At 51.1% G+C, this 120,923-nt stretch overlaps 2 protein-coding genes and 1 long non-coding RNA gene across 12 annotated transcripts in view; 1 reads left to right on the top strand and 2 right to left on the bottom strand.

The window, feature by feature from the left end:
* Positions 1-17,404, bottom strand: part of LOC100351616 (integrin alpha-X) — a 19,757-nt gene extending 2,353 nt beyond the window's left edge. For 2 of the 7 annotated variants that reach the window (XM_089321140.1, XM_089321138.1), the window contains exons 1-24: positions 17,277-17,404; positions 16,600-16,705; positions 16,030-16,133; positions 15,693-15,763; positions 15,439-15,553; positions 13,052-13,182; positions 12,813-12,958; positions 12,434-12,587; positions 12,005-12,155; positions 11,433-11,506; positions 11,167-11,296; positions 10,890-11,032; positions 10,618-10,758; positions 10,316-10,528; positions 9,573-9,703; positions 9,308-9,465; positions 9,017-9,171; positions 6,704-6,835; positions 6,536-6,609; positions 6,244-6,385; positions 2,737-2,853; positions 2,575-2,654; positions 2,412-2,495; positions 73-151 (exon numbers count right to left, since the gene is read on the bottom strand). In XM_089321140.1, coding sequence (XP_089177266.1) covers positions 73-151; positions 2,412-2,495; positions 2,575-2,654; positions 2,737-2,853; positions 6,244-6,385; positions 6,536-6,609; positions 6,704-6,835; positions 9,017-9,171; positions 9,308-9,465; positions 9,573-9,703; positions 10,316-10,528; positions 10,618-10,758; positions 10,890-11,032; positions 11,167-11,296; positions 11,433-11,506; positions 12,005-12,155; positions 12,434-12,587; positions 12,813-12,958; positions 13,052-13,182; positions 15,439-15,553; positions 15,693-15,763; positions 16,030-16,133; positions 16,600-16,705; positions 17,277-17,313 — 2,868 coding nt within the window. In that variant the 5' untranslated portion in view covers positions 17,314-17,404. Of the gene's footprint in view, positions 1-72; positions 152-2,411; positions 2,496-2,574; positions 2,655-2,736; positions 2,854-6,243; positions 6,386-6,535; positions 6,610-6,703; positions 6,836-7,772; positions 7,915-9,016; positions 9,172-9,307; positions 9,466-9,572; positions 9,704-10,315; positions 10,529-10,617; positions 10,759-10,889; positions 11,033-11,166; positions 11,297-11,432; positions 11,507-12,004; positions 12,156-12,433; positions 12,588-12,812; positions 12,959-13,051; positions 13,183-15,438; positions 15,554-15,692; positions 15,764-16,029; positions 16,134-16,599; positions 16,706-16,977; positions 17,044-17,276 lie in introns of those variants that run through there. The other 5 variants (XM_089321139.1, XM_051834952.3, XM_089321141.1 and 2 more) reach the window with 5 other exon arrangements.
* Positions 17,405-20,462: 3,058 nt separating this feature from the next.
* LOC103345194 (uncharacterized) lies at positions 20,463-38,698 on the top strand. The gene is made up of 3 exons (XR_515180.5): positions 20,463-20,659; positions 33,026-33,218; positions 38,313-38,698. It is a non-coding gene; the product is annotated as an uncharacterized LOC103345194 (long non-coding RNA).
* Positions 34,966-85,661, bottom strand: LOC100351865 (integrin alpha-M). Of its 4 annotated transcripts, none has more exons than XM_002721749.6 (30): positions 85,525-85,661; positions 84,313-84,418; positions 81,380-81,483; positions 81,070-81,140; positions 80,811-80,928; positions 69,045-69,175; positions 68,576-68,721; positions 67,952-68,105; positions 66,908-67,058; positions 66,326-66,399; positions 66,011-66,140; positions 65,572-65,714; positions 56,876-57,016; positions 56,574-56,786; positions 45,758-45,888; positions 45,489-45,652; positions 42,907-43,061; positions 42,690-42,821; positions 42,506-42,576; positions 42,180-42,318; positions 41,961-42,083; positions 40,300-40,379; positions 39,459-39,542; positions 39,043-39,118; positions 37,719-37,826; positions 37,466-37,549; positions 37,267-37,380; positions 37,073-37,174; positions 36,731-36,841; positions 34,966-36,315 (listed from the first exon to the last, which is right to left on the bottom strand). In XM_002721749.6, the coding sequence occupies exons 1-30, from the start codon at positions 85,550-85,552 to the stop codon at positions 36,232-36,234; spliced, it is 3,468 nt and encodes a 1,155-aa protein (XP_002721795.1). In that variant the 5' UTR covers positions 85,553-85,661; the 3' UTR covers positions 34,966-36,231. The 4 variants fall into 4 exon arrangements, 3 of the variants coding, with proteins under 3 accessions (XP_002721795.1, XP_008246919.1, XP_089177271.1); XM_008248697.5 differs by having other exon boundaries at positions 56,574-56,783; positions 85,525-85,638; XR_016225854.1 differs by lacking the exons at positions 34,966-36,315; positions 36,731-36,841; positions 37,073-37,174; ... (3 more) ...; positions 39,043-39,118; positions 39,459-39,542 and having other exon boundaries at positions 42,254-42,318; positions 85,525-85,638.
* Positions 85,662-120,923: the final 35,262 nt, after the last annotated feature.

Genomic DNA, 120,923 nt, shown 5'->3' on the forward strand with positions numbered 1-120,923 from the left:
TGTACAGAGGGCAGTGAGGATGCAAGCCACACCCCTCCCAGATGCCCCAGCCCCCAGGTCTCCACCACGTGCCTGGTATCTGTGCTGGGCCGTGCCACTCCCCTCCTTCTCTGAGGCCGAGAAGTTCAGGTACTTGGTAGACTGCTCGTGGCTGGGGAGAGAAGAGGCGTGGGTGGGTCTGGGGTTCTGTGAGGAGGCTGAGACCATGAGCACGGTGGGTGAGGTGGTCAGCGGGACATGGGGTGGCCTGGTAGAGGCCTGTGGCTGAGCTGTGGTAAAGGACTGTTTAGGGAGCAGGGGTCTGGGCTTTGTGCAGAAGCTGCCTCCACTCAGGGGGCTGGGCAGGAGGTGCAGTAGGTCTGGGCTCTGTGGCTGCGGGTGTGGCTGGGCTGAGAGAACACACAGGCCTAGAGGTGGTACCCCCTGCAGGAGGCGTCAGAACCCCTGTGAGCAAGCCAGGAAACAGCTTAGATCCCACGCGTGGCTTGAGAACCTCAGATGGGCAGGTGCAAAGGAGAGGTGGGAAGAGAGCATCCAAGCAGGTGTGTTGCACAAGGGCGGGGGTCTATGTCTAGTTCAGACTTCACAAGCCAGAGGTGTGGCAAAATCTTCCTCGTAATGCATCGATGGAGGTGAGCCCTGCATGGGGCCAGCACACGGCAATGCTGGGAAGGTGTCCCTGTCGGGAACTGCATCTGCTCAGATGCTTAACTCGGCCTCTTCATGTCTAAGGCCTCGTCTAACTGCCTTAGGCAGCGCTGTAGGGCTCCTCCCTGACACCTGCAGCTGCTGGGACCTCTGTTCCTATCCTTCGCCAGGGGGACTGGGGAAAAGCCCCTCAGAGTGCAAGTCTGTTCCTTGCACTGCACAAATGCCAGGGGCACCTTTGAGAAGCACTGCTAGCCAAGTTCAAGGTTGTGGGCCTTCAGCAGCAAGTGAAGCCTTCCTTTACAGGAGGCCTTGTGTGCACGCGTGCGCGCGCACACACACACACACACACAGGGTGCAGAGCCACAGGGCAGCCCTGGCTGAGATCCTGGTTTCATTGAGGGTCATCTTGCTCCCCATGAAGGCTGCAAGAACCTCCAAGTCAGGAACACATCTCATACTGCCTAGGGAGCCCAAGAGAATGTGGGACTGTCAAGAAAGCCCTCTGAGACCTAGCACCTCTATTAATGTAGAATATAAAGGTGATGGTGATGATGGTGGTGGTGATGGTGGTGGTGTTGATGGTGGTGGTGGTGGTGGTCATGGTGATGGTCATGGTGGTGATGGTGATGGTGATGGTGGTGGTGGTGGTGGTGGTGACGGTGATGATGGTGATGGTGGTGGTGGTGACGGTGATGGTGATGGTCATGGTCATGGTGGTGATGGTGATGGTGATGGTGGTGGTGTTGATGGTGATGGTGATGGTGATGATGGTGATGGTGATGGTCATGGTGGTGATGGTGATGGTGATGGTGGTGGTGGTGGTGGTGACAGTGATGATGGTGATGATGGTGATGGTGGTGGTGGTGATGGCGACAGTGATGGTGGTGGTGGTGACGGTGATGGTGGTGGTCATGGTGGTGATGGTGATGGTGATGGTGGCAGTTGTGGTGGTGATGGTGATAATGATGATGGTAATAATGATGGTGATGATGGTAATGGTGATGGTGATGATAGTGATGTTTATGATGATGGTAATAGTGATGTGTTGGTGGTGATGGTGATGGTGGCAGTTGTGGTGGTGATGGTGATGATGATGATGGTAATAATGATGGTGATGATGGTAATGGTGATGGTGATGATAATGATGTGATGATGATAGCAATGGTGATGTGATGGTGGTGATGGTGATGGCAATGATGACAGTGATGGTAAAGGTGATGATGTCACAATTACTGGCCCACAGTAAGTGCTAGGTCAGTAAGCACTGCTAGTAGCAGTCCCCCCGGCCCAGGAAGGGCGGCTGCTGTGGTGTGGGTGTATAGGATGTCTCCTTAAACACACACAGTTTAATTGGCAAACCACAGGGTCACAGTGCTAAGAGGGTGATATCCAGAAATGAGGCCTTTGGAAAGTGATTGGGTGTGGGTGACGTTCTCCAGCGATGGAATCCCGGTGGCTTTGGAAGAGGAGCAGAGCCGGACACACAGACATGGATGGACATACGTGCTCCCTGGGGTGGCTGCACCCCCTCAGACTCTGCCAGAGAGGGCAGTCATTGCCCGGTGAAACCCTTACATCTGGCACCACCAGAACCGTGAGCCACAGCAGACTCTGCTAGCCTGCCTCGGGCATTTCATCACAGTAACGAGAAGTGGGCTCCCACCATAGAGATGTTCTGCTGTCTCAGACGTTCAACTGCTGCTGGGGTGGAAACCACGCCCCCATCAGGGGGATGGGGGAGAGCCCTTCTGGGGACCCACCTGCTGATCACGGTGTAGACGGCATACATGACCGGGAGCTCCAGCTGGAAGGTGCTCTTGCTGGTCCTGGGCGTGTTGTTCTCACTGGACAAGGAGGAGAGGCCCAATCACTGGGGGAGCTCCAAAGGGGGGGGGGTGAGGCTGGGAGTGAGGGCGTGCGCACCTGCTCACGTTGGCTGTCAGAAGCAGCCGGTCTCCCAGCTCAGCCTTAGGGGAGACGTCAAAGGTAGTCAAGAAGGTGATCTGAGGAAGAGGCAGGAACAGGTCACAGAGGAGCAAGGCAGGGCAGGGCGGAGGAGCAGGGGTACGGGGGAGCCAGGCTGACCTGGGTGCCCCCGCGGAAGATGAGGTGTTTGAGGCTGCAGCTGGTGCTCCGGGTGTCCTGGCTCCCGGAGGGGACGCTGTCACATGTCAGACGCAGGGGCTGCAGCTGCAGCTGGGTCTGGGCAAAGTCAGGTCAAAACAAAAAGGCAGGTGACAATGGGTGAATGTTCCAGAAACTCGCAAAGAAGTGATGCCATTTCCCAGGATCTACTTCAAGGTTGGGTTTGTTAAAAGATCTTCAGACACTGTCTTGCCAAGCTTCCTGCAAACGTAGAATCTAAAACTGTTACAGTTTTCCCTTTGTATTTATTGCTAAAGTGTTGTTTTTTTTGTTTTTGTTTTGTTTTGTTTTGTTTGTTTTTGGTTTTTTTTTTTTTTTTTTGGTGACAATGTTAACCATTTGAAAGCAGAGAGACTAGAAAATCAACCTCTGTGTATCCACTGCTCACCTGAGTGAGGTGCCAACATTCTTCTGTGGCTGCATTGAGCTGTCCTCCTTTTTCTGAACAATGTAAAGCACATTCCAAACATACACTGTTTCATCCATATCTATTTTGCTGTATATGCCCACTGATACGGTTATTTTATGACATAATCACAAGACCCAACAAGCCCCACCCACCAAAATGAACAACTCCCTAATATATCAGTCATGTTATTTTATCGCACATTTATTAAGTCAATATCCAGCCAAAGCTTGCCATGGTCTGGATATTGGTCTGGTGCCCCCTCAAAGGTCAATGATTAAAGCCTTGGCTTCTAGCGGTAGAAGCTTTGGGAGGTAGACCTTGGTGGGAGGTCCTTAGGTCATTGGGGGTGTGCCCCTAGAAGGAATTGTGGAGGGTGGATATTTGGTGCAGTGGTTAAAAATGCCAGTTGAAGCACCCATTTCCCATTGTTGGGTCCCTGCCTCCCACATGGGAGACCTGGACTGAGTCCCCAGTCCCTGGCTTCAGCCTGGCCTGACCCCACCTGTTGCAGGTATTTCAGGAAGAACCAGCCAACGGATGATCTCTCTCTCTCTCTCTCTCCCTCTCTCTCTGCCTTTCAAATAAATATAAATAAATAAATAAATAAATAATAAATAGGTTTTTTCAAAGAAGGCGTTGTGGGACCCCAGTCTGTCTCCAACTTCCCGTTGGGTGATGCAAACTCTTCCTTACACACACACACGCACACACACACACACACACACACCCCTCTGCTGTGAAGGAACCACAACCAGAAGGGCCTTTGCCAAAACTGACCGATGCAGGCACCATGAACTTGAACCTCCAAAAATGTGAGCAAAGTGCATCTTTTCTCCATCAGCTTTGCTGCCTCAGATATTGTAGCAACTCAAAGCTGACCAATGCAGGCCCACCCATTGCACTGTCGATGGCTGGGCAGTTGCCCCTGACACACGGGAGGTGGCCTTTCCTAGTGCGTTGTTCACACAGCAATCACAACAGGAGAATGCTCTCGCTGAGAATACTAGACTAAGAGAGATGGAGCAAAAACCACAACCAGGAAGACCGGCACTGTGGCGCAGGGGGCTGAGCAACTGACTGCAATACCAGCATCCCAAGGGGCGCTGGCTCGAGTCCTGGCTGCTCCTCTTCCAATCCAGCCCCCTGCTGATGTGGCTGGGAAAGCAGCAGAGGACGGTCCTGGTCCTTGGTCCCTGCACCCACATGGGAGACCCAGATAAAGCTCCTGGCTCCTTCAGCCTGGCCCACTCTTGGCCATTGCAGCCATTTGGAGAGTGAATTAGCAGATGGAAGACCTCTTTCTCCCTCTCCATCTCTCTCTCTCATTCTGCCTTTCAAATAAATAAAATAAATATTAAAACACACACACACATGCATATATACACAACCAGATGTAATCTGTGAAACCTGGTGCAGATAAACCAGGAGGTATTGAAAGTGTGGTCTAAATGCCAAGACATCATTCATTTCACCGGGTATGACAAGGACATCCCCACTCTCCAGGCCTGAAGAGGGAAATACATAGTGGTACAATGACCCAAAGTCTGGGGCTCATTCCAAAATACTTCAGTGGTGGTGCAAGGGACCACAGGTGAAAGAAATATGGCAAAGTGTGTTGAACTAATTCCTGCTTCTATCAATGTTTAAAAATTTTTCACCATAACATTTTTGTAAAAAGTCTATTTCTCCTTGGCTCCCTGTGATCCTGATTCTGTCTTCTAGAAAAAATGCTGGCAAACATCAGACCGTTCCCTATCTTTAGCTACAAATGCTTTTTGGATCACTGCTACTATACTCATTCATGTACTCACATACACGGCTGATTCACTCGACAACAGCAGAGTTGAGTAGCTACAGCAGACTCCGTACAAAGGACAAAGCTGAAACATTTGCAATCTATTTCTTTATAGAAAAAGGTTTGCCAAGCCATGAATCAGAGGAACTTACAAGTTCAACCCCTTCTACAGGACAATGTTTGAAAATATGTGAAGGCCAGGGTTGGCACGAAGGTTAGGGTGCAGCCCTGGATGCTGGCACCCCAGATCAGAGCACCAGTTAGAGTCCTGGCTGCTCTGCTTCCGATCCAGCTCCTTGCATGAGCCCCAGCGAGTAGCAGAAGAAGGCCCAAGTCCTTGGATCCCTGCTACCCACGTAGGAGACCCAGGTGGAGTTCCAGGATCCTGGCTTCAGCCTGCACCAGCCCCAGCCATTTCAGCCATTTGGAGAGTGAACCAGCAGATGGAAGATCTCTCTCTCTCTCTCTCTCACTCTGCCTTTCAAACATTTAAAATCCTTAAAAATAGATATGTGATAGGGCCAGCGCTGTGGTGCAGCGGATTAAAGTCCCAGCCTGTAGCACTGGCATCCCATATGGGTGCCGGTTCAAGTCCCGGCTGCTCCACTTCTGATCCAGCTCTCTGCTATGGTCTGGGAAAGCAGAAGATGGCCCAAGTCCTTGGGCCCCTGCACCCATGTGAGAGACCCAGAGGAAACTTCTGGCTCCTGGCTTCAGATCGGCTCAACTCTAGCCATTGCAGCCATTCGGGAGTGAACTAGTGGATGGAAGATCTCTCTCTCTCTCTCTCTCTCTCTCTCTCTCTCTCCCTCCCTCCCTCCCTCCCCCACCCCGTGTGTGTGTGTGTGTGTGTGTGTGTGTGTGTTTACCTCTCCCTTTAATTCTATCTGTCAAATAAATAAAATAAATTTTTAAAAAACAATAGATATATGAAAACTGAGATGTGTTTTCCTTTAAAAGAAGAATGCTCACATGCCATGGAGTACAAAGACCCCCAAGGCAAAGTCCCCTCTGTGTCCACACTCGTGACCTCCTAGGAACCCATCCCTGATAGCCAGTGTCCAGAAAATGCGATGCCCTGTGTTGAACTCTGCATGATCCACGCCCACCCTGCCAGCACCAGCCCAGATTCCTGACCTTGGAGAAGCAGCCAAGCAATGGCAGCCTGCCCCGAGCTCAGAAGCCAGCTCAGATCTGTGAGGATTCCCAGTCATGCTGCCGCTGCCTTCCCCAGAGCCGGTACCTGGGCCCCTGCCACGCGTCGGTAAGACAGCCCTGCCGGGTAGGAGAAGGTGACGGTGGTTCCGTAGGAGTCTTCGCCATCATTCCGCACAGTCACCTCCGCATTCAGCTCCAGGTTGTTCCCCACCACCAGGATCTTCAAGCTGGGGGTCCAGAGAGGAGTGGGGGAGGAAAGGATTCTGTGACTGAAGCTAGAAATGGCCTGGGGTGGGAGGTGGGAGACCTGGGTGGATCAAGGCCAAGGGGTCTCTGGTCCCAGGACACCAGGACCAGGCTAAGGGGTGCAGTCTCACCCCGAGAAGCCAAAGGAGATGGCAAGATCATCCTGGCAGATGTGGTCGGCTCCACAGTTCTTCTCAAAGGGGAGCTGAGAGAAAGTCCATGTTGGGTTTCTCTGTGACGTCCAGAGCCCACCCACCCCAGCACCCCCTCCTGGGAGAGACACCCGTGGCAGGACTCACAGAGGCCGTGAAATATGTCTGAGCATCCACGGCCAGCATCGGCCGGAGGTCTCCCAAGGAAGGGAGGGGCATGCCCACCAGGGAGAAGTTGAGACGCAAGGTGATAGGTGTCACCACGTCCTCCACACAGGCCTGCGGGACAGACAGGGAAGGGAGCGGCTGGATCCAGTCTCTACGTCAATACCGCTGGTCCTCGATCGGCGCCTCTGAGTAACCTGCCAAGCACAGCCTCCGCCCCAGCCCTCTCTCTTCACTCAGCGTCTTCTGCAGCTTCATTCCTGCAAAAGGCCCCCCAGACACCCCATCTCTTGTCTTTCCTGGTTTTATCTTCCATAACCACCATCTGACATCTATCATCTAGAAACTGGGTTTGGTCGCCCCCTTTTGGAGCTCCCTGAGCACAACAACCATTTGTTACCTGCTGTGTCCCCAGACCAGAGGACCGGCTGCATAAACCTGTGCCCAATGAGTCTGCTGTGTATCCTGCTTCCCGTGATGGATCGTTCTCTCCCTTTTTGATTCTATCAGTTAGTATTAGACACTAGTCTTGTTTGTGTGATCCCTTTGACTCTTAGACCTATCGGTGTGATCAATTGTGAACTGAAATTGATCACTTGGACTAGTGAGATGGTATTGGTACATGCCACCTTGATGGGATTGTATTGGAATCCCCTGGCACGTTTCTAACTCCACCATTTGGGGCAAGTCCGATTGAGCATGTCCCAAATTGTACATCTCCTCCCTCTCTTATTCCCACTCTTACATTTAACAGGTATCACTTTTCAGTTAAAATTTAAACACCTAAGAATAATTGTGTGTTAATTACAGAGTTCAACCAATAGTACTAGAACAAAACAAAAAAAAATACTAAAATGGATAAAGTATTACATTGTACATCAACAGTCAGGACAAGAGCTGATCAAGTCACTGAACGATCCATCATGGGAAGTGGGATACACAGCAGACTCATAGAATGGCAGATGTCCTAAATAGCACTCTGGCCTCAGAATCAGCCCTTAAGGCATTCGGATATGGCTGAAGAGCCCATGAGAGTATTTTAGGCATGGAAAGCCAAGACACTCTGGAAAAAAAAAAAAAAGGAAGACCTAAATGAAAGATCTCTGTGAGATCCCAGTGGAAAGAACGGGGCCATCAAAGAAGGAGGTACCTTTCTCTGAAGGGAGGAGAGAACTTCCACTTTGACTAAGACCCTGTCGGAATAAGATCGAAGTCAGCAAACTCAAAAGGCTTCCACAGCCTTGGCAAGTCATGACTAGAGCCTAGGGAGATTACTGACACCATAAACAAGAGTGTCAAATTGTTAAGTCAACAACAGGAGTCACTGTGTACTTACTCCTCATGTGGGATCTGTCCTTAATGTGTTGTCCAATGTGAAGTAATGCTGTAACTAGTACTGAAACAGTATTTTACACTTTGTGTTTCTGTGTGGGTGCAAACTGATGAAATCTTTACTTAATATATACTAAATCGATCTTCTGTATATAAAGATAATTGAAAATGAATCTTTTTTGTATTTTTTGACAGGCAGAGTGGACAGTGAGAGAGAGAGACAGAGAGAAAGGTCTTCCTTTGCCATTGGTTCACCCTCCAATGGCCGCCACGGCTGGCACGCTGTGGCTGGCACACCACGCTGATCTGATGGCAGGAGCCAGGTACTTCTCCTGGTCTCCCATGGGGTGCAGGGCCCAAGCACTTGGGCCATCCTCCACTGCACTCCCTGGCCACAGCAGAGAGCTGGCCTGGAACAGGGGCAACCGGGGCAGAATCCAGTACCCCGACCGGGACTAGAACCTGGTGTGCCAGCGCCACAAAGCGGAGGAGTAGCCTAGTGAGCCGCGGCGCCGCCCGAAAATGAATCTTGATGTGAATGGAATGGGAGAGGGAGCGGGAGATGGGAGGGGTGTGAGTGGGAGGGAAATTATGGGGAGGGGGAGCCATTGTAATCCATAAACTGTACTTTGGAAATTTATATTTACTAAATAAAAAAAATTTTTTTTAAAAATCTGTGCCCAATGAATGACTGAAAGGATCCCAGCTCAAAGCTCCCACGCTCTCCCAAGCAGCTACATCTTCCTGCCATCAGCTGTGCTGCCTCTTGCCCTGGCCGTTCACTGCATTCATTCATCCACTCACTAATTCAACCACAGTGCATTGAGCACATCCTGCACACCAGGGGCTGGGCTCATGCTGAACCCCAGGGACAACCAGGACACATCCTCTTCTTCCTACGCCCAGCCCCCTGCCTGCCCCCGAATGGTCTCCATCCATATCCAGTTCCACATAGCCCCTCACCGGGAGGAGCAGCGGCAGGGCTTCGCAGTACGGGTCCAAGCCAAGTTCTTGCTCTCGGCTCAGACTCCGGGTTTTTGTCTCCTTGAAGACGGCTCGGGGATTCAGGCGGCCAGGGTCAAGGGCAAGGTCAAAGGACACAGAGCTTCTGAGTTCACCTATGGGGCAAGCAAGGAAGAGCTTAGAAAAGCCAGGAATTCCCTTAGATGGGCCAGGGGCAAAGTAGGAGGCAGGAGTCCATGGCTGGGTGGCTGCACAAGTCAGGGCGTCCCAGGTGGGGAAGGGCAGACTCACCCAGCTGGTTCTTGGGACTTTCATAAACCTGAAGGCAGACGAAGGCGTCCCCCAGCGCCTGCAAAGAGGCCGCCGGCTCCCGACACTCAAACACAGACCTGGTGACCTCCGCAGGCGCGAAGCGCATGTCCACCCTCACCCTGAGAATAGGTCTGGTCCTGCAGGCAGAACCCAGAGCTGACCACAGGCCCCCGGAGCCAGGGAGCATCTCCTGCTCTGGGGTGGGGCAGGGTCCTAGTCTGGACCTGGGAATGTCCAATCTCACCTTAGCAGCAGCACCTGTCCCTGGGCCCCCACAGCCAGATCCATCAGGCCGTCTCGGGTGAGGTCCTGACCCCCGCTCAGCGCCTGACCGAAATACTGGAGCGTGGGGGAGAGCTGGGCACCCGCGATGCGCTGGGCAAAGAGAAGAAAGTGAGTCAGGTTGGGGGAGGCTGCTGTGTACCAGGTGTGGTTTGTCCTCTGTGTTAGAGGTGGCCGGCCCTTTAAGAGGCGGAGCCTGGTGGATTGCGGGGGCGTGGCTCCTCCACGGCCCCACAAGCTCCAGCCTTGATGCCAGCTGCCACAGTGTGACACAGCTGGTGAGCCCTTGTTAGAGCTAGCACCTTGCCGTTTGGACTTCTAGTCCGCAAAACTGTGGACTAAAGGACCCTCTCTTTACATAGGCCCAGCCTCAGATATTTTGTTACAGTAACTGAGCATGCAGGATCCCAGTGGATAGAGGGAATAAGTCAGGAATCAGTAAGAGGAACATGCAGGTAGGAAGGTGAGTGACAGAAAGAGGGGCTGGCAGTGGAAAAGCCCCACCAATAAGCCTAAAAAGGAGAGGTGGGGTAGGGGAAGTGACAGACGCTAGGCCTTGTGTCCCCCAGGTGCCTGCAGGTGTACAGAGCCAGGCATTAGTGGTCAGATAATGTAAAGAAAGGGAGCGGCCAGGTGGCTCTGAGAAAGGTTTTGGGGAAGCAGAGAGGAGGCTGTTCAGTGACAGGGACAGTGACCAGGCCTCACCTGGCTGTGGGTGGGACTCATGTCCAGCCCCGGGGCTCCATGAAACAGGTAGATAGCGCCCTGGTTCTCCTGCTCCCCTGGGGCCCCGATGGCCACATCTGCCAGCTGGTCCCCGTTCACGTCCCCCAGCACGGTCAGAGCCGCCCCGAAGCGGCCCCAGGGGTGGCCCTGCTCCCCGCGGAGAACACGCTCACATCGCCACGGAGCCTGCTGCTGAAGAAAACCAGCATCAAGACTGCACCCAGGCAACCCCTCCTCCCCGCACCCAGCCCCACCCAGCCCCGGGTCCATCAGCCACTCACCCCCCGGGGCAAGGGACACACGGACACCCGGCCCCCTCGCGTCTGCTCATAGTAATGGGGGGCCCCGATGAGGACCAGATCGGTGCTGCCGTCTCTGTCCACGTCCACGGAGCAGAGGGAGCTCCCGAAGTAGGAGCCGATCTGGAGGGCAAAGGCTGCGGTCATCCACCTGCCCCTGCCACAGGCATCCCCCCACCCCCTGCCCAGGCACCCTCCGCCCCTCGCCTTCTCCCTCTTCACCCCTGGTCCACTCTGGCTGCGTCCACACCCACCTGGGTCCCTGTGACTTCAGCTCTCATCTCCCAGTGCGTGGACATCTGGGTGAAGAGGACGACCTTCCCTGTGTGCTCGTAGCGAGGCGCCCCCAGGACCAGGCTCTGCACCCCCTTCCAAAGCACCAGCTGGCTGGAGTAGCCTGAGGGGTGGGGTTCAGCACGGGGCTGCCCTCCCCTCCCCTCCTCTCCCCTCCTCTTCCCTCCCCTCCCAGCCCAGCCCCACCCCACCCCAAGCCTCAGCTCCCACCTGTCCCCACCCCCACCCCTTCCTCACCCAGGTAGGAGTCCCTCATGTCCACGTTCTGCTGAGACATGTTGATGAAGGTGGGGCTCCCGCCGGGGGGGTACAGGAAAGCACCCCCGGACCAATCGAAGCTGCCCACAGCCCCCAGCACCGGTCCTTCCTGGGAGGGAGGATTCCGATGCTGAGCGGGCCTGGGCGGGAGCCAGCCTCAGCCAAAGCAGCGCCCGCCCCAACCCACTCACCCATTTGACACCCCCTCCCCTCCCTCCTGTCCCACCCCAAGGGGCCCCACGCACAGGCGTGAGCACGGCGCTGAAGCCCTCCTGGGACATCTCCAGCTCAAAGGCGCTGCTCTTCATGGTCTCTGTCCCTGCATGGAAGCAGGTGCTTAGGTTTGCAGGGGGAGAGACAGGCAAGGCCACCCCACAGCTTATGAGAACTCACAGTGAGAGACCAGCCCCTGCAGGGGGTTGGTGACTGTAACAGGGGTGTGTGGGCTCAAATAGGCAAAGAACTGATGGAGTTCTTTTTTTAAAGATTCATTCATTCATCTGAAAGGCAGATCGATAGAGAGGGAGGGAGAGACAGACAGAGATCAAGCGTCTATTGGTTCACTCCCTCAAATGCCCATAATGGCTGGGGCTGGGCCAGGTCAAAGCCATAGGTAGCAGGCACCTAAGTACTTGGGCCATTACTTGCAGCCTTCTAAGGTGTGCATTAGTGGGAAGCTGGCTTGGAAGTGGAGGAAGGACTTGACCCCAGGCATTCTGAGGTGGGGATGTGCATGTCCCCAGCAATGGTTTAACCCACTGGGCCACAGCACCTGTCCCCTGTGGATTTCTGAGCAGCGTCTCCATCCCTGACTTACCCTCGATGGCAAAGATCTTCTCCTTCAGCCGGCCTTGGATATCTCTCAAAGCATCAAAGTTCTCCACTCTAAATACGTGTTCGTGGGCGGGCTCCGATGCAATGTCATGTAGTTCCCTTAGGGAAGAGACGACTTGGAAAGCCAATCCCACCTGTTCCAGTGAAATAATCAACTGAATATGCCTCACGTGTGCTGGGTGCGCATGTCTTCCAGGAGCCCTGCAGGATCACTGTCAAAACACCCAGTGGACAGACAAAAAAAAAAAAAAAAAAAAAAAAAGACAGCATCGAGAAGGGAAAAGGATCTTGGGTGCCTGGACTGAGAAACAGTCTTGATTCCAAAGACAGCAGGAGCTGAGAGAGCTGAGGTTCTACCCTCAAAAGGGGAGCTGCTTTGAGAGGAAGCCAGGGCAGGCACCCCGAGTCCTACCCCGATTGCGTAGCGAATTATGCCCGCTGCCTCAGCCTTGGGGATGACGTCCTCATAACCCAGGGGGTCATCTAGTTTCTGGCCATCAGTGATGACAATAAGGATCTTGGTGGCATCTTTGCGGGCCCCAGTGGAGGCATGGAACAGCTGGTCTCTATCAAAGAAAGAAGAGCATCCAGAGGCCTGCAAGCAGCACTGTACCCACCCCTGACATGTGTGTGACATGAGGGGGTGCACCTGCCCCTGGGAGACCCCAGCCTGGCAAGGGGGCCCTGAGACTGGATTCCAATCCTAGCCTGACCCTTTCTTGGGAAGACAGATGAGACCCAAATAAAGATCTGGATGCTCTGGGAAAGCCCCTGGAGAAGCCAGGACTCACACGACCCTCAGGATGGCTGTTGCTGTGTGGGTGGTCCCCATCAGCTGATACACACGATCCAACAGCTGCAGAGGATTTGTGCTGGAGACGAAGTCGTTGAAGGTGAAGTGTGTTTGGAATTCGTTGGAGAATTGCATCAGGGAGAACTAGGAGAACCACATGGGGGCTGGGGGCTGAGGCTGCCTCTCCAGGGCCCCCATTCCTCTCCCCACCCAGCCAGCCACCCCCCGAGGCCACACCTGGGTGCTGGGTCTGGGGAACTGGCTCATCACAGCCTTCACGAAGTTCTTCATGGTGGCAAAATTGGAGAAGGAGATGCTGCCAGAGCCATCGATCAGGAATACAATGTCCTGCTCCAGCTTGGGACACTCTGTGGAAGAGGTTGGCACTGTCCCCTAAGAGACAACCCCAGAACCTAGGACCTCGGCTTTGTGGCCCCAAGAACTCATTATGCCAATACCCAGCCCCAAAGAATGGCAATCAGAGTCTGCCTGCACCCTGCTTCCTCTCCTTGTCAGGAGCAGACCTCCCTAACCCATCAGTCCCCTAAAGTGTTGTAAAAAGTCCACAACAGTGGGGATGGGGTGCCAGTGCAGTGGTGTAGTAGATAAAGCCACTGCGTGCAGTGCTGGCATCCCATATGGGCACCGGTTCAAGTCCCAACTGCTCCACTTCTGATCCCGCTCTCTGCTATGGCCTGGAAAAAGCAGTAGAAGATGGCCCAAGTCCTTGGGCTCCTGCACCTGCACCAGAAGAAGCTCCTGGCTCCTGGCTTCAGATCAGCTCAGCTCCGGCCATTGCAGCCATCTGGGGAGTGAGCCAGCAGATGGAAGACACCTCTCTCTCTCTCTCGCTCTCTCGCTCTCTCGCTCTGTCTCCATGCAGCCAGCCTGGCTCATAAAACAGTGAAAGTTCCTCTAGTCCAGGTGGAAAGAAGCTGAGGGCCCCTCTCCTTCTTGTCCAGATCCCCACTCCCGCAACACCCTAGCATCCAGCAAGGAAAGGAGCCTGCACCAGCCCCTGGCCACTGTATGTTCATGCTGATTGGCACTAAACTCTACTTTCATTAAATGTGTGTACTTTTGTAAAGTTTTATTCATTTACTTTTATTTAAGAGGCAGAGAGGGATAAAGGGAGAGAAGGGGGGGAGAGAGATTTCCAACTTCTGGTGCACTCCCCAAATGTCTGGGCAAGCTGGCCCTCCCATGTGGGTGGTAGGTACCTCCCAAAATGCACATTAGCAGGAAGCTGGACTATGGAGCAGAGCTGGGGGCAGAACCTAGGTGCTTGCATGTAGGATGTGGGTGTCCCAAGTGACTTCTCAGTCACCGAACCAAATGCCCACCCCAAATGTTTTGTGTGTCATCTCTGGCAACAGCCACATACTCGCCCTATTCTGTTCGCCTAAATACAAGCCGCACTCCTCTTCGGGGAAAAAAGCAGAATCTGTAGAGGAAGGCCTTCCGGTTCAAGAGAGGGGAGCCCCCTTCCCTCCTGCCTCCCAGCTGCGCTGTCCACCCCACAGGGAGAGTGGTGTCCTAGGTGTTCCAATGGCTGTCCAGTCACTCGGGTGGAGTCTAGACACAAGAAGGTGCCTGGAGGGGGCCCCCTCACAGGCCAAATGCCAGTCTCCCCAGGGTGACTGTGAAAGAGAGTGACCTCGGGGCCGGTGCTGTGGTGTAGCGGGTAAAGCTGCTGCCTGTGGGGCTGGTATCTCTTGTGGATACCAGTTCAAGTCCCAGCTGTTCCACTTCCGATCCAGCTCTCTGCTATGGCCTGGGAAAGCAGTAGAAGATGGCCCAAGTCCTGGCTCCTGGCTTCAGATTGGCATAGCTCTGGCCATTGTGGCCAATTGGGGAGTGAACCATCAGATGGAAGACCTCTCTCTCTCTCTCTGCCTCTCCTCTTTCTGTAGCTCTGACTTTCAAATAAAATAAATCTTTAAAAAAAAAAAAAAAGAAGAAAGCTCACTATCTCTCTTCCTCCTCTTGCATAGCCATCAGCCCAGGGAAGCCAGGCCCTGCGTCTCAACCTGCAAATGCACTCATATGCACATATGCACACACATGTATCCATGTGTACATTCACAGATCCATATACACATGGGTGCACACATATTACTCATAGCCATGTGCACACACACACAGCTCACATATCCACATGCACACAGCCATATACACATATGGGCACACACATATGTATACATGCATGCACACACATGTGTGCATGCACACGCTACTGAGTTCACCCTCACACACCAACTGGTGAACTCCCAGGATGACGGCGACGCAGCTGGCATCAGGCAGCCCTCGCTTCCTGTCAGGAACTGTGCTAAACCCTGGCCAGGATCAGTCTATGCTACTTTCAGTGCTGGGTGTGTTACCATCCTCATCTGACAGAAGAAGAAACCGAAGCTCAGGAGCAGAAGGTCCCAGGCAGGGTCACAGAGCGGGACAGTGGCGGGGCTGCGTGTGACCGCAGGTGGTGGCTCTGCAGCAGGCGGTGGAGCCGCCGCACCACCCAGTAACAGTCCCAGATCCTCCCTTTCCTATTCCACCTGGCCCCCAAGATACCCCAGACTGGGAGTCTGCGGGTCCTCAAGGGACCTGGTGACCCCAACACTCACCTTGCAGGGCAGTCGGGAACATCCTGGGCTGCTGGGAGGTTTGGTCCAGCAGGAAGCAGAACCCGGTCAAGTGCATGTTCTCCCTGCATGCATGCTGCACGGTAGGGCCACAGGCCTGGGGACAGAGGGAGCTCTATCGAGGGGCTGCCCCTGCTCCCTCCCAAACCAGCGCCCCCACCCTCCACAAGGCTCCCAGCCCTAGAAGCTCCACCACTCCGCCACATCAGACCCTTCCGTGAACCAGGACAACTCACCAGCAGCTGGGAGGGGCTGGTGGAGGCTGCCAAAGACAGGCCCAGGGACATGTTCACAGCCTCGGGGGGGACTGGGGGGACAGGTAAGCACATGGTCACCCTCAAGGGGATGAAAGGCTGGGCAGGGGTCCCCAGGGAGACACAGAGGTCTGACAGGCCAAGAGACACCTGGGGTCATGGGAAGGGGGGGCTTCCTTAGGGTATCTGGGGGACTCTGCAGACAGAACAGAGGCTGGGGAACAGACCCCTGCACCCCCAGAACTCAGGAATGCCAGGTAAGTCCAGGTGTGCGCACAGGTGGGTCCCAGCCCTGGGCCAGGGCAGGTGCAGGGCTCACCCTGCAGCTGGATGGGCACGCATAAGCCTGATCCGTAGTCACACTGGTAGAGGCCGCCTGTTTGGTTGGGAGCTGTTATCTCCTGGGGGGCTCCGACCACCACCCTGGAGGGGGAGGGGACAAGAGAACATTGCAGTCACAGTGAGCACGGCAAGAGCCCAACCACTGCTCCAGTGAGTTTGCTTTACCTCTCAGCCTCAGTTTCCACATCTGTGAAATGGAATTCCATGCCAATTTAAATTCCCATTGGAAGGATTTTGTGTCTGTTTCGTTCTCTGATGTATGCAGAGCCCCAAGACATGTAATAGATACTTAATGTTTGTTGAATGACTGTTCAATGGTTCCTACCTCATAACACTTGGCACTGTACCTGGTACTCAGTATGTGCTCCGTAAGTGCTGGCTGTGTCAAAACAGGGCCCTCTCTCCATGTAACTACTCAAAACCCTGGGGAAACTTAAACATCTGACAGTAAATAGCAACAGAGGAGGCAGGTGGTGGGAAGGGCCAGGGCCACGTGTGGAGAGAGGAGCTGATGAGAACCACTGATTGATCATCACCGGAGCCTCACCAGGAGCTGGCGTACTGGGCCACGCTGTGTCCAAAGCCAGTGCTGGGCATGCGAAAGGTGGTCAGCTTCTCTGTGTCCAAGTTGAAGCAGAAAGCAGAAGCCAGGGCTAGGAGGAGGGCGGGAAGAGAGCTTGGGCATCTTCTCCTCTCTGGCCCCATTCCCCCTACCTCTGCTCCATCCATCTCCCAGGCCTCCTCTGCCCGCCCCTCTTTCACATGGCACAGGGATGGCCCTTCACCCATCACCCCGGAAAGTTTCAATTCTGCATTTCCACAAAGCGGCACCCAAATTCGCAAAGAGCACTGCCCCACCCCTGCCCCTGGGGCTCCTCTGGGGGTTAGTCGAGGAAAACATGGGGGGGGGGGCCCTGGGACTCACTCTGCTTGCTTTAGAAATCTGCAGATGGTCTAGGCCACCAACATCTCCTCCAGCATCCCCTGAATTCTGCACCCCCCCCACCAAAAGGATTCTTCAATATCCCCTCCCTCCACAAACTCCAGATCCCAGCTCCCCTAGCGGCTGAGACTCACTCCCCATTAGGACTCTGATCACCCGCAGCCAGAACCCCTCGGATGAAACCCTGGTTCACTTGGTCCTGGATCCCTCACCTCCCCACCACACACACACACACACACACACACTCACACAGTGTCCCTTCCCCAGGGACCTAGGCTCACCTACAGACAGGAGCAAGGCTGTCCTGGCCCCACTCATGACTGGAAGGTCCAAGGTGACGCTCCTGTCTCCTGGACAGCAAGAGCAGCAACTGGACCAAGGTACGGAAGAAGCAAGAGAGCAGTGGAGAGTGGTCAGGTGGTCCAAGGCAAGGAGGGAAGTGGGCAGGGTGACTCAGAGGAGGAGGGCGGGGACTGCGACTGAAATGGGCAGAAGAGGGGGCCAGGGAAGCCTGCACAATCCCAGTCCACGGTCTCTGCCCAGTGCTTCCCTGGCCTTGCCCTTGCTTGAGTGGATGCCAGTCCCCTACCTGGCCTTGAACTCCTTCCCAATGCCCTTCTTGTAGTGGCAAAAGGTTCCCCTTGACCTTGAAGTCCCACTCAGCATGGGGAGGAGAAGCAGGCAGATACCAGCCTCTCTCAGGATCCCCATGGCAACCCTGGTGGGCACCCCGACTCCTGACCTGTGCCCTAGAATTAGGCATCTGGTTTGAGGAGGAGCACAGAGTGTGAATTCATTCATTCACTCAAGCAGTTGGGTCACTTGTTCCGTTCTCTACCACGCCTGATGTGCGGCTCAGCATGTCAAGCCTTCTGCTGGGCGAGGAGCAGGCAACCATCAGATTGCAGCTGTGGGGCCAGTGGAGGAGGCAAGGCAAGGGTGAACAGCAGAGAGTGGCCAGAAGAGGGGAAGTCTGGAGACCACAGGTGCCTTCTGTTGGTGCTGGTGTGTTCTGGGGAGGCTTCCCGAGGGAGGTGGCCCTGGCCTGATCCTTGTTGGTAACCAAAGACAGGGGACTCCTGGGCACTGTGTTTCAGAAGGGGAAACAGCTGTGGCTGTGCCATGAGACCCGAGGGTCTGCTTGTGGAGTGGGTGATGGGCCATGACGGGAGGTGGGAGGGGTGGGGGGGAGGGATGAGGTCAGGGCTGTGGCGGGGAGGGGAAGGGGAAGCAGGCGGCGGAAACCCCCCTAAGCCGTGGTAGTTCTGATTCAAGGAATGGGTGACAACTGAGAGCTGCATAGCGTCCTTGTGGGAAGCTGGGAGCCAAGTGGCTGCAGACACAGGTATCAGGAGGGAGAGGCTAGCAGCCTGCTGACTGTCCCTGAAAGCGGATGGCAGTGGTCCCTGAGCCAGAGAGCCCTGGAGGGGAGGGAAGGGACTTAAGCGTGGAAGACTTTGAGTTTTCTTTTTGTTCTGTTTCAAAAAATGTGATTAATTTTATTTTATTTCTTTGAGCCATCTAGAGGCAGACAGATGAGATCTCCCATCCACTGGTCATTCCACAAATGCCTGCAATAGCCAGGGTTGGACCAAGACAGGAGCTAGGAGCCAGGAGCTCAGTCTGAGTCTCCCATGCAGGTGGCAGGGACCCAACTACTTGAGCTATCACCTGCTGCCTCCCAGCGGTACCTGTTGGCAGGAAGCTGGAATCAGGAGTGAAGCCACACTCTAACCAGGCACTCAGATATAAGACACAGGCTGAACTGTTACATCAAATGCTCACTCACCCACCCCTATGAGGGGCCAGCGCTGTGGCATAGTGAGTAATGCCACCACCTGCAGTGTCAGCATCCCATATGGGTGCCAGTTCGAGTCCCAGCTGCTCCACTTCCAGTCCAGTTCTCTGCTATGGCCTGGGAAAGCAGTAGAAGATGGTCCAGGTCCTTGGGCCCCTGCACCCATGTGGGAGACCCGGAAGAAGCTCCTGGCTTCTGGCTTTGGATCAGTGCAGGTCCAGCTGTCGTGGCCATTTGGGGGGATGAACCAGCAGATGGAACATATCTCTCTCCTTCTCTCTCTCTCTCTCTCTCTCTCTGCCTCTGCCTCTCTGTAACTCTGCCTTTCAAATAAATAAACCTTAAAAAAATTGATTGATTGGCCGGCACCGTGGCTCACTAGGCTAATCCTCCACCTTGCGGCGCTGGCACTCCGGGTTCTAGTCCTGGTCGGGGTGCCGGATTCTGTCCCGGTTGCCCCTATTCCAGGCCAGCTCTCTGCTGTGGCCAGGGAGTGCAGTGGAGGATGGCCCAAGTGCTTGGGCCCTGCACCCCATGGGAGACCAGGATAAGTACCTGGCTCCTGCCATTGGATCAGCACGGTGCGCCAGCCGCAGCGTGCGGGCCGCGGCGGCCATTGGAGGGTGAACCAACGGCAAAGGAAGACCTTTCTCTCTGTCTCTCTCTCTCTCTCTCTCACTGTCCACTTTGCGTGTCAAAAAAAAAAAATTGATTGATTGATGCAAAAGTCAGAACAAGAAAGAGCTCTTCTACCCACTGGTCTACTCCCCAAATGCCCACAGCACCTAGGATTGGGCCAGGTTGAAACCAGGAGCCAGGATATTCCATCTGGGTTTGCCATATGTATGGCCGGAGTCCAAGCATTTGGACCATCTTCCAGTGCCTTCCCAGGTGCATTAGCAAGGAAGCCGAATGGGAAGTGGAATAGCCAGGACTGGCACCGATGCTCCGACGTGGGATGCCAGCCCCACAAGTGAGGGTTTAACCTGCTGTGCTAAACACCAACCCCCAACCTTGGTTTTGAAAAAGGCAGAGGGCAGCGTTTAGGGGTGTGGACTATTCCAACTTCTCTGAGCCTTAGTTTCAGCATCTGCAGAATGGGGGTGATAACGGAAAGACGCGTGGTGTGGAATGCTTCCAACAGCAAGTGAGGGCTTCTTTCGGGGTGTTATCATGGCGGCTACGATAGTGGGTAGCCGGGCCCTGAGAGGGGTCCAGGAGGCGGTGTGCAGGAGGCAGGTGGATGTAGGGGGTCTGCGTCTACATGGAAGAGTCTGGGGGTTGGAGCTCTCAGCAGAGGGGCTGGGTGAGGTCCAGTGGAGAGGGAGAAGAAAAATGGGCCCAAGGCGGGTCTTAGGGAAGCCCCGAGGCGGGCAGCGGGGTAGGCGCCCGGGGAAACTGAGCGGGAGCCTTGAGGCAGTGGGAGGGGGCACGCAGGGCGTCCAGGGACACGCACGGCAGGAAGCCCAGGAGCCGGGGAGCCAGGCCGTTCTGTCCTGCGTGGGCCCAGGAGGGGTGCCGCAGAAACCTCCCCCACCCCGGGAGAGGCCCTGAGGAGGCGAGGGCGGCCCGACGGAGGAGGTGGGAAGCGGGCTTCCGAGAAGGAAGCGGGACAGAAACCCCGCCAAGAGAAAGGGGAAGTGGTCACCGTAAAAACCGAACCGCAAGTGGCTGAGACCAGAGGAGGCGGGCCTCGGGGCTGCCATTCAGAACCTGGGGTGAGGGGCCCTGCGAAGATGGGGCGGAGGGTGAGGGAAGAGACTAGAACACGGGACTAGGGGCGCCCATCCCTCTCCCACGGACCCCCACAGTCTGCCAGGATGCTTCAGGCTCCCTCAAGGTGGATTCTGAGCAGAGCCATGGAAGGTAAGGCGGTTTTTGGCCGGGACAGTGTGGGGTCACGAAAGTGTGGAGCAGAACGCATCGCGTTTTCAACGTATCCACTTCACGGATGAGGTCAGTCCAGTGCGCTCCAGTCCAGCACCTCGGTTGTGGTGTCTAAAACTCACAGCCCCGTTGTGGTGACTTATGACTGTGTCAGCCCCGGAGGAGGGGGTGACATAAGCCAGGGAGGGGCAGATGCACAAGTCACGCACCCCCGCAGTCCCGTGGGACCTGAGTCAGTCAAACCCAGCCTTCTGGTACCCCTGGGGGCAGCCAGCCTCTCCCACAGCTGAGTTCCTGGTTGAATAATTCTTTTTTTTTTTTTTTTTTTTTTTTTTTTTGGTTTTAAAAATGTCTGCATTCGAAAGGCAAAATGGCAGAGAGAGAAAGAAATCTTTCACTCACTGGTTCCCACTCCACAAATAACCCACAATAGCCAGAGCTGGGCTAGGCTAAAGCCAGGAGCCAAGAACTCTACCTTGGTCTCCCATATGGACGGCAGGAGCCCAAGCACCTGAGCCATGATCAGCTGCCTTCCCAGGTGCATTAGCAGGGAGCTGGATGGGAAGCAGAGAAGCCAGGACTGGAGCCAGCACTCTGACATGGGATGCTGGCGGCAGAAGCAGAGGCTTCACCCACTGCTCCACCACGCCACCTCCCTCACTAAGTGTCTGCTTCCATTCTGAGTTCAAGGATCCTGGGGGAGGCAGGAGGGGGCTGCACCTGCTCTAGCACATCCCGCGGCAGAGTGGAGGGTAGGGAAACCAGATCTGAAGTTGCGCTTTAATTCAAGTCTGATTTGCCTGAGTCGAGTGGAACTGAACAGTCTGGGGTCCATCTCCAGGGTCATTGGTTCTCCATGCAGAGAACAGAAATCTGAGGCGGGGGCAGGAGGCAGAAGTCCCAGGATTTCACGGTGCACTTCCACCCCCATGCTCACCCCAGGGCCTGAATGGAGTGACCCTAAAGTCTGTCCTTCCTCTTGCTGTCTGAAGACTGCACTCCCACGTTTCCTCTTGAATCCGTGTCTGTTCTCTTTTCACGCTGTAGAAGCACACATCTGCGTGAGAGCTCAGGCAGAGGCTCCCCTCGGGAGGCGGCTGGTTCTCCCTGCACTCCCCGATCCCTGGGTGTGAGGAATGACACAAGGGAGCTAGAGGACTTGTGCCCATGCTTGCTTGGAGCCTTGGATGCAGAAGGGAGAAGCAGACATGGGGGAAAACAGCTGTGAGCAGACTGACTATCATGGGTGTCCGACCATGCACTTTACTTCTGTTAGCACCACGCAGGGAGACTGCTCTCAGCCCCATTTTCAGTTGCAGAATTGAGTCACAAAGGAGCCGAGTCATTTGCCTGGGGTCACCCAGCTAGTACAAGCTGAGGACTAGATTCAAGGTGCTAGCATCTTTACCACGCTGCTAGTGATTTTTTTTTAAGATTTTATTTATTTATTTGAGAGATCGAGCTATAGACAGTGAGCAGGAGAGACAGAGAGAAAAGTCTTCCATCTGCTGGTTCACTCTCCAAATGGCTGCAACAGCTGGAGCTGAGCCTATCTGAAGCCAGCAGCCAGGAGCCAGGAGCCTCCTCTGGCTCTCCCACATGGGTGCAGGGGCCCATGCGTCTGGGCCATCTTCTACTGCTTTCCCAGGCCATAGCAGAGAGCTGGATCAGAAGTGGAGCAGCCAGGACTCAAACCAGCACCCATATGGGATGCCGGCACCACAGGTGTAGGATTAACCTACTGAGCCACAGCACTGGCTCCAGCTGGTGATTTTTAAGATTAGCAATGCTGTCATACTTATGGCTCTACAGTGTGATATTTAAATATGTGTATCTATGACCTGTGCGGATCAAATCCACGTTGAACGTCTTTGGCATTACCTGGTATTAGAGCTGTGAAGCTCCTTTCTTCCATTTGCTCCTAAAACACACAACAGGTTGTTGTGAACTACATTCACCCACACTGTGCTGTGTTACACCAGGAACTCATTCCTTCAATGCAACACTGATTGGGTACCTGGTACCCAAACTCCCTCTGCCCCCTCCTACTCCTCCCAGCCTCTAGTTGTCACCATTCTGTGTTCGGATTTAGTTTTGGTTTTGGTTGGTTTGGTTTGTTTGTTTGTTTGTTTTTTAGATGCCACAGTTGAGGGTGAACTTCTGGTGTTTGTCTTTCTGTGTCTGGCTTATTTCGATTAACATGATGTCCCCCAGTTCTGTCCATTTGGCTTCAGGTGACAGGATTTCACTCTTTTATTGCTGAATAATATTGCATTATATAATCCATTCATCTCCACAAGGATGTCTGGTGGGTGATAGCCAATCTAACTGGTGTGAGGTAATACCACCTTGTGAGTTTGACTTGCATTTCCCTGATGTATAGTGAGATTGAGCATTTTTTCCCATGTATTTGTTGGCTGTTTGTATTTCTTCTTTTGAGAAATATCTGTTCAAGACCTTCGCTCATTTCTTAAATGGATTGGTTGGCATTTTTTTAAAGATTTATTTATTATTCAAAAGGCAGAGTGTTAGAGTTTCAAATACAAACAAAGAGGAGAGAAAGAAAGAGAGAGAGGGAGAGACACAGGTCTTCCATCTGCTGATTCACTCCCCCAAATGCTCATAGCAGCCAAGGCTGGGCCAAGCTACAGCCAAGAGGCAGAAATTCCATCTGCATCTCCCACGTGGGTAACAGAGACCCAAGTTCTCGGGCCATCGCCCATTACTTCCCCAGGCGCATTAGCAGGGAGCATAGGAAGAGGAGTAACCGGGACTGGAACAGGTGCTCTGATGTGGGATGCAGGCATCACAAAAGGTGGCTTAAACCCCTGTGCCACAATACTGGCCGCTGGTGGTATCTTTGTTCTTTTGGATAGTAATCCTTTCTTGGCTAAGTAGCTTGTAAATATTACACACACACACCCCGCTGTCAGCTGTCTCCTCTCTGCTGATTGTCTCTGTTGGTGTGCAGAAGCTGCTATGAATTCACTTCCTCTTCCTGCCTCCCCCACTGCCTGTGCCCTTGACCATTCCTGCCATGGACCTGAGCCGCTCACACAGTCAGACTCTGGGCTGGCTGCTGTGGGAAGCAAGGCACGCTGGGAGGGCACCTAGCCCACCAGGGAACCCCGCCCAGGAAGGGGGATCAGAGCCCAGATGCTTTACTAGACAGCAGCGCAGTCGGGAGAGGAAGTGGTTAGCTCTGCTTTGGTGAGTCTCAGAGAGATTCGCTTGAAGCAGAAATGTCTACACTCAGTTCTTCATCAAGCTTGCATCCTGACACGCAAACCCTTGGGGTCTTTCTTCTGATGAGTACACTGCCAGCGGTCCCAGGTGGCGCAGGGTCCCTGTGTCACGTCGCCACCGTCCTGTGCTCCGCAGAGCGTTTGTGGCTATGGGTCTTTCCTCTTTCCATTTTGTAACTGCTTTATTGAAAAGTTCATGCCCTTCCATTCCAGGCCTCCTTGTATTGTACTCATCTCCTACCAGATTGGAGGGATCATTTTTTTTAAGATTTTATTTATTTATTTGAGAGGTAAAATTATAGACAGTGAGAAGGAGAGAGAGAGAGAGAGAGAGAGAGAGAGAGAGAGGTCTCCCATTCACTGGTTCCTCCCCAGATGACTGCAATGGCCAGAGCTGGGCCGATCCAAAGCCAGGAGCCAGGAGCTTCTTCTGGGTCTCCCACACAGGTACAGGGGCCCAAGCGATTGGACCATCCTTTACTGCTTTTCCAAGCTGGATTGGAAAAGGAGCACCTGGGACTTGAACCGGTGCCCGTATGGGATGCCAGCATTGCAGGAAGAGGATTACCCTATTGCACCACAGCGCCTGCCCCAAGGGATCATTTGTTTCAAGTGCAGACTCTACAGCTCTGTACTGTTGAAAGGCTCCTGGTTCTATGAGGTCTCTTTATTTTGTATGTGACTTTTCATGTGCCAGTGTCACACACATGAGATGGCTTGACTTTTGCTCTTAATAAACAATATGAATGAGTAAAATAATAATAATAAAATGCTTTCCTATGCCAGATGCCAGGGTGGGGACTGCTGATTTCTTTGGTGTAGGGACCGTGTCCTTTTTCTTAAAAAAAAAAAAAATATTTGAAAGAGTTACAGAAAGGGAGAGCCAGAGAGAGAGGTCTTCTATCCACTGGTTCACTACCCAAATGACTGCTACTGCCGGGGCTGGGCCAGGCTGAAGCCAAGAGCCAGGAGCTTCTTCTTGGTCTCCCACCCTGCACCTGCAGGGGCCCAAGCACTTGCTTTCCCAGGCACATTAGCAGAGAGCTGGATCAGAAATGGAGCAACTGGGACTCGAACCGGCGCCCATATAGGATGCCGGCACTGCAGGCTTAGGCTTAGCATTCTATGCCGTAGCACCAGCACCAGCTGTGTCCTTCAAACCTAGTTCTAGCCCCAGCACTGGGTGCAATGCCTGAAGAGTAGGAGGCACACAGTGCAAGAATGAAAGGAGGGGCCAGTACTGTGGCGTAGCAGGTAAAGCAGCCACTGTGGTGCCGGCATCCCATATGGACGCCGGTTCAAGTCCCAGCTGCTCCACTTCTGCTATAGCCTGGGAAAGCAGTAGAATATGGCTCACGTCATTGGGCCCCTGCACCCACATGGGAGACCTGGAAGAAGCTCCTGGCTCCTGGCTTCAGATCGGTGCAGCTCCGGCCATCGCAGCCAATTGGGGAGTGAACCACCGATGGAAGACCTCTCTCTCTCTCTCTCTCTCCCCCTCTCCTTCTCCCTCTCCCTCTCCTCCTTCTCGCTCTGTGTAACTCTGACTTTCAAATAAATAAATAAATCTTTAAAAAAAATAATGAAAAGAAAGGATGACAGAATGTTACAACAGATTTCTTGATACAGAAAATCTGAAGCTCCAGTCTCAGTTTCATGCTTGGGAGACAGCGTCTGCTACTGCTTTTTGGTGCACATGTCATACCCGAAGAGCAGAGGAGGAGAACAGTTAGCAATCAGTCTTTGTTAGGGAAGAATAAAAGGTGGCACCCTCCAGGTAAGAATTCATGGAGGGCAGAGCCTGTGTGACATCTCTCCTTGTTTCTCCAACGACGGGCATTAGACCATGAGCAAATACAACCAGGGGCATGGACAAGAACAGGCCAAATGCTGCATGCAGACCACACAAAGGCCTGTTGGATAAATGCATCAGTGTCCTGAGGCTCAATCAGAGAGAGTGACAAGCAGGCTTGCCAAGAGGCAGACAGACTTGATTTGGTGCACAGTTAGGATCAAACAAGAAGTCGGTTCGTTTTGGGAGAGAGGGAGAGGGAGGGAGAGAGGGAGAGAGAGAGAGGGTGTCGCTCCCCCTCTTCATGGAGGAAAGACACTAAACCCTGCCTAGGCTTCATATCCGAGTCACGGCACCATTATGTCGCTCCCCCTCTTTGTGGAGGAACGACACAGGACCCTGCGCTGTTCTTTCGTCTGCTCGGCCCTCCCCGGGTTTGCTGCTGGTTCTTCCCGGGTTGGCTACCGACCCTTCCACCTCTGTGGAAGGGCGGCTCCCCCTGCCACTTTCCCCACTTCCGCAGGGGAGCGGCACACCGCCGGCCGGCTCTCTCGGGGGCTGCACAGGTGTTCCTTCAGATAGATGTTCCTCTTAGATGTTCCTGGTGCATGCCGTCTCTCTCCTCCTTTATAGTCCTCCTCCGCCAATCCCAACTCGGCTGCCCACACGCCGAGTACGCTGCTCTCCTCCAGTCAGGAGCAAGTCCTACAGTTTATTGGCTGAACTGGAGGCAGCTGTGTAGAAGCTGTTTTCTTCTCTCCCAGCGCCATATTGTGGGAGAGCAGATGCATAGAATAAGTCTTAATTCCAGTAACTTAGTCTAGTCCGAATTGCTCCCCACAGAGGGAGGGAGAGAGGGAGAGAGAGAGAAAGAGGGAGAGAGGGAGAGGGAGAGAGAGGGAGAGAGGGAGAGGGAGGGAGAGAGGGAGAGGGAGGGAGAGAGGGAGAGAGAGAGAAAAAGGGAGAGAGGGAGAGGGAGAGAGAGGGAGAGGGAGGGAGAGAGGGAGAGAGAGGGAGAGAGAGAGAGAGAGAGAGAGAGAGAGAGAGAGAGAGAGAGAGCCTCCCAAGCCAGATTGACTGGAAGCAGGGGCTCCTCCCCCACCATCTGGAGATGAGTCTTGAAGGAGCTGAGAAAAGGCATGCAGCCGGCTTCCGTGAAGGAAGGCGATGCCGACTGCTAGTCCTTGTCAGCAAGGTTTATCTGTGCTGCCATGACTGATGTCAGTAATGAGACTTCTGTGCACCTCGGGAGAAAGTTCCGTGAGTTTTCTGTTGCCTGTACTGAGTCTCAGTGGGAACTTTCATCCAGTCGACCAATCAGAACTGTCCCTGTCCTGGACCAATCGTGAGAACATCCCCATTTTACAGCCTACAGAAACCTCTGGATGGTCAGCCTCAGCGGCTCTCTCCTTCGGGGACCTCTCTCGGGTTGCCAGCAGCTGTTTTCTTTCATTTTTGCTGTAACTTCTCTGCTGTCTTTTGATAAACCACCTCAGCTTTACACACTCTTCCCTGTCTGTGTGCCTCATTCTTCATGGACACGAGACACGAGCCCTTCCCAGAGAAAAAGAACGGTAATAACCGCAGACTCCTGCAGCAGTCTGGGTAAAAGTCTGCAGGAAGTAAGTCAGGTCGAGGGGAGTGAAGAAAGCTCTAGGGAACACAGCCGATGTGTACCAGGTCTACAAGGAAAATGACTGGGGCCGCGGCAAGAGGAAGAGGAAGGGAGAAGCAGTGGTGGCTTCTATGCATCGGCAAAAACCCTGAGGCCCCTAAGGGCTGTGCTTGCCCCAGCTCTGAGGCTGGCAAGTGACACTGTCAGAATGAGAAGGACACCACGGAGGCCTCTCTCAGAGACAGCGCAGGCTGAGTTTCAGGCCATTGCAGTAAAGCCAATGGTGCAACAACACAAAAGTCACATGCATTTTTCGGCTTCCCAATGCATAAACATATTAGTCTAAAGTGCAATCGTGGGGGCTGGCACTGTGGCGTAGTAGTGAAAGCTGCCACCTGCAGCGCCAGCATGCCATATGGGCACCGGTTTGAGACCCGGCTGCTCCACTTCCGAGCCAGCTCTCTGCTATGATCTGGGAAAGCAGTAGAAGAAGGCTCAAGTCACTGGGCCCCTGCACCCACGTGGGAAGACGCAAGGGAAGCTCCTGGCTCCTGGCTTCGGATCGGCACAGCTCCAGCCATTGCAGCCAATTGGGGAGTGAACCAGCAGATGGAAGACCTCTCTCTCTCTCTCTCTCTCTCTCTCTGCCTCTCCTTCTCTCTCTCTCTTTGTAATTCTGACTTTCAAATAAATAAATAAATAAATATTTCTTAAAAAGTGCAATCCTATCATGTCTAAAAGAAAAGTACATGTCTTAATTTTAAAATGTATTATTGCTGAAAAATGCAAGCCACCGTATGAGCTGTGAGAGAAATGGTTCCAGAAGGTGCGCTCAATGCAGGATTGCACAAACCTCCAATTTGTTACAAAGGCAGAGTACAGTCAAAGTGACACACAATCAAAGGAGGCGTGTCTGTGCTCCAGTGGCACTTAAACTCAAGGCAGGAGAGAGAGGAGAAAAGAGGAAATGAAGACAGGTCACTGAGACACAGGGAGAGCAAGAGAAGAGGAAAGCTCCCAGGAGAGAGGCTGTCCGAGGAGGGGGTTGGGTTTGAAGGGCTGACGACCAGCCAGATCTCATTCTTGGTTTCCTTGCCATTTGCAGCCTCCATGGTGTTTCCTGGAAGTTCCCAGCCTCAGCTCCCCCCAAACAGAGGGGAGCAGTCAGGTTGGGCTGGAGTCCAAGCCATGAGAAGCCTGCCTCGCTTGGGGCACTCATCACCAGCATCCTCGTTCACCAACCACACACTGTCCCTTGGGAAGGAATCAAAGAGACAGGATTGGCCCTGGAGGAGCTCAGAGCCGCCACCCCAGATGCGCCACTTTGCCAAACTGGTTCTTTTGTGCTGAAGGCACCAGGGCTGCAACAGGTGCAAGCAGGCTGTCAGCCCTCTCTGTTTCCACCAGTTGCTGAACATCAGACTTCCTGTGTGAAAGGTACCCTCCTGTACAGGAAGAGCAGAACGTTTTTTTTTTTTAATTTATGTATTTATTTTTTCAGAAAGGGAGAGAGAGAGATCTCCTGGGGCTGGCGTTGTGGTATAGCAGGTAAAGCTACCACCTATGACTCCAGCATCCCACCTGGGCACTGGTTTGAGACCCGGCTGCTCCACTTCCAATCCAGCTCTCTGCTAATGACCTGAGAAAGCTACAGAAGATGGTCCAAGTCCTTGGGCTCCTGTTACCCACATGAGAGACCCTGATGAAGCTCCTGGCTTCAGCCTGGCCCAGCCCTGGCCATTGCAGCCATCTGGGGAATTAATTAGTGGATGGAGGATCTCTGTCTCTCGCTCTCTCTCTATTACTTTGACTTTCAAATAAATAAGTAAGGGCCAGTGCTGTGGCATAATGGGTAAAGCTGCTGCCTGCAGTGCCGGTATCCCATATGGACACCAGTTCGAGACCTGGCTGCTCCATTTCCGATCCAGCTCTCTGCTATGGCCTGGGAAAGCAGAAGATGGCCCAAGTCCTTGGGCCCTGCACCCATGTGGGAGACCGGGAAGAAGCTCCTGGCTCTTGACTTCGGATCGGCACAGTTCCAGTCATTGCAGCCAACTAGGGAGTGAACCAGTGGATGGAAGACCACCCCCCTTCTGCCTCTCCTTCTGTGTGTAACTTCAACTTTCAAGTAAATAAATAAATCTTTAAAAAATAAATAAATAAATAAATAAATCTTAAGAGAGAGAGAGAGAGATCTCCCATTCACTGGCTCATTCCCCAAGTGCCCGCAATAGCTGAGGCTGGACCAAGTCAAAGCCAGGAGCCAGGAGTTCCATCAGGTCTCTCAAGTGGGTGGCAGGAATCACGTACTATTTGAGCTATGGTCTGCTTCCTCCCTGGGGACACATAACAAGGAAGCTAGAGTCAGGAGGGAATCCAGGTCTTGAGCCCAGGCCCCCCAACATGGGATTCAGGTGTCCCATGAAGTGTCCTGACAGCATCCTTATCACCAGAAATAGTGAGCTGATACCTAGATGAATCTGTTCAAACAAAACCTTACTAAAATGCATAACCCTTACCTTATCTCCCACTGGATTCCCCCATGTATCTCCCAGTCACTTACCCACTAGCAAGCACTAGCCCAAGACCCTTTGTCTTATCACAAGCTTCATTCATTCATACATTCATTCATTCAGCAAGTACCCATTGAGTTCCTACTCTGTGCCAGGCACTGCAGACAACCCCGAGGAACAAAAACAGACAACCCCTGCCCCCAGGCGCCCGACACCAAAGCCAGGGCCAGGAAACAGAAAGGAATGAGAGCCTGTACAGAGATGAAGAGATTGGGCCAGAGAGCGCCTCTCACGGCAGCCGTCTTAGGACTGGTTTGCTAGGCAGGAATTTCCTGAAGGAGGGTCTTAGGAGAAGGGGATGAGGGAGGCAGGGACGGGGAGCGACAATGAGGTCTCTATTGGAATCCAGCATCAGCCTGACTGCAGGGGGAGCTGTGAACCACGAATTGTGACATGGAATAGGAGCCACTTGAAGCCAGAGTCTCAGGAAGCCTTGGTGCTCCCTGGTGGGCCCTTCAGGGATCACTGACTGCTCTTCTGCCTCCACCCCACTGCCCCCCACAGAGGGACAGAGGCCACTCCCACTGAGCCACACAAGGGAGGAGGATGCTGTGAGCCCTGGGGTGAGAGCACAAAACAGAGATCTCAGTGTCCCAGCAAGAACGTGGCCCAGGAGGGGCGGGGCCTCAGCAGGGCTGGGCTGGAGATACCCATCTGAAGTGGCCGAGGGAGGATTCCAGAGAGAAACAGGAAGGCTGGGCAGCTGGCGCCATGGCACAGTTGGAAAAGCCATCACCTGGGCCACCAGAATCCCATACCAGAGCAACGGGCTTGTCCTAACTGCTCCACTTTGGGTCTAGTTCCCTGCTAATGCGCTTGGGAAGGCAGAGGAAGATGGCCCAAAGACTTGGGGCACTGCACCCACATGGGAGACCTGGCTGGACTTCCGGACTCCTGGCTTCAGCCTGGTCCAGCTCCTGCCATTTGGAGAATGAACCAGTGGATGAAAGAGTCTCTCTCTCTCTCTCTCTCTCTCTCTCTCTCTCTCCCCTTTCAAATAAATTTTAAAAAATAAGGCTGGAGCATCGTACTCAGCTTCTCTATCAGGACCTTGGCTTGGTAGCAGGGTCTTCTCCACAAGCAAATGCACAGACAGCAGAAGTTGGCAACCAATGCATTTAACTCTCGTTCATTCAACCCCGCCTGGTACTTTAACGGGCAATGGGGATGGCAGGCAGATAAGGGGAATGATTCCAGCCATTGTCCTCCAAATCCTGTGCCAAAACAGGAATGCCCACAGAGGATGTGGAAAGGAAATCATTGTATGTGTGTATTTATCAGAGTAGCTGAGCCAGAGGATTGTGGAAGTAAACAAAATCCAACCAAGTGAAGCAAAGGCTACTTATTCAGAGTTGCTCTGGCCGGGACGTCCACTACCATTGCTGGTGTCTGGCAGGGATTCCGGCCAAGGAGGAAGTTGGCTGTGTAGCAGACAGGAGGGAGAGCTTCCCATATGCCCTGGGGGAGCTGTAGGCCAGTTCACTAGACACAGGGCCTCCACGTGATTGGTTAAGGGGGGCATATCTGGCTTGCTGTGGTTGGTGCTAAGTTGGAAGCAGACACAAAAATTAGGAAAGCTGTCATTTATCTATGGAGTCCTGGACATGTGGACGTGGCCCCAGTACATTTGGTGGGGTCCCTTAAGAAAAAGGGGGATGTCAGCCCCCCAGCTCCGCCCAGAGAGCAGATCACCTACCTGGGAAAACCTCAGAGACCATAGAAAACGCACCCTAACTGAGGAAATACTGCAGTTACAAGGATGCTTCTTGATTATAGTCCTTATTGAAATGGACAGCCTCTGGATGTCTCCCTGCTGCTCCATTAAAAGCTTATGGCAGCAGTCACCCAAACTAAGAAGGGCCTGCCTTTACAGGTGAACCCCTCAATTGTAGTCCATATCACTGCCATCATCAACCCTTATCTGACCCACCTTCCTACTACTTCCTTGCCACGTGTTCAATGAGTCTAGCTCTGCTCACTCTTCTCTGGTGGATTCTTTTTGCCACGTGAGACTCTGGCCTCAGTCGGTCCCTTCCCAACACAGGACCTGGGGCACTTGGGACATCTGATTGACAGCTAGTGCTCTGGCTTCCTAGGCTGATTATGGTAGCTAATAGGTTGGGTGTGGCAGGTTCTGGGGTCTGTTTATTTTTTAATATGATCTGGCCGTTGTCCCTTTGCACATTCGGTCTCTCCAGATCTACAAAGTGTGAAGTAGACAAATTGGACACCACAGGCTCCTGAAGAAATTATTTGGGAGTGGAGCAGGCATTCACCCTGCAGTTAAGATGCCCACCTCCCACATCAGGGTGTCTGGGTTTGCTTCCCAGATCTGACTCCAGCTTCCTGCTAGTGCAGACCCTGGGAACAGTGGTGATGGCCCAAGTGACTGGGCTTCTGCCAAACACATAGGAGACCTGGGTTATGTTCCTGGCACTCTGGTTTCAGCCCCAGCCCTGGCCTGGGCTGGCATTTGGGGATGAACCAGTGGATTTCTCTCTCTCTCTCTCTCTCTCTCTCTCTCTCTCTCTCTCTCTCTCTCTCCCCCTCTCCCTCTTCCTCTTCCTCTTCCTCTCCCTCTCTCGCTACTCCTCAAATAAATAAATTTTTAAAATAAAGACATACACTGGATACAGGGAAACATTTTTGGGAACTCTGTCTCCTTGTAGAGGACAACAGACAGCTGGAAACCCCAGCCTTTTCCCTCATTCATTCATTCACTGGGCACACATATTCAGCAACTATTGGTTACAGTTCAGGTACCGCCCTACGGCCTGGGGTACAATGAGGGTTCCTATCCTTGGAGGATATGCAGTCTCCAGGGGAAGAAAGCAGATGTCTGTGCCTGTGTGTGTGTGTGTGTGTGAGAGAGAGAGAGAGAGAGAGAGGTACAGCCTATTTCAGCTGGAGGGTAGGGGTGGGAGGGGGTGTGGAGGAAGTGAAGCTGATACTGATGCTGTGGCAAAAGTCAGGTGATGGAGGAGGCAAAGGGGGTTCTGGGAAGAAGGTCCAGTGCAGGCATAAGGTAGAGGGAGTACGGTTGGGGGAGGGGACACCTGCAGGTCCTGATCTGTCCCAGACGGGGCCGTGGCACCCTGGTCACAGGTCTTTCCCTTTCAGAAGGATCCTGAGTCTCCCGCTGTGAAGGTGTAATTGAGAGGAGGAGGAGCAAGAGCAGAAGATGAACCACAGAGGCCGGCGGCTTTGCAAGATCACCTTAAACACACGTGAGCCCAGTTCCCAGCGCCTGGGTGACGGCAGAGCCTCATGCTGCCACACCTTCCCGTTTTCCAAGAAAAAATCATGCATACAGGTATCTCTCGGAAATCTCTGTTTTAAAATGTCAGCAATAATCCAAAACAAACCAACAAGACCACTTGGGCCAAATTAGAGCTTAAGGCTGGATCTGGCCTGTGGGCTGCCAGTTTGAAGGCTCTTTTCTGAAGCAGAAGTGGTTAGCAGCTCAGACTTTCCCAGGGACACATCTCTAGGGAGCATCCGCAGAGATGGAAGGGAAAGCGCCTTTCTCCTCATCTGCAGGAGAGATGGTCACTGCTGATTTCCCGGTCAGGTGCTTCTGCCCCCAGCTGGGAATGGAGAGACCCCCCACCCCCAGGACACTCTCAGAAGCTGAGGATAAATCTTTGGAGATCGAATCTAGCAGGCTCACCAGGAAGGTCCTCCACGTGGAAAAAATGTACCTGCAACCAGTGACCATCCCCAGGATGGATAGAAGGGAGCCCTCCGGGGTGCTGACCATCTCAGAGGAAGGGAACGGAAATGCTAGTAGAAGCCTGCAGTTTTACCACAGGGCAGCTTCTTGGACCAACTGGGGAAGCAACCTTCAGGAAGGCAATGATCTAAGTTATAGAAGAGGGCAGCTGCTGCCTTGGGGGCTCAGAACAGTGTTCACTCCTTCCTCCTTAATAGTGTAAGAATAGGGGGTCCAGGGACTGGCACTGTGGTATATGAGGTTAAGCTGCCACCTGCAGTGTCAGCATTCCCTATGGGTGCCAGTTCGAGTCCTGGCTACTCTACTTCCCATCCAGCTCCCTGCTAATACACCTGGGAAAGTAGTAGAAGATGGCCCAAGTGCTTGAGCCCCTGCACCCATGTGGGAGACCCCAAGGAAACTCCTGGCTCCTGGCTTTGGATTGGCCCAGCTCCAGCCATCAAGGCCATTTGGAGAGTGAACCAGCAGGTGGAAGATCTCTCTTAGTTCCCAAGTGCAGCCACCCCCACCCCCAGCTATTGGGGACATCGGAGAAGTGAACTGGTGGGTTGGGCATGCTCTTCTCCCCCACCCCCAAGTTAATTCATTCTTTCATTAATCAGAAAAACTACCTTCACATCCTCGTGGTCGTGAGTGCTATTGGTGCTCTGTCCACAACCCACCACCTCAGGGACTTCACTCAGGGCTGTGCTCAGTAGTCAGGTTCCTCAGCAGTAGCACCTGCGTCTCGGTCTCTGCCCACCACTGCCTGCTCTGCCCACACCCAGGTCAGGTCAGAAGTGCCAGGGGATCCCCACTCTCTCCCGCACCAGCAGCAGCCCCTGGGTGAAAAACTATGCACTGTGTCCACACCCCAGCTCCTTCTGCCCTTGGGCAGGCAAACACTGACCTTCATGTTCATCTCCCAGGATTGCCCAGTGGGACCAAGTTCCCAGGGCTTGCCAAAGTGCCTTACATACGGACGCACCTGTGTTGGCTACCTTTCCCTCCCCAGCCCATTCCCCCCACCTGTTAGTGTTCTTGGGACCATCTCTTAAGTAAACTTTTTTTTTAAAGATTGGACTCGGGCCATCTTCCACTGCCCTCCCAGGCCATAGCAGAGGGCTGGATCGGAAGTGGAGCAGCCAGGACTCGAACCAGCTGGGATGGTTCCATATGGAATGCCAGCACTGCAGCTGGTGGCTTTATTCACAATGCCACAGCGCTGGCCCCAAATATGCTTCCTTCTCCTCAATTCTTCTCTCAGGTTTGCTTCTGGGAAAAAACTCAAGCCACTGGGAATACATCTTTACATGTCCTAGAAATTATCCTTACACATAGGCCAAAATGACACATAGCCAATTTATTAACTCAGTATTGTTTGTAATAGCGAGAGGATGAAAAGGAAATTTCAACTAGAGACTGCGCAGACACCTCACAGTGCAACCCACATGATAGACTACTATGAAGTTGTATAAAAGAATAAAAAAGTAATTGTTGTCTAGATAGGAAACAATGCCTGCACTCTGTGAATGAAAACAGCAGGGTGTGGAACAATACAAAGAGTGCTACCATCTGTATGCAAAAGCTTGTGTGTGTGTGTGTGTGAGCGCGCGCGCGCGCACGCGTGCATAGCCTGGGTCCCTCTAGGAGGAAATCCAAAACCACCTGGCCTCATCTGTTCCCCCCAAGACAGGACCTGAAGTCTTGGGAAGGGAGACCTTTCCCTGTCCATCCTCGGGCATCTTCTGATGTCTTCTTACTATGGACATGTTTATCAGATCGAAAAGAAAGGAAAAGAAAGGAGAAGGAAGGAGGGAGGGAGGGAGGGAAGGAAGGAAGGAAGGAAGGAAGGAAGGAAGGAAGGAAGGAAGGGAAAGAAAGAAAGAAAGAAAGAAAGAAAGAAAGAAAGAAAGAAAGAAAGAAAGAAAGAAAGAAAGAAAGAAAGAAAGAAAGAAAGAAAGAAAGAAAGAAAGAAAGAAAGAAAGAGAGAGAGAAAGAGAGAGAAAGAAAGAAAGAAAAAGAAAGAGAAAGAAAGAGGAAGGAAGGAAGGAAGGAAAGAAGGAAGGAAGGAAGGAAGGAAGGAAGGAAGGAAGGAAGGAAGGAAGGAAGGAAAGAAGGAAGGAAGGAAGGAAGGAAAGAGAAAGAGAAAGAGAAAGAGAAAGAGAAAGAGAGAAAGGGAAAGAAAGAAAATGAAAAAGCAACACAAAATTCACATGGGAGATTGATCCGTCATCCTTATCCATCCCATGAGCGCTGGTGGGGGATGGGTTTGGACAGGCACCTGTCCTGGTTCCATTGGATCCACTCCGTCTCCTGGAGGAAAATCCTGAAGCATCCTCGCCCACACACACGAGCAAGCCCAAGCTGATGCCTTTCTGCCTGAGAGCATTGTGGAAGCACTGGTCCACGTGCACACACACACACACAGGTGCATACTTGCACATGCAACACACACACACGGAAGCCAAGTGGATCTTTCAGAGTGAGACATCACTGCCCCAGTCTCCCCACAGACCCATCTGTCCCACAGCCAGGGGTGGGGGTTGTGTGTGGCTCTGAACCAAGTTCAGTCTGCAGCAGGTGGTCGGCCCCCTTGGTGGAGAAGCGGCTGTTACTGAGGTGGAGCCTCTTGGGGAGCCTCTTGGGGAGCGGCCTCACTCATCATGTCCTTGTACTGTCGTTTGAAGAAGCCGAGCTGTTGGGCGGAGACGGATGTGTAAGGGCCACAGCCGCCGGGGAGGTGGGGGTGCTGGTGAGGGTCTGACAGACCAGGAGAGGAAGGGGAAGGGCCACCAAGGGCAAAGACTCGTGGGGTGGGGGGCCAGGGGGGGTCCCTGGGAGGAGTGGCACAGGGAGCATTGGTGCTGGGGGCCAGATACAAAGCCTAACAAGAACAGCCGACCTGACAGAGTGGCCATTCTGGGCTGGAGACCATCGGAAGTGCTGAACATGACACTGATGGTCTCGTTCTACACTAAGGAAACTGAGGCACAGACATATGCCCTAGTCACACACAGGCAGGGAGGAGCTGATGAGTGAGAGGGGACAGAAAGCAGGCCAGCCCGGGGCGGGGTGGCAGCCGGGGTACGGGGGGTTTGGAGTGGGGGTACCTTGTAGAGCCCGGCAGTGATGAGGGCCAGCAGCACCAGCCCCCCAATGGAGCTGCCCACGATGAGTGGCACAGGGTCATGAACCTGGTACAGCTCCACCTTGGTCTCCGTCTAGGGAGAGCATGGAGAAGGTGCATGGTGGGGGTGGACTCCAGGCTTCGGGAACCTTCCCCACTGTGATCTTGTGCACCCCCAACACTCTAGCCCTCACCCCCCACTCCCACCTCCTTATTCCTCAGCTCCACCTCCTCCTGGCCCCCGCCACCCCGTCTCCCTGACCTCTCCGACCCCTGCCTCCTCCCTTTCTCCCTGTGCCAGCCCCTGCGTGCCCTCGATGGGTACCTGGGCCCTCACAAAGGCGTCCTGGCCGGGAAGCAGGGTGAAAGCGGACTGGTTGAACAAAATCTCTGCCGCGCTCACCAGCAGGAGGTGGTTGTGCGCTGTCTGTGGAAGGCATGGGGTGGGACGGCGGCTGCATCCAACGACCTGGAAGCACCCGCACCTGCGCCCCGCCACACCCCAGCACCCCCTCGTACCTTAATGTACCAGTCAAAGGAGAGGTTGCCTTGGAGGGTGACGTTGAATTGTTCCCGGTGGCTGAGGGAGGGGATGTCGCACTGAATCCTCCGACAGACGGCGATGGAGCAGTTCTGAGGGGGGGCAGGAGAGGGAGGTGATGGAGGGAGGCAGATGCCAAAAACATCCCCGTCCAGGTGCACTGGGCTCGGCTCTCACCACCACCGGGGACTTGTTCAGCTGAGCCAGGAAGTCAGAGCGAGGCGGAAGCCTCTCCTCACTGTGGCACCCACTGGAGAGGTTCTGAGGAAAGACGAGAGGGAAAGGATGCGGGGACAGCCTGGCCCCGGAGAGCCTCGGAAGGCGCTCCAGAATCCAAGGCAGGAGGCGGGCGGTGATGTTAGGCAGGACCAGGGAAGGGCTGCGCAGGCAGGAGCTGGGCGCACACCTCCCCCCGCTCAGCCGGACTCACCAGGGAGAAAATGGCCTGTGGGTCGTCCCACACGGTCTTCTCCTGCAGCCGCACCGGCACCCAAAACACCACGCTGATGGGGAGCCTCCTCTGGCCCAGGTTGTTGAACTGCATGGGGGTGAGGGCGGGGCAGTCTGGGTTCTGCCTTCGTTGTCCCCCCTCCCCCAACTCCTGAGTCATCCTGCCCCTCCCCTCTGCCCAGCACACCCGAAAGAGACCCCAGTGGCCGGTGCCTTGGGGGTAGGGGGTGGGGGGCAGCCGAGTGGAGCCTCTGAAGACATATTCCAGACATAGGTGCTTGGTGCAATGGTTAAAACCACTGGCTCAGGACACCCGCATCCCCTGTCAGAGTGCCTGGGCTGCAGTGCCAGCTCTGCATCCAATTCCAGCTTCCTGCTGGTGTGCACCCTGGGAGACAGCAGGAGATGCCTGGACCAGCTGAGTCCCTGTCACCACATGGGAGACCCGCATTGAGTGTGTTGGCCTCCTGACTTTGGCCTGGTCTAGTCCCGGCTGTTGTAGCCATTTGGGGAGTGAATAGAATCTCTCTCTCTCTCTCTCTCTCTCTCTCTCTCTAATAAATAAAATAAATAGGGGCCAACATTGAGGCACAGCACTTTTAGGTTGCCACCTGCAGTGCCAGCATCACATCTGAGTATCCAGTCAAGTCCTGGCTGCTCCACTTCCCATCCAGCTCCCTGCTAATGCTCCTAGGAAAGCAGCAGAAGATGGCACAAGTCTTTGGGTCTCTATCACCCACGTGGGAGACCCGGAAGAAGCTCCTGGCTCCTGGATTCGGGTTGGTCAAGTCCCAACCGTTGCAGCCATTTGGGGAGTGAACCAGTGGTTGGAAGATTCTCTCTAACTCTGTGACCCTCAAATTAAATCTTTTGAAAAATCTTTTAAAAATTAACATTAATAAAAGAACAGATTGTCTTGAAAAAAATTTTAATAAATAAATAAACCCAGGTTCCAGAGTCCAAGAGGCTGCTTGTTGTGTCCCCACTTTGCGGCTAGTTACTAAGAGGGGATGGGGGGGCAGTGGGGCAGTGTTAAGGGGTCTGAGCAGGTTTTGCCCACCCCTCAGAGCCTCGGCTTCCTCCTCTGTAAGCTGGGGTGTTTACAGAATGAAATGAGTGTGTGCGCATATACCAGGGGTCTGCACACCTGCACGCCGCCAGGGGGCATTCCTAATGGGGTGCGTGTAAGCTTGCAGCCATGGCCAGGCACTGTGTGCGTGAGCCCGGCACCGACGTCTCTGCGTTCAAGTCACTTCCCTCCCTGCCTCCTTCTCCGGAGCCGCCTGCCCCCATGGCTCCCGCACCTGATATTCGTGCTGCAGAACCCGCGTGCTCTTCTCGGAAGCCGTGAAGTTGAGATATTTGGTGGAGACCTCACCGCTGAAGGGAGAGAGAGGAAAGGAGTGGGAAACGACAGAATATGAGGGGCTAGGGTCCTGGGAGGGGGTCCTGCGTGTGCAGTGAACAGGTACAGAGGTAGTGCAGCCGGGAGGGGGTGGCATGGATAGCGTGGGGAGGAGGAGAGGGAAAATGTGTGCTGGACACACAGTATGTGCCGGCTTGGGACACACACACACACACACATGCACGCACAAATACATGCGCGTGCCTAGATCCTCAGACACGCACAAGCACAAGCCCAGACTCATGCCCACAGACACTCAAGTGGCCATGCCCGGCCCCACGGTGAAGGCTCAGCCCGCGCCCCGGAAACCAGCACCTGGTGACCACCAAGTAGACAGCGTATTTCACAGGCAGCTCCATCTGGAACTCGGATTTGCTGGTGCTGGGCATGTTGTTCTCACTGAAGGAAGAGACAGCGCTTAGCCAGCTCCGGAGCACTGAGCCACAGCCTCGCTTTCTCCCTCTCCGCCAGCCCCACCCCCACCCCAGTCATCAGGGAGTCCCGGCATACCTGTGCCCCCCCAGCACCGCCCCTGTTCTCCGCCCTTGCTCACCTGGTGTCTACATTCGCCCCTTCTACTGCGCCCTGAGTCCATCTCTGCTCCCTCCTCCACCCCAGCCCCCCTGGGGAGTGATGTCCTGGCAAAATGCCATCAGGGTTGCTCCCATGGATTAAACCAAAAATCTCCTCCCTGAAATCCCGTGTGGTGTTCTAAAGGCATAAGGCATCCTGGTCTGCCCAGTGCTCAGGCTCCTCTTGGCACCTGCTTCCTTCCTTCTGTCTTCATGCCCACCCCAATGTCTATGCCTGTGCTTGGCTCACCCACAGCCTAACTGTATTTTCTCCAGGAATTTTCTGGGAACGCCAAGCTCCCCTGAACACTGAACATCCTTCCTGGATCATTTGTTTCATGCTGTGTGGCTGTCACCAGTTTTCTTGTCTATCTGAGCCACTAAGTGATAACCTCCGTGAGGGTGACAAGCACAAGCCAACACTCAGCACAAGGTGGTGCTCAGCCAGTGTTTGTTGAATGAATGAATGAATGAATGAACGAGCTGAAGGGAGAACCGGTGGGGAGGGAGCCAAGGTGCACCCTGGGCCAGGGGCTGGGGCTTTGAAGGGGTGGGGGATGCTTGTCACGGTGGGCACAGTGCACCTGGTCACACGGGCTTTGAGGAGCAGTTTGCTTCCCAGGTAAGCATCGGACTCCACATAAAAGGTGATGTTAAAGGTGACCTGGAGGTGGAGAAATGAGGGGCAGTGATCAGTGTGCATCCATTGATGAGGGGATGAAGGAGGTATGGTCCATCCAGGTGACTCGGTGATCACTCAGCAATAAAGGGAAGAGGGAGGTACTGACTCAGAACCCGGCACATGTCCTAGGAAGCCGATCACAAAGGAACTCCTACTGCCTGATTCAACTCCCTTAAAATGTCCAGAGTGCACAAAGCCATACAGAGTAGAGCGGTGATTGCCTAGGGCCTGGGGATGGGAGATTTGGGGCTGATGGCCAAGGGGAGTGAGGTGTCCTTAGGGGATAATTAAGATGCTTACAATGCATCAGGATGATGGGAACACAGCTAAAAGCCACGGACTTGTATACTTTAAGTGGAAGAATTATGAGGCCACTGGCTTGGCACAGTGTGTTAAGCTGCTGCCTGTGGCTGTGGCATCCCATATGAGCACTTCTTTGAGTCCCGGATGCTCCATTTCTAATCCAGCTTCCTGCTAATGCACCTGGAGAAGCACCCAGCCCTAGCCGTGGCAGCCATCTGGGGAGTGAACCAGCGGATGAAAAGTGGATCTTTCCCTCTCTTTCTCTGTCTCTCCCTCTCTCTGTAATTCTGCCTTTCAAATGCATAATATACTTTTAAAAATGGGAGAATTAGAGTCAGCATTATGGCGCAGTGGGTAAAGCTGCTGCCTGTAATGCCAGCATCCCATATGGGCACTAGTTCAAGTCCTGGCTGCTCCACTTTTGTTCCAACTCCCTGCTAATGACCTGGGAAAGCAGTGGAAGATGGCCCCAGTGCTTGGACTCCTGCACGCATGTGGGAGACCTGGATAAAGCTCCTGGCTCCTGGCCTTGTCTTGGCTCAGCCCTGGCCATTGTGGCCATCTGGGGAGTGAACCAACAGATGGAAGAGATCCTCTCTCTCTCTCTCTCTCTCTACCTCTCTACCTCTCTATAACTCTTTCAAATAAATAAATCTTTTTTTGTTTTGTTTTTGTTTTTTGACAGGCAGAGTGGATAGTGTGAGAGAGAGAAAGACACAGAGAAAGGTCTTCATTTTCCATTGGTTCACCCCCCAGTTGCTGCTGCGGCCGGCGCACTGCACCCATCTGAAGCCAGGAGCCAGGTGCTTCTCCTGGTCTCCCATGGGGTGCAGGGCTCAAGCACTTGGACCATCCTCCACTGCACTCCCTGGCCACAGCAGAGAGCTGGCCTGGAAGAGGGGCAACCGGGACAGAATCCGGCGCCCCGACCAGGACTAGAACCTGGGGTGCAGGCGCCACAGGCGGAGGATTAGCCTATTGAGCTGCGGCGCCTGCCAAATAAATCTTTTTTAAAAAACGGAGAAGTGTATGGTGTAAGAAGTACACATTAGTACTTCAAAAATTTCATGGAAACAGAATTAAAAGATAAATGTGGGTGCAGAAAAATTTCCAAAGCCCATGCCTAGCTTGTTCATAGTATGCAATAAAGCTGTTCATAGTATGCAATAAAGCTGTTCTGTAACATAGAGGCTGTACTTTTTAAACAAGAGGAAGCGAAGTTTCTGGAAGAAGACAAAGAAGCAAGCCAGCATCACTAACCTCCGAGTTGCCAGGGAAGATGGGGTGGCTGATGCTGCAGCTCGTGTTCTTCAAGGTCAGGGAGTCTTTGGAGGAAGGGATGGACTCACAGTTCAGGCGCCAGGAGCGTTGGGAACGCTGGTTCTGGACGGTGAGGGACACGGAGTGGGCTGCCTTAGTCACCAGCATCAGGGGTGGCGAGGGCAAAGGTTAGCTGGAGCCCAAGGAGGATCCAGGTACCTGAACCTCTGACACCTTCCGATAGGATAAGCCAACTGGGTCGAAGGTCACCTGAGTCCTATAGGAGTCCTCACCCTCATTTCTCACGGTCAGGGTCACGTTGAAGTCCTGGGGGCTGCCCACCACCACGGTGTCCAGGCTGTGGGAGCAGCAAGACAGGGCCATGAGACACCAAGAGCATCCCCGTCTGTGCTTGGGCAGGTTGGGGTGGGGGTGGGGTGCCTGGAGAGAAACCCCAGGGGACGGGGCAGCCCTGAGGGATCCCAGGGACCAGGAGGAGAGCAGGGATGCAGGTTTGGAGGAGGCAACAAGGGAAAGAAATTCACTTCAGACTGAAGGTGACGCTGAGGTCATCCTGGCAAATGCTGTCGCTGCCACAATTCTTCTCGAAGGGAAACTGCCCCAAAACAGGAGAGGACAAGGGACACGGTGAGACGCCATGAAGGGATGCTGTGACATGGGCTCACGTGACATCAGTCTCGGTCTGGTCCCTCCCACCCCAGGACTCACCATACCCATGAAGAGTGTCTGAGCGTCTGCAGCCAGCACCGGCCGCAGGTTCCCAAAAGTGGGCAGCGGCTTCCCCACCAGAGAGAAGTTGAGACGCAGGACGATGGGGCCCACGGAGTCCTCCACACAGTCCTGGGGGACAGTGGGGAGTCTGGGCACCTGCTCGCCTCAGCTGCGCAAGCCCAGCCCGTCCTTGGGGAGGGCCCTGCGTGCTCACCGGTAATGACAGCTTCAACGTCTCGCACTTCGGGGTCAGCCCCAGGGTCTGCGTATGTCTGCCTGTGTTGTTCTTGGTCCTGTCGAAGATGGCCCTGGGATACTGGCGTCCAGCGTCCAGCGCCAGGTCGTAAGTGATGGTGCTCTGGATATCTCCTGAAGGAGCAGAGTGGCACAGTGGTGAGCGCCCAGGGTGTGGAGCCAGCCAGACGGGCTCTCTGCCCCCAGCTCCTTCACTCCACCGCTGCGTGGCCTTGGGAAGGTCAGACTGACATCTCTGATTCCCAGTTCCTTATTTTCAGAGTGAGGCAATTTATTACACCTTTCCATTGGTGAAAATGAAAGAAATACAATGAAGTGAAAGAAAATGAGATGCCCACAAAGCACTGGGTACCTGCCCATCGTAAGTGCTCAATAAACAGGGGCTGTTCCGTTACATACTAGAAAATTAATGGTATTTTTCTGACTGCCTTTTGAATTATTTTTCTCTTTGTCATTGGTCCTTAGCAGTTTGAAGATAAGACTTTTTAAGTAATCGTTTCTTAAAATATTTATTTATTTATTTATTTGAAAGAGAGACAGAGCGAGAGAGCTTCCATCTACTGATTCATTCCCCGATTGGCCACAGTGGCCAGGACCGGTCCAGGCCAAAGTCAGGAACCCAGAACTGCATCCGGGTCTCTCCCACATGGGTGCAGGGGGCCAAGCACTTGGGCCATCCTCCGATGCTTTCCCAGGTGCATCAGCAGGGAGCTGAATGGGGAATGGACCAGTCAGGACTGGAATCAGTGCTCCAATATGTGATGCCAGTGCCTCAGGCTGTGGCTAAACCCACTGCACCACAACATCAACCCTTGTAAAGAATCTTTATGTCTTTCATTGGTTTTTATTTGTTTATTTATTTTTAAGATTTTATTTATTTATTTGAGAGGTAGAGTTACAGTGAGAGGGAGAGACAGAGAGAAAGGTCTTCCGTCCATTGGTTCACTCCCAAAATGGCCACAATGGCTGGAGCTGTGCTGATCCAAAGCCAGGAGCCAGGAGCTTCCTCCTGGTCTCCCACGTGGGTGCAGGGGCCCAGGGGTTTGGGCCATCTTCTGCTGCTTTCCCAGGCCATAGCAGAGAGCTGGATCAGAAGAGGAGCAGCCGGGACTAGAACCCGTGCCCATATGGAATGCCAGTGTCGCAGGCAGAGAATTAACCTACTGCGCCACAGCGCCAGCCCCTTTCATTGGTTTTTGAAAATTTTAGCCACTGTTTCTATAGATATTCTATTTCTCTCTCAAATCATGTTTGTTAGATTTTTTTCACCATTTCCCATGCATCTCATTTCCCATTCTTCATTGTTTTCTCTCTGTGTTAATCTAGTTACTTTCAATTGACATATCTTCCTGTTTACCCATTCCTGATTTTGCTTCTAATATGCTATAAAATCTACTGACTTCTTAATTTCAGTCACATTCTTCAGTGTTGGAGTCTCTGTTGCATGAATTCCAAGTCTTCACTGAAGGTCTGCCTCCTTTCCTGTTTTCACTTCCTGGAAATAACTGTAGGGTTTTTTAAATTCCTATCTAATCACTCTGATTTCTGCATCTCCTGTGGGTCTGTTTCTATTGACCATTGTTGCACTTGGTTGCCTGCCAATGTCTAAATGCAAAGTCCAAGGTGATTACTGAAGCCCCTCTTCTGTCTCTGTCTCCCCAGCACTGGGAACCTGCTTAATTCTCTGCACAATTCAGTAGCTTTTCAGTTGCTTTTTTTTTTCCTACCAGATTTCCTGGGTTATCAACCTAGATATTCCCAGCCTAGGAGTCAGCCAGAGAGGGGTTTCCATGGAGATTTTGGATTTTGAAACTCGGCTCTCTATTTCTACCCACGCTGGCTTCCCCGATCTCTGTTGGCTGTCTCTTCTGACAGCTGGAAAGGTAACTCTATCTCCTCCTCCTGTCTTTTTCTGGCCTTGCCATGAGTATCCCCCTACCCAAGCACAACGCCACTTCTTGAGAATATGGACAAGGGAAGAAATCAGGTTACTGGTAGAAAAACGCATATCTGAATGCTTTGTGAATTTGTGTTTGATTCTATGTACTAAATCGCCTCAGATGAGTTCTCTCTTAGTTTAAAAAAAAAATGATAGGTGGGTATTTGGTGTAGCAGCGAAGACACTACTTGGGACCCCTGCATCTGTGTCAGAATGCTTGGGTTTCAGTCCCAGCTAATGTGCACTCTTGAAGGCAGTAGGTGATGGCTCAAATACTTGGGTCCCTGCCACACCCACATGGGAGACTTAGATGGAGCTCCTGGGGGGAGGCATCTGGGGAACAATGCAACAGATGGGAGATCTTGCTCACTCACGCTGTGTCTCTCTGCCCTTCAAATACATTAAATAAATATATTTTGTAAAGCTCACAGATATGGGTCCTTGGTCCCCTGAGACACTGAAAGGACAAGGAGGAGCCACACCTCTCTGAGGAGGTTTGCAGGGCCTCCGCACCCAGAGCCTGTTTGCTTGGAGCCACTCGGCTTTCCTGGGCACCCCTGCAATGCCAGGCGGATCTGAGCTTTGCCACCCCAAAACCTCACCTTCACGGAGCCGATCCCGGGTGCTCTTGCGGACCTGGAGGCACACTCGGACCTCCCCGGCTGGCTTTACCCGAGCGGCCTGCTCCCGACACTCAAACACACTCCTTGCCACTTCCCTGGGTGTGAACTCCATGGACGCCTCAACTCTCAGCACCGGCTGGGACCTGTGGAGACACCACGGGAGGACCATGGTAGGGGAGGGGCGACTCAGGCAGCACAGAAGCTCTTTAAGGGGAGACTCAGTGGGGTGCTCCGAAAGGGCTTCTCACCTGAGCAGCAGCACCTGTCCCTTGGCCCCTACAGACAGGTCCACCAGGCCGTCCTGGGTGAGGTCCTGACCCCCGCTGAGCGCCTGCCCGAAGTACTGGAGCCTGGGGGACAGCTGGGCACCTGCGATGCGCTGAGGGGAGACAAGGAGAGAAAGGGGGGAGGAAGGAGCTGGGCCAAGGGGACGCAGTTGCTCCACTCACGTCTCATCTCCCACAACTCATCAAGGGAAGTAGGGCAACTTACAAAGGTTTCAACACAGGGGAGTGGAACTCGAAACTCAATAACTGGAGATAGCAGGCTAATTTGTAACTTGATAATTTTTGTAGGGTCCTGAATGGTGTTATAGAATATCCACATGACCCTTAACAACAACAACAAAGTTTCCCACCCCTGCAGGAAATAAACATATGATTTGGCTCAGCTGAAAATCTCCTTTGCATGGGCAGGATAATGCCAACACTGATCTAACCAAAATTAGCATATAAACAAGAGGGGATGTTAATATGTGCCAGGAAGGAGGTGGAGAGAGAGTTCTGTGCTGGTGTTCCCTGGGGAGAAGTCAATGCTACACAAAACTCAAGACCTAGCTAAATATTCTGTATCCATTTACACCTGCTGCAGAGTCTAGATCTTGAGTGCTACTAACAGTAGGGCAGCAAACCTGGAAGGGCAAGTACATCTTTGACATATGATTTCATCTCCTTTGCATATACACCCTGTAGTGATACAGATAGGTCACATACTAGTTCTATTTTTTTAAAGACTTATTTTATTTATTTGAAAGACAGAGTTACAGAGAGAGGTAGAGACAGAGACAGAGACAGAGACAGAGAGATCTTCCATCCACGGATTCACTTCCCAGATGGCTGCAACAGCCAGAGCTGCACCAGAAGCCAGGAACCAGGAGCTTCCTCTGGGTCTCCCATGTAGGTGCAGGGGCCCAAGGACTTAGGCCATCCTCTACTGCCCTCCCAGGCCACAGCAGAGAGCTGGATCAGAAGTGGAGCAGCCAGGACTCAAACTGGTGCCCAGATAGGATGCCGGTGCTTCAGACAAGGGCTTTAACCTGCTGCGCCACAGTGCCGGCCCCAAACTAGTTCTCTTTTTAATCATTTTTAAAAATGTAATTTTATTTGAAAGGCAGAGACAGAGACAGACTTTGCATCCACTAGTTCACTCCCCAAATCCTGGCAACAGCCACAACTAGACCAGGAGCTGGAAATTCAATCTGGGTCCCCCTTGTGGGTAGCAAGGACCCAAGTACTTGAGCCATTACCTCCTAGGGTGCACATTAACCGGAAGCTGGAACCAGATGCAGAGCTGGGACTCGAACCCAGGCCCTCCAATATGGGATGTGGCTGTCCCAGGTGGTGGCTGAACCGCTGAGCTGAAACCTGTCCCTATTGTTAGCTTTATGTGGAAACTCCGCACTGTCATCCATAGCATCTGCTCTAATCTACATTTCCACCATCAGGATGTCAGTTCCTTCTCTCTGCACCCTTGCCAGTATTTGCCATTCTTTGTCTTTTTGATAATACTAATAGCCAATTTAAGTGAGATGATATATTATTGTAGTTTTGTGTTTCCCTGTTGATGAGCGATATTGAGCATTTTTTTCATATAATTGTTGGTCATTTGCATGCCTTCTGTTGAGAAATGTCTATTCAAGTCTTTTGCCCATTTTTTACCTGCTATAATTAGATAATGGGAGGGGCTGGCACTGTGGCATAGTGGGCTAGACTTTTTGCCTATGGGCGCCAGCATCCCATATGGGCACTGGTTTGTGTCACTACTGCTCCTCTTCTCATCCAGCTCCCTGCTATGGCCTGGGAAAGCAGTGGAAGATGACCTGAGGGCTTGAGTCCCTGCACCCACGTGGGAGACCCAGAAGAAGCTCCTGGCTCCTGGCTTTGGATTGGCACAGCTCCAGCCATTGCAGCCAATTGAGGAGTGAACCAGTGGATGGAAGATCTCTCTCTCTCTCTCTCTCCCTCTCTCTCTCTCTCTCTCTCCCTCCTTCTCTGTCTCTCCTTCTCTCTGTGTAACTCTTTCAAATAAATAAATAAATCTTAAAAAAAAATAAGCAGTGAGTGGAACAGTGGTCACCAGGGACAGGGAAGGGGAGGGGCGGAGAAAAGTTAGATAATGGGCACCAAAACACCACCAGAAAGGAGGATTTTGCTCTGTGCTCTACAGCACGGTGGGGTAACTATAGCCAACAATGACTTAGGACATATTTCAAAATAACTAGAGAGGAGACACCAGCAGTTCCCAATGTATTGAAATGATAACTTTAAGGAAGTGGAAAGACTAACCACCCTGATTTCATCATTCCACATTATATGTAGGTATCAGATTACTATACTGTGTTTCATAAACATAGACAAGGAGTTGGTATTTGGCACAGCAGTTAAGGTGCCACATGGGATGCCCACATCCCATACCAGAGTGCTTGGATTCAAGTCCTGGCTTCATTTCTAATTCCAACTTCCTGTTGATGTATTCCCTGGGAGGCAGCAGGAAACTGCTCAAATACTTGGGTCCCTCCACCCACATAGGGGACCCAAACAGAATTCCTAGCTCCTGGATTTGGCCTGGTCAGTTTCAGCTGTTGTAAATATTTGGAGAGTGAACCAGCCAATGGAAGCTCGCTCTCTCTCTCTCTCTCTTTCTCTCTCTCTGTCTCTGTCTCTCTCTCTCTCTCTTTCTCTCTCTCTCTCTCTCTCTGTGTCTGTTTCACACAGAAGTAGCAAAAGCATCATGCTACTTGGGCATATGGAAAATTATTGAAAAAGCTGCAGAAATGTGCATGGGAATTGTTTTTCACGATGAATCTTTCAGGAGCACCTTAACTCTATAAAAATAACACTGAAGGAGTCAGTGTGTGGCTTAGCAGATAAAGCTTTCGCCTGCAGTGCTGGCATCCCATACGGGTGCTGGTTCGAGACCCAGCTACTCCACTTCCAATCCAGCTCTCTGCTGTGGCCTGGGAAAGCAGTGGAAGATGGCCCAAGTGCTTGGGCCCCTGCACTCACTTGGGAGACCCAGAAGAAACTCCTGGCTCCTGGCTTCGGATTGGTGCAACTCCAGCTGTTGCAACCATTTGTGGCGTGAACCAATGCATGGAAAACTTTCTGTGTGTGTGTGTGTGTGTGTGTGTGAGAGAGAGAGAGAGAGAGAGAGAGAGAGAGAGAGAGAGCTGGGCTGCAGGAAGTGCCCTCCATCCCAGCCTGGGTGGTAGTACTGGGTTTACTGTTACGCAAAAGTCCATCCCTTCTTATCCACTTCCTGCATGTATTACATCGATTTTTAAATAAGAAAACTGTGCACTAATCTGTTGGAGGGAAGTTGGGTTTGGGAATTATGCAAAATGATGAGGTTGTCATTGTCCAAACACTGACCACTTCCAGCTTCAGTCACAAGAAAAAAAGAAGTAAAAAAATGCAAACAGCAGAACAATAGGAGAACATGACTTTTTTGTTTTAATTTATTTGTTTGTTTTGGAGAAACAAAAGGACAGACAGCTCCCATCTGTGGGGTCACTCCCCCAGTGCACACAACAGCCATAGCTGGGGATTAGGGCCAGGGCCAAGAGCTGGAAATTCAACCTGGGTCTCCCACGTGGGTGGCAAGGGACCTGACTCCTTGAGCCATCCAGACTGTAATGGGGCAGCCACTTTGGTGTAGCAGGTTAAGCCACAACCTGAGACATCAACATCCCATATGGGTGCTGGTTTGAATCCTGGCTGCTCAACTTCTAATCCAGCTTCTTGCAAATGTGTCTGAGGTGGCAAACAGAAAACAGGCCAAGTGCTTGGGCCCCTGCCATCCAGGGAGACCTGCATGAAGCTCCTGGCTCCTGGTTTTGGCTCAGCCCAGCTCAGGGCCATTTTTGGCCATCTGAGGAGTGAACCAGCGGATGGAAGAGCTCCACCACCACCCCCTTCTCTGGATGTGTCTCTCCCTCTCTCTGTAACTCTGCCTTTCAAATAAATCAATCAACGTGAACAAAAAGACTGTAACAACTTGCAAGCAACTGTAACAAAAATAAAAGGAAAACTGAAGAGTTCAAGCCCCATTCACAGGAAGAATGAACACGCAGCAAAGAAAACAGAAGGAAACACGATGACAACATTCACATGATCTCAGAAGTCATTTAACGCACTACTCTCAGCCCTGGCTGTGCCTAAAAGGAGTTTGCAGCACACACCACGGCCTGCCTGCTGGATTCCTCCATGCACATGAAGCCCTAGAACGGGAAAATGTAATTGACAATGAGAAATAATCAGACCAGTTCTCACCCCTGAGATGGAGAGCGGGAAATGCATCAACTGGGAAGGCGCCAGAGAGAACTTTCTGGGTTGTGGCAGGCATTTGGCAGAGCAGTTAACGCGCTGTGAGGGACACTCACATCCCCATCTCACAGAGCCTAGGTTCGAGTCCCAGCCCCCCTTCTGATTCAGCTTTCTGCTAATGAGCACCCTGGGAGGGAGCAGGGGATGGATCAAGTGCTTGAGTCCCTGCCAGCCACATGGGAGGCCTGGATGGAGTTCCCAGCTCCTGCCTTTGGCCTGGCCCAGCCTGTCTGTTGCAGGCATTTGGGGAGCAAACTAGAATTGGAAGATCTCTCTCTTCCTCCCTCCCTGCCTGTCTCCCTCCCTTCTTATCAAATAAATAAAAATAAATATTTTAAAAAGAACTTTCTGGGTTGCTGATTGATGTTCTGCATCTTTTTAAAAAAGATTTATTTATTTATTTATTTATTTATTTGAAAAGCAGACTTACAGAAAGGCAGAGGGAAGGAGGGAGGGGGAGAGAGAGAGAGAGAGAGAGAGAGAGAGAGAGGTCTTCCATCTGCTGGTTCACTTTCCAAATGGCCAAAACATCTAGACCTGGGCTGATCTGAAGCCAGGAGCCAGGAGCTTCCTCCAGGTCTCCCACATGGGTGCAGGGGCCCAAGGACTTGAGCCATCTTCTACTGCTTTCCCAGGCCACAGAAGAGAGCTGGATTGGAAGGGAACAGCTGGGACTTGAACTGGCACCCACATGGGATGCCGGCACTTCAGAGAGCGGCTTTACACACTACATCACAGTGCCAGCCCCTATGTGCTGCATCTTGGTAGGTGTGTTAAAGCTCACTGAATAATTAAAGATTTGTGCATTTCTTGTCTATACATTTTATCTTAGAAATAACTAAATAAATATCTAATTCTAGCAAGGGGGTGAAGTACGCTGACACTGCAACTTAATCTGAAATGCATTAAAAATTGAAATGAGTGGCCAGCACCGCGGCTCACTAGGCTAATCTGCCTGCGGCGCTGGCACTCCAGGTTCTAGTCCCAGTTGGGGTGCCGGTTCTGTCCCGGTTGCCCCTCTTCCAGTCCAGCTCTCTGCTGTGGCCGGGGAAGGCAGTGGAGGATGGCCCAAGCGCTTGGGTCCTGCACCCGCATGGGAGACCAGGAGGAAGCGCCTGGCTCCTGGCTTTGGATCGGCGCAGCGCGCCAGCCGTGGAAGCCATTTGAGGGGTGAAACAACGGAAGGAAGACCTTTCTTTTTGTCTCTCTCTCTCACTGTCTAACACCGCCTGTCAAAAAAAAAATGAAATGTGTGAGTGGTGTTGGGAAGATGGTAGAATCATACTGACAACCATGCACAGGCAAGTACACCACCCTGAATGTCTCAGAACTTGGATGAGAGGCTGAAACACCTCGCTGGACTGCAAAACTAAGAAAAGCCAAGGTGGAGGGATCCCAAGGTACCAAGGATCAATTTGTTGGGCCCCTTCTGCAGAATGGCACTGCACTGCACAGAGAAGTCCCTCAGTCCATGGTTCCCAGAATGGGAAAGGTGAGTCTGAGACTTCACAGGATTCTCGCTCCTGGCTCATCCTTCAGGAAACACTGGGTGCTCGGGCAGCGCCAGATCACCAGTAGCAGCTGGAAACGAAGAACAAGAGTGGGGCTAACAGCACCCAGCACGTGGATCTCTGCAGTCCAGCCACAGGCGAGAAGTGAGCCAACAGCACCACACTGCAGGAAGCCCAGTCCACAAGCCTTCCAGGCTCAAATCCACAGCAGCTTGCACACTCCCAGCAGGGCACCCTCCCTAGATCACTGCAGTTCAGTGATCATCCCAGAGGGAGCAGCTGCCCCTGCTCAACTCCAGCTGCTGGGCAGCTCCTCCACCAAATCCCAGCAATCGGCTGAAGCGTGCCTTAGGCCAAGGGCAAGGCACATCCACAGGTATCTACACAGCATGACCTGAAGTTCTGTGCATCCTAGGTGCCCAGGCAGCAACTCCAGAGACCTCACCTGACCTTGGAGCCCATCACACGGCCCTGCCAAATACAGATTCCAAACAGCAGGACCACCCAGCCAAAGAATACACTCTTCAATGCTGGTCATGCAGAGGCAATTGCAGAGCCCAACCAACAGCCCCACCTGAAGGCAGAGTCCAGCCAGGAGTCCAGGTAGCAGTACCATTCGACCTCAGGGTACCGGAAGAAAGCAGAAAATCTGACACTAAAGTCTGCCTGTTGGAGGTTGTCACCAGCCAGCCCACCAGAACCTTAGACTAGACCCAATAGTGGAGGTCCATAGCCACCAAAGAACACAGGCAAAGCTGGAGGGGGCGACTATCTTCTCAAATGCACAGAACTAGATGACTTCATAGCCGACCTCCACCAAATGCTTAAAACAGTAACATCAATTCTTCTATAACTCTTCCCCCAAAATTGAAGACATTAGCATCACCCCAATACCAAAGTCAGATGAAGACACTACAAGGAAAGAAAATTATAAGCCAATAGCCCTAATGCATATAGATGCAAAATTCCTTAATAAAATATCAGCAAGTTGAATGCAAGGAAACACAAAAATTATCATTCACCGTGATCAAGTTGGATTTATCCCTGGGATGCACACGTGATTAGACATAAACAAATCAACAAATGGGATATATATCACACTAGCAAAATGAAGGGTAAAAATCATATGATGATCTCCATAGGTGCAAATTAGGACAAAATTAAACATGCTTTCATGAGAAAAACTCTCAACATCTTAGGTATAGAGTCACCATGTGGCAACACAACAAAGACCATGTATGACAAATCTGCAGCTAACATCGTTCTCCATGATGGAAAGTGGAAGCTCTTCCCTTAAGGTCAGAGACAACACAAGGATGCCCATTCAACCACTTCTTTTCAACCTAGTGCTACAAATACTAACCAGAGAATTAGGCAAGAGAAAGAAAGAGAAGGGAAAAAGTAGAAAAGGAAAAAGTAAAGTTGCCTCTACCAGCTGACAATATTATCTTATAAAGCCCTAAAGACTCTACCACAGATTACATCAAATTCAAAAGCTTCTGCACTGCAAAGTAAGCAATCAATAGAATAAAGAAAAAACCAGCCAGCGCCGCGACTCACTAGGCTAATCCTCCGCCTTGTGGCACCAGCACACCGGGTTCTAGTCCCGGTTGGGGTGCCGGATTCTTTCCCGGTTGCCCCTCTTCCAGGCCAGCTCTCTGCTGTTGCCCGGAGTGCAGTGGAGGATGGCCCAAGTCCTTGGGCCCTGCACCCCATGGGAGACCAGGATAAGTACCTGGCTCCTGCCATCGGATCAGCGCAGTGCGCCGGCCGCAGCGCACCGGCCGCGGCGGCCATTGGAGGGTGAACCAACGGCAAAAGGAAGACCTTTCTCTCTGTCTCTCTGACTGTCCACTCTGCCTGTCCAAAAAAAAGAAAAAAAGAAAAAGAAAAAACCTACGGAGTGGGAGGCAATGTTTATAAACTATACACCTGATAAGGGATAATATCCAAAATGTATAAGGGGTTTAAGCAACTCAATAGCAAGAAAAGAAATAGCCCCACTCAAGAAACATTCCTTGTCCTAGTTTGTTTTGTGTTGCTATAACAAAATGTCTGAGGCTGGATAACTTATATGGAAAACGGGTTCATTTAGCTCATAGTTTTGGAGGTGCAAGCATCTGTTCAGCTCTGGTGAGGGTCTTCTGGCTGTGTCACAGCATGGTGGATGCTATCAGGGTAGCAATGCCTGTCACAGCAAGACGGGAGATGAGAGAACAAGCCAAAGCAGCCAGGCTCACTCTACAGCAACTCATTTTTATGGGAACTAACTCACTCTGCAAAACCAGCATTAATCCTCTGAGGGTGCTGCCTTTGACAAGTTCTGCCTCTTAAATGTGCCACCACCTCCACACAGCCACGTGGAGGACAAAGCTCTGGAGAGACCCAAGCACATGAACCTTCAGAGGACACCTTCAAACCCTACCCACACCACCACAGACCTGAAGAAACATCTCTCAAAACAAGACATACAAATGACCCACAAGGGTATGGGAAAATAATCGATATCAGTCAGCATCAGAGAAACACAAATCAAATCTCAATGAGATGTTAGGGTGGATCTCAGGAGAAAGGAAAAGAGATAACAAACATTGGTGAAGATGTAAGGGAAAAGGAAGACCTTACACCTGTTGGTGGGAACGCAAATTAGTGCACTTTTCATCGAAAATACTATGGAGTTCCCTCAGAAAAGTCAAAACAGAATTACCCTATGATTGAGCAATCCCACTTCTGGACATATATATCCAGAGGAAATAAAATCAGTATCACAAAGAGACATCATATTTATCACAGCACAGATATAAAATCAATCAATCAAAGTGTCCATCAATGGATGAATGGAGAAAGAAAATGTACACACACACACACTAGAATAGTATTCTGTCATAAAATGGTGAATATGGGCGCCGGCTCGAGACTTGGCTGCTCCACATCCGATCCAGCTCTCTGCTGTGGCCTGGGAAAGCAGTGGAAGATGGCCCAAGTCCTTGGGCCCCTGCACCTACATGGGAGACATGGAAGAAGCTCCTGGATCCTGGCTTCAGATTGGCTCAACTCCGGCTGTTGCAGCCAATTGAGGAGTGAACCAATGGATGAAAGACCTCTCTCTCGCTCGCTCTGCCTCTCCTTCTCTCCCTGTGTAACTCTGACTTTCAAATAAATAAATAAATCTTTAAAAACATAATAATAAAGGCCGGCGCCGCGACTCACTAGGCTAATCCTCTGCCTTGCGGCGCCGGCACACCGGGTTCTAGTCCCGGTTGGGGCGCCGGATTCTGTCCCGGTTGCCCCTCTTCCAGGCCAGCTCTCTGCTGTGGCCAGGGAGTGCAGTGGAGGATGGCCCAGGTGCTTGGGCCCTGCACCCCATGGGAGACCAGGAAAAGCACCTGGCTCCTGGCTCCTGCCATCAGATCAGCGCGGCGCGCCGGCTGCAGCGCGCCAGCCGCGGCGGCCATTGGAGGGTGAACCAACAGCAAAGGAAGACCTTTCTCTCTGTCTCTCTCTCTCACTGTCCACTCTGCCTGTCCAAAAAAAAAAAAAAAAAGATCTTCCATTCGCTGGTTCACTCCTCAAATGGCTGGGAGCCAGGAGCTTCATCCACGTCTCCCAGGTGGGTGGCAGGGGCCTAAGCGCTTGGGCCATCATTAGCTGCTTTCCCAGATACATCAGCAGGGAACTGAATCAGAAGCAGAGCAGCAAGACTGGAACTGGTGCTCCAACATGGGATAGTGGTACAACCACTGCGTCACACCACCCCTCTCCCAGATGATGGACTTTTTTTTTTATAACTGCTGTGCTGTAGTCATTCTCTCTTTTTTTTTTTTTTTTTTTTTTTGGACAGGCAGAGTTAGACAGTGAGAGAGAGAGAGAGAAAGGGTCTTCCTTCCATTGGTTCACCCCCCAAATGGCCACAACAGCCAGAGCTGCACCAATCCAAAGCCAGGAGCCAGGTGCTTCTCCTGGTCTCCCATGTGGGTGCAGGGCCCAAGCACCTGGGCCATCCTCCACTGCACTCCCGGGCCACAGCAGAGGGCTGGCCTGGAAGAGGGGCAACCGGGACAGAATCCGGCGCCCCGACCGGGACTAGAACCCGGTGTGCCGGCGCCGCTAGGCGGAGGATTAGCCTAGTGAGCCGCGGCGCCGGCCAATAACTCTGCCTTTCAAAGACTGCCTTTCAAACAAATAATATTTTTAATAAAAAATAAATTAAAAAAATAAAAGAAAAATGTGAGACTAAAGAAGGAAGAGCAGAGAGCTGGCCACAGTGGGGGAGGACGTGGCACAGCAGAGGTGTGTCCAAACAGAGGTCCCTCCAGACAGTGGACTCCTCAACCCCAGCACAAAATAGCCATCTCATGAGAGCAGACCAGGACCCAGCGGGGTGACCCACCACCAGGAGGGGCTGCCTCATTTGCAAGACCTAAGTGCAAATGAGCATCCCGCTCCTTTGTTCAGCAATAGAGTAGAATTTCCACGTGGCCACAGCAGAGCACTGCAGCCAGCCCAGGCCCCTTCTGCGAGAGGCCCAGAAAGCTTGCAGGGCTGTAACTACGAACAGTCTTTGGCTCCCTGGGATGTGGGACTTTCAGTGCTAAACTGGATGAGATCTGGTGAGGTAGGACTCTCGGTCACCCTCCCCAGGGCAGATTCAGAAGAAATGAATGCCCACATCGCAACACCTCCAGCTTGCCATTTACCATCTCTGGGCCTCAATCTACACATCTGTAAAGTGGGCTGATAGTGCCCCACCCCCACAGCATGCACCTCCTATCACTGTAGAAAAGATTGACTTAGAAGTAGGATTCTTGGAGGCTTCTCTGAAGCAGGTGTTATTGGTTTTGGAGGTTCTGAAGAAGTAGTGGAGAAGCAGTCCGTGGGAATGCGGAGTTGGAAGAGAACAGAGCAGCAAGGAGCCCATCGTCACGACACAGGCAGTGACCAGGTCTTACCTGGCTGTGGGAAGAGCTGATGCTGAATCCCGGGACTCCATGAAACAGGTAGACAGCGCCCCGGTTCTCCTGCTCCCCTGGGGCCCCGATGGCCACATCTGCCAGCTTGTCCCCATTCACGTCCCCCAGCACGGTCAGAGCCGCCCCGAAGCGGCCCCAGGGGTGGCCCTGCTCCCCAGAGAGAACACGCTCACACTGCCACCGAGCCCGCTGCTGAAGAAAATCAGCGTCAAGACTGCACCCAGGCAACCCCTCCGCCCCACACCCAGCCCCACCCAGCCCTGGGTCCGTCAGCCACTCACCCCCCGGGGCAAGGGGCACACGGACACCTGGCCCCCTCGCGTCTGCTCATAGTAATGGGGGGCCCCGATGAGGACCAGGTCGGTGCTGCCGTCTCTGTCCACGTCCACGGAGCAGAGGGAGCTCCCGAAGTAGGAGCCGATCTGCAAGAGAGAGAGATCAAGGTCCCACACTTTTCAGCTCTAAAACAGCCGGGAGCTTCCTGAGAAGGCAGCGCAGCACACCTGGGAAAGCCTGCTGGAGCGGGTCTGATTTTCCACATGGTTCATGATAAACACTCGTTCACTGTGCTGCCAGCCAGAGGAGCAGGGAGCATGGCAGTGAGTGAGGATTCACCCCAAAGGGTCTTCCAAAAGGGCATTACTGGGGCAGAGAGGAAACCACAGAAACGCCTAGAAAAGCGAACAGGATATCCTTTGCATACGTCAGACACCTTGAGGGAGGGTAAGAAGGCAAGGCTGGCATCTGAGCAACAAGGAACCAAGTGGTTTGGGTTAAAAATAACTTGCTGGGGCCAGCACTGTGGCATAGCGGGTGAAGCCGCCACCTGCAGTGCCAGCATCCCATATGGGCACCAGTTTGAGTCCTGGCTGCTCCACTTCCAATCCAGCTCTCTGCTATGGCCTGGGAAAGTAGTGGAAGGTGACCCAACCCAGGTCCTTGGGCCTCTGCACCCATGTGGGAGACCCAGAAGAAGCTCCTGGCTCCTGGCTTTGGATCGGCACAGCTCCGGCCATTGCGGTCATCTGGGGAGTGAACCAGCGGATGGAAGACCTCTCTCTCTCTCTCTCTCTCTCTCTCTCTCTCTCTCTCTCTCTCTCCCTTTGCCTCTCCTTCTCTCTGTGTGTAACTTTTTCAAATAAATAAATCTTTAAAATAATAATAACTGTTGCTGTGGCACAGAGGATAAAGCTTCTGTCTGCCATGCTGGCATCCCACATGGCTGCTAGTTCACCTCCGGGCTGCTCCACTTCCAATCCAGCTCCCTGCTGATGCACCTGGGAAAGCAGCAGAGGACAGCTCAAGTGCTTGGGGAGAAGTCCTCCTCCCTGGGAGACCTGGAAGGAGCTCCTGGCTCCTGGTTTCCAGCCATTGTGGCCATTTGGTGAGTGAACCAGCAGATGGAAGACCTTTCTCTCTCTCTGTTTGTCTGTAACTTGACCTCTCAAAGAAATAAATAATTTTTAAAAAAGAAAGACATGAGATGGACATTTGACCTAGTGGTTAGGACACTGCTTGGGCAGCCCCGGTTCCAATTTCAGCTTCCTGCTAATGTACACCCTCAAGTAGCTGGGACTCTGCCACCCACGTGGGAAGCTTGGATTGAGTTCCTGGCTCCTTGCTTCAGCCTGGTGCAGCTCTGAATGTTGTGGGCATTTGGGGAGTGAACCAGTAAATGAGAAGGCTATCTCTCTCATCTTTCTATCTCTCTGCCTTTCAAATAAATAAATATTTTTTAAAAAAGGAAATAATAGCTACCTACCAGGAAAAAGATTTTTTAAATACACTCAATGTCATAGTATTCAGCCATTTAATCACCCATTCATTCAAGCATTCATGCATTCAAGAAACAAGGGCTTTGCTCTTTGCTGAGCACCAGGCTGTTGGTAGAGACCCCACGCCTTGCCAGGGTTGTTGGTGCAGCGGGGTGGGGGAGGAAGAGTAGTAAACAGATAAACAGGAAGATGCAGATAGCAGTTTCAAACCGGGCAAGTTCTAGGAAGGAGAAGTACAGAAGAAATCACACCAAGAGTCACTGATTTGATTGTTGCTTTCAGTCCTTGTTTATATGCCTATAGAACTGTGGTCTTCCTACTTTTTACTTCTTTAATCTCGTGGTTAGTGGTGCATATGAGATTAAAGAGTGGATTGAAATTATGTTTTTTCAAAAAAAATAAAGGAAAAAAAAGGACAGAAGGAAGGAAGGGGATTGAGGGAGGGAGAGAGGATGGAAGGGAAGTATGGTTATCTTAGAATTGTATCTAGGAAATTTATGAAATCTGTTCTCTTTATATGAATCAAAATTTTAAAAAAGCAGCAGAAAATTTTAAATTTGAAGCAAACAAAAGAAAAGAGAAGAAAGAAATGGGGAAGTGACTGAGAGGGCAGAGCAAGTTCCTGCAGAAATAAATACCCACAGCTCACTTCCAACACTAAGCTGAGATAAATAAAATACCTTTAAAACATACGCTTAGGGGGCCGGCACTGTGGCGTAGTGGGTGAAGCCACCACCTGCAGTGCAGGCATCCCATATGGGCGCCAATTCAAGTCCCAGTTGTTCACTTCTGATCCAGCTCTCTGCTATGGCCTGGGAAAGCAGTAGAAGATGGCCCAAGTCCTTGGGCCCCTGCACCTGCGTGGGGGACCTAGAAGAAGCTCCTGGCTCCTGGCTTTGGATCGGCGCAGCTCTGGCCGTTGCGGCCATCTGGGGAGTGAACCAGTGGATGGAGGACCTCGCTCTCTGTGCCTCTCCTTCTCTCTGTGTGTAACCCTGACTTTCAAATAAATAATTAAATCTTTTATTAAAAAAACAGCTGGAAGAGAGGATTTTGTATGTTCCTAACACAAAGAAATGATAAGGACATTCTAATTACCCTAATCTGATCATTACACATTGTATATATGCATAATGTACACAATTATCACACATCAATTTTTTCAAAACTTACAAGTAAAAAAATAACACCAGTTCTCATAAGAATTTTTTCAAAAGCTACCATAGTACTGGCATAAGAAACAGATGCATCAGTCCATGGGACAGAATAGAACGCCCAGAAATTAACCCATGCATTTAGGGTCATGGGAACTGTGCCAGAAGAGCCAAGAACGCACAATGGAGAAGACAGTCTCTCCAACAAATAATGTTGAGAAAACTGAATATCCACATGCAGGAGAATGACAACGACCCTTTTCTCACACCGTGTATTAAAAGTCAGCTCGGGGCCGGCACTGTGGTGCTGTGGCGCCCTGGCCTGAAGCACTGGCATTCCACACGGGCACCGGTTCTAGTCCCAGCTGCTCCTCCTCCGATCCAGCTCTTTGCTACGGCCTGGGAAAGCAGTAGAGGATGGTCCAACTCCTTGGGCCTCCGCACCCATGTGGGAGACCCACAGGAAGCTCCTGGCTCCTGGCTTCGGATCGGCGCAGCTCTGGCTATTGCAGCCAACTGGGGAGTGAACCATCAGATGAAGCCCTCTCTCTCTCTCTCTCTCTCTCTCTCTCTCTCTCTCTCTCTGCCTCTCCTCTCTCTGTGTAACTCTGACTTTCAAATAAATAAATCTTTAAAAAAAAAGTCAGCTCAAGGGGCTGGTGCTGTGGCATAGCAGGTAAACCCGCTGCATGCAGTGCCAGCATCCCATATGGGCGCCGGTTCAAGTCCCGGCTCTCTACTTCTGGTCCAGCTCTCTGCTATGACCTGGGAAAGCAGTAGAAGATGACCTGTACCCACGTGAGCCCTGTACCCACGTGAGAGACCCAGAAGAAGCTCCTGGCTCCTGGCTCCAGATCCGTGCAGCTCTGGCCGTTGCAGCCAATTAGGGAGTGAACTGGCGGATGGAAGACCTCTCTCTCTCTCTCTCTCTCTCTCTCTCTCTCTTTCTCTTTCTCTCTCCGTGTAACTCTGACTTTAGAGTAAAAATAAAAATAAATCTTTTTTTAAAAAGCTCAAAAATGGGCTAAGGACTGAAGCTGTGAAAATGCAGGAGGAAAACACAATGGGAAAGTTTCTTGACATTGATCCGGACAGTCATTGTTTTGGATCTGACCCGAAAGCACAGGTGACAAATGTAAAACAGCCAAATATGACCCTATCCAAGTCTACAATCCACACAGCAAAGGAAATAGTTGACAGGATAAAGACGGGAGCAAACCTGTGCAATGGGACAAGAGCTTGCAAGCCCTTCATCTGGTAAAGGGTTAATATCCAAATGTATAAGGAATGCAAGGAAACAAGCAACCCACTTTGAAATGGCTGTTAGGGGCAGTCATGTGACTTAGCAGTTGAATAAAACACGAGTTAGGTTGCCTGTGGCCCACATCAGGGTCTCTATTTGACACCTGGCTCCAGTTTCTGATTCCAGCTTCCTGCTAAGCACATTCTGGGAGGCAGAAGATGAGCAGATAGGATGAGTAGGTTCTGTATAAATTTATCATAAAATACAGTGGTCTTAGTTAACACGTGTTGGAGAACTACAGGGTACATTTGAAAAGTTCTCACTATAAAAATGATGAGTATGCAAGGTGATAGATATATTAATACTTGATTTGATCTTCTCACAATGTATACATACTCATATGCCAAACTTTGCACATTGTACATTTTATACTATAAATATACACTCTTGCTATTTGTATAGACTACCTGATGGGGAGGGAGGGAAGAAAATTTGTTAAAAATAAAACCAGGGGGGCCAGCACTGTGACTAAGCCACCGCCTGTAGCGCCAGCACCCCATATGGGAGCCAGTTCATGTCCCAGCTGCTCCTCTTCCAATCCAGCTCTCTGCTGTAGCCTAGGAAATCAGTGGAAGATGGTTCAAGTGCTTGGGCCCTTGTGCCCACGTGGGAGACTGGAGGTAGCTCCTGGCTCCTAGCTTCAGTCTGCCCCATTCCTAACCTTTGGGGCCATTTGGGGAGTGAACTGTGAGGTGGAAATTCTCTTTTTGTCTGTCTCTGTCTCTCTCTTTCTCTCTCTGTAACTATGCCTTTCAAATAAATAAAAATAAATATTTCAAAAAAATCAATGTGGAAAACATGTCCTTTAAAAATACTTAATGGTATCTCTGCGAGTGAGATCCCAGTGGAAAGAATAGGTCATCAAAGAAGGAGGTACCTTTCTCTGAAGGGAGGAGAGAACTTCCACTCTGACTACGACCTTGTCTAAATAAGATCAGAGTCAGCGAACTCAAAAGGACTCCATAGCCTTGGCAACTCATGACAAGAACCTAGAGTGATTACTGATGCCATAAACAAGAGTGTCAATTTGTAAAGTCAACAACAGGAGTCACTGTGCACTTACTCCTCATGTAGGATCTCTGTCCTAAATGTGCTGTACATTGTGATTTAATGCTATAACTAGTACTCAAACAGAATTTTTCAATTTGTGCTTCTATGTGGGTGCAAACTGTTGAAATCTTTACTTAATATATACTAAATTGATCTTCTGTATATAAAGAGAATTGAAAATAAATCTTTATGTGAATGGAATGGGAGAGGGAGCGGGAGAGGGGAGGGTTGCGGGTGGGAGGGAAGTTATGGGGGGGAGAAAATCCATTGTAATCCATAAGCTGTACTTCAGAAATTTATATTCATTAAATAAAAGTTAAAAATAATAAAAATACTTAATGGTGTTTATCTGAATTATTTTCAAAACTTTTACATAATTACTTTCTTTGAACTTAGATATAAACTGTAAAATCATCTTGTCAGTTCTACAAAAGATACCCTCAGGATTTTTGTTGCATTGACCACAGGCCAACTTGGAATTTTCAATCCATGACCACAGTCTGTCTCTCCATTTATTTATGTCTTAGGTTTCTCTCATTAGTGTTTTGTAGTTTTCAGCATACAGATATGGTACACATTTTGTTAGATTTTCATGGTCTTTGGTTCTATCATAAATGGTACCTTTTTAAAATTTAAATTTCCACTTGTTCAACGACACTACACAGACAACTGATTTTTATATGTTGATCTTATATGCTGAGAACTTATTGAAATAATGTAACATAGTAGCCATTTCTATGGATTCTTTGGAATTTTCCATGCAATCATGTCATTGGCAAATAGAGATAGTTTTATTTCTTCCTTTCCATGCCATATGCTTTTTTTTTTTTTTACTTTTTCTTGACTTATTGCACTGGCTAGATCTTCCGATACAATATTGAGTTGCAGTATTAAGAGTGGATATTCTTGGGGCCGGTGCTGTGGTGTAGAAGGTTAAAGCCCTGACCAGCAGCACCAGCATCCCATATGGGCACCGGTTCGAGTCCTGGACGTTCCAATTCTGATCCATCTCCCTGCTAGTGTGCTTGGGAAAGCAGCGGAGGATGAACCAGGGCCCCCGCTCCTGCCTGGGAGACCTGGAAGAAGCTCCTGACTCAGCTCCAGCCGTTGTGGCCATCTGGGGAGTGAACCAGCAGATAGAGGACCTCTCTCTCTGTCTCTACCTCTCTAACTCTTTCAAATAAATAAACCTTAAAAAAAAGAATGGATATTCTGCCTGGTTCTAACTTCAGGAGGGAAGCATTGTCTCCCTTTTCAACATGATGTCAGCCATAAATTTTATGCCACGAGTCTTCTTCAGGTTGAGGAAGTTCTCCATGGATTCCAGCTCACAGAGAGCTTTTCATCATGAAAAGGTGTGATATTTTGTCAACTTTTTTTCTGTATTAATTAAGATGAGTATGTGTTTTGCTTCTCTAATCTGCTGTTATGATTAGTTCCATTGCTGTATATCAAAATCACTTTTCTATTTGTGATAGTCCTGGAAGGCAGGACTGGAGTCCCTGTCACCCACTTGGGAGACCCAGATGGAGTTCTGGGCTCCTGGCCCAGCCCTGGCTGTTGTGGGTATTTGGTTTTTATATTCACAAGATTGTGCAATCATCAGCACCAATCTCAGAAACACGACCATCTCCCCTAGAAACTCTCTGTGAGGGGTGCACACTGTGGTGTAGCAGGTAAAGCTGCTGCCTGCAATGCCGGCATCCCATAGGGGCGCCGGTTCAAGTCCTGGCTGCTCCACTTCTGATCCAGCTCTCTGCAATGGCCTGGGAAAACAGTAGAAGATGGCCCAAGTCCTTGGGCCCGTGCACCCGCGTGGGAAGACCCAAAGGAAGCTCCTGGCTCCTGGCTTCAGATCAGCGCAGCTGTGGCCACTACAGCCAATTTGGGAGTGAACCAGCAGATGGAAAACCTCTCTCTCTCTCTCTCTCTCTCTCTTTATCTCCTCTCTCTCTCTCCTCTTTCCTCTCTCCTCTCTCCTCTCTCCTCTCTCCTCTCTCCTCTCTCCTCTCTCTGTGTAACTCTGACTTTCAAATAAATAAATAAGACTAAAAAAAGTCCACTGTTCAGTTGAGTTCCTCATTAAAAAGAGAGAGAGAAAGTAAAGTCTCTGTGAGCAGTCGCTGGCAACTCCCACCCCACCCCACCCTGGGCCACCCAAGTCTGTTTTCTTGCTCTGTGGATCTGGAGGTTGCCCCTGGAAAAGGCGAGTCCTCCACCTCTGTTCTCCTTTTCTCCAGTCATTCTGACTACCCTGCGCCCGGCATTTCCATAGGAACCTCAGCATGTGCTTCCCTGCATACCTGGACAAAGCCAACGCACTCTCCTTCCCACTGCTGTCCCCCCACCCCAAGCACCCACACTCTGAACCTTGGACAAAGCCAACGCGCTCTCCTTCCCACTGCTGTCCCCCCACCCCAAGCACCCACACTCTGAACCTTGGACAAAGCCAATGCGCTCTCCTTCCCACTGCTGTCCCCTCACCCCAAGCACCCACACTCTGAACCTTGGACAAAGCCAACGCGCTCTCCTTCCCACTGCTGTCCCCCCACCCCAAGCACCCACACTCTGAACCCTGTCCCATTATCTCCCTTCTCTCTGGCCCTTTTCCTCCTCCTACATCTGCTCTTCACTTCTCTGGTCCTCGCACTTCAGGCCTTGGCTTATCTGTCACTTCCTCCAGGAAGCTTCCCTAAGGCCCTGTGTGGGTGCCCTCTCATTCGTTCTAACTCCCAGCTGTAGTATTTGTCACCCTTGATGGTAACTTGCATGTACCTGAATGCATGTGTAGTGAGGGTGATAAGCCAGCCTGGCTCCTGCAATCCTGAACAATGCACACAAAGCAGAAAAGTAGCATCGTATCCGCACTTGACTTTCAGAATTCCCAACACATTCCTCTCGCCCCGTGCCCTATATATGTGCCAGGCACAGATGCCATCAATGACCCACAGGTGTTAGTGAAGCACAAGGAAAGACCACATGAAGAATTTGACTATTGGCAAGGAGTGGAGACAAGCTGTTTGGGTATGAGGCTTCAACCACACACAACACATTCATTGCAGGTCAAAGAGAATCATGGATAAAAATTAAATGGATACTCACGGAACTATAGGCACAACACCAAAAAGGCAGGCCCATTTTGAGAATTTGCTAGAATGATTTCACTAGGTATTTTTGCCTTCCCTCCCAGCTCCCACTTAAAGTGCAACCACAATGCTTTTGCAGGAATGATGTTCAAGATGTTGACCTACCAGGGCTATACAGGTTCTGAGCAGACGGGGGGCTGGGGCAGGTCCTGGGGATTCTAGATCATGAGGAAGCCCAAAGAACACCACGGGGAGCAGTCAGAGTGCATGAGTGCAGATGGGCATCTCAGGGAAGCAGCCACAGGTCAACAGATAGGGAACTATTCCAATATGTCCACAATCAGCATGGTTGAGTGGTTGTGTACTGGTTGACTACCAGCTCTGGGTACACAGACTCACAGGGAGCTCTGGACAGCCAAGCATTGCTGTCTATTGTTGTTAGACAAGCCAAGGACACAACCATCTCGAATGCAAAGCTGATCCCATGATCTTTCAACTTCAACCCACAGAAGGCTCCTCTCCAAAACTCTGGCAATGCCCATCCTGGAATCTCTCAGCCTCCAGGGCGCCTCTGTCCATGGAGTCCTGCTCCACACCCTCTGCACATACCTGGCTGCCTTTGATTTCACCGTTGACCTCCCAGACGCGAGCGCTCTGTCTGAACATCACCACCAGGCCGATGTGCTGATAGCGAGGAGCCCCGAGAACTATGCTCTTCACCCGGTTCCGCAAGATGACTGCAGAGGCGTAACCTGAAGATGGCGGTCTCATAGGCAAAGTGCTCTGCCCTGCAGACCCCAGCCCCCTCTCCACCATGCAGGCCCAACCCTTTGAGCAGAAGCAATGAGACATTCCCATGTTTGGTGGGTCTCAGGAACTGAGCCCTACACCATATTCCTCTTGGAGAAGATAATGAAAATGAAATCTTTGAAATCTATCCCAAAGGCCTATGAAAGATCCAACACCATCAGCAATAGTTGAGTTGGGCCACATCCTGACCCCAAAAGTAACCCATGCCTCCCCTCCCCCAGCCCCCACCCCCACTTACCCAAGTAAGCATCGTTCATGTCTGAATCCACCCTCGTGGTGTTGATGAAGGTGACGGCACTCTTGGATGTGTGCAAAAAAGCTCCACCAGCCCAATCAAAGCTCCCCACAGAGCCCAGTAGGGGGCCACTCTAGGGAAAGGGGTACAACAGGACTGAGAAGAAAGGAAGAGGGGACCAGGACTGCCCATCGGAGAGGCACTTGCCAACAACAGCCCATCACAGAGAAGAGCCCCAAACCCTTGCACCTCTTCGCTGCCTTCTTCCTGCCCCACACCCCACTCACCCCTGGCCCGGATTTCACGGCAGGAGCTTACAGAAGTGATGGCAGCGCTGAACCCTTCCTGAGACATCTCGTGCTCAAAAGAGCTGGTACTTCCTGACTGAGTACCTGGAGGGTGGGACACACACATCAAAGCGAGCAGGGAGGCCCTGAACAAGAGCTGGAGACGCAAGGACTGGGGCGTCCAGGCAAAAGAGGGCTTAGGCAGGCTCTGTGTTGAACAGGAAAGCACGCACGCCCCTCTTAAAGGGATGGTGGCACTTGTCCCTCTTAAAGGGTATGGACACAATTCAGTGCAAAGGGGAGATACCACAGTGAACCAAACAGACAAATGCTGGCAACATACTCAAACTGTTGGGAGACACCTGACTCCCCTGCACTCCAACTTATCAGCCTGAAGCCAAGACTGGCAAAGTCACAGATAAAAAGTCTACATTTTTTAATTTCAAAGAAATTGATCCATTGAGTCCAGGACGCCTGGGAGAGTTGATGTCGAGAGTCAGGGTAACAAGAATAAATAGGGTCTTGTTTCTGGAATAAAAATGCTCTGATTGGGGGAGGGGAGGGTACCATCTCTGGAACGGTTCTAGAAGGGGGGGGGGGGGAGGCAGCTCACCCTCGATTGCAAAGATCTTTTCCTGAAGCTGATTCCGAATGGTGTTCAGGGCTTCGAAGTTGTTCACCCGGAACACGTGCTCACGAGACGGCTTGGACGCAATGGTATTGAGCTCTTGGCGGCTTTGCTCACTGTTGAAGGCGTCTCCCACCTGTGCTCAGGAACAGACGCCACATCAGACACGGCATGGGGAGCAGCAGTGTCACCTAGCAAAGAGAACTTCCTGGGGAAAGACTCTGGGATGTTACTCAAGGGAGGGGATGCACCACTGGGGAAAGAGCTGTCAGGAGTGGCTGGGCAGGTTACTGCACAGGGTCACATGGGAGCTAAAACCCAGCCTGCGACCCATTCTCTGTGCCAAGCCTCCTAGGGTAGGACCAACCCATCCTAGAGAAGAGAAGTCTTTTTCTTTAAATTCTAGATTTCCTCCTTGCCAAGCCACGCACCCATGATGACAGTGTTTTATGTCACAAAAGTGCTTTGGTAGTTTGATCACACTGATGACCTTAACTCTACCTCTTCCTATATCCAAGACCCTTCCCCAGAGCCTTGCCGTGCCCTTCATCGACTCAGCTCAGCCACAGGTCTTGTTGTAGCCCAGGGATGTTAACAAGCACAATGCAGACAGCCCATTTCCACTTGTTCTCTTGTTCCTCTGCCTGTGCCTTGCCTAAGCCCAGGCTAGCCCATCGGAAAAGGAGAAATCGCGGGAGTAGAAGGGCCAGCTGGCACAGCTGGTCCAGCCAAGGGCCACTATCCAGCTGGAGACCCTCAGAAATGGAGAGAGATCCGCAGAGCTCAGAGCCCAGCTGCAGCCAGAAAGAATGCCCAGCTGACTGCAGACTTACTCACTGTTTTAAGGCACTGCTCTTTGGGATAGAGTGTTCCCTAGCAAACGGTGACGACAAGTAACTTCTGTGAGCACGCATGGCTTACAAGTTACCCAAACTGCACCTTGATCCCACTGCTGTTTGCAAACTGAAGGGAGGACTTATCAAAGTCCCGATCCACACAGAGCACCAGGCACGCGGCCACATCTCCTACCCCAACGACGTAGCGAATGACGCCCTCCCTTTCTGCCCTCGGGATGACATCCTCATACTCCAAGGTGTCGCCGAACTTCTCTCCATCCGTGATCACCACGAGGACCTTCCGGGCGTTCGCCCTGGCCCCGCTACTGCTATGAAACAGCTCTGTCCTGTGCGGGGAAGAGGAGACACATGGCCAAGCCGAGCAGGCAGAGATGCCGTGAAGGTTTGGGAAGAGACGCCAGCAGCGTCACAGAGCCCGGAGGGGTCCTCTCTCCCCTGAGACCTCACCCTGCATGTGAGGGCCCTGAGACCTGCACAGGCAGCAGCGGGGAGCAAGGGGAGGGCAGAAAGGACCCCCCGCTGCTTTCACATACCTTGGCATCGTTTGCTATTTAAACTGCACACCAGTACTTTCAAATGTTAAAAAATAAAGAAATAAACTTCACCAGGCCTTCATCAGACTTCTGTAACACTGCACACTGGATCATCTTCCAGATGTCTGTCCCAACCCCACCTTCACCTACACTCACACACACACACTCGGAGCACAGCTCCGCTTCACAGTGTTCCTCATGCTGCTCCCCCCACGGAAACACCTGTCCCCCACCCCGATGTCCCCGCCTCCACCCGCGCTTACACGACTTTGAGGATCCCCGTGGCCGTGTGCGTCCTCCCAAGCAGCTGTCGGATCGGCTTCACCAGCGCTCTAGGGTTGGGGTTTCTTTTGAAGTCACTGAAGGTAAAGTGAGTCCGGAACTCTTCGGAGTACTGCATCAAGGCGAACTGGCAGACGGGGAGTGGAGAGCGGGAGCGGGTACCCCTGGCGTCACCCGGGGGAGGCGCCCTCGACCCCCACCGCCCACAAGCCCTGCCTTCCAGATCCATGCTCCGCAGCTCCCACTTCTCCACCTAGAACTCAGCCCGAGATGGCTCGCAGGGTTCCTCTCCTATGCCAACCCCCACGCGGGCACAGGGCAGACAGAATGCTGAGGCTGCGTGCAGACACAGCACGAGCGAGAATCATGGCAGAGAAGGCCAGTTACCACCCTGCGGAGGTCGCCACGGACCCGCCTGCCTGCCCTGACCCGCCCCCCACCGGCCCTCACCAGGGAATTGGACTTCGTGAATTGCTCCATCACGGTGGAGACAAACTCCTTCATCCTCTGGAAGTCCGTTGAGTCAATGCTACCGGAGCCATCAATCAGGAAGGCAATGTCACTCTCCTGCTGAGGACATCCTGGGGGGCAGGGAAAGAGAGGAAGCTGATGGAGCAGTTAGAGGCTCCCGTGGGTTTGCCCAGCAGCTCTCTGCTGGGTAATGAGGCTAAGAGGTGAACGAAACCCAGCTAAATAAAAATATAGACGACGTCTTGGACCTCAGCAGGAGGGCCAGCTGGAAACTCTTTTTTTTTTTTTTTAAGATTTTATTTATTTGAGAGTGAGAGGGCAGGACAGAGAGAAGTCTTCCATCCACTGGTTCATTCCTCAATTGGCTGCAACGGCTGGAGCTGCGCTGATCTGAAGCCAGGAGCAGGTGCCTCTTCCGGATCTCCCACACGGGTGCAGGGGCCCAAGGACTTGGGCCATCTTCTACTGCTTTCCCAGGCCCTAGCAGACAGCTGGATCAGAAGTGGAGCCGCTGGCTCTGCTGTGGCCCGGGAAGGCAGTGGAGGATGGCCCAAGTGCTTGGGCTCTGCACCCGCATGGGAGACCAGCAGGAAGCACCCAGCTCCTGGCTTCGGATCGGTGCAGCGCACCAGCTGTGGCAGGCATTTGTGGGGTGAACCAATGGAAAGAAGACCTTTCTCTCTGTCTCTCTCTCTCTCTCTCTCTCACTGTCTAACTCTGCCTTTAAAAAAAAAGAAGAAGTGGAGCAGCTGGGACTCAAACTGGTGCCCATATGGGATGCCAGCACCGCAGCACTGGCCCCAGCTGGAAACTCTTTTTTTTTCTTTAAAGATTTATTTATTTATTTATTTATTTGAAAGTCAGAGTTACACAGAGAGAGAAGGATAGGCAGAGAGAGAGAGATCTTCCATCCACTGGTTCACTCCCTAATTGGCTGCAATGGCCAGAGCTGAGCCGATCCAAAGCCAAGAGCCAGAAGCTTCCTCCCAGTCTTCCCATGTGGGTACAGGCGCCCAAGGTCTTGGCCATCTTCTACTGCTTTCCCAGGCCACAGCAGAGAGCTGGATCAGAAGTGGAGCAGCCGGGACTCGAACCGGCGTCCATATGGGATGCCGGCACTGCAGGCGGCGGCTTTACCTGATACACCACAGTGCCAGTGCCCTTTGGAAACTTTTAACACCTGTCCATCCCACAGACAGACAAAATCACAAACTGCTACTTTTTTTAAAGACAATGCTAATTTTTATAAAGATCTATTTTATTTGAAAGGTGGAGTCACAGAAAGAGAGAGAGGGAGAGATCTTCCACCTGCTGATTCACTTCCCAAATGGGCTGGAATGCCCGGAACTGAGCCAGGCTGAAGCCAGGAGCTTCATCTGGGTCTTGCAAGTGGGTGGCAGGGGCCCAAGCACTTGGGCCATCCTCTGCTGCTTTTCCAGGCGCTCTAGCAGAGAGCTGGATCAGAAGTGCAGCAGCTGGGAATCAAACCAGCATCCCTATGAGATGCTGGCACTACAGGTAGCAGCTTAACCTGTTAGGCCACACAGCACTGGCCCCAGACTACTACATTTTGATAAGAATAACTATACTTGATCTTAGCCAAGTGGCCAAGAAGTGATTAGAGTAGGCATTTGGCACAGCAGTTAATACGCCACTTGGGATGCCTATACCCCATATCAGAGTGTCTGGGTTCAAGTCCTAGCTCTGCTCTCAGTTCAAGCTTCTGAATGGTAATATGCACCCTGGAAGGAAGGAAGGAAGGAAGGAAGGAAGGAAGGAAGGAAGGAAGGGAGGGAGGGAGGAAAGGAGAGGGAGGGAGGGAAGGAGGGAGGGAGGAGAGGAAAAACTTTTAAAAGACAATTAACTACAGGAAAGCATCAGTGTCTATCAAAGGAGTAGCAGTATGCCACGGAGTACAGAAACCAAGATGACCACACAGAGAATGGAAGCAAACATCCGGCTCAGTAGCCCATCCCACAGCCAACATCAGCTTGGAAACAGAAGGGACTTCTCCCTGTGGGGAAGATTTCTGCAAATATAAAGGTTAAAACTCAAGATAGTCCAAAATAAGGACAGCTATGATCATTTGAGAGCTACATCTTATAAAAAGACATCAATTGCGACATCAAAATTAAAATCGGGCAGGCATTTGGTCTGACAGTTACAAAGCTGATGGAACACCCAGACCTCCCATCAGGGTACCTGGGCTCAAATCCTGCCTCCAGATCCTGGCACCTGCTAATGCAGACTCGGAGGCTCAAGTAATCGGTCTGCTGCCACCCACAAGGGAGACCTGGACTGAGTTGCCAGTTCACAGCTCCAGCCCAGCCGGCTCTGGACTGAGTTGCCAGTTCACAGCTCCAGCCCAGCCGGCTCTGGCTGTTGCTGGCATTTGGGGAGTGAACCAGCAGTTTCCCTCTCTGCCTCTCTCCCTCTCCCTCTCTCTCTCTCCCTCCCTCTTCTTCTCTCTTTTCTTTCTTTCTCTCCCCCCCACCTTTTTTTTTTTTTTTTTTGACAGGCAGAGTGGACAGTGAGAGAGAGAGACAGAGAGAAAGGTCTTCCGTTGCCGTTGGTTCACCCTCCAATGGCTGCCATGGCCGGCGCGCTGCAGCTGGCGCACCACGCTGATCCAATGGCAGGAGCCAGGAGCCAGGTGCTTTTCCTGGTCTCCCATGGGGTGCAGGGCCCAAGCACTTGGGCCATCCTCCACTGCACTCCCTGGCCACAGCAGAGAGCTGGCCTGGAAGAGGGGCAACCGGGACAGAATCCGGCGCCCCAACCGGGACTAGAACCCGGTGTGCCAGCGCCGCTAGGCGGAGGATTAGCCTAGTGAGCCGCGGCGCCGGCCTCTCTCTCTCCCCTCCTCAAATAAATAAAAAGTATGTGTGTGTGTGTGTATACACAAAAATGAGGAGTGTGTAGTTTCAAGTTTTAGCTACTCTTCTGATCCAACAACCTGCTAATGGGCACCCTGAGAGGCTACAGGTGATGACTCATATAGTTAGGTCCCTGCCGCCACCTACATGGGACACCCAGATTAAGTTTCTGGCTCGAGGCTTCAGCCCCTAGAAGGCTGTTGTGGGCATTTGGGAAGTGCGTGTGTGTGCACCTCTCAATAAATAAATAATTTAAAAAAAAAGAAAATTCATCTATTGCCTACAAGTGACCTGCTTTAGCCTAAAAACACACAGAGACTGAAAGTAAAGGAATGGGGGAGCTGGTACTGTGCCATAACAGGTAAAGCCGCCACCTGCAGTGCCAGCATCCCATACGGGCACCGGTTGGAGTCCCGGCTGCTCCACTTTCGATCCAGCTCTCTGCCATGGCCTGGGAAAGCAGTAGAAGTTGGTCCAAGTTGTTGGGCCCCTGCCTGCGGGTGGGAGACCTGGAAAAAGCACCTGGCTCCTGGCTTCCGATCAGTGCAGCTCCAGCCATTGCAGCTAATTGGGAGTGAACCAGCTGATGGAAGACCTCTCTCTCTCTCTCTCTCTCTCTCTCTCTCTGCCTCACCTTCTCTCCATGTGTAACTCTGACTTTCAAATAAATAAATAAATCTTAAAAAAAAAAAAAAAAGAAAGTAAAGGAATGGAAGAAGATAGTCCATGCAAATGGTAACCAAAAGAGAACAGCTATGACTTTATCAGATTAACCTGACTTCAAGATAAATATTGTTGGGGCTGGCACTATCGCATAGTACATAAAGCCACTGTTGCAGTGCCAGAATCCCATATGGGTGCCGGTTCAAGTCCCGGATGCTCCACATCTGATCCAGCTCTCTGCTATGGCCTGGGAAAGCAGTAGAAGATGGCCCAAATCCTTGGGTCCCTGCACTCACATGGGAGACCCAGAAGAAGCTCCTGGCTCCTGAATTCAGATCAGCACAGCTCCAGCCGTTGTGGCCAATTGAGGAGTGAACCAGTAGATGGAAGACCTCTCTCTCTCTCTTCCTCTCCTTCTCTCTCTGTGTAACTCTGACCTTCAAATAAGTAAATAAATCTTTAAAAAAAAATAAATATTGTCACAAGAGGCAAAGATCATTATTGGGGCTGGTACTGTGTGGCACAGTGGGTTAAGGGGCTGCCTGTGATGCCAGTATCCCATAGGGGATCATTTGAATTAATGTTTAAAAAGCACTTGACAAAATTTAACATCCCTTAGCTTGCGCCACGACTCACTAAGCTAATCCTCTGCCTGTGGCACTGGCACCCAAGGTTCTAGTCCCGGTTGGGACACCGGTTCTATCCTGGTTGCTCCTCTTCCAGTCCAGCTCTCTGCTGTGGCCTGGGAAGGCAATGGAGGATGGCCCAAGTGCTTGGGCCCTGCACCTGCGTGGGAGACCAGGAGGAAGCACCTGGCTCCTGGCTTCGGATTGTAGCGGCCATTTGGGAGGTGAACCAACAGAAAAAGGAAGACCTTTCTCTCTGTCTCTTTCCCTGTGTCTAACTCTGCCAAAAAAAAAAAAATTTAACATCCCTCATGATAAAAACTTTCAAAAACTTTGGCACAGAATGTACGTACCTCAACATGGTCATATCCAACAAACCCACAGCTAACATCATGCCAAATAAGAAAAAGTTTTCAACTTTTCCTCTATGATGTGGAACAAGACAAGGATGTCCACTTGGACCACTTTTATTCAGCATAGTACTGGAAGTCCAAGCCAGAGCAAGTGGCCAGAAGAAAATCAAAGCATTCAAATTGGGAAAGAGGAAGTAAACCATCATGGTTTGCAGACAACATGATCTTATATATAGAAAACCCTAGAAACTCCACCAGAAAACTACCACAAAAATGATTTCATTCAAGTTGCAGGATGCAAAATCAGTATGCAAAATTCCATAGAGTTTTTATATGCTCTCTGAAAAACAATCAAGAACATATTCCAGGCCGGCGCCGCGGCTCAATAGGCTAATCCTCCACCTAGCGGCGCCGGCACACCGGGTTCTAGTCCCAGTCGGGGTGCCGGATTCTGTCCTGGTTGTCCCTCTTCCAGGCCAGCTCTCTGCTGTGGCCAGGGAGTGCAGTGGAGGATGGCCCAGGTGCTTGGGCCCTGCACCCCATGGGAGACCAGGAGAAGCACCTGGCTCCTGCCTTTGGATCAGCACGGTGCGCCGGCTGCAGTGCACTGGCCGTGGCAGCCATTGGAGGGTGAACCAACGGCAAAAGGAAGACCTTTCTCTCTGTCTCTCTCACTATCCACTCTGCCTGTCAAAAAAAAAAAAGAACATATTCCATTTGCAATAGCTACCAAAAAGGGGGCAGGGGTGGGCAGCTAGGAATAAATTGAACCAAGGAGTTTTGAAAGATTTCTACACTGAAAATTATAAAACACGGACCAAAGAAATTGCCAAGGACACAAAAATGAAGTCATCCTGTATTTGTAGATTGGGAAAATCAATATTGTTGGGCCCAGTGCAGTGGCACAGCAGGTAAAACCACTGCCTGTGATGCTGGCAATTCATCTGTGCACTGGAGCTGCTCCACTTCTGATCCAGCTCCCTGCTAATGGACCTGGGAAAGCAGCAGAAGATGGCCCAAGTGCTTGGGCCCCTGTCACCCATGTGGGAGACTCTGACAGAGTTCTAGGCTCCTGGCTCCTGGCTTCTGACCATTGAGGCTATTTGGGGAATAGATGGAAGATCTCTCTCTCTCTCGATCTCTCTCTCTTCTCTCTCTCCCCCCTCTTTCTCTTTCCTTCTCTCTCTGTTACTCTGCTTTTCAAATAAACAAAAAAATTTAATTAGTATTGTCCATATGGGTGCCAGTTCAAGTCCCAGCTGCTCCACTTCCAATCTAGCTCCCTGCTAATGCTCCTGGGAAAGCAGCAGAAGATGGTCTTAGCGCTTGGCCCCTATCAACCACAAGGGAGACCCAGATGCAGTTCCTGGTTCCTGGATTTGGCCCAGCCCCAATCATTGTGGCCATTTGGGGAGTAAACCAGAAGATAGAAGATCTCTCTCTCCCTCCCTCTCTCTCCCTCTCTCTCTCTCTCTCTCTCTCTCTCATAACTCTGATTTTCAAATAAAATAAATACATCTTTAAAAAAAAAAAAAAGACCGTCAAAAGGCCCATCATATCCAAAGCTCCCTACAGAGTTCATGCAATCCCTATCAAAACACCAATAACAGGGGCCAGCGCTGTGGCGCAGCGGGTTAAAGCCCTGGCCTGAAGCACCGGTTCGAGACCCGTCTGCTCCACTTCTGATCCAGCTCTCTGCTATTGCCTGAGAAAGCAGTGGAGGATGTCCCAAGTCCTTGGGCCCCTGCACCAACATGGGAGACCCAGAGGAAGCTCCTGGCTCCCGGCTTCAGATCAGAGCAGTTCCAGCTGTTGCAGCCAATTGGGGAGTGAATCATCGGATGGAAGACCTCTCTCTCTCTCTCTCTCTCTCTCTCTCTCTCTCTGCCTCTCCTTCTCTCTCTGTGTAACTCTGACTTTAAATAAATAAATAAATCTTTTAAAAAAAAAAACAACAATAACATTCTTCATATAAATCAAAACAACCTTAAAATGAAACCACAAAAGACCCCAAATGGCCAAAGCAACCCCTAAAAGAACAAAGCTGGAGACATCACAGTACCTGTCTTCAAAATACACAACAAAACAATAGCAGCCAAACCACCATGTTACGGGCCTCGCTGTGGTGTAGCAGGTAAGGCCTCTGCCTGCAGCGTCGGCACCCCATATGGGCACCAGTTCAAGTCCTGGCTGCTCCACTTCAGATCCAGCTCTCTGCTGTGGCCTGGGAAAGCAGTAGAGATGGCCCAAGCCCTTGGGTCCCTGCACCTACGCAGGGGACCAGGAAGAAGCTCCTGGCTCCTGGCTTTAGATCAGTGCATCTCTGGCTGTTGCCGCCAGCTGGGGAGTGAACCAGCAGATGGAAGTCCTCTCTCTCTCTTTCACCCTCTCTCTCTCTCTTTCAACTCTGCTTTTCAAATAAATAAATAAATAAATAAAGCTTAAAAACTGTTACTCGCATAAAAACAGACATGGAACAGAACAGAACAGAGAGCTCAGAAATAAATGCACAGGTCTAAAGACAACTGAGTTTCAACCAACATGCCAAGAAGACACATGGGGGAAAGGACAGTACCTTCAATAAATTGTTTTTGAAAAATGGACTATGCACATGCAGAAGAATGAAAGTAAAGCACTCTCTCACCATAACAAACCCAACTCAAAGTGGATTAAAGACTTAAATACGAGACCAGAAACTGGGAAGCCACCAAACGAACACATTGGGGAATTCCTCCTGGCCTGGGTCTGGATAAGCAGTTTTTTTGGATAAGATCCCAAAAGCACAGGCAACAAAGTCAACACTAGAGAAACAGGATTGTGTTGAACTGAAAAGCTTCTGCCCAACGAAGTAAAGAGACAATCTACAGGATGGGGAAAAAATGTTTTCAGTCTATATATCTGGCAAGAAGCTAATATCCAGAATATCAAGAGTTCAAACAGCTCAATAGCAAAACATAAATAAATAATAAAAATAAGATTTTAACCAACAGATATCAGCATATGAAAGAGTTATCTCTACCCCCACATTCATTGCAGCACAATTCACAACAGCTCAGATGTGGAATCAACCCAGATGGCCAGCAACTGTTGACTGGATGATGAAATTATGGTCTATATACAGTATGGAGTACTACTCAGCTGTAAAAAAAAATGAAATACTGTTTTGCAACAAGATGGATGCAACTGGAAAAATTATAATTACTGAAATAAGCCAGTCCCAAAAAGACAGATACCATATGTTTTCCCTGATTTGAGTTAACTAATAGAGTAACTAAAATGTAATGTATTGGAGTGAAATGGACATTTTGAGATCCAATGATTGTTTATAGCCCTTGTCTCTCCCATTGGAGAGCAGTGTTTTTTTCTTCCTACTATTTGTTGAACTCTTTTACTTAGTGTGGGGTTAACCTTATGAATATAAAGGAATTTGAAAATAGATCTTTGTAAAAATTAAGAGTGGGAATGGAAGAGGGAGGAGGAGGAGGGGTTGGAGCATGGGCAGGAGGGAGGGTAAGGTTGGAAGTATCGCTATGTTCCTAGATCTGTATACATGAAATACATGAAACTTGTATAACTTAAATAAACATTTTTAAAAATTTTTTGGAAAAATAAATTACTGAAAACAAATAAGGTTTTAAAATGGGCAAAGAACTGAAGAGATATTTCACAAAAAAAAGACATACAAATGGCCAATGGGTACATGGAAAAATGTTCACTGTCACTTAATCATCAAGGAAATCCAAGTTAAAACCACAATGAGACATAGCCTCACACCTATTAGAATCGCTATTTACCACCAAGACCAAGAATTATCAAATGTTGGTGAGGATGTGGAGAAAAAGAGAACCTGTTTGCAAAGGTGTTGGGACTGGACATTGATAACAAATAAAATATATTTAAAACCCAGACCAACTGGCACAGAAATTGTTGGTTCATTCTTCCCAACGCACTCAAGGGAAGTGGTGCTATTGGGCTGAACCATAAAGGACATGAAATCGCTGGTCAAGAGTTCAGAGGGAGAAAGGGGTTGTGGGAACACAAATGGCACAGGTGCCGGGGGATGGGTGTGCTCCTCCCTCTTCTCCCACCCCCAGTGCTACGTCCTACCTTCACTCTGCGGGGGGCCCAAGGCCCACATCAGCTGGGTTCCCTTCTCCCCCGCTGCTGGCTGGATTTGGCCAATTGGAGGCTTACAGGAGGGTGAGGTCAGAATACTCTCCCCTTGGCCCCTTCCCTGTGAGGCCGCCTTGGGCCATCTCTGTCCTCAACCAAAGACCCCTGCTCCCCACTCTCTCCCGTTTCGGGTTCAGGTGACTCCTCGCTCTGCCTGTCGCATCAGCTGGAGGTAACAGCTCTGCCAGTGCTTGCCCTGGGCTCTTGGACTATCACTGCGGTTCCCTTAGGCCTACGACACCTTTACAATCAGACCTTTTTTAAGTCAACCCTCTTCACATTGTCCTAACTGGATGGTGATAGCTGTCCCAGCTAAGACACTGGCTCGTACAGAGGAGCTCCCTCAAGTGACGGGGAGCTGGAAGGTTCTTAGGAAAAGAAGGCAACAGGAGCTGTCTTGCAATTTAGGAAGATTGCCAGGGCAGTGAGTCCCTACAGGTCTGAGTGTCAAACATTAGAAACAATGTAAGCATCTGGTGATTGGGACTGTGGCAAATCCATACAGTAGAACACTCCTCAGCAAGGAAAAAGGAATGGATGACTTGTACACACTGCATGGATACAGCTGATACCCGTGTAGCAAGACGGATTCATCTCAAAGGCTGTGATTCTATTTGTGTAACATTTTTGAAAAGACAAAATCACAGTGAGAGAGAATCCATCAGCGGGTGCCTGGGGTTGGGAGTGAAGGGAGAGGAAATCTGACCATCTAGGGATAGTACGAAGGACTTTGGGTGGAAGAACAGAACTTTTGAGTATCCTGACTACAATGGTGGTTATGGAAAATGTGTTTTAAAAATTCACAAATCTGGTACAGTGGATTGAGCCACAGCCAGTGACATCGGACACTGGTTGGAGTCCCAGCTGCTCCACTTCCAATCCAGTTCCCTGCTAATGCACCTGGGAAGGCAGAAGCAGATGGCCCAAGTGCTTGGGCCCCTGCCACTCACATGGGAGACCCAGATGAAGCTTCTGGCTCCTGGCTTCAACCTGGCCCAGCCCTGGCCATTGCAGTCATTTGGGGAATGAACCAGCAATTGGGAGATCTCTCTCTCTTTCTCTCTCTCCTTCCCTTCCTCCCTCTCTTTCTCTCTCCATGATTCTGTAACTCATCTGAAATGAAAAAAGAAATATTTTTTAAAAAAGAAAGAAAAAGTCAATGAACATGGGGATGGAAAACATTTGGCATTTACAGGGTCAGAGATGCCACAGTTTAAGAGCAAGGTGTGTGCGAGGTGGACAGAAGCCAGACCTCCAGGGATGAAGAATTGTGGAACAGGGTGGGGTGGGGGGAGACGCAGAAAAGACTGGAGGAGCCGCTCAAGGCGTCGGGGGCAGAGGGAGAGAAGGTGGCCGGGGTGAAGGGGAGAGGGAGGGGCCTCGTGACTGCTACCCGATTCTGTGGCTTGCTGCTCCCAATGCCTGTGTATTTTTCTCACTTCGTAAATAAAGCCAGTCACACTGCAGGTCGTGTTTGTGCCCGGACTTAGAATTCTTCTCCAAGTAAAAGACAAGAGGCTGGAAAATTAATTTAGGCTCAGCCTAGCCCACAACACTAGGGTCCAGGTAGCACACACATGTTCAATTTAGCAAAAGGGGAGACCCCAAACTCCTGGAGAAAATGTAATGACAGGAGCTGCGGCTCCGTAGGTGGCTAGAGAGATCCTCAGGAGCCCGGATGGGAGGATGGGTCACGCAAAGCCGACAGACAACCAGCAAGACGCTGCCAAAGTCGGTGCCAGCACAGAACCCTGTATTCTCTGTGGATGGAGGAGCAGAGCTTGGGAAAGGGGACCCATCTACTTTGGGACATCTACTTGGGTTCCAGAGTCAAGTTGGAGACAAGGATAAAGATGGCCTCACAGTTGAACAAAAGCCACTTGAAGAAGGCCCTTGGGGAGATGCACTCACTCACCTGCTTTTTCAATCAACAAATGTTTGGGGAGCAGGGGTGTGGTAGGCACCCCCGAGGGTGGTCCCCCAAGATTCCCACCTCCATGCACAAGTGTGAGCTGCAACTTGTTGACTGATTTTGAAAGGACAGATCATGGCAGAAGCCAAAAGACGTCATTCCCGCTATTAGGTTATGAAAAGACTGTGGCTCCTGTCTCAGGGGTCGACTCTCTCCGGCTCTCACTCTCTCTGGTTCACTCTGTCGGGACCCAGGTCTACTTTGTGAGCTATGGAGAGGTCCACGTGGCCAGGGAGGAACCAGGACCCCCCTATGCAACACCACAGGGTAGACTGGAGATCTTCGCCAAGTCAAGCCTTCAGCTGAGACCAAAACCTTGTCTGGACAACCAGACCTCAGGCTCACAAGAGACTTTGAAGCTGAGGCGGAGGCAGGGGCTAAGCCATCCCCAGCTTCCTGACTTAGCGAAATCTTGAGATCATGAGTATTGGTGGTTTTACACCACTGAGGTCAGGGGTGATTGGTTCTGCTACAGGGCATATAGCAGTGAACAAGCTTAGACAATATCCCCTCTGTTACAGAAGGAAGGACATGCGCGAATACATAGCTAGAAAGATGGTAGAATAGAGCAGTGTGGCAGGAAGTGATGGTGGAAACGATTAGAAAGCCACACAGGAAAGGCCTCCTCAGAAAGGTGACATCTGAGCTCAGATGGCAATGACGGGTTGTCCACTGAGAACTGGGGGAGAGCATGCTGGGAGAAGGGAAGAGCCAGTGCAAAGGCCCTGGGGCAGGCACAGCTGGAGTGGTTTCTTGGAGCAGCTGGAGCAGTGCAAGAGCTGGGGGGATCTTGGAGGTAGGTGGGGGCTGCACCATGGAGACCATCAAAGACCAAGGTTGGGAGGCTCAGGCCTTACTCAGATGACAATGATCAGGACATCTGTGAGAACTTGTCTGCTCCTCACGCCGAGGTGAGTGGCTGCATGAGGACTTTCCTGAAAGTGTAGGACCCTAGCACCTCCCCTGGACCCCTGTCTGATGGAACTTGGCTCCCCCACCCTCACCTTCACCTCCAGACCTCAGCCAGGCCTCAGCTAGCTCCTACCCCACCCCACCCCTGCCCCTGCACTCCAGCGACCTACCTCTGAGGGTCTCTGGGACCCTCTGGGGTGACTGCAGCAGGTTGGATCCAAACAGGAAGCAGAGGCCATTCACATACGTGTTCTCTTTGCAAAACTGGTGCATAGTAGGGCCGCAGGCCTGGGGGGAGGGGGAAGGGTGCCCATGGAAGGAGCCGCCCCTGCTTCTGTCCTTTCCTTCACCCTGGCACCTCCACAAGGCCCCCAGGCCCACAGCCCGGGTCCCCACACCTCCCCCTGAGTGCCCTCCAAGACAACTCACCAGCAGCTGAAAGGGGCTGGTGGAGGCCGCCAGGGACAGGCCCAGGGACATGTTCACAGCCTCGGGGGGTACTGGGGGACAGATATGCGCACAATCACCCTCAGGGGGATGAAAGGCTGGGCAGGGGTCCCCTGGGACACCCAGGGTCATGGGAAGGGGGGCTTCCTGAGGGTATCTGGGGGACTCTGCAGACAGAACAGAGGCTGGGGAGCAGACCCCTGCACCCCCAGAACTCAGGAATGCCAGGTAAGTCCAGGTATGTGCACACAGGTGGGTCCCAGCCCTGGGCTGGGACAGGTGCAGGGCTCACCCTGCAGCTGGATGGGATCGCACGAGTTCGAGCTGTAGTCACACTGGTAGAGGCCACCTGTTTGGTTGGGAGCCGTTATCTCCTGGGGAGCTCCAACCACCACCCTGGGGAAGAGGCAGGAACAGACGTGAGAGAAGGAAAAAAACATGAGAAGTTCTGCCCCGACCTGCATACCAATTCCTCAATTTCCACAACAGGAAGGAGAACCAGCCTTGAAGGGGGAAGAAAATGGGAAAATGTTAAGTCTGAGAATGAAGAAGATCTTGCTAAGAATGACACAGAACCCAGAGGTCATTCAAAAGCGACAAAAACCTATCATGCTGTTGGTTAAATCCAGTGCAGACCCGATAGAGTACTCAGCGCTCCTACAAACCAGGAAGGGCAAAACAGTCAAAAAACGAGCAACGGATCAGAAACAGGTGTTCAAGGGAAAGGAAACACCGCTCTCACAGCCAGAGGAAACCTGTGCGTTGCAATACCACCTCTCTCCTCTACTCGATGGCAAAGCGCAGGATGCATGGCAAAGGGCTGGGGAAGCAGGCGCCCTCCTAAATTCCTACACCAGATATCTTGGGGGTGAAGGATCTATGAACATTGCATAGACATGCATAGCCCTTCGACCCAGCAATCCCAATTCCAGGGACTGACTTCCAAACATGCTTGTTCATGTGCAAGATGACAGCATTGTCCATGCCACTAAAGTGTGGAAATAATCCCTGCATCCACTAAGAAGAGATCTAGGGGCAGGTGTTCAGCAGAGCGATTAACATGCCTTTTGGGATGCTGACATCCCAGATCCAAGGGCCTGGCTTTGAGTTCTGGCTCTGTTCCCCATTCCAACATCCTGCTAATGCGCTCCCTGGGAGGCAAATACTCAGGTCCCTGCCACTCTGTGTGAAGCCTGCCCTGAGCTCCTGGCTCTTGGCTTCAACTTGTCCCAGCCCTAGCTGTTGGAGTTTTTTGGGCAGTGAACCAGAAGATGGGAGATATCTGTGTGTGTGTGTGTGGGTGTGTGTGTGTCTTTCAAATAAATAAAATAAGAATCCTCAGAGAGATTGACTGCAAAGCAATAGTGAACCGCAGTCCCGCCTCCTGACAGACTAGGGTGCAAGCACTTTCTGCCTTTATCTTTATCTCTTTACACCTACATCTGATGGAGTCAGATTAAGGTGGGGGGAGGGGTGCAGGATGGGAACTGAGACTTGCCCCAGTTTGCTGTGAGGTACTACCAGTTCGAGTCCTGGCTGCTCCACTTCCTTTATTTTTTTTTTAAGATTTATTTATTTATTTATTTATTTGAAAGGCAGAGTTACACAGAGAGGGAAGAAAAGGCAGAGAGAGAAAGGTCTTCCATCCACTGGTTCAATCCCCAATTAGCCGCAACAGCCAGTACTGTGCCAATCTGAAGCCAGGAGCTTCTGGGTCTCCCACGTGGGTGCAGGGGCTCACGGACCCAGGACATTTTCCACTGCTTTCCCAGGCCATAGCAGAGCTTGATTGGAAGTGGGGCAGCAAGGACATGCGATGCCAGCACTGCAGGTGGCAGCTTTACCCACTACGCCACAGCGTCGGCCCCTGCTCCATTTCTGATCCAGCTCTCTGCTATAGCCTAGGAAAGCAGTGGAAGATGGCCCAAGTTCTTGGACTCCTGCACCTGCATGGGAAACCTGGAAGAAGATCCTGGCTCTTGGCTTCGGATCAGCTCAGCTCTGTCTGTTGCGGCCATTTAGGGAGTGAACCTGCAGATGGGAGACCTCTCTCTCTCTCTCTCTCTCTGGCTCTACATCTCTCTGTAATTCTGTCTTTCAAATAAATAAAATAAATCTTTTTTAAAAATGAAGGTAATTATCCCTGCCGTAAATGTTATTTCTATGAAGGTCAGCATTTTAGGCCCTTGCCTGCTGTGAAATCGCTGTCACAGCTACTTGATTTGGCCACGGTAGCAGCACAAGCAAGTGACAAGTGGGCGGGGCCGTGCCCAGGAAAAGTCATGTACAAACAGAGGTGCCTGCAACAGGCAGGCTGCCACGCACAGGGAACATAAGCGACCAAGTGCGTGCAGGGTCGGGTAAGGGAGGTGACCTCTGCAGGTGTGGAATCTCTCTAGGGGAACACACCAGAAACAATCAGCCAGCCTCCCTCCTGGGAAGGGAACTGTGGGAGGAGGGTGAGAAAGAGGATTTGACTCATAACATCCTTTTATAGACTATTACCCAGTCTAAAAAATCAACACAAGACAGCCTAGGGCTGCCACTTGGAACGCCTGTGTCCCACATCAGAGCACCAGTTCGAATCCCAGCTACTCTGCTTCCTACCACTGCACCTGGGAAGCAGAAGATGAGCCCAAGTACTCAAATTCTCACCACCTACATGGGAGACCTGGACAGAGCTCCTGGCTCTTGGCTTCAGCCTGGTCCAGCCCTGGCTTTTGTGATCATTTGGGATTGTGAAACCAGTGAATAGAAGATTTTTTCTCTACTCTCTGTCACTCTGCCTTTCAAAATCAGTAATTTTTTTCTAAGATTTTACTTATTTTTTTGAGAGGCAGAGTTACAGACGGAGAGAGGGAGAGATGGAGAGAAAGGTCTTCCTTCTGCTGGTTTATTCCCCAAATGGCTGCAACAGCCAGAGCTGGGCCAATCCAAAGCCAGAAGCCAGAAGCTTCCTCTGGGTCTCCCATGTGAGTGCAAGGGCCCGAACACCTGGGCCATCTTCTACTGCTTTCCCAGGCCATAGCAAGGAGCTGGATTGGAAGAGGAGAAGCCAGGTCTCAAACCAGTGTCCATATGGGATGCCGGCACTGCAAGTGAAGGCTTAGCCTACTACGCCACAGTGCCAACCCCAGTAATTTTTTTAATTGATTTGTTTTCCACATGAATTTAAGTCTCAGAGATTAAGTGCGTGAGGGAGGGGACTCTGTGCAAGATGCTTACCGGGAGCCTTCAAACTGGACCACGCTCTGCCCGAAGCCCTTCTCGTTTCTGCTGAAGGTCATGGTGTTCTCAGTCTCCAGGTTGAACCCATGACACAAGGCCACGGCTGGAGGGAGAACAAGGGGCGAGGATCAGTACAGGAAGGGTGCACCTGCCTGCTCCGGGCACCTTCCAGTCCAGCTTCTCCAGCCCCGGCCTGGGAAGTCTACACCTCCTGCCCTCCTCTCTATAGAAGCCCAGATAGCAAATGTTTCAGCCTTTGTAGGCCAAGAGGCTCCAGGAAGCTCATGGAAAAAAGAAAAAAAAAACTATGCACAGATTTCAAAATTTTTTGCACCCCCAAAACTTCTCTTTCAGTTCCACTTTTCCAAGGACTTGGTGAAGTATCCTGTAACTTTGTTAAGGGAATTCAGAAATGGATTGCTGAGTACAATTCTTTTTGAATACAGGTTTGTTAGTGAGATAAATGGGGTTCCGGAGGGTGGTGGAAGACAGCGTTTCACAGAACGAGGGTTCCTCCATCATGGAGTGGATTTGCCCATGTTCCATCTCCAACCCTGGCTCATAGCCTCCGGAGACCAGCGTGGGGTGGACTCAGCCAGCCTCTGAGAGCACACCAAGGAGCTCTTCCACTGGTACCAGCACCCCAGTGACTTGCCCAACGGTCAAGTTCCTACAGCTTTACTCTGTTTGACAATTTCCTTCCTACGTGGCTCCAATCATTTCCTTCCCTTTGTGACCCATTCCCCACTGCCCCTCCCCAACAAAACATGGGCATAAAGAGAAACAGGAATCATTTTGAATCATCTGTCATTCAACAAGCATCCATACTCGGGTCCTTGGGAAATGGGACCAGTGGGAGGTGGCGGGGTCTGGTGGCATCCAAAAAGAAACACCACAGCAGAAGAATCCAGCAGCTGTGCACCCATGGGTAGCTCACCTCACCTCTCTGGGCCTCTGTTTCCTGATATGAGAGGTGAAGGGACCAACCAAATGGCCTTGCACCGTCTCTGCCCCTCCTGGCCATCCCACCTTGCTCTCACTCTACGCTCTGATGGTCCTCCATCCATCACCCTCCCCCAAATCCCCTTTGCCTGCAACATCCAACCCCGACATACTCATCTCTCAGCACCCACAAAAACAAAAAATTCCCCTCCTCCACCCTGAGCCCCTCAACCCCACTCCCTCCCCCACCCCAAGCCCCAGGTGCACCTGTTAGCAGAAGGATCCTGTAAGTCATGGCTGGAAGAGCCAGGGGCCTGGAAGGAGTGAGAGTCTTGAGGTCGTAGGCTCCACTGAGCCACTTCAAGGAAGCCACCAAAGCCAGGCAGACCAAAAATAGAGAAGTAGGAAGCAGAAGTCTGCAAAGACCCAAAGGAAGAGGGCGGAGGCCCTGTGAGCACCAGGCCATGCCTGACCTCACTCCTGGGACTGCATACAGCCCCCTCTCCCTCCTGACCCCGCTTCCTGGCCCAAACCACCAAGATCACTATCCAAAAGGTGCCATCTGTCACCTGTTTGCTTCTAGGGTAGGTCAATTGCAGTGGGGGAGATGCTGATTCGTCTGATGATATCAGTTCACATTGCACACTGTACCCTATGAATACACACCGCGACTGTCAATCTCCCCCTCCCAAAATTGTTTCAATGCTTTTAAAGTAAAGAAAAAAAACAAAGCTGAATGGATCGGGGTGGGGCTCCTGGAGTGTGTATCTGAAGTATGCATGTGGATCAAATCAGTATGGAAGGCCAGTCTCTATGTCGCTCAACAAGATGCTTTGCAGGGGCTGGCAGTGTGGTGTAGTGGGTAAAGCTGCAGCCTACAGCACCAGCATCCCATATGGGCGCCGGTTTGAGTCCCGGTTGCTCCACTTCCAACCCAGCTCTCTGCTATGGCCTGGGAAAGCAGTGGAAGATGGCCCAAGTGCTTGGGCCCCTGCACCCGTGTGGGAGACCCAGAGGAAGCTTCTGGCTCCTGGCTCTGGATGGCCCAGGTCTGGCCATTGCAGTCATTTGGGGAGTGAACCAGTGCAATGAAAGATTTTCTCTCACTCTCGCTCTCACTCTACCTCTCTCTGTAACTCTTTCAAATAAATAAAATAATTCTTTTAAAAAAAGATATATGTGTGTTGAAGACAGGTATCGTGGCTCAGCATGTTAAGTGTGTTAAGCCCACATCCCATATCATGGTGCCTATTTGAGTCCCAGCTACCCCACTTCTGATCCAGCTTCCTGCTGATGAACCTGGGAAAGCAGCAGAAGGTGGCTGGGTTCCTGCCACCCATATGGGAGACCCAGATGGAGTTCCAGGCTCCTGACTTCAGCTTGGTCCAACCCTGGATGTTGAAGGCATTTAGAGGGTAAACTAGAAAATCTCTCCGTCTCTCTGTCTCTGTGTGTGTGTGTGTGTGTGTCACTCTTTCAAATACATAAATCTCCATATGTACATATACATATATATGTGTGTGTGTGTATGCAGGCAAAACAAAATCAGCTATTTCCAAATTGGGAGGACTGTGAGTAAGTTCCAGTTATCTATAGCTGCACAGCAACCATTCCAAACTTAGCAGCTGAAAACAGCAGTTTCTCACTCACGGTGCTGTGAACTGCCTGACCTCAGAAGTTCTCTCTGGAGTCTTTCACATGACTGCAGTCAGATCAGGAACCAGGGCCAGACTCTTCTCACTCGGGCTTCCCATCTCCCAGTCACGCTCACGGCTGGTGCCTTGCTGCCTGCTGCAGGAGCTGTCCCCTGGAGCCCCTTGCCTGTGCCCTCTCCGATGGCTCTGGCTTCTCCCAGCACGCTGGCTGCATTTTCAGAGCGAGCGTTCCTTCCATAAGGCAGGATGGGAAAGTTTCCAGTCTCTTTGGATTTTAATCTGGAAACGGACAGCACCACGTCTGCCACATTCTACTGCTCAAGCCGTCCCAGAGGTTATCCACAACCAAGGAGAGACATGCAGATCTCATCTCTCAATGAGAACTGTGTCCAAAAAAACTTGTGTCTCTCTTTAATTTGCCACAGGATGCTTTTAATGTTCTTCTACAGATTCTTTTTGCATCTAATACCTCCATACGAAAAGTGACTTTGTCATCAGAGAGAAGAAATGCCAACAGACAACGTCCACCTGCCCGTTAGCAGGTAAATGTCAGAGGAGAAGGGAAATAAGGCCTAAGGTAAGAAGAAACCAGGGACCCAGCGCTGTGGCATAGCAGGTAAAGCCACCACCTGCAGTGCCAGCATCTCATATGGGCACTGGTTCTAGTTCCAACTGCTCCACTTCCTATCCAGCTCCCTGCTTATGGCCTGGGAAAGCAGCGGAAAATGGCCCAAGTGCTTGGGCCCTTGCACCTGCATGGGAGATCTGGAAGAAGCTCCTGGCTCCTGGTTTTAGCATGGTCCAGCCCAGTTGTTGTAGCCATTTGGGGAGTGAAGCAGCGGATGGAAGACCTCTCTGTGTCTCTGTCTCTGTCTCTGTCTCTGTCTCTCTCTCCACCTCTCCCTTTCCCTCTCCCTCTCTTTAATTCTGACTTTCAAATAAATAAATAAATCAAGGAAGGAAGAAGAATGAAGAAGAGAGGGAGAGGAGGAGGAGGAGGAGACCAACCAGGCTGTGAGGCTGTAAGTTAGCAGGAAAGCTGCATTGGCTTTGGTCAAAGTTCTCCCACTCTGAGCAACAGGAGGCCGCCCTAACTCAGACACCAAGGCCTCCTCTTGCCCCAACTGGCCATGCCCTGTAGACACAGGCAAAGTCTCAGAATGGCGTTCGGCTGGCGGAGGCTCCCTCGGGGGCATGCACCTGGCCAAGTGACCACAGGTGGGTATGCCCATGTCTCTTGATTGGCCAGTCACACCTTCCCACTGGTCCCCTCCCACCCCACTCCACAGAACCTTAGCTTGGGTTCCCCCCAAAACAAGGATTCAAGTGCTAGCCACTGATTTGGAAGGTGACCCAGGAAATACTGGCAAGGAAATGGGGAGAAAAGGAGTTTGATGAGACAGTTGTCACATGGACAACTCTGTACACTGAGGAAGTCTGGAAGCCGATAGGGAGCACAGCTCAGGCTAATCCACCTGAGAGGCACAGCGCTCAGGTCCCTTCCACGATTGACAGCAGCTTTGCTTGAGGGCTGCTCCCCAGGGAAGCCTCAACTCCCTGGTCCTCTCAGCCTGCCCGCACCCAGGCAGAGGAGGTTCCTGGAGCCAGTGAGAGCCTTCAGGAAATTAACTGCAGGGATTGCCAGCTGGAAATCTGAGCAGTTTGCATGAGAATGTTAAATGCCGATGGGGGGCCGGCACTTTGTCACAGTGGGTTAAAGCCCCGGCCCCGCAGCGCCAGCATCCCATATAGGCACTGGTTCGAGTCCCTGGCTGCTCCACTTCTGATCCAGCTCTCTGCTGTGGCCTGGGAAGGCAGCAGAGGATGGCCCAAGTCCTTGGGCCCCCGCACCTGCAAGGGAGACCCAAAAGAAGCTCCTGGCTCCTGGCTTCGGATCGGCTCAGCTCTGGTCATTGCAGCTATGTGGGGAGTGAACCAGCAGATGGAAGACCTCTCTCTCTCTCTCTCTCTCTCTCTCTCTCTCTACTTCTCCCTATCTTTCAAACAAATAAAATAAATCTTTTTTAAAAAATGGCAATGGGATGTGCAACCACAGCACCTGCTACAGACAGGAAGCAGGTAGTTTTTTTATTGAAAAGGCAAAGAGAAATCTTCCATTCACTGGTTCACTCCTCAAATGCCCTCAATCACCAAGGCTGAGCCAGGCCAAAGCCAGCATCCCAGAACTCCATCTGGGTCTCCCACATGAGCAACAGGAACTCAGATAATTGAGCCATCCTTTGCTGCCCTCCCCCAGGGGTGTGCATTAGAAACCAGGACTTGACAGCAGAGGCAAGAATTGAACCCAATCACTGCATCTGCCTCTCTGTAACTCTGCCTTTCAAATAAATAGATAAATTTTACATAAAAAAACATAAATGAAGATATAAATAGACAGTTTTACAATAATGGCTGGAGACTTCAACACCCCATTCCCAATAATGGAGAGAACAACCAGACAGAAGATAAATAAGCAACACAGGACTTTAAACAATAACCCACCATCTCTTTAAAAAAAAAAAGATTTATTTATTTATTTATTTATTTGAAAGGCAGAGTTACTGAGAGGCAGAAGCAGAGAGAGAGAGAGGTCTTCCATCCACTGATTCACTCCCCAGATGGCCATAAAGGCTGGAGCTGTGCCGATCCAAAGCCCAAAGCCAGGAGCTTCTTCCAGGTCTCCCACTCAGGTGCAGGGGCCCAAGAACTTGAGGCATCTTCCACTACTTTCCCAGGTCACAGCAGAGAGCTGGATCAAAAATGCAGCAAGGGCCGGCGCCATGGCTCACTTGGTTAATCTTCTGCCTGCCGCACTGGCATCCCATATGGGTGCCAGGTTCTAGTCCCGGTTGCTCCTCTTCCAGTCCAGCTCTATGCTGTGGCCTGGGAGTGCAGTGGAGGATGGCCCAAGTCTTGGGCCCCTGCACTCACATGGGAGACCAGGAAGAAGCACTTGGCTCCTGGCTTTTTATCAGCACAGCTGCAGCCATTGCAACCATCCAGGGAGTGAACCAGTGGATGGAAGACCTCTCTCTCTCTCTCTCTCTCTTTAGCTCTCTCTGTAACTCTTTCAAATAAATAAAATCTGGGTGGCGCCATGACTCAATAGGCTAATCCTCCGCCTGCGGTGCCGGCACACTGGGTTCTAGTCCCAGTCAGGGTGCCAGATTCTGTCCCGATCGCTCCTCTTCCAGTCCAGCTCTCTGCTGTGGCCAGGGAGTGCAGTGGAGGATGGCCCAAGTGCTTGGGCCCTGCACACAAATGGAAGATCAGGAGAAACACCTGGCTCCTGGCTTCAGATCAGTGCAGTGCGCCGGCCGCAGCGCGCCGGCTGCGGCAGCCACTGGGGGGTAAACCAACGGAAAAAGGAAGACCTTTCTCTCTGTCTCTCTCACTGTCCACTCTGCCTGTCAAAAAAAAGTAAAAATAAAAAAATTAAATGAATCTTTAAAAAAAGACTAAATAGCTTTTGTTCATCAAAAGACACCATCAGTAGGGTTAAAAGGCAACCCATAGAATGGGAGAGAGCATTTGTAGATCATATATCTGATATGGAGTTGATGTCAGCAATATATACCAAACTCCTAAAACAAAAAACAAGCAGCCTAAATTGAAACATGAGCAAAGGGCCAGAGAGCACATGTTGAATGTTGAAAGGTGTTAAATGTCACCAAATATTAGGGAAATGAAAATCAAACCACAGTATCTCACACCCACAAGAGTGTGAGATTCCACGGTACTCAACTTTCAGAAAAACACACAGAAAACAAGTGTTAATGTGGGGAAATTGGAGCCCTGTGTACTATTGGTGGGAATGGAGAATGGTACAGCTTCTACAAAATGGATCAAATCTGCTTTTTTAAGATTTATTTTATTTATTTATTTAAAAGGCAAAGTTAGGGCCAGCGCCGTGGCTCACTAGGCTAATCCTCTGCCCGCGGCACCGGCACACTGGGTTCTAGTCCCGGTTGGAGCGCCAGTTCTGTCCCGGTTGCTCCTCTTCCAGTCCAGCTCTCTGCTGTGGCCCAGGAAGGCAGTGGAGGATGGCCCAGGTGCTTGGGCCCTGCACCCGCATGGGAGACCAGAAGGAAGCACCTGGCTCCTGGCTTCAGATCGGCGCAGTGCGCTGGCCTTAGCAGCCATTTTGGGGGTGAACCAACAGAAGGAAGACCTCTCTCTCTCTCTCTCTCTCTCTGTCTAACTCTGCCTGTCAAAAAAAAAAAAAGGCAAAGTTAGGCAGAGAGAGAGAGAGAGAGAGAGAGATTTCCATCCGCTGGTTCACTCCCCAAATGGCCGGAGCTGGGCTGATCTGATCTGAAGCCAGGAGCCAGGAGCTTCCTCCAGGTCTCCCATGGGGGTGCAAGGGCTCAAGCACTTGGGCCATCTTCTACTGCTTTCTCAGGCCATAGAGAAGAGAGAGCTGGATGGGAAGTGGAGCAGTCAAGGCACAAACCGGCGCCCATATGGGATGCCGGCACTGTAGGCAGTGGCTTTACCTGCTATGCCACAGTGCTGGCCCCAGATCAAATCTACTAAAAGTAAGTTATCATATGATCCAGCAATCCCACATCAAGACTGGACAGCATGGGCTCCAGGAGGTATTTGCACACCCGTGTTGATAGCAGTATAACTGGAAATAGCCAAATATAGCGGCAAGCCAAGTATCTGTTGATGAATGAATGAATAAGCAAAATGTGGTATGCATGAGTGCACAGAATGGAATATTAACCTTAAAAAGGAGGACAGAGGCCTCCAGTTGTAAGGCACAGCTTCTGATGCCCACATCCCATATCAGAGGGCCTGAGCTTGAGTCCTAGCTCTGTTCCCAATTTCACCTTCCTGCTACTGCACCTGGGAAAGCAATGGGCCCCTGGCTCTACAGATCCTGAAGGAGTTCTGGGCTCCTGGCTTCAGCATGGTCCACCTCCATCTGTTGCAGCCATTTGGGGAGTGAACCAGCAGATGGAAGATCTCTCTCTCAACTCTGCCTTTCAAATAAATATGCACATATTTTTAAAATATGCAAAGTCACTAAACATGTACAGACTTTTTCTTGCCCTGAGTCCCTACACAATACAGCCTAACAGCTACATACATAGAATATCCCCTGTATTAAGCATTATTTGTTATCTAGAGATGATTTGAAGCAAACAGGAGGTATGCATGGGTTCTAAGTACTCACTCTTACATTAAAGGGGAGTTGAGAATCTGTAGAGTCTCGTACCCATGGGGGTTCCTGGCACCAATCCCCAGAAATCTGGTATTCTTGTGAGAAGGAAGAGATTGCTCTTAATGAGAAAGCAAACATTTCCTTGACTCCACTTCTCGCATCAGTCACTGCTTCCCTTGCATTTCCAGCTTCCCTTTGGCCCACTTCACAACTTCGCTGTGTCCTGTTCTCTCATTCTCCCTGCACACACCAGCTGAGCGCGAGCCCCACCCTACCCCACTGCCCCAACGCCGGTCCCCTCCAAGTCAGCCCAGTGTCACTTCCCCGATCTTGAGTGATTCAGCAGCAGCAGCAGCTTTGGCCCTTTGCCTGGTCTGTCCTGGAACTGGGAAGTGCACACGGCCCTCAGGACCCACGCACACCCCCCAACTCATCCTCCTCTCCCTTCCGGGCCCCCCTTCTCCATTTCTCAATTTTCCTCTCCTCCTCCCTGGCCTTTGAAGGAATAACTCAGAGCTCAGTCTTTGCTAATGCCCACTAGTTGTCTAACAAACCCCTTAAACCAGGATGGTGCCATTGCTCTGCTGGAGACCCTGCAAAGGGGGCTGGCACAGTAGCATAGTGGGTTAAGCCACTGCCTGCAGTGCCGGCATCCCATATGGGCACCAGTTCTAGTCCTGGTAACTCCACTTCCTATCCAGCTCCCTGCTTATGGTCTGGAAAAGCAGTAAAAGATGGCCCAAGTGCCTGGGCTCCTGCACCCACATGGGAAACCTGGAAGAAGTTTCTGGCTCCTGGCTTCAGATTGGCAGCCAGGAGCCGTTGTGGCCAATGAGCCAGTGGATGGAAAACCTCACTCTGTCTCTGTAACTCTGCCTCTCAGAGAAATAAATAAATCTTTAAATAAAAAAAAAATTAAAAAGAAAGTGATTCTTTTTTTTCTTTTTTTAACATGTATTTATTTATTTGGAAGGTGGAGTTACAGAAAGGAAGAGGCAAAAGTAGAAAAAGAGAAAAGTCTTCCATTGGCTGGAAAGCCATTGCTTTCTAGGCACATTAGCAGGGAGCTGGATCGGAAGTGGAGCAGCCAAAACTCGAACCTGCTACACCACAGCATCAGCCCCTTGCGTGAGCTTTTTAAGTGACCTCCTGTCTTGGACCACATGTTAAGGAGTTGTCATCTATCTGGCTCTATCAGTTCTCTTCTGGGGGTGAGGGAGAGAAGGGACAAGGCAGGAAAACCTCAGACCTTGCCAGAACCTGGGAGCCGAACAGAGACTGTCTGGAGGGTGTAGGGAGGTGAGTGGGAGCCGGCCCCAGAGCACTGCCCCCACTGACCCCCTGTTCTCTGTTCTAAAAGGGCTACAGGGTGTTTTGCCCAGATTACTTGTGGCTCCCGCCTTTCCCCATGCAGGATATCTACCTACCAGGACACCACAGTACCACGGTGCAGTTCCGTCTGTCTCATCTCCGATTTGTCCTTCCAATTGCCCCAACCCAAAGCCATCAGAACTCACGGCACTGGCTTTAAACACTGCCCAGCTGTGACCGCATCTCACCAGCTCTGCTACTACCAACATCATGGAAGCCATCAGCATCCTGCCTGGACTATTGCAGTAGCCTCCTCCACATCCTACGGCTTCCACGTTTGCCCTCCCTCCCAGGTCAATTTCCAACCCAGCAGCCAGAGACGCCTTTCAAAACACAATACAAGGCGGGCGCCACGGCTCACTAGGCTAATCCTCTGCCTTGCGGCGCCGGCACACCGGGTTCTAGTCCCGGTTGGGGCGCCGGATTCTTTCCCGGTTGCCCCTCTTCCAGGCCAGCTCTCTGCTGTGGCCAGGGAAGGCAGTGGAGGATAGCCCAAGTGCTTGGGCCCTGCACCCCATGGGAGACCAGGAGGAGCACCTGGCTCCTGCCTTCGGATCAACACAGTGCGCCGGCTGCAGCGCGCCGGCCGGGGCAGCCATTGGAGGGTGAACCAATGGCAAAAGGAAGACCTTTCTCTCTGTCTCTCTCTCTCTCTCACTATCCACTCTGCCTGTCAAAAAACAAAAAACAAAACACACACACACACACACACAATATGGACAGCGCTACTGCTCTGCTCCAAACCTTGCAAAGGGGGCCGGTGCTGTGGCGTAGCAGGTTAAGCTGCTGCCTGCAGTGCAAGCATCTCATATGGGCACCGGTTCGAGTCCTGGCTGCTCCACTTCCCATCCAGCTCTCCACTAATGCTAACCTGGGAAATAGCAGAAGACGGGCCCAAGCGCTTGGGCTCCAGCACTCTCACATGGGAGACCAGGGAGAAGCTTCTGCCTCCTGGCTTCAGCCTGGCCCAGCCCCAGCCCTTGTGGCCATTTAGGGAGTGAAAAAGTGGATGGAAGACTTTCTCACTTTCTCTCTCTCTCTCTCCCTCCCTCTCTCTCTCCCTCTCTCTCTCTCTCCCTCCCTCTCTCTCTCCCTCTCTCTCCCTCTCTCTCCCTCTCTCTCTCTCCCTTTCTGTAACTCTGCTATTCAAATAAAATTTTTAAAAGAATTCTAAGTCTTGCAAGGATATGAAATCTCTTTGTGCTAAAAATGTCATCTGGAAAAACCTTGGTACAGAATCCCATGGCGCCCATGGAGAGAGGGTGGGAAGCAGTATCTGACCAAGAATGTGGCCCACGAGTCCGAGCTGAGTGGCCCACGAGTCCAAGCTGAGTGGCCCACATGTGACACTGGTGGGACCATGGATTTTTTCTCATGTTGTTATTATTGCTGCCCTATTTGTACAGGCAATATAACTGGAGGGGAAAAAAAACCAAAACACATGAGCATGGCTACCAAGGCCCTGGCTTTACCCTCTCTCCAGACCGGGCCTGTGGCACTGGCCATCAACCCTGGCCATTCGTTTCCACCTTTGTCCCCGCTAGAAGCAAAACAACACCCAGAAGGGCTTTGGGTCCCACTCCGTCACCCAAGACAAAACTCCTGCTGCCCTATTCCAGGAAGAAGTCATCTTCTTCCCCTACTGCTCACGCCAAGTGCTGAGCTATCATCTGCTTTCAAGGGGTGGGAAGCAGAACGAATCATTGTAGGGGTGGTGAAAGGGTTACCCCTGCCCTGCTCCAGAGGTGACCTCAGTGAAACCCTGGAGCTGCCTGCCGTGTAGACTTCTGCGTAGACACCCGAGGAAGCCCGAGGTGGGCCAGTCTCCAAAGCTTCCAATGGAGCCACAGGCCCGAACCACTCTGATCTTTCTGTGCCACGGGGCTGTGCTAACCATTTCATGATCACCACAAGATGCAACTGGGAGAAGAATCCTAGCTGATGTTGACTGAGCCTGTATCATGCAGTGTTTGACATTGGAGTTGTTATAACAAGCCCAAGAGAGTGTAGGAGTGCTGTCACTACTCCCCTCTTGCTCAAGGTCACATCCTAAGGAGGCAGGATTTTAACTACCCCACCGCCCACTTCTGACCCCGGATAGCTAAGGAGAGCATTCTGGTGGGGTCTTTCTCAGCGAGCTAGTGCAATGGAAAGCCCACGTTTTGCTATTTATACTTCCCAGAACCTTCACAGAAGGGTGGAGCCTTTGAATTCAAGTTCCTTTGAATATGGTGAGTCAAACAAACTGGAAGAGGGCCAGGAGTGTGTAAGACCCAAAACATCACTTGATCTGGCCTTGCCCATGCAATTGTAGGTGGAACTTGAAATTCAACAAATCAAGAGCAGGCTAACTTTTAAGTTGATCATTTTGTGTGGCTAGGGAATGATGCTATAAATATCCAAAAGGCCCCTGGCAGGAAAATGGGGCCCCAATCCCTGGTGGATAGAGCTCATTGGTCTGTGTAGGCAAAGGCCAGTAGTTTGGGGATTCTGTGGGACAGAGAGAAGCCATGACCTTGGGTGCCGTGTGGGATAATGGGTATCCCATGTGAGCACTGGTTTCAGTCCCAGCTGCTCCACTTACAGTCCAGCTCCCTGTTAATGCACCTGGGAAAGCAGCAGAATACAGTCCAAGTGCTTGGGCTCCTGACATCCAGTGGGAGGCCTGGATGGAGTTCCTGGCTCTTGGCTTCAGCCTAACAGGGTCTAGCAAGCATTGTCATTTGGAGGGGTGAATCAACCAATGAAAGATATGTGTGTGTGTGTGTCTCCCTCTCTGTAACTCTGCCTTTCACATAAATAAATAAATCTTCAAAAAAAACCTCCATCGGGGACTCCTATATGGATGGCAGGGCCTAAGCACTGGGCCATCCTCTGCTGCCTTCTCAGGTACATCAGAAAGCTGAATCAGGAGATGAGCAGCCAGGACTCAACCCAGTACCTCAACATGGAATGCCAGTGTCACAAGGGGCAGCTAACCCACTGCACCACATTGTAGGACCTTGAATGTTTCCTTATTTATTTATCTATTTATTTGAAAGGCAGAGTAACAGATAGAGAGAGGCAGAGACGTTCACTCCCCAGATGGCCACAAAGGTGAAGCTGGGTCAATCAGGAGCCAGGAGCTTCTTCTGGGTCTCCCAAATGGATGTCAGGGGCTCAAGCACTTGGGCCATCTCCCACTGCTTTCCCAGGCCATAGCAGAGAGCTGGATCAGAAGTGAAGCAGCCAGGACTCAAACCAGTGCCCATACGGAATGCTGGCACCGCAGCTCTCTGCTATGGCCTGGGAAAGATGGCCCAAGTCCTTGGGCCACTGCACCCATGTGGAAGACCCAGAAGAAAGTCCTGGCTCCTGGCTTCCAATCAATCTAGCTCCAACTGTTGCAGCCATTTGAGGAGTGAACCAGCGGATGGAAGACCTCTCCATACCTCTCTCTCTTTCTCTCTGCCTCTGCCTCTCTTTCTGCCTCTGCCTCAGCCTCTGCCTCTGCCTCTCTCTAACTCTGCCTTTCAAATAAGTAAATAAATTCTTTTTAAAAAATAACTGAGGAAAATTAGATGCACACTGTGAAAACCTTCATAGGCACTTCCAAATACCTTTTCAAGTGTACAACAGGTTGGGATTGGCACTGTGGCATAGCAGGTAAAGCTGCCACCTGAAACACTGGCATCCCATATGGGTGCTGGTTTGAGTCCTGGCTGCTCCACTTCCGATACAGCTCCGTGCTAATGTGCCTGGGAAAAGCAGCAGAAGATGGCCCAAGTGCTTGGGCCCCTGCTACTTACATGGGAAACTCAGATGAAGCTCCTGGCTTCTTCCTGGCCCAGTGCTCGCCATCTGGGGAGTGAACTCGTAGATGGAAGATCTCTCTCTGTAATTCTGACTTTCCAAATAAATAAATACATCTTTAAAGAAAATGTACAACAGGCATTTTGTTTTTAAACCAACCCTCGTAGAGTACATTACCGTTTCAAATCATTTCACAAATTTCTTCTATTTCCAAAAACAGTTCTATTCATGATATGTATATTGTTCAACTTGCACACCTTGGAAATTAGTTCAAGAAACAAATTAAATCCAAAGAAGGGCAGGGAGGGTGGATGACCAGACAGGACTGGAGTGGGCAGGAGGGGACAGGGAAGGGTAAGGAGAATACAGAGACATTAGTGAGCAAAACGTTTGGTTTCCTTCCAGAGCCAGGGCAGTGGGGACTGTCTCTACAACCCATGCACCTACACTCACCTCCCTAGGAGCAGCCGCCAAGGGGCTGCAGCAGGCATGGGAAACACAGGGAGCAGCTGGCACACCTGAGCCATGCCCTGCCCGCACCCTGGCCCTTCCCCACCCCAATGGCAGGTCCCTCTTCAGCCGTTACCTAGAGAATCTGACCCCTTCAGCAGTCCATCTTTTTAAAGTATATTTTTCTGAGGCCAGTACTGTGGTGTGGCAAGCAAAGCTACCACCTGCAGTGCCGGCATTCCATATGGGCACCAGTTCTAGTCCTGGCTGCTCCACTTCTGATCCAGCTCTCTGCTAAGACCTGGGAAAGCAGTAGAAGATGGCCCAAGTCCTTGGACCCCTGCACTCACATGGGAGACCTGGAGGAAGCTCCTGGCTCCTGACTTCGGATAGGCTCAGCTCCAGCCACTGCAGCCAATTGGGGAGTGAACCAGTGGATAGAAGACTTCTCTTCTTCTCTTCCTCTCTTCCTCTCTCTATCCCTCCTTCTCTCCTTCCTTCTGGCTGTAATTCTGCCTCTCAAGTAAATAAATAAATCTTTAAAAAGAGAGAGAGAGACCCAGAATCACAGATGCTAAAACCAGATTCCACCATTCGCAGTCCAGGAAGGCCACAGAGGTCAGTGTGGGCACCTTCTAGGAAACTGCTCTCCATCATAAGGGCCTTGCCCTCAACTACCATGTCAAAGATGGCGACCTATCAAGGGCACCCTCTGGCTGGCAGGGAGAATCAAAAGAGGAAGTGGTGGGAGCGCCTCCTTCCTTTAAGGGTGTGACCCCAAAGTTGCACACATCACTTCCTCTTACATCTCATTTAGGCACATTGCTATATGTGGTGCAAGGAATGCTGGGAAATATAGTCTTTAAGTAGCCCCGTGCCCAGCTAAAATCGGGGACTGTGTTACTGAAGGAAGGAGAGAAAAGCAGATTCTGCCAAATTATCATTATCATTACCCCAAACACACTCTGGATGAAAGATTCTGCACAGTTTGACAAACTAACCATGACCCTTAGGTCTCCTTAACCCTTAGGTCCTACATCGCTACTGTCATAGCTCCAGGATCTCTGTAATGGGGGTTTCGTTGGCCTAGGGATTTCTGGAAAGGCTGCAGGTATAAGAGCTTTCTCCCAGAAAAGCTTACAGCAAAACAGGCGCAGGCATTTCAGCTTAGCGGTTAAGACGCTCTCATCCTGCTCTAGAGAGCCTGTGTTCGAGTCCCAGCACTGCGTCCTGGCTCCAGCTTCCTGCCAGTGCAGAGCTTGGGAGGCAGCGGTGATGGTGCAAGTAACTGGGTCCCTGCCACCTACATGGGAGACCTGGATTGAATTTCCAGCTTCTGGATCCAGCCCCAGTTCAACCCCAGCAAAGTGAATCAGTAAAGTGGAAAATAAAAGCTCGCTCTCACTCTCTCTCTCTTCTTCTTCTTCTTCTTCTTCTTCTTATTCTTCTTATTCTTATTCTTCCTCTTTTCTTCTTTCTCTCTCTCTCTCTCTCACTCATGTTCTCACTTTCTTACTCTTCCTTTCTCTGTGTCTCTCTCTGTCTTTCAGATAAATAAAAAAAATTTTTTTTATTTTATTTTTTTTTTGACAGGCAGAGTGGACAGTGAGAGAGAGACAGAGAGAAAGGTCTTCCTTTGCCGTTGGTTCACCCTCCAATGGCCGCCGCGGCCGGTGTGCTGCGGCCGGTGCACCGCGCTGATCCGATGGCAGGAGCCAGGAGCCAGGTGCTTTTCCTGGTCTCCCATGGGGTGCAGGGCCCAAGCACCTGGGCCATCCTCCACTGCACTCCCTGGCCACAGCAGAGAGCTGGCCTGGAAGAGGGGCAACCGGGACAGAATCCAGCGCCCCGACCGGGACTAGAACCCGGTGTGCCGGCGCCGCAAGGTGGAGGATTAGCCTAGTGAGCCGCGGCGCCGGCCAAAATAAAAAAATTTTTTTAAGTTTTATGGGTGGGGCCAGCACTGTGGCATAGTGGGTTAAGCCTCCACCTGCAGTGTTCCATCCTATATGGGTGCTGGTTCGAGTCCCGGCTGCTCCTCTTCCAATCCAGCTCTCTGCTGTGGCCTGGGATAGCAGTAGAAGATGGCCCAAGTGACCCACATGGGAGATCTGGAAGAGTCTCCTGGCTCCTGGCTCAGATCAGCGCATCTCTGGCCGCTACAGCCATCTAGGAAGTGAACCAGCGGATGGAAGGCCTTTTTCTCCAACTCTTCCTCTCTGTGTCTGTAACTCGACCTCTCAAACAAATAAATAAATACTTAAAGAAAAATGTCCTGTGGGTGGTGAGGGAAAAGAGGTTGAAGACAGGACTGGGGTGGAGGAGACCCTGGAGAAGCAACAGGGACAGGCACCCGACGCTCCCAGGGCATCCTCAGCAGAGGAGAGGCATAGTAAAGGGAGGCACCCTGTGAGAGGCCCCCCAAGGGGCACTTCAGCTGCTGGGGACAACAAGCAAGAGGTAGTCCCAGCCTTGGAACCTGGAGCAAGTCAGAGCACCTCTGCCCATCACTGGGCATGCGAGGGACTCTCCACGATGATGTCATTCTTCCTTCCTAGTCTCTCACCCGGGAGCCATAATTGGAAGAGGGAAGAGGAGAAAGAGGAGTGACAGGGCAGGCCACACCCCCTGTCCCCACCCAAACTCCCTAGAGCCAGAAGGAAACCCCTATATGGCCTGGTGGATGGAACATGCATCCGTCTCTGCCGTAGATGTTTGCTCAACAGAAACTAAATACCAGGTTGCTCCAGGCTCTGAGGTCAGGGATGTGAAGGCGAAAAGGAAACACCTCCCTCGGGAGCACTCGCTCTGGGGGAGAGGGAGTGACACACACCTGCCTCGGGACCAGGAACTGTGTCCTCATCCTGACTTCAGCCCGGGACCCGGGCTCTGTATCTGGCTCGGGCTTGGCACTTGGTGCCGAAATGTAGGAGCCGAGTAGGTCTGGGTGGGACACATCCAATTCCCGCCTTCCAAGCAAGTCTCCGCTTTCCATTTGGAGGACGCTGTGCTCTGGGGAAAGTGAGTTGACTCACAGCTCCAAGGGCGCAGCGGGTGGGCTAGATGAAGACACCACCCTGACCGACCTCAGCTGCCCAAGTATGGGCATGCGGCCAAAGCAGACGCCAGGGTAAAGACGCTTTTCCCTTCCTAGTGTAATGGGAAAACTGGCGTTCCTACAGCCGTGCCTGCTGCTGGGACCAAAACCCACCTAGGGCTGAACGCACACCTCACAGAGCCAGAGCCTCCCCTGCAAAGGAGAAACTGGACCAACCACACCTGAAGGCCGCTCTACCACTGGCCTTTCCAGTTATTTGTAGGAGTGGAGAAACTCTTCTCACTGGTTGACCTCTTTGTATTTGCAACGGAAAGTATCCCGATTAATAAACAGTCGTGGAAGGACATCCAAGGTGACCTGTGACACGCCAATAGCTGCCAGAAAGCAACCCAGTAGAAAAGGAGGGACGGGGCCGTGCGTCACTCAACGTGACCTTCCAAACAGCCCAGAGAGGGAAAAAAAAGAATACTTCCTGGGTCGGAGGCAGGGCGAAGGGACGGTGCTTTTTGAACACATTGGACAGCCCTTGCTGGCAGATTTGGGTAAGAAGAGCCTGGAGACGCCTTCTTCGCCGCCTTTCACTGCGTCCCTGCCGGCCTCCTGGCCCTCGCCGAGTCAGCCGGCCGCTGCCCATTCGGCATCGTCTCTGACCATTCCGAGCCGAGCGCAGGGACCGTCCCGCGGGGTCGCCCCAGCCAAGACGGCCGCGCGGGCACTTCCGGCTCCTCAGGTTGCGTCGTCCCTCTCCACGCTGAATGGGGTCCGGCAGGACAGGGCCGCAGAGCAGGTGCGCTGCCTCCGAGGCTCGGCCACGGAAGGTATCTCAGCAGCTGCCTTGCTCCCGGGCTCATCCTCTCCGGAGAACGTCGGCAGCCATGCTGTGAGCACACTGAGTCAGTCAAACAACGCTGTAGAAAAATTGTCCCTCCTGGAGGGAAACTGAGGCCTCCCCCATCCCCCCACAACAGCCACTGTCCACTCAGCCGCCACATGAGCGAGCCACCCTGGAGGTGGTCCCTCACGGCGCTCAGGCCTTCAGCCAACCATAAACCCACAAGATAGGACACCTGCTCAGCCAGGCCACCCCCAAATTCTGACCCACTGTGGTCACGGCACACACAAAATGATTGCTGTTGTTTTAAAGCCGCTAAGCTTGGGACATTTGTTGGACATCTCTAGAACACTACTGTCTGGAATGCCACCCTTCTGCGCCTTTTGGTTAGCCCTAGGATCTCCTCCCTGCTTTCCAGGGGCTAAAGGAAGTTGTTGCCTCTTCCAAGAAGCCTGCCCTGATTTCCCATCCAGACTCAAACTCTCTTGCCTATGTTTCTGTTAGCTGTTCTCACACTGTGATGTGGTGCGCGAAACTATGACTCCCACTACAGATGCCTGAAGTCAACACTTTTGAATTCTCCACGTGTGTATTCTAGAGACTGGGTATAGTACAGGCTACATTAAACAGAGTTTGGCGAATGTTGACGGAAGAAATAAGACACCTAAACTTCAGCTCTGAACAAAATGAATATTTTCCCCTGGTCTGGGAAGCAAAGAAAGGAAAAAGAGAAGCAAATAGAGAGAAGGGAGAGGGAGGGAGGGAGGGAAGAGAAGTGCCCAAGGTAATACTCCAGGGCTGGTGTAGGTTCTATCTCCTTAGTGCACACTTAAAACCCCTTTTCCCTGGGGCCAGCATTTGTGGCACCGTGGATTAAGCCACAGTCTGAGACTCTCACATCCCATATGAGCGCCAGTTCGAGTCCCGGCTGCTCCACTTCCAATCCAATTTCCTGCTAACACACCTGGGAAAACAGTGGTAGATACTCCAAGGACTTGGGCCCCTGCCATCTACATAGGAGACCTGGATAGCCATTTGGGGAGTGAACCAGCAGCTGGAAGACTTCTCTCTCTCTCTCTCTGTCCCTCTCCCTCTGAAACTCTGTCTTTTAAATAAGTAAATCTTTTGTACAAAAAGAAAATTCCGTGACCAGGTAAGCTGTAGTGCGAGGTCCCGTAGTATTTTTTGTTCTCAAAAAATTAGCCCTCCAATAGACTAATACAAGGAGACTTCAAAAACTTCATGGAAAAGTTGAATTCAAAAATAAATTTATTTTGGTGAAAAAAAATATTTGAAATACATGGCACAGCGGGTTAACACCCTGGCCTGCAGTGCCGGCATCCCATATGGGCACTGGATCAAGTCCTGGCTGCTCCACTTCCGATCCAGCTCTCTGCTATGCCCTGGGAAAGCAGTAGAAGATGGCCCAAGTCCTTGGGCCCCTGCACTCACATGGGAGACCTGGAAGAAGCTCCTGGTTCCTGGCTTCATATCGGCACAGCTCCAGCCATTGCGGCTAATTGGGGAGTGAACTATGATGGAAGACCTCTCTCTCTCTCTCTCTCTCTCTCTCTCTTTCTGCCTCTCCTCTCTCTGTGTAACTCTGCCTTTCAAATAAATAAATCTAAAAAAAAAGAAATACATGCATAATGTTTTCATAACACATATTTTCCATGAACTTTTTTGAGACCCCCTCATATAAGAACCCTTAGGAAAAGGGTGTTTGGTGCAGTGGTTAAGATGCTGCTTACAATGCCTGCATTCCATAGTGGAGGACCTGGGTTCAAGTCCCAGCTCGACTCCAATTCCAGCTTCCTGCTAATCCACACCCTGGGAGGCAGCAGATGATGGCTTAAGTACTTGGGTACCTGCTACCCCAATGAGAGACCTGGATTGAGCCCCTGTGTCCAGGCGCTTGCTCGCTCACTCTCTCTTTCTCTCTCATAATAATTATATATAATTATATCTCTCTGAAATAATTATATATAATTATTACATGTTATATAATTACATATAATTATAATATAATTATCTCTCGATATCTCTCTCTCTCTCTCTCTCACTGCCTTTCAGATAAAATGGAAGAAAAAGAGAGAGAACCATTGCAACAGAAAACAGACCTGCCCGGCACTGCGGCTCACTAGGCTAATCCTCTGCCTGTGGCGCTGGCACCCCAGGGTTCTAGTCCCAGTTGGGGCGCCGGTTCTGTCCCGTTTGCTCCTCTTCCAGTCCAGCTCTCTGCTGTATCCTGGAAGTGCAGTGGAGGATGGCCCAGGTGCTTGGGCCCTGCACCCGCATGGGAGACCAGGAGGAAGCACCTGGCTCCTGGCTTCGGATCGGAGCAGTGCACCAACCGCGATGCGCCGGCCATAGCAGCCACTTGGGGGGTGAACCAATGGAAAAAGGAAGACCTTTCTCTCTGTCTCTCTCTCTCACTGTCTAACTCTGCCTGTCAAAAAAAAAAAAAAAAAAACAGACGTAGTAATGTCGCCCAAAGCTCAGTGTCAAGGCCATGGCCGGGAGGCAAGGAGGGTGCATCTTGGGCCTGAAAGGAGGAACATTTGGTTTCAGACATTTCCTGTGCACAGCAAGAGGAAGTGTGGCTCAATGAGGGACTGGTGGAGCCACAGTTGGGGACCATTTTCCATAAACTTGATAATGAAAGGTGATTGGGGGGCGGGGAGGACAGGAAGATCTCAGAGGTAAGACACTGAATCCAGAAACAAACCGGAATTCAAGAAGAGGAAGAAGCATTACCCAATTAGCACCTGGGAGCATGGAGGGAGTGGATCTTGGAAAGATCTAGAAAGCAAAAAAAAAAAAAAAAAAAAAGGATCGAGAAAGCAGGAAAGGAAAGAAAAGACAAGTTCGGTTCTAGATACGGAGTCAGCCGGTCGGCCTAAGCAGCACAATTAGTAAGGCGGGAACGGGGAAGTGTTGAAGACTAACTTTCAGAAATGGAACAGGGCTCTTTAAGCACAAAAGCACATTTTGCAGAAGCAACTCCAAGTATATGGCACAAAAGGGCAGAAAGGACACGTGCCGTGTTCTCCGACTGTGGCCACGGAGCTGAGAAGAGACTGACAAGATGGCTAAAAATAGCAAATTCTTCAAAACTGAAAAGGTCGGGGTGGTGCTGGAGCATAGCAGATAAACCGCCGCCTGCAGCACTGGCATCCCCTATGGCAACAGGTCCTGGCGGCTGCACTTCCAATCCAGCTCCCTGCTAACGGCCCAAGTGCTTGGGCTCCTCCACCCTCACAAGGAGACCCACACAAAGCTCCTGGCTCCTGGCTTCAGCCTGGCCCAACCCTGGCTGTTGCAGGCATTTGGGGAGTGAATCAGCAGATGGAAGATCTCTCTCTCTCTCTCTCTCAATTCCCCTCTTCCCCTCTCTCTCCCGTCACTCTTTCTCTCTCTCAGTAGCTTTGCCTTTCAAATAAAGAAAATATTTTTTTTAAAAGAAAGAATATGTCAAGAATATGAAACAAGTTTTTTTTTTTTTTTTTAAGATTTATTTTATTTATTTGAAAGCGTTAAAGAGAGAGGTAGAAAGAGGCTGGCGCCTCAATAGGCTCACTAGGCTAATCCTCCGCCTAGCAGCGCCGGCACCCGAGGTTCTAGTCCCAGTCGGGGCACCGGATTCTGTCCCGTTGCCCCTCTTCCAGGCCAGCTCTCTGCTGTGGCCCGGGACTGCAGTGGAGGATGGCCCAAGTGCTTGGGCCCTGCACCCCATGGGAGACCAGGAGAGGCACCTGGCTTCTGCCTTTGGATCAGCGCGGTGCGCCAGCCGCAGTGCGCCGGCGGCAGCGCGCCGGCGGCAGCAGCCGTTGGAGGGTGAACCAATGGCAAAGGAAGACCTTTCTCTCTGTCTCTCTCTCTCACTGTCCACTCTGCCTGTCAAAAATTAAAAAAAAAAAAAATAAAAATAAAAAAGAGAAAGGTAAAGAGAGAGTGAGAGAGGTCTTCCAACTGCTGATTCACTTCCCAAATGGCCTCAATGGCTAGAGCTGACCTGATCTGAAACCAGGAGCCAGGAACTGCTTCCGGGTCTCCCACATGGGTGCAGGGGCCCAAGGACTTGGGCCATCTTCTACTGCTTTCACAGGCCACAGCAGAGAGCTGGATCGGAAGTGGAACAGCTGCGCTGGATCGGAAGTGGGACTCGAACTGGCGCCCATATGGGATGCTGGCACTACGGGCTGGGCTTTAACACGCTGTGCCACAGCACTGGCCCCTGCAACAAGTTTTAATACATGGTATCTATTGTTAAATAAAATTAACAGAACACTAATAACGAACATTGATTAAGAATTTACTCTGTAAATTGGGCTACAGATCATGGAGATTCCAACCTAAACAATGATCGGTGTAACCCATCACATACAGAAGAGGACTCCAGGGCTGGCTAAGGCAGAAGCCCAGGGCCGGGATTACAGACCCAGTAATTCTGCCTCTGTTGTGAAGTTCACGGTGAGGCTGCATGAATCAATGTCAAGTTCCTCCTTACTGCCACAGGTTTCTCCTCCCTTCCCCTGACCACGTGAGAGTGAAGCTCCCTTACCAAGAGGTTCAGCTCCCCTGGGACCTGCCGCTACAGTTGATTGGTCCCTAGTCAGACCCTTGCTATTGAATTAATGAAGTCCTCCCTCATTCATTATTTTTTTAAAGTAATTTAAGCAATTACTGTGTGCCAGGCACTGGAAGACTAGAAATAAGCAAAGCACACCAGGTACCTGCTCCCAACTCCTCAGACCCTACTGGCCAACTTCTAGACAGTTGCCCAACCCACAGACAAGCAGCCAACAGTGCAGAGCCATTCCCACCGCCCCACCGCCCAAAAGCCCCTCTCAGGCAGTCACTTTTTTTTTATTTTTTTATTTATTTTTTTTTTTGACAGGCAGAGTGGACAGTGAGAGAGAGAGATAGAGAGAAAGGTCTTCCTTTTGCCGTTGGTTCACCCTCCAATGGCCGCCCCAGCCGGCGCACTGAGGCCGGCGCACCGCGCTGATCCAATGGCAGGAGCCAGGTGCTTCTCTTGGTCTCCCATGGGGTGCAGGGCCCAAGCACTTGGGCCATCCTCCACTGCACTCCCTGGCCACAGCAGAGAGCTGGCCTGGAAGAGGGGCAACCGGGACAGAATCCGGCACCCCGACCAGGACGAGAACCCAGTGTGCCGATGCCGCAAGGCGGAGGATTAGCCCATTGAGCCACAGCGCCGGCCGAAAATAAATATATTTTTAAAAGAGAATTCATGGTGGGTGCCGGGTTCTAGTCCCGGTTGCCCCTCTTCCAATCCAGCTCTCTGCTGTGGCCCAGGAGTGTAGTGGAGGATGGCCCAAATGCTTGGGCCCCTGCACCTGCATGGGAGACCAGGAGGAGGCACCTGGCTCCTGGCTTCAGATCAGTGCAGCACACCAGCCATAGCAGCCATCTGGGGAGTGAACCAACAGAAGGAAGACCTTTGTCTCTCTCTTTTACTGTCTAACTCTACCTGTCAAATAAAAAAGAGAGAGAGAGAGAGAATTCACGGGAAAAATGCATATTGTGAAAACATTGCATCTATTTCAAATTTTTGGCACCAAAATAAACATCTTTTTAAGAAGAAAAGATTTATGTATCTGAAAGGCAGAGTTGGCCGGTGCCGTGGCTCACTAGGCTGATCCTCCCCCTGCGGCGCCGGCATCCAGGGTTCTAGTCCCGGTCGGGGCACCGGATTCTGTCCCGGTTGCTCCTCCTCCAGTCCAGCTCTCTGCTGTGGCCCGAGAGTGCAGTAGAGGATGGCCCAAGTGCTTGGGCCCTGCACCCGCATGGGAGACCAGGAGGAAGCACCTGGCTCCTGGCTTCAGATTGGTGCAGCGCGCCAGCCACAGTGGCCATTTGGGGAGTGAACCAATGGAAGGAAGACCTTTCTCTCTCTCTCTCTCACTGTCTAACTCTGCCTGTCCAAAAAAAAAAAAAAAAGGAGGTGGAAGGTGTTCACTCTTTCCTTTATGAACTTTGCAAGCTTATTAAGAATACACGGGCCTATGGTCAAAGCTAACAAAAGCCTCCCAATGGGCCCGAGAAGGGCGGATGTAAGGGTAATCAGCCAAGGTGATCGATTAAACCAGGCCTCAAACCGTTGCTCTTTTTTTTTAACTTTTATTTAATGAATATAAATTTCCAAAGTACAGCTTATGGATTACAATGGATTTTCTCCCCCCCCCCATAACTTCCCTCCCATCCGCAACCCTCCCCCTTCCCCCTCCCTCTCCCCTTCCATTCACATCAAGATTCATTTTCAATTCTCTTTATATACAGAAGATCAGTTTAGTATACATTAAGTAAAGATTTCAACAGTTTGCACCCACATAGAAACACCAAGTGAAAAATACTGTTTGAGTACTCGTTATAGCATTAAATCACAATGTACAGCACATTTAGGACAGAGATCCTACATGAGGAGTAAGTGCACAGTGACTCCTGTTGTTGACTTTACAAATTGACACTCTTGCTTATGCCATCAGTAAACTCCCTGTGCTCCAGTCATGAGTTGCCAAGGCTATGGAAGCCTTTTGAGTTCACCGACTCTGATCATATTTAGACAAGGTCATAGTCAAAGTGGAAGTTCTCTTCTCCCTTCAGAGAAAGGTACCTCCTTCTTTGAAGACCTGTTCTTTCCACTGGGATCTCACTCACAGAGATCTTTCATTTAGGTTTTTTTTTGTTTTTTGTTTTTGTTTTTGTTTTTTTTGTTTTTGCCAGAGTGTCTTGGCTTTCCATGCCTGAAATACTCTCATGGGCTTTTCAGCTGGATCCAAATGCCTTTAGGGCTGATTCTGAGGCCAGGGTGCTGTTTAGGACATCCGCCATTCTATGAGTCTGCTGTGTATCTCGCTTCCCATATTGGATCGTTCTCTCCCTTTTTGATTCTATCAGTTAATATTAGCAGGCACTAGTCTTATTTATGTGATCCCTTTGACTCTTAGTCCTATCATTATGATCAATTGTGAGCGGAAATTGATCACTTGGACTAGTGAGATGGCATTGATACATGCCACCCTGATGGGATTGAATTGGAATCCCCTGGTATGTTTCTAACTCTACCGTTTGGGGCAAGTCAGCTTGAGCATGTCCCAAATTGTACATCTCTTCCCTCTCTCATTCCCACTCTTATATTTAACAGGGATCACTTTTCAGTTAAGTTTCAACACTTAAGAATAACTATGTATTAATTACAGAATTAAACCAATAGTATTAAGTAGAACAGACAAAAAACAATACTAAGAGGAATGACGTATTAAGTTGTTCATCAACAGTCAGGGCAAGGGCTGATCAAGTCACCGTTTCTCATAATGTCCATTTCACTTCAACAGGTTTCCTTTTTGGTGCTCAGTCAGTTGTCACCGATCAGGGAGAACATATAATATTTGTCCCTTTGGGACTGGCTTATTTCACTCAGCATGATGTGTTCCAGATTCCTCCATTTTGTTGCAAATGACCGGATTTCATTGTTTATTACTGCTGTATAGTATTCTATAGAGTACATATCCCATAATTTCTTTATCCAGTCTACTGTTGATGGGCATTTGGGTTGATTCCAGGTCTTAGCTATTGTGAATTGAGCTGCGATAAACATTAATGTGCAGACCGCTTTTTTGTTTGCCAATTTCATTTCCTTTGGGTAAATTCCAAGGAGTGGGATGGCTGGGTCGAATGGTAGGTTTATATTCAGGATTCTGAGGAATCTCCAGACTGACTTCCATAGTGGCTTGACCAGTTTGCATTCCCACCAACAGTGGGTTAGTGTCCCTTTTTCCCCACATCCTCGCCAGCATCTGTTGTTGGTAGATTTCTGTATGTGAGCCATTCTAACCGGGGTGAGGTGAAACCTCATTGTGGTTTTGATTTGCATTTCCCTGATGGCTAGTGATCTTGAACATTTTTTCATGTGCCTGTTGGCCATTTTGATTTCCTCTTTTGAAAAATGTCTGTTGAGGTCCCTGGCCCATCTCTTAAGTGGGTTGTTGGTTTTGATGTTGTGGAGTTTCTTGATCTCTTTGTAGATTCTGTCAAACCGTTGCTCTTGTGACATCTGTTTTCTTTTTTGTTCTGTTAAACCTTTCCACACCTTCGCCATGTTTTTTTGGACTACCCCTGTATAATCAGCATAAAAGCAACATTCCTCCATCCTCAAAGTATATGTGGGCCTTAAGGCCTTATTAGTTATGAGGCCCAGACCTATTTATTTATTTTTTACATGGGATACATTTTAAGAGAGGTGTGAACCTCCTTGGGAAGGCACCCTGTTGACTTTCATTACCCAGCTGGCCTGGGAGGAGAGCTGGCCAGGTAAAGGCAGGTGGCATCTCTAACAGAAGATGTACAGGTCTACCTTCAGTGTGGCTGACCCTACTTGGCCGTCCCCTCTGCAGCGGTGGTCACTTTGGAAGCCAGGCCGAGTGAAGCTTTTCAGCTTAGAGCTGACAAGGTCTGTGGCTCTGACCTGGGCGTCCTTCGACTCCAGGGCAGTTCCACTTCCAGAGATCCAACTCTTGGCTGGCAGAGCTGCCAGGGCTCTTCATAAGCTGACTTCTGCAGAAGCCCTGAATTTCCACGTCGAAAACCAATGCAGTGGACTGGCCTGTTGGGTCTCCTTGATGGCAGATCACTGTATAGAGCAGCCATCAATAGGCCTGCCACCTGTCTTTACATTGTTTCTGGTGCCTAGCTTTCTTTTTCTCCTGGTTTTTGTTAAAGCAGACCAGAGGATTTAAGTCAAGGGGATGCTCAAGTCCCATCTCTAATCTTTGTGGCCTAAACCAGAAGTCTACAGTCACAGGCATGTTCTGGTAGTTTTTACTCTGAGGCAGACAATGCCCATGAGGAAAGTTATGCCCTCCCTTTAAACCTTTTTTTCCTTGTTTGTTCTGAAAGGGAGGTTTTGCCTGTTTACTGTGCCCATGGCGAAGTAAGCCTAGCTGTGAAATTATAATTTAAACTTTCCTTTTGGCTATACTATTATGACAGAAAATGTTAGCCTTTTTTTTTTTTTTTTTTTACAGGCAGAGTTAGACAGTGAGAGAGACAGAGACAGAGAGAAAGGTCTTCCTTCCATTGGTTCACCCCCAAAATGGCTGCTACGGCTGGCGTGCTGCGCCGATCCGAAGCCAGGAGCCAGGTGCTTCCTCCTGGTCTCCCATGGGGTGCAGGGCCCAAGCACCTGGGCCATCCTCCACTGCCTTCCCGGGCCACAGCAGAGAGCTGGCCTGGAAGAGGGGCAACTGGGACAGAATCGGCGCCCCAACCGGGACTAGAACCTGGAGTGCCAATGCCTCAGGCGGAGGATTAGCCTAGTGAGCTGTGGCGCTGGCAATGTTAGCCCTTTTTATAAGATCTAAAATCAAACTGTACATTTACAGAGTTCTTCAGAATAGTCAGTCTCCCATCTTAAAGAGAATAGAAAAATGAGGGAGCAAGTCCCAGATTGTTTGCTGACAATAGCAACATCAAATGGAAACTTAGCAAGTAATTTTAACCATCAGATAACAACTTAGGAAAACATTTACCAGAAGGTCCAATGCCTTCTATAAATTTTAAGAATACATGTATTTAGGCCGGCGCCACGGCTCACTAGGCTAATCTTCCACCTAGCGGCGCCGGCACACCAGGTTCTAGTCCCGGTTGGGGTGCCGGATTCTGTCCCGGTTGCCCCTCTTCCAGGCCAGCTCTCTGCTGTGGCCAGGGAGTGCAGTGGAGGATGGCCCAAGTGCTTGGGCCCTGCACCCCATGGGAGACAGCCGCCAGCCGCGGCAGCCATTGGAGGGTGAACCAACGGCAAAGGAAGACCTTTCTCTCTCTCTCTCTCTCTCTCACTGTCCACTCTGCCTGTCACAAAAAAAAAAAAAAAAAAAAAAGTATACATGTATTTGAAAACATCTTTTAAATATTTAACATAGTGTAGCTAGTTTAACTAGCAAACTCAAGCACAAGCATGTAAAAATGATTTTAGTTTCTTTTAACCAACAAGTTTAAACATCTGATACAGAGATTCAGGTTACATGAATCAAAATGTAACTTTGGTTAATTTTGGCAGTTTAAATTTTATGAACAATCTTTTATCCATAAGCCAATTAAATAAAGCTCTTAATAAATTTTCCTATGTAGACATACAATATATATACACATATAACAACATACAAGATGGAACAATAAAGCAGTTTTAGTATTGGCCTTTAAAATCTTTAACTCCTGGCCGGCACCGTGGCTCACTAGGCTAATCCTCCGCCTAGCGGCGCCGGCACACCGGGTTCTAGTCCCGGTCGGGGCGCCGGATTCTGTCCCGGTTGCCCCTCTTCCAGGCCAGCCCTCTGCTGTGGCCAGGGAGTGCAGTGGAGGATGGCCCAGGTGCTTGGGCCCTGCACCCCATGGGGAGACCAGGAAAAGCACCTGGCTCCTGGCTCCTGCCATCGGATCAGCGCGGTGCGCCGGCCGCAGCGCGCCGGCCGCGGCGGCCATTGGAGGGTGAACCAACGGCAAAGGAAGACCTTTCTCTCTGTCTCTCTCTCTCTCTCTCACTATCCACTCTGCCTGTCAAAAAAATAAAAAAATAAAAAAATAAAAATAAAAAAAAAATCTTTAACTCCTTTTGTAAATTACCAATTCATTTAAATTACTTTCTGCTCTTAGTAACCTCAGTTAACCATACTTTTTTAGTTGGTACCTGTAATACATTATTGGCTTTATCTGTTTACAAAGCTATCCCAAATTACTGAATACAATAGAAGTGACTGGAAAAAGTCCATCTGGGGATGTCCAAAAAGTCCAAACTGGGGATGACAAAAGACTTTAAATAGTTACATTCAAATTTATTATAAACTTAACAAGAGGCACTTGTTTACTTCACACAGCATTTTTGAAAGCACTTGTAGAATTTTACAAAGCATTTAACCCTTTTATGCCTTTAGGGCCCCTTTTTTAAGATAACCATTAGTTGTACTAATACAAGATCCTTAGACTTTTTAACTTTTAGACATTCATAGCAGTAGTATATTATTAAAACTTAAAATTTAGCACCACTTTACATCTTGACAGTACTTCTAACATAATCTAAATAGCCTGATTAGTTGGTATCTCTACAAGATGAGAGACATGTGTCTTTACAATGTTCAGGGGCCAATCTGTAAATTGTCAAAGTCTAAATGTTTGAAATTTTGATTTTTTATTTTATGTCAAAGAAAATAGCCATAGTTTTGTAACCAAAAATTTCTTCTTCCCATAACATTTTGTGACTTTTTTATATCTTTTGTAATTTACTCAAACCTTTCTTTTTCCCATTCCAGTCTAGAGTAAACTAGCCACTAAGATAAACAATTTTTTTATAAACCATATCCTTCCTTTATTTAAAACTTTTTTTCCCTTTAACTTTCCTTATCAAGAATACACTTTTATACTTGTGACCTTCTACCATCTGTTGACTTTTGATCGATATTTCAGCCTTAGTCTTCCAATAGTGTAGGCATCCCATGCCCGGGTGAAATCCCAGTCAGCAAACCCTGGTGTCTTTCCCGGCTTTCTCTGTTCTGGTGTGGAAGGACTTCACCCAGCCTGAGTAGTACAAACGGTAACAGCAGGTACCCTTAACCTGTGCTGGGTAGTAGTTTAGCAAAGTCTATCTTTAGGGCTCCAAACAGGCTTTGTCCTGTTCTTCTTATTCCTGGTGGCTGTGAAGGCCCCTGTTTGGCATTGCTGCAGCCACAAGTTTAGCATCTCCAAGTTACATTTCTGTCAAGCATGGGGAGTTCAGTCATAAAATACCAGTTGGCCAGGGCTTCTAAGCTGTTTTTTCCGTGTGAGTGTTTCCATGAAGCTGACGAAGCAGGGCGTAGGCCAGGTAACCTGGGACAAAAAGCATCCATCAGGAATAAGCCATCATCCATCCCAGCAGTGGATAACAGCACCCGCTGCGGGCTCCCAGGCTGCTTCCAGGAGCCTTAGGTCCTCAGTTCAGTTTTAGTGGCCTTTCCCCCTGTCTGGTAGGGGAGGGGCCTCTGGCCTCCGAGGCAGGAGATGGGGAGGTGACGGTAGTGGTAGCAGTCAAATACTTGGTACTGTCTCTAAAATTGTTCAGGCAGCTGCAAGACGGGTCCCAGGACTGACTGTGGGCCAGGGGCCTGGGGTGTCATGGGTTAAAAGTTCACTGGAGAGGCCGGCGCCGTGGCTCAGTAGGCTAATCCTCCGCCTTGCGGTGCTGGCACCCCAGGTTCTAGTCCCAGTCGGGGCGCCGGATTCTGTCCCGGTTGCCCCTCTTCCAGGCCAGCTCTCTGCTGTGGCCAGGGAGTGCAGTGGAGGATGGCCCAAGTCCTTGGGCCCTGCACCCCATGGGAGACCAGGATAAGTACCTGGCTCCTGCCATCTGATCGGCGCGGTGCGCCGGCCGCAGCACGCCGGCCGAGGCGGCCATTGGAGGGTGAACCAATGGCAAAAGGAAGACCTTTCTCTCTGTCTCTCTCTCTCTCACTGTCCACTCTGCCTGTCAAAAAAATAAATAAATAAATAAATAAATAAATAATTCACTGGAGATTACTAACTTGATTTAGGAGACTTTTAATTTATCACTGCCCAATGCCGACAGGCAGCTGACCTTTCATCCCCCCGACTCCCAGCAAAGGGGTGGCATTAACATACCACAAACCAAAGAGAGTTAAAAGTCTAAAATGTCCCTCTTTTACTTAGAACACAGTTTTATGTTTGCAACCCTTTTGAAGCTTTTATCATACAGTTTAGAACAGTTGGTTTTAAATGGAATTTTGCCATAATGTGTCCCCCTTGGATGTGCAAAACAAGAGACAATGACCTCTGGAACAGGCACTGATCCGGACTGCGATAAATCACTTTGACCGCCTGGCCGCTCTCCTTGCGGATAACATGGAACCGCAGGTTAGGGCTTATTCAGGCTTCATAGCCACAGGGCCGTGGAGCCACAAACACATTCACACCACGTGCACTCTCTCTTCCATTACAGACACCAGACAGGTACCTCATGGGGTGGGGGGCAACAGAAGCCTCCCCTTCCGCACAAAGGCGGGCCTGAGTACACAGCACCCCGGGGTGACTTACTGGGTCCTGAAGTTTAGAAGATCTGTCCACTTGCCCCATTTGGTTGACCGTGGGGAGTCAGTCTGAGGTGGGGGATGGGTACAGCTCGGGGAGTTAGGATTCCAAGGAATGAGTTGGGAGGTGTGCCTTCCAATCCTCCAGCAGACGTTCTGGGCCCCCCACCCCCGGCGCAGTCCTGCAGGTCAAGGCTCAAAGGGCCAGTTTTGTTTGAACATACAGGGTTTTTTCAGCACTTGCTAATGGCGTAGTGGCCTTCCTCGGAGGCCAGAGGCCCCTCCTCTACCAGACAGGGGGAAAGGCCATTACCTGCTGGCCCATGATTCCTTGCCACTCTGAAAGTTAAAGCCATGAAGAGAAACAACAACACAGAGACGCACAAAGACAAGACAATAATACGTTCTGGACTGTAGAAAAGAAGACAAATTCTCACTGATGGCCGTAAACTATGCTATATATATATATATTGCTCTGTGGGAACAACCCACTTTACTTAGTCCAAACAACTTAATCCTAACAGTGCGCACACCCTTACCTTGGGGTTCTTGGCCAGCAGGGACGCCTCCCTGCTGCCATACCGAGGCCCACAGCTCGTCCGCTTCTGGCCACACACCGGTCTCCCCCTCTTTCTCCTTTACCCCTTACGCCTTCCAGACTCCTCCTAGAGTCTATAGCCCTCTTACAAAAAGACTAGGTCTCAGTGTGTTACCTCTTACACCTTCCAGACTCCTCCTGGAATTTGTGGCCCTCTTACAAAAAGACTAGGCCTTGGTGTGTTACCCTACAAATAAAGTCCCACTACAGTGAGGGGCCACTTCTCGCGGGCCTCTCCAACCAGGCAGATCCCAGGCAAGCCCCCAAATGTTGTGTTCCAGCTTGCCCAGATAGAAAGAAGCAGCGAGACTCACCAAAATGCAAAGAACAAAGGGACTCTATGTGTAGGTCCAACGTGCTGGGGCCCTGGCCTCTTGTGCAACCCAGTGCTGGGAGACCAAGACCCCCTTTCTTTGTTCCTGGGGTTTTTATAGTTCCCGGGCAAACAAGTAATACGTCCACATTCCTTCCTTCTCCTGGCCCTGCACAAGCAAGGACAGCCCACCTTATTTGTTGCCCCCACCTGGTCCTGCTGGACCAAGGACTGCCCGGTGTCAGGTTTCATGTCTCGTACCAGGCGCATCCTGAGCCTAGCCTGCCCGGGGCCGGGTTTCGCCTTCTCATACTGGGAGCATCCTGGGCCTAGTCAGTTTCCTTGTCTTGTGAGAAGCCTGTCATGGCATGTCTCTGGCCTCTCACAGCAGGGACCCCTGCAGCCTCCCCAGGGTGTGCAGCAGCAGAGCTGGACAGGAAACAGAGGAGCTGGGACCTGAATCAGGTACTTGGATATGGGATATGTGTAAGGCAGCCACAAAACACACTGAATACCAGAGTTAGGGGAAAGAAAGGTTTATTGTTGGGAAGCTTGAAGGGTTGGGGGTGGGGAGGAGAGTAAGAGAGTGTAAGAGAGAGAGCACGTGTTCAGGAACAACTCCTGTAATACCTTTGCAGGGGGCGGGGGGGGCAGGCAGGGAAGTAGGAGCAGAGAATCCCATTAGGGTGGGGGTGGAACTGACACCTGTGGTTGGGCCATCTGGTCACCTGGCTTCCAGGAATGAAGGCGGGGATGGGGGGTAGGGAGGCTAGAGCCTAGGATGATGTCTGGGTGTAGATCGTGCCACAGATAAGACTGCACCATTTTACTAACAATGTGGGCATCCCAAGTGGCATCTTAACAACTGAACCAAATGCCCACCCCAAAAGAACCACTTTTGAAACACAGGCTTGGACACTGCCTAAGCTACCCAGCAATCCCACTTTCAGATACACATCAAATGCATCGCAGTACATACGCACCAGGGGACACACAAGGATGTTCATAACCGCATTGCCCTTAACAGCTAAAAGCTAGACACAGCCCAAGGCTCATTAATGAGAATGGATAGAAGCAGTAGGTAAACAGGCAGTTACAGGCACTAGCACTGTGGCGCAGTGGGTTAAAGCCTTGGACTGAAGTGCCAGCATCCAATATGCGCACTGGTTCTAGTCCCTGATGCTCCACTTCTGATCCAGCTCTCTGCTAGGGCCTGGGAAAGCAGTAGAAGATGGCCCAAGTCCTTGGGCCCCTGCTCCTGCGTGGGAGACCCGGAAGAAGCTCCTGGCTCCCGACCGGATCGGCTCAGCTCCGACCATTATGGCCATCTGGGGAGTGAACCAGCAGATGGAAGACCTCTCTCTGTCTCTACCTCTCCCTATAACTCTGTCTTTCAAATAAACAAAATAAATATTTTTTAAAAATGGGCAATGACATAGCCACAGGGGACACCAGGGACGAATCCTAATAATACCAAGGGAAGATCCCAGGATTGGGAGGTCTTAGGAATTATGGTTGATATGCTTAGATGTGATTATGGTATTATGGCAGTGTAAGAAAACATCAGTATTGTTTAAAGATGAGTACCAAGGTATGTCCAAGAGAAATAAAATGTCTAAGGTTTGCTTTAAAATAGTCCAGAAAAAGAAAAAAACATGATAGATGACACAAATGTGGCAAAATATTGCGAGTATCCAAGATATTCTTCTTTCTGATCTGTTTTATAATAAATAAAATTATAATAAATAATTTTATAATAAAATTGTTTTAAATAAACATACTCAGCCTGTTCCAGATGACAGATATGTCCATGCTGTTTTATACAGTTCAAGCACAAACATTAGGGTGGGTCTGGGGCGCCACTTGTGACAGCCACACCCCAGTCAAGGCTGCTCCCCTTCCCCTCCAGCTCATGAGCCATCTGGTCTCCTGCTGGGTCTTTAGGGGCTGAAAGTAGAACGGATGAGTAGGAGGTGGGCCGGGAAGTCAGGTGCACAAATGGGGAGTACCCAGGGAGAGGGGACAGGGCACCCATGGGGCGAGGCTTAGGTCTGGGGAGGTGGGGAGAGGGCAAGGAACCAGGGAAGAATGGGGGTCAGATCAGAGTCTTCGAAGCGGGGGCGGGTGGGATCCGGAAGAGAGTGTGATGGGGGTGGGGCACAGAAGGGTGCGCATAAAGCTCCCCTGCCCCGGCCCTGTGGGTGGGAGGGGCTGCAAGCCTGGGCCGGGAGATGCCTGTGGGGCTCCCAGGCTCTGCCCAGTGGTCAGCCACGCTTCCTGAACAGCTGGGCCCAAATCACTCAGGTACAGAGGAGGAAGCTGAACCAGCCACAAGAATTAGTTTCCAAACCCGCGTGGCAGGTGAGTGGCAGCTCAGTCCTTTCTTGACACACCTGATCCACAAATATTTTGGGGGCATCTCTGCCACCTCTGGAAATGGGACAGAGACCATCATTTTTTTTTTTTTTTTTTTTTTTTGCCTCAGGTGCACAGGGCTGTTGCATCCTCTTTCATTCCTGTGCCACCGTCAATTGTCCTAGCAGCTTCTCTGTTGTTTATTAAAAGCATGGGCACCATGCGAATCCAGCCCCCAGCACAACCAGTAGGAATATAGGAGATGCTTCTGCTGATGCCAGCTCCTCAGAGGGCACCATTATCCTAGATTGTGTGTGTTTCATTTATCCTTCTCCTAATGGTCATGTGTTTTTAGTGTTCTTATTTAGTTAGTTAAAAGACAGGGTAACAGTGATAGACAGACAGAGATATCTCCCATCTGCTCATTCATTCCCCAAATGGCTACAACAGCTGGGGCTGGGCCAGAAAGAAGCCAGGAGCCTGGAACTCCATCCCCGTCTCCCATATGAGAGGCAGGGATCCAAGCCATCTTCCGCTGCTTTCCCAGGCACATTAGCAGGGAGCTGGATTGGAAGTACAGCAGCCAGGATTCGAACAGGTACTCAGATAAGGGATCCCAGTGCCTCAAGCGGTGGCTTAACCCACTGTACCACAATGCTAGCCCATCTTTTATTTGTTTAAAAAAAAGTTTATTTGTTTTCATCTACTTGAAAGAGCAAGAACAGAGAGAGAGAGAGAGATCTTCCATCTGCTTGTTCACTCCCCAAATGCCTTCAATGGCCAAGGCTGGGCCAAACTGAAACCAGGAGCCAAGAACTCCATCCCCATCTCCCATGTGGGTGTCAAGGACCCAAGGACTTGGGCCATCATGCACTGCCTTCCCAGTTGCATTCCAGGCCTGGAATGTAGCCCCCAAATGCCCAGGTACAGGCAGAGCCAGGTCCCTGCAGCTCCAGCCCAGAGAGAGGGGTACTTTGTCCCCACAGGGGGGTAACTCCAGTGAGGGTCCGTGAAGGCGCCTGCTGTCTGCTGGGTCCCCCCCCCACCGCCAAGGCTGGTTCCATGTGTCCCCCTGTGTCTCCCCTTCTGTCTTGGCCATTCCTGGGGCAGAGAGCCCTCTGGAAGCCTCCTGCAGCCTACACTTTCATCTCAGGGAGCCCTAGGAGGCTCAGAGGCTCAGCCGTCAGCACTGGAGGGTGTCACTGACATTGTCGTGGCCCCTTGGGTGTTACACTGCCAGGGGCGCCCTACCCCCACAGCTGCTGCTCCTCCCCTCCCAGGGCCTTTCTCTAGCTCCTCAGAAGGTGACCTTGACAAGAGTCGCGGAGACCATCAGAGAAACAACCACTCTTGGAGCAGCATTCCGCCAGCGCCCGCAGGAGTCAGTGTGTCAACACCCAGACCCCTCACCCTCGGGTGGGACACAGCAAGGGGTCTCTGTCCATCTCCCAGAGGGACACGGATCCAGTGTCCCCTGGTGCTAACCTGCTCCAGGGTGGGCCTCCACTACATTTTTTTTAAAGATTTATTTATTTATTTGAAAGTCAGAGTTACAGAGAGAGAGAAGGAGAGGCAGAGAGAGAGAGAGAGAGAGAGAGAGGTCTTCCATGCACTGGTTCACAGCCCAATTGGCCGCAACAGTCACAGCTGCGCTGATCCAAAGCCAGGAGCCAGGAGCTTCTTCCAGGTCTCCCACACGGGTGCAGGGTCCCAAGGACTTGGGCCATCCTCTACTGCTTTCCCAGGCCATAGCAGAGAGCTAGATTGGAAATGGGCAGCTGGGTCTCAAACCGGTGCCCATATGGGATGCCAGCACTGCAGGCCAGAACATTAACCCACTGCACCACTGCGCCGGCCCCTCCACTACATTTTAATAAATCCTTTCTTTCAGTTAAATTTACCTTTTTCCCATATGAATTTCTGCTTTGAAAATAAAATAAAGGGCCAGAGTTGTGGTGTAGCAGGTAAAGCTGCCACCCCCAGTGGGTGTCGGTTCAAGTCCCAGCTGCTCCACTTCCAATCCAGCTCTCTGCTTTGGCCCTGGAAAGCAGTAGAAGATGGTCTAAGTCTTTGGGCCCCTGCACCCACATGGGAGACCCGAAAGAAGCTCCTGGCTCCTGACTTTGGATAGGCCCAGCTCCTGCCATTGTGGCCATTTGGGGAGTGAACCAGTGGATGGAAGACCTCTCTCTCTCTCTCTACCTGCCTCTGCCTCTGCCTCTCTGCTCTGCTCTCTGTAGCTCTGCTTTTCAAATAAATAAATCTTTTAAAAATCAAAATAATATTTTATAAATAATAAATTTCTGTGGCTCAGAATCCAAAAGGTAGGTACAATAAGGAAAACAGGGAAAAGTCTTCCTCCCATTCCTTCTCCCAGCTTCCCAGATCCACAATCCCACTTCCTTGGGCAAGGGGACTTCAAAAAGTACATGAGAATAATTGGGCACTGGAAGGTGCGCATGCAGCAGCCTGGAGTGAATCCAGGCTGCCAATCCAGCTTCCTGTTAATGCAGCCTGGGAGGCAGCAAATGAGAGCCCAAGTACTTGGGTCCCTGCCCCACCCCACCTATGTGCGGGAGAGCTGGATGGAGCTCCAAGCTCTTGGCTTCAGCCTGGCCCAGCCCTGGCTATTGCCAGCATTTGAAGAGTGAACCTGCAGGTGGAAGATCTCTCTGTCATTCCGACGTAACTCCAGCAGATGGCGACATGGCTGGGAGGCTAGTTAGCAGCCAAGTGCAGCAGAAGGCATTGCCCCCAGAGAGCTGTGTGACCTGTGGGGTGCAGAGGCCCCAAGAGTTCAGCATGGGGACACACACAGAGCAGCAAGTCCAGATGAGGCTGGACAGCAGCAGGGGGGCTGGATCACCGTGTGCAAGTCCTGGGGCCTCGCCCGTAGGCAACAGGGAGCTGTTGAAAGCTTTTAGTGGGGCTGGCGCTGTGGCGTAAGGGTAAATCTGCCGCCTGCAGTGCCAGCAACC

The sequence above is a fragment of the Oryctolagus cuniculus genome, chromosome 19 (assembly GCF_051225735.1).
Source record: "Oryctolagus cuniculus isolate XC-2025 breed Fujian yellow rabbit chromosome 19, ASM5122573v1, whole genome shotgun sequence".
Lineage (NCBI taxonomy): Eukaryota > Metazoa > Chordata > Mammalia > Lagomorpha > Leporidae > Oryctolagus > Oryctolagus cuniculus.

Excerpts from the sequence above, each read along its gene's own strand:
- LOC100351865 (XM_002721749.6), bottom strand. The coding sequence starts at position 85,552 with ATGACTTACAGGATCCTTCTGCTAACAG. Across the intron at positions 65,715-66,010 it reads CATGAACGATGCTTACTTGG|GTTACGCCTCTGCAGTCATC; the intron begins GTAAGTGGGGGT and ends CGCCATCTTCAG. Across the intron at positions 37,175-37,266 it reads CCTTTGACTGGTACATTAAG|ACAGCGCACAACCACCTCCT; the intron begins GTACGAGGGGGT and ends TGCCTTCCACAG.